General features: G+C 44.4%; 3 protein-coding genes across 9 annotated transcripts; 1 reads left to right on the forward strand and 2 right to left on the reverse strand.

Annotated features, from left to right (window-relative positions):
• The first annotated feature begins 12032 nt into the window (after positions 1-12032).
• rnf111 (ring finger protein 111) lies at positions 12033-67561 on the forward strand. 7 transcript variants are annotated; one of them, XR_014568969.1, is made up of 17 exons: positions 12033-12164; positions 18601-19739; positions 23007-23139; positions 37338-37492; positions 44145-44366; positions 46285-46451; positions 48407-48634; positions 50358-50634; positions 52488-52866; positions 53296-53421; positions 55042-55150; positions 55682-55762; positions 56962-57057; positions 57332-57424; positions 58622-58722; positions 63944-66181; positions 67000-67561. XR_014568969.1 is itself a non-coding variant. In XM_083760117.1 (17 exons), the coding sequence occupies exons 2-17, from the start codon at positions 18749-18751 to the stop codon at positions 64059-64061; spliced, it is 3276 nt and encodes a 1091-aa protein (XP_083616243.1). In that variant the 5' UTR covers positions 12033-12164; positions 18601-18748; the 3' UTR covers positions 64062-66401. The 7 variants fall into 7 exon arrangements, 5 of the variants coding, with proteins under 5 accessions (XP_083616243.1, XP_083616241.1, XP_083616244.1 ...); XM_083760117.1 differs by lacking the exon at positions 67000-67561 and adding an exon at positions 23181-23212 and having other exon boundaries at positions 23007-23107; positions 63944-66401; XR_014568970.1 differs by lacking the exon at positions 57332-57424 and having other exon boundaries at positions 50361-50634.
• Positions 67562-78494: 10933 nt separating this feature from the next.
• On the reverse strand, positions 78495-113336 carry LOC310855244 (uncharacterized protein). Its single transcript, XM_083760167.1, has 15 exons — positions 113194-113336; positions 110741-110838; positions 110224-110286; positions 97858-97995; positions 96673-96784; positions 94355-94562; positions 92668-92809; positions 91307-91462; positions 89157-89212; positions 88148-88323; positions 85426-85686; positions 84929-85065; positions 82840-82939; positions 81634-81907; positions 78495-78729 (listed from the first exon to the last, which is right to left on the reverse strand). Exons 1-15 carry the CDS (start codon positions 113320-113322, stop codon positions 78521-78523), a joined length of 2259 nt encoding a protein of 752 aa, XP_083616293.1. The 5' UTR covers positions 113323-113336; the 3' UTR covers positions 78495-78520.
• A 13260-nt stretch (positions 113337-126596) lies between these two features.
• On the reverse strand, positions 126597-129515 carry LOC310854604 (leucine--tRNA ligase, mitochondrial-like; the record flags this gene model as incomplete). The annotated part of the gene is made up of 1 exon (XM_083759279.1): positions 126597-129515. One exon carries the CDS (start codon positions 129513-129515, stop codon positions 126597-126599), a length of 2919 nt encoding a protein of 972 aa, XP_083615405.1.
• Positions 129516-144179: the final 14664 nt, after the last annotated feature.

Here is a 144179-nt window from a genome sequence, read left to right on the forward strand (position 1 = left end):
GACCACCTCTCTCAACACAACCAAATCAGGCTGGGAAGGGGAACTAGGTGAAATCATAACAGATGAGAGGTGGAGTAACGCCCTTACTCAGGTAAATAGTAGTACCTCATGTGCCAGGCTAAACCTAATCCAACTTAAAGTTCTGCACCGCTCTCATTACTGCAAAGCTAAACTAGCTAGAATGTATACCAGTGTTGACGACAAGTGTGATAGATGCCACATATCCCCAGCTAACATGTTTTGGTCATGCTCTCAATTAATACAATACTGGACTGTTATATTTCGATCCATATCAGAAATGTTTAGTATATCCTTACTCCCCTGCCCTGAAGTGGCAATCTTTGGTGTACTTCCAAAAACTATTAAGTGTAACAAAAAGGTTCATAACTGTATAGCCTTTCTATCATTACTTGCTCGAAGGAGAATCCTTCTAGACTGGAAATCTCCACTCCCCCCTAAACCAGACCATTGGCTGAAAGATACCATGTCATTCCTGAACCTCGAAAAAATTAAGTTTGATCTCGAGAACCTCTCAAGTCTGCTGAACACCCCATAGACCTAGCCCAAACATTTAGATTCTCGTAGAGGTTTTTTTCGATTCTGACGAATCTCTCTACGAGAGTCTAAAAGATAACCGCCCCTAACGTCGAAAAGGAACGTTTGTGCCTCAAAATCACTCTTACCTTGTACAAATGCAAAATCTAAGCTGCTTTAAATGTTGCCCCACTTGTTTGTGAGGTGTTCGCAATCAGATTATCTTTCAATAAAAAAGGTATTTTAATCCACTCTGTTTCTGAATCCTCCATTGTAAATGCGGTAAACGGCGCAACAGAATATTGCCCGCGCCCCTAGCGGCCAGGGTTCTCTTGCGCATTTACAATGGAGAGAAAAGCAAGATGGCCGCCAGATTCCGAGACAGAGTTGATTAAAATACCTTTTTTATTGAAAAATAAGCATGTGGGGTGTTTAATCTGATTGCGAACACCTCACAAACAAGTGGGGCAACATTTAAAGCAGCTTAGATTTTGCATTTGTACAAGGTAAGAGTGATTTTGAGGCACAAACGTTCCTTTTCGACGTTAGGGGCGGGGTTATCTTTTAGACTCTCGTAGAGAGATTCGCCAGAATCGAAAAAAACCCTCTACGAGAATCTAAATGTTTGGGCTACCATAGACCAATGGTTATAAACCATGATGTTCCCCTCCTACTCCACACACCAACCCCACTCCTTATACTTCCGTCTATCTTTCTCTCTTTTCTACTTCTCATATCTCTCCTCTCTTATCTTCTCTTATGCTCATGAAATCCTTGCTGGCTATTAGGCCTACCACTATTTATTCTATAAAAACAAAAACAAAAAAAAACGTATACAGTGAAAGAAAAAGGTGTCAAAGTTCCAAGTGGGAGGGTGGGGGGTTGCTATTCGTCTTGTCTTTCGTTTTGTTTTGTTTAGTCTAATTTTTGTTTTGTTTCAGTTTCAGTTTTGTGACCACTCAAACCAACTCAAAAACAATTCTGTCCATGTAGTATCAGAACTGTCCTGTTTCCTGTCTGTTCTCTGTCTGTATTTGTATGTAAAAATAGAAAAAAGAAGCATAATATATGTACTGCTCAATAAAAACTTTAAAATGGAATAACAATAATACTTATACTACTACTAATAATTGCTTTTCAATTAAACAAAATGCTCTCAATTAAATATAAACCTATTATGTGGCTCCAATATAACTCATTTCAGAGTCCTTTAGCAATTGCTAAGTTAGCATAGATCCGAACCCCCAACCTCGTCCATGAGTTTAACCGTATACGGACGCCATATTCAATGACAACGACCACGCGAGCCGTGGACGTCTTCATCACGGAGACGATCCTCTGCAGGTCCACCGGGTCACTGGCCCAGGGCAGAACCTCCACGTAGACCAGGCAGCCCCAACCGGACCGGGCCAGCTCCGACTGGAAGATCTGGGCGGCATTGTGGCCGTACGCATCGTCACTGTACAGCAGGCCTGCCCAGGTCCAATCCAACCGTCTCATGATCTGGAGCATGGCTCGCACCTGATTGTAGAGTATAGTAGAGTTTATTTATTTTGGTCATTAAAACAAATCAATACAGTGCCTGCTTTTTTTTTTTGCAAAAGAAACATCGACCAAAAAAGTGTAGGCTGAAGCCATAGACTGTAAAAAATATGGACAAAGCGTTCCCCGGGTCTAACATGGACGTAAAATGAAGCCTGTTATTCCTGCACTGTAAGTCGCCATCTTACAGGGGAAAGGAACTGGTTGGAATAACGTGTTCCTTCCACGCGCTACGTCCAACCAGGGAAACTCCCCCCTGTCAGGTGTAAAGGAGCAACTTGGACACTCAGGCATGAAGGAAGCATGAGTTCAAGTCCGTTGCTCTCCCCAGGTTGGTGGAGGGTGTGTAGAGCCCAGGATCACATTAGATGATTGACACAGGGGTGAAAAATGGGTTACAAAATCGTGGGATAAAAAATATATATATTAAAAAAAAGGGGGTTCACGTCAAACTCACCTGGGGCACTCTGTACAAACCTAACACGCTGGATATGGCGACGTTATGAGCTGAGGAACCGTCGCCCACAATGCCGAGCACCGGAGGAGAGCCGACGCAGCTCTCATCCTCCACATGAATCTGCTCCTCTCCTCGCCCGCTGACCAATGACAACGCTGCACGGAACCCGACTCCCAGCATGGCACAGGTGTCGTAGAAACTGTACCCCAGAGTGAGGTGGGGGAGCAGGCTGGGCTGCATGTTGATCTCTGCCACGGCAAAGGCCATTGTCTGGGCCATCCTGAATGCGTCAATGTTGAAACTATAACACACAAAATACCTCTGTGTAACCTTCTATATATATTCAATTAAATTGCATTTGTATTAAAGTGTCAAATCACAACAAGGTTGTCTCAAGACACTTTTACCTGAGATCAGATACTAAAAGTGTCTTCTACATCCTGACAGTTTTCTGAAAAAGCTATGTTTCTATGTCAGTGGTTCTTTGATTTTTCAAAAATAGCAGACCTACAAGCTTTTGTTTTTGCTTAAATGTAAGTCGCTCTGGATCAAGAGCGTCTGCTAAATGCCTAAATTGTAAATTGTAATAATAATAATAATGTAAGATAATAAAATATGTTATAACAATGATGTTAGATAATGTAGTGGTATAGTATAAGAATGTTAAGACAGTGTATGGTATAATATAACATCTCTGTCGGGAAGAAACTGCACCTAATAAATCAATGTTATTGAACACCCTTTACGTCTGTGTGTTGGTTATAAACATTAAATCAATGCTATTGAACACCCTTTACGTCTGTGTGTTGGTTATAAACATTAAATCAATGCTATTGAACACCCTTTACGTCTGTGTGTTGGTTATAAACATTAAATCAATGCTATTGAACACCCTTTACGTCTGTGTGTTGGTTATAAACATTAAATCAATGCTATTGAACACCCTTTACGTCTGTGTGTTGGTTATAAACATTAAATCAATGCTATTGAACACCCTTTACGTCTGTGTATTGGTTATAAACATTTGGAAGTTGGAACCGATGAATGAAGTATTAAAAACTTAAAGTGCTTTGGACAAAACCCATTAACTCAATTGGACCCCCAAAGCAGCCTGCCAAAGCAGCTAACTCCACCACCTCTCCCTATAGCATGCAAGTTATTGCCAATATACAAAGTGACAACATAACAAAGGGGAAAAACATAATAATTTCCTGTAACATTTCTTCCCGACAGCAGAGATAACTAGAAAAAGTGCCCTTCTGGGCACAGGTCTCCACCAGGATAGGAATGTAGGACATTGCAGCTTGCCTTCATCTGGTGGTTGGATAAAAGGGCAACAAAAGTAAACTAGGGAGTTGGCATACAAAGTTATCCACAGATCCGTGCAGTTAGAGGTAAAAACACTTTTCGGCCAGTTATAGCGCCACCTTGAGGCTGAGTTGAAATTGTTCATGTGGCATTTCGTCCTCGGCCTAGTGGGAATGTGGGTGCACAATTTCACGGAAATCACGCGATGTGTTCAGCATTTTGTTTGAAACTGAGCACTCCTGTGAACTTTGGAAGCCAATCTTAACCAATCAGGATGGAGTCTGAGAAATCTGAAAGACCGGTTTCTAGAGAGACTGTGTACCAATTTGCGCGATGTTTGGACAAAATCTGTAGGTGTACTGTGCAAAAACTTGTTTTGCACAAAGCGGCCTCCTGGTGGCGCTATAACAGGCCGTTCTGGAAAGTTTGGGGCAGAGGTTCCTCGTTGGCATCCAGGGAGTGTGTGTGCAAAATTTGGCATCGACCGGGTTAACGGTGGCCGAGATTAGCTGCTCACGGACACACACACGGACACACGGACGGACGGACGGACGGACGGACGGACGGAGTGCAAAACATACTCTCCCCCCATGCCTTCGGCCTGGTGGAGACAATAATTATGGTAGCAGTCCATGGTTGTGCTCTGTGAAGAGGCCTGGTCCGCAGTCACACTCTTGATAGAAAACATGCTTGTTTGTAGAACACACGCAACATCAACAAATCCTATAGGGTACCTCTAGTACAGGGGTGCCCAAAAGGTAGATCGCGATCTACCAGTAGATCACAACGGCTGTGCAGGTAGACCACATGACATGCCCCTAAAAAATATATAATTTGGCATCTGACACTTGAATTGAATTAAGGTGACTTGATCAAATGACCTATTGAGCCACAATGGAATATTTGTTTTCAAGAGTGTTGAGCACAAACAACAAAGTTAGACATACAAAAACTATTTCCATTTCGCCTCCTCAGGTACATTTGTTTTGACTATTTTCAGCAATGAGATCATACTTCTTTGTGGGTAGATCTTGTTGAGCTGGTCATTTTGAAAGTAGCTCTTAAGTAAAATAAAGTCTGGGCACCTCTGCTCTAGTACATAAAAACAAGCGCCCTTGCTTGCTGTTGTATGTGTGGTGCTCACCCATAGCAGGGTTATAGGGTTAGGGTGTATTAGGGTTGTATGTGTGGTGCTCACCCATAGCAGGGTTAGGGTTAGGGTGTATTAGGGTTGTATGTGTGGTGCTCACCCATAGCAAATGGGGTCCTGCTGCTCGGAGGTGAAAAACAGATCAGGGTAGACAGAGGAGAGGTGGATCTCAAACAGGCCACCGAGAACCAAGTCCCCGGGCTTGTACATTCTGTTGAGTTTGAACGCTTCCTGTAACTCACAAAGAGAGGACGATGAAGAAGAGAAAGGAGAGAAGGAAGAGAACAATATCAAGTATGAAAACAGGTGAATGTTGTCTAGAGAAGCCCTCATGACTGACTGTCCTACTCTGTCTAACACCCTTCTCTAAATCCATTGTCCAGTTGTTACGTTTTATACACAGTGCAGTGTCATCCCCTGTGCCACCTCACAGGCATTACGTAATCCGTCATCTGAGACAGAAGTTGAGGCAGGGCTTAACCCATGCTGACCTGAGATCAGATTCTAAAAATGTCTTCTACATCCTGACAGCTTTCATTCTGACCTGAGATCAGATTCTAAAAATGTCTTCTATGTCAGTCGCTCTTCGATTTTTCAAAAATAGAAGACCTACAAGCTCGTAGCGCGCCACTCGGTGGCGCGCTATGAGCTTGTAGATCTGCTATTTTTAAATAGCTAAAGCATAACGTAATGCTAATACCAAAATGGGTTCCCGACCCAAAATGGGTTAACATACATTAGCAACACTTTAATAATTACCAGTATATTTTTTATATATACCGGTATATGTGTCAATTAGAAAATCTCACCAGGGAATAGAAAGAAAGAAATTACCTCATGTCGTCACAAATAGTTTGTTGCTAGTATTCTCATTGTGAGAATATGGACAATTCATGGTCATTTAAAAAGACAGCATGACTGACTGACTGACAAGGGCATTCATAATTTCATGTTGTAATAATTAATTGTGGTTAAAAAATATTACGTGATTTCTTTTTCCACGTTGTCGCTTGTGATAAATAAAAAGCCCCTCGTGATATCAGTTGGGACGTTGTCTTATTTCTGCACCAGATGAAGATGGTTTAGGAGCAGTTACAAGTATGTTTGTTTTTCCCCTGCACAAGCACCTGCTGAACGCTCCCGGTGGTGCGTTCAGCCGCAGAAGAGCTGTCCATGCATGGTCCTAGTCCCTGACAGGTTGCTCTGGGCTGTGGCGAGGTAGTAGAAAGATTTTTGGATCTGCCAGCCGAGCCCGTAGGATTACATGCAAAGCCTGTCACCGCCCGGCTTCCCTACCCCGAACGAGGACCATTTGTCTTAGCATAAGCCCCCAAAGTCCAGTACCCAGTCCCACACTATGATATGATATGATTTATTTGTATAGCGCTTTTCAAAACATAGTTCCAAAGTGCTGCACAGAACAGGATTAAAAACAACAAGAAACACACAGTAACAAAAGTATAATGGCACACAAAACAATAGCAAGCATGTATGTACAAATTGGCTAATTAAGTAGTTAAAATACTCTGTATAAAGGTGGGTTTTCAGATTTAAATGTTAAATGTTCAATTTAAATGTTATAACTAGACACCCTAGCGGAGCTAGGCATCGGTGGAACGGCACTAAAGTGGTTCTCCTCCTATACCTCACCGATCGGACCTACCAGGTTTCCTGGAAAGGTCTGTTATCATCCCCCTGAACCCTCCAAACTGGGGTCCCACAGGGATCTGTACTTGGTCCCCTCCTTTTCTCACTGTACACTAAATCCCTTGGCACTATCATCTCTGCTCACAATATATCCTATCACTGCTACGCCGATGACACACAACTGTTCCTATCCTTCCCCCCCTCTGCCCTGGTAACGTCTGTCCCAACAGCCAGGAATCTTGGTGTTGTCCTGGACAGTCAGCTCTCGTTCAAAGCTCACATCACAGCTGTCACTCGATCATGTAGGTTCACACTCTATAACATACGACGAATTAGACCGTTCCTCACCCAGGAATCAGCCCAGCTCCTAATCCAGACAACAGTCTTGTCAAAACTCGACTATTGTAACTCCCTCCTTACTGGCCTACCAGCATGTGCACTTAACACATTGATTGCTAGAGTTTTCTATTTGCTCAGGCTTGGTGGTGCTGAGCGATTAACATTGGGACTTCTGAACTTTTTCGGGGCCGACAGCGAGGGGCCTCTTATAGCGAGAATCACACCGCATAAATCAAAAGGAAGCCAAACTAGTCCACTTCAATTTTAAAAAAAAATTATGATTCTACCATCTTCCATTCTGGAGATATTGACCTTTTTCTAACACCTGCTTTTCGCAGCACGCTGCTCTTTTGAAAAAACAGCAGAGATATGGAAGGTTGAAGTTGACAGACATTGACAGACAGATATAAAAATGAACACAAATAATATCATATACATACTACACACTGAATGAAAGCCCTGAATGTCTACTTTTAGGAGGAAAACAAATACACATGGTCCCATGTATAGTTTGTCAGTAATTGGCTATTGAATGCAGCTTGCGCCCACCAGAGAGGATTTCAGAAAATGCATGGACCAGAAGAACTATTATTCACAAAATAAGGCCTATAGCGACATGTACATACTATATACCGTATGAAACAGAAGACTCTCTGCTTTCATAAGAAAAATACTTCTACTGTAATAATAATGAAAATCACACCCCTGTGAAGTGAGCAGTGCAATGTATTGCACTGCTCACTTCACAGGGGTGTGATTTTATATAGTATGTACATGTCGCTATAGGCCTTATTTTGTGAATAATAGTTCTTCTGGTCCATGCATTTTCTGAAATCCTCTCTGGTGGGCGCAAGCTGCATTCAATAGCCAATTACTGACAAACTATATTTGTATATATTTGTATATTTGTTTTCCTCCTAAAAGTAGACATTCAGGGCTTTCATTCAGTGTGTAGTATGTATATGATAATAATTTATTTATGTTTATATCTGCCTGTCAATCTCTGTGACTTTAAACCTTTATAACTCGCTATGATAACTTCATGAGGAAATGCTCACTTCACAGGGGTGTGATTTTTATTATTATTACAGTATTAGTTTTTTTCTTATGAAAGCAGAGGGTCTTCTGTTTCATACGGTATATAATATGTACATGTCGCTATAGGCCTTATTTTGTGAATAATAGTTGGACCTGAACAACTGCATTCAATAGCCTACTGACAAACTGTACATGGGATCAATATTATGTATTTGTTTTCCTCCTAAAAGTAGACAATTAGGGCTTTCATTCAGTGTGTAGTATGTATATGACAATAATTTATTTATGTTTATTTTTATATCTGCCTTCAGAACGATAGTATAACGGTGAGATGCGTTACTGGATCGGTGAGTTTAGTGGTTGAGGTTGACATGTCTGGACATGTTTGAGGAAAGAAGCACAGGAGAGAGAGATGATCAAATAACTGGCCGCTTTGTTGGACAACGCTATGACTATCGCGTCTTCACTTTGTTTGGGCAAAGAAGCACGTATAGTAGAGATCAGCGATGGAAAAGAGTTTTATCCACGGCAGATAAGTAATGACGTATTATCGAGGGACCGCCATGATCAACTAACTGCCTGGGACCGAGGCTACGTTGTCACCAGCCAATGCAGCCATCGCTATCCGTTGTGTGATTGTAGCCTTTTTATTCATTATAATTGCAGTGATAAGACCTATATCACAGCCGGGCGTCTCTCTCGATACCGTGGATATAGCCTACATCCACAATCACACAACGGATAGCGATGATGGCTGCATTGGCTGACGAAGACGTAGGCAGTAAGTTGATCATGGCGGTCCTTCGATAATACGTCATTACTTATCTGCCGTGGATATAAAGCTCTTTTCCATCGCTGATCGTGCTTCTTTGCCCAAACAAACAAAGTGAAGACGCGATGGCGATGCACACAACGGATAGCGATGGCTGGTGAAGACTGAAGACGTAGCCAGGCAGTTAGTTGATCATGGCGTGTGCCGTGTGCGTGTTGAAAACGTTATGAAATGGCGATCGTTGAAGATTATTCTTGGTTTATATACTGGCAGAGGGCAAATCGACACGACTGCGTTATATCTTTTTCCGAGAATGAGAGAGCGGTGCAAGGCGATTGCAAGGCGCAGTGTGGCCTGGGGCCAGTGGGGGGGGAACTCAAACTGCAATGCGATCCGGGCAGAAGAGACTCCCCCCACAAAGATTCCTCGGGAGAAACCATGTAGAAATAGGAGGGGAGGGGGAATCGAGTGTATTCACAGACACTAGACTACTACTAGAGTATGGGTAACTCCATTTTAGATGCCCTGACATCTGCGTTGGTCTATGCCGTTGCCGTGCAGACCCATACGTGTAATGGAGGCATTGGAGGAGGGAGCGTCTTCGCCACAGACAGACCTCTTTTCAGGAGGGAGGGGCTTTTTACTCCCGGATCACATATTGGACCTTCCTGGAGAGGATCGCTGTTAGTTTCTTCGGTGTCCTGGAGCATAGGACGTTGATGTACAGTAAGCAATAAAAAAACGTATAAAACGTATAGATACGCTTCGCGCGTACGGCGTTCGATATTAATAAAGCGTATGGATACGTTTCCAGCATTTTTTGTGTTAAGCCTCTCCAGCTGATCCAAAATGCAGCAGCTCGCTTGGTCTTCAACCAGCCAAAATTCTCACATGTCTCCCCCCTGCTCCGCTCCCTCCACTGGCTCCCGGTCGCTGCCCGCACAGAATACAAAACTCTGATGCTGGCATTCAAAGCAACCAAAGGTATGGCTCCCCCATATCTTACAAGTATGATTGAACCCATACAAACCCTCCCGCGCACTCAGATCAGCCAACGCAGGGAAACTGGAAGTACCCTCACTAAAAACGCCGGGACAACGCTCCACACGTCCCAAACTCTTCTCCCTTCTGGCTCCAAAACTGTGGAATGCACTTCCCATTGCAGTCAGAACTGCAGCATCACTCCCAATCTTCCGCCGTAGCCTGAAAACCCACCTTTTCAGACTCCATCATGGCCCATAGCACTTACCCTAACCCCTTAGATAGCATTTCTGTTGGCTTAGATAGCATTTGACACAGACTTATAGCATGTTATGTAGACAGCACTATAATTGTATTGTATATAGTCATAGCACGCCATAGTACATATGTATAGCATAGTAGTGAATATGTATAGTTTATTATGTATAGTGTATGTATAGTTTCATCATATAGATATTCCACTGTTACCTTCTTAGCTTGCACATGTCTCATGATAAATGCTTTTATGTGATGTATTCCCATGCTTTTGTTCTTGCTTAAATGTAAATCGCTCTGGATTAAGAGCGTCTGCTAAATGCCTAAATTGTAAATTGTAACTTCTATTCAAGTCCTCCATAAAGAGCTGCCTGAATAGTAACTGGACATAAAGTTGCATTGTAACAATGGTTATTTTACAGTATCCATGTTGTTCTTTGCTATTTTAGTTGTAGCATAATATTGAAACTCACATGTTATGAATGTTTTATTATAGATACGCCCCGGCCGTTTGAGTTTACACTCAAAGGTCCACAATGGAAATAAGCTTCTTCTATCCTCTTGACAGATATTTTTGTCAATAAAGACATCAATGAATGCTCAGTTTCATACTCATCACTCACCACTCATGGATGGAGGCATTCTGGAACTCCCTACCAACAGTCATTAAGACATGTGAATCCCTTGACTCCTTCAAAACCGCTCTCAAAGGGCACCTACGAACGGCTGCAATTCGAAACTGCAGGCCCCCGTAAAATCTGAATCCCCCCCCCACCCTTTTTCTCCCTCACTGTATATGTTTCTTTTCCCTTTTTACCTTCTTTATGATGAATTCCTGTTCTGTCTATTTGTACGTCTCTAAATGTTTTGATGAATTGAACATGGTGGACCCTCTTGTAAACTATAGTGTAATGCTTAATTGGGTTTGTGCTTGAAATGTACTGTAATTCTGCAAACTGTTAATAAATATTTCAATCAATCAATCGTCAAACTCAAGCTCTAGTTTTATCACATCTTGAGTATTGCCCAGTCATTTGGTCATCGGCTACAAAAACTTACAAATAGCTCAAAACAAAGCTGCCAGATTAGCTCTCCAGTGTTCCAACACGACACAGAAATCTATCATGGCTTACTGTTGAGAATAGATTATACATTCACGTATTCTTACGTTTTTCAGAAATGTATTAATGGACAAAAAAACCACAGTATTTCTTTGAACAGGTAGCACATGTAAGAGACGAACATAACCATATGACTAGACAAGCCAGTTCGGGTGTTTTGGTGGCACCTAAACCAAGAACAAATATTATTAAATCTTCTATTATCTATAGCCTAGAGCAGTAAGGTTGGAATGCACTACCAAAGTGTATAACCAATACAAATACAAAATTCATCCTTAAAATCAAGTTAAAATAACACCTTATGTAAACCATACTGCAGTAACCCTGGGAAAATAATAATTCAAATGTATAATGTGTTGAAAGTGATTTTGTGCTATGTTTTTCTTTGTTTTTTATTTCTTATTTTATATTTTATTGTAGGCCTACTATGTTTTATTTTGAGTTAGTGTTTGTAAACAATTGTAAGTATTGCCTTTGTTAAATGTTAAATGTCTGTCTGTGTCGGACCGCAGGAAGACTAGTTTTTGTCAAGGCAAAAGCTAATGGGGATCCTTATAAACAATAAACTCACCAAAATTGCTCACACAACAAAGTGTTTGTTTTAATAGGCTAATACACTTGGGCGTGTGTGTGTGTGTGTGTGTGTGTGTGTGTGTGTGCACGCGCGTGCGTGCATGTTATGTACTGTTGTACATGCATAGTATAATATAATGTTTTATAGTTATAAATGTAAAACTGGATTTATTCTGTGGAATTGGAATTATTTTGTGTCGCAAAGTGTCGTGAAGTGTCGTGAACACGGCATATATTACAACGACTATAAACACAGATTATTATTTATTCCAACTCTACGGAGGGAGGGAGTCTGGCGCCCCTGTGTGGCCGTGAGGGGAGGTGTCGTGTTGTAGCAGCGGGTCGGTAGCAGCCAGCCCAGCCGAGTAGACCGACGACCTGCTGGGGTAAACAACAGTGGACGCCTCGGGAGAGAACCAGGAATGGGAACTTCGTCGAGGGCTAACGGTGAGGCGTCCGTGTCTTGTCTTACGGGGAACACACCGGGGCGGATCGCACGACGCGGCCGGAACGCATTAACCGTCAGAAATCACTTGAGTAACCATCGGTTCTTTTTTTGGTCAGTGAAGTGTAAGCTAACGTTAGCTTAGCCTCGTCGCTAAAACCAAAGCAGGGCCCTTTCTCCCTCCTCTGTGGTTCCTCTGCTGCTCGGGCTGTGTTGTCAGTTTCACAAGCCCAGCCAGAGCACCAGCCGACGGCGTTGGATCGCGATGTGTATTTAGGCCTCGCTAGTTCACTGGTTTATGGCCAGCCGGCTGTGGACATTTTAACATCTGTGATTGCCTTTCCCACTGGCTTTGATCATAGACGTTACAGAAAAGGCCGGGGTGGCAGATTTGTGAGAAAGACTATCGTTGGCTTAAGGTATGTTTTGCCTTTGTTTGTTGTCGTCTCTCTCTCACATAGTATTATGTGCTACTAGGCTAGCTCGCTATAGCTATTATGACTGATCCTTCATCTGCTGTTTTGCAACACCTACACGGCCCAGTGCTTCTTCTTCTTCTTGCCAGACATATTAATATATGCCAGACTGTAATTTCTACTAACGCGAAATGTCATGTTGTATCATATGACCTCAAAAAGCTGTGCTCAGTGATGTCATTTGGGGGCTGTGTGTGTGTGTGTGTGTGTGTGTGTGTGTGTGTGTGTGTGTGTATCCCAGCAAACGATGGATGATGGGAGAAATTGGCGTCACCCATGGCTGTCATGATTCGTTTATATACCTATATTATGCTCGAAGAATACATGGAACAAAATAGCTTAATATAGCTCTGCGACTGGTCGTTGATTGCCTGCGAGGAATGGAGTGCAACATTACAGCAGTCCTGGCTCAGAGGTTCATCTGCTGTTGGGATGTTGTATCAGACACGTATTGGGTTGTTGTTATTTATACACAGCAGTAATAGTATTCTATCGCGTGTGTACTGTACAGTAAGTACGGTAGTTGGGGGTATTATAATCTGACTGGAAGTCATCCTCGTCATGTTGTATCCCTCCCTGCTGTCTCCAGTGCAGCTCCTCTGAGGCCTGTTTTCATGCATGTCATTGCGCAGTCTGTTCTGTGGTATGTAAAAAGGTCTAGAGACTCATCAGTGGCTCGGAGAGAGGGTCTCTGTGGACTGATGGATGGCATAGGTTGGGCCCGGAGGCTGTCTTTCGTTGGCAGGCAGCAGCTCATTTCTGCACTTATTAGTATGACAAAAACATCTCGGTTTCAATTTAATAATGATGAAAAAAATAATAACAAATGTAGTCATGATGATATTAAAGCTTCAAAACGTCTTCCAAAAAGTTCAGAAATACTTTAATATAATACACTGACTAATTCATTTACAAAGTAGATTACATTTATGTTATGTCAACATAATGTAAACATTAACATTTCTGTTAAATGTGACCAAATTTGACTGGGAGACTGCCATTGGATTTTTTTGAATTTTTGTTTTTTCATTTCATATCAAAGCAGGGAATCATAGCTTCAAATTGACATTGGTTGTTCAGTTTGACCCACCAGTTTTGGAGATATGGCTTATAGAGTAATGTCTTGCAGAAAACAGCGAGTTGAGAAAACAGGCTTGAAAGGTTCACTTCTGTGGTCTCTAACATTACACCTAGCTACATGTTTAAGCATTTTTTTCATATTTACATGTCAATTTCAGCTTTGACACTTATTCCAGACATGCTCTAGTATGTGAAGAGTCTGCCTGTGCTATTAACTCATTTTGAGAAAAAAAAATCTCCTCTGGTGAAAAGCTGGAATGTGCGCGATGGCAGTCAAATCTGGTCACAAATATCAGACGACTATTGTGGCTCAGTGTAATGAAGCCAAGGGCATAAATATTATGCATTTCCATATCATGAAAAACTGTCTTGCCACATGACTGATGTTACCATCCAATCTTCCAATCTTGCAAGTTGGATCATTGTGCAAAACAGGGTTGTCACCCTGGTTCCTTCTAAAAACAATTCACCTAGGCTGTTTTTTTCTTTTTTCATTTCCTTTTTTCCTTCAAATATAATAGGCAAAGATTATTGTTGTCCATAAAATAATATGTGCTCATTGTGCAGACATTTTGGTTTGACATTGTTTGCTACCACCAACAACTCATCCATTGTGGCTTTCATGAAAAAATTAACATTTTAACAATTTCTGATGTGAATAATCTTCTTGTAATAGAACCTGCAATATTTTTCCAGTCCTGCTCAGTGTATACAGTTCTACCGTATGAATTTCACTTTATTTGTTCTCGTCAAAAAACATGGTTTTTCATACATTTCTGTTACGTTTTCTGTTTTTCCAATTTCAAAATATAAAGAATAATAACAATACAAAAAAAAGAAATCCAAATCTGTTAGCTGTCCTATATAGTTATCATATACATGGTTATCTAGATATGAGCGTGTAAGATAAATATCGCAAAACTCAACAATATAGATATCATTATCAATTTTCCCTCACCTGCCCTGCATACAGGTACAGCCAGCCAATCGCAACTATCCCTTGTATTATCCAGCCTCAAAAGAAATTCAGCCCTACTTTCCATTTGTGTCGATGACAAAAAAGTTAAAGAAAATTCCAATCTGGCATGGGGTAATAATATAATAAATAATATTTATGGGGTAGGTGTGGACGAGACCCATGAAAGTTTCACTTCCGCTGGATTGTCTCATATTGCTCATTGCCCGTATAGTATACCTGCTTGCTCGCATCTCATTGTATTGAATGATTATTGTATTATTACAGTAGCTTTTGTCTGGAAAGTCATTAACATCATTAATACATTTTAAATAAGTTGTAATATACTGGTTTTGGAAGAACCTATAAAATGACAGGTGTGACTGAACGCATAGTCATATCCCTACAAAGATATTTGCATAAATATCGCTATATAAAATGTAGTCCATATTGTGCAGACTTTGTACTAGGGCTGCAACGAATCATCGAATCATCGTAATCGAATCGATTATTCAATTAGTTTTTCAACTAATTTAGTCGGCAACTAATCACTATTTTCTTTTGCAATTTATCATAGGTGATTTGCACTTAACCATAGTTTTTCCAGTGTTAAGTGTAAGTAAAGTAAAATAGAAGAGAGCCATCTCTCTTCCCTTACAATCTGATGATAGTTGCACAGTAGCGACTGCAAAGCAAAATATGACACACAACGATTATAATATCAAGAACAATGTACCTATGTATTTGAGTTCAGAAGTGTACTGTTCCTTCTAGACTGACACATGTGTAGCTATTCTTTAATCAAATGTATGCAGTCAGAATAAGCCTAAATACACCATGAGTTGCTTTAATTAATTTTAATAATCGGCAGATGAATCGATTATGAAAATAATCGTTAGTTGCAGCCCTAGTTTGTACACCTCATGTTCTTACAGAACCTAGTAATTAACTGTGTATTCTTCTCCTGGTTTAGATAAATACACAATCTTGCAGGCCTGATCATTTTGAAAGTAAGGGCTAACGCTGATTATTAGTCATAGTATATAAAGACGAGATGACCATTCTTTTTGGCTTAATTGGATTTGCAAATGTTTATATTATACGTCTTATGTCATTAAATTAATTGTCGGCAAACAAGGTGCTTCTGTCAAACAATAACATTGAGTGGTTTGCATGAATGCTAATGACGTCTTATAATGGGAGAAAATGTATTTATGTATGCACCATTGAGAATTAATGGCTTAATTCACTTGACCTACCTACAGTAGCAACTTAAGTTCACACAAATGTTAATGGTATATAATAATTAAAAATCCTAAAATTTAAGTTTCCTTTGGGCATTTATGGTATGTAGATATAAATCTACATAACCATTTATGTTATAAATGTTTTGTATGAAAATGCAAATCTATTAGTTACACCAACATTGTATTGGAATTATTATATTTTTTTGGTGAAGATTAAAATATTCACTGTCCTTAGAGACAAGCCTACTCTAAACTGACCGTTGCCTAAATACTTCACCTAACCACAGCTAAATCCTAAATCCTAAATACTTCACCTAACCACAGCTAAATCCTAAATCCCAAATACTTCACCTAACCACAGCTAAATCCTAAATACTTCACCTAACCACAGCTAAATCCTAAATACTTCACCTAACCACAGCTAAATACTTCACCTAACCACAGCTAAATCCTAAATCCTAAATACTTCACCTAACCACAGCTAAATCCTAAATCCCAAATACTTCACCTAACCACAGCTAAATCCTAAATACTTCACCTAACCACAGCTAAATACTTCACCTAACCACAGCTAAATCCTAAATACTTCACCTAACCACAGCTAAATCCTAAATCCTAAATACTTCACCTAACCACAGCTAAATCCTAAATCCCAAATACTTCACCTAACCACAGCTAAATCCTAAATACTTCACCTGACCTAACCACAGCTAAATCCTAAATACTTAACCTGACCTAACCACAGCTAAATCCTAAATACTTCACAGCTAAATACTTCACATGACATAACCACAGCTAAATCCTAAATACTTCACCTGACCTAACCACAGCTAAATCCTAAATACTTCACCTAACCACAGCTGAATCCTAAATACTTCACCTAACCACAGCTAAATCCTAAATCCTAAATACTTCACCTAACCACAGCTAAATCCTAAATCCTAAATACTTCACCTGACCTAACCACAGCTAAATCCTAAATCCTAAATACTTCACCTAACCACAGCTAAATCCTAAATACTTCACCTGACCTAACCACAGCTAAATCCTAAATACTTCACCTAACCACAGCTAAATCCTAAATACTTCACCTAACCACAGCTAAATCCTAAATCCTAAATACTTCACCTAACCACAGCTAAATCCTAAATACTTCACCTAACCACAGCTAAATCCTAAATACTTCACCTAACCACAGCTAAATCCTAAATACTTCACCTAACCACAGCTAAATCCTAAATACTTCACCTAACCCGTAACCACAGCTAAATCCTAAATAGTTCACCTAACCACAGCTAAATCCTAAATACTTCACCTAACCACAGCTAAATCCTAAATACTTCACCTAACCACAGCTAAATCCTAAATACTTCACCTAACCACAGCTAAATCCTAAATACTTCACCTAACCACAGCTAAATCCTAAATACTTCACCTAACCACAGCTAAATCCTAAATCCTAAATACTTCACCTAACCACAGCTAAATCCTAAATACTTCACCTAACCACAGCTAAATCCTAAATACTTCACCTAACCACAGCTAAATCCTAAATACTTCACCTAACCACAGCTAAATCCTAAATACTTCACCTAACCACAGCTAAATCCTAAATACTTCACCTAACCACAGCTAAATCCTAAATACTTCACCTAACCACAGCTAAATCCTAAATCCTTCACCTAACCACAGCTAAATCCTAAATACTTCACCTAACCACAGCTAAATCCTAAATCCTAAATACTTCACCTAACCACAGCTAAATCCACAGACTACATAACAGAAAGGGGAAGTATTCTTTGAGTGTAGAAGCATTGAAGTACTGTTTCATGGGTGTTGTTGTGAAATGGCTGTCGAATGCATTATGGAGCATGGACTGTGGAGATTATTTATGAATTGAAACGTATTCGTGTGGATAGATTATTAGATTGTTTTAATTGTCATTTTCTTTTAAAAGATGAACACAATTAGCGTGCATGTATGTAACCTTAGAAAATATTTGGGCCAGTGGTCTATTAGGTGGTTGCCATTAATCTGTGTGTGTGTGTGTGTGTGTGTGTGTGTGTGTGTGTGTGTGTGTGTGTGTGTGATTAATTAATTATGCACGTGCGTGTCTTTTTAAGATTCAAGTTAGTATTCAGTGTGATAAATGCCTCATAATTGACTCAGCCAGAGGTTATTCATTTTTTCTTTTTATATTAAGCAGTTCTGGAAGTTTTTATTTAATTATTTCATTCAAAATTACTAAAGGGGTGCAATATGTTACATTAATTAATTGCATATTGTGCAAGTGGCTGTGAATACATTGAGGTCCTTACCTTTTATGGTCATACAGCCCTACACACAATAGTAAATAGTACAAAAGTTGAAAAATAAATAATAATTTAACAAAAGTTAACTGAAAAAATGATGGGGTCAGCCGAGTGAAGGAAAGGTTAGAATTGTCAGTCCTTCTTTAGATTTTTCAAAAATAGCAGACCTACAAAGCTCGTAGCGCGCCACTCGGTGGCGAGCTATGAGCTTGTAGATCTGCTATTTTTCAATAGCTAAAGCATGACGTAATGCTAACACCAAAAGGGGTTCCCGCCCCAAAATGGATTAAAGCTTTCATGAGGATTCATGGCGTGCACCTGATGTTTAACACCCTCTCATTCTCCCTCTCCTTTCTCCCATGCTCCAGGTTGAGTGAGATGTCACCCATAGAATCCTAAGGACCCGGTGGTGTGTGGGTGTGGATGTGTGTGCGCGCGGGTGTGTGTGTGTGTGCGGCTGTGCGCGTGTGTGTATATGTACCTGGCATTTCGTCTGTGAGGTGAGGACCTGCCACCATGAAGAGTGAGTTGCCAGCTGAGGCCACGACGGGCAGACAGGAGAACCTGAAGGAGCCACTGGTCCACCAACTGGTCCACCCACTGGTCCACCCTCTGGTCCACCCACTGGTCCACGCAGAGCCCGGCGTGGAGGCAGCCAAGAGCTTCCCCGGCAGCATGGAGGTAATCGGCAAAGCGGGCGGTGAATTTGCGACGCTGCGGCACCGCTCCCTGAGGGACACCACGGGGGCCTCGCGCAGAGACTCGGAGCGGAGCCTGCCGGGGCGCAAGAAGCGCAAGAGCCAACAGGCGGGGCCCTCGGACTGCTCCCTGAAGGAGGGCCACATCCACAGCGAGAGCTCGCTGGCCCCACAGCGCCCCCGGGTGGAACTCCTGGAACATCCGAGCGAGGAGGACGAGGAACACAACGACGAGTCCTCGCTCAGCGACTGCGCGTCGTCGTCCCCGTCGTCCAGCCTGCGCTTCGGCGACTCGGACACCCTGAGCTCAGAGGACGAGGGGGGGGAGGGGGCGGCGGGGGGAGGAGGGGGGGGGCACCACCAACACAAGGCCGCGGCGGCCGCGGCGGCGGCGGCGGCGGAAGCAGTGACGGGTCTCGGCGGGCTGCGCCCCGTCCCGGGTCGGACTCGGGGAGGAAGCCGCGGCTCGCACAAGTGGGCGCGGTCGGAGGCCCCGGAGCCCGTGCTGTTGAAGCGGCCGTGTCTGAGCGGGCGCCGTCTCACGCCCCACAGGAAGCGCTTCCTCAAGGCGGCGCCCAGCGGGGGGGCCACGCACCGGACGCAGAAGCAGAAGGAGCGGCTGCTTCTGCAGAGGAAGAAGCGGGAGGTCATCGCTCGCAAGAAGTACGCCCTGCTCCACAGCACCTCCTCCTCCAGCGAAGAGCTGAGCAGCGAGTCCTCCTCCCCCTCCTCCACCGAGGCCGAGGACGAGCTGTACGTGGACGTCAGCAGCACCAGCAGCCAGCCCAACAGCACCGCTGTGGCTACAGGTAACCATGGTTATTACTGTATTATTACTGTATTATTACTGTGTTCTCCAGCCCAACAGCACCGCTGTGGCTACAGGTAACCATGGTTATTACTGTATTATTACTGTATTATTACTGTGTTCTCCAGCCCAACAGCACCGCTGTGGCCACAGGTAACCATGGTTATTACTGTATTATTACTGTATTCTCCGTTGAGGAGAATTATTCCGTCATTACGGCTCAGTTAAGCGTGCGTCTAACAGGCACCCTCTGTTTCCTGAGCTGAAAAGAGGACTTTGTCATTAAGAGAACTCTGTGTTTTAAAGGAAATGCGAACTACCCTTGGATGAGTCTCACCTCTATCTCACTTCGTTGTATTCCTCTTCATGTAGCCTTGACAATGTTTGGCACGGCTGCGACCCTGAGGGGGCTATGAAGGGGGTCAGGCTGTGACCCTGTGGGGGCTATGAAGGGGGTCAGACCCTGAGGGGGCTATGAAGGGGGTCAGGGCTGTGACCCTGTGGGGGCTATGAAGGGGGTCAGGGGAGATGGTTTGTGGTTGTGCCTCTGATCATCATGGGAGGCAGGTGGGTGCAGGAGACTCTGCACTGCAGCTACTGCTTAGAAACAGAGGGTCTCTGAGGGGAGCGAGGGGTTTGTTTACAACCCAGCCGTGGAGGGAGGGAGGGAGGCAGGGAGGGAGGCAGGGAGGGAAGCAGGGAGGGAGGGAAGCAGGGAGGGAGGGAGGGAAGCAGGGAGGGAGGGAGGCAGGGAGGGAAGCAGGGAGGGAGGGAGGCAGGGATGGATGGATGGATGGAGAGAGGCAGGGAGGAGGGATGGATGGAGGGAGGGAGGGAGAAAGGGAGGGAGGCAGGGAGGAGGGATGGATGGAGGGAGGGAGAGAGGGAGGGAGGCAGGGAGGAGGGAGGGAGGGAGGAGGGATGGATGGATGGAGGGAGGGAGGGAGGGAGGGAGGGAGGGAGGCAGGGAGGAGGGATGGATGGAGGGAGGGAGGGAGGCAGGGAGGAGGGATGGATGGAGGGAGGGAGGGAGAGAGGGAGGCAGGCAGCTGCTGGAGCAAACTTTCTAGCCCGATGCTTGGGTACAATCGTACCTGTAATGGGGGCGGGGCACAGACCCAGATGCACAGACTGTTTGGAATTCGTATAGACATTTTTCAGCCTAGATCCAAGATTAATCCATTTTGGGCAGGAACCCCTTTTGTTGTTCGCATTAGGTTATGCTTTAGCTATTGAAAAATAGCAGATCTACAAGCTTGTAGTTCTGCTATTTTTGAAAAATCGAAGAACGACTGACATAGAAACATAGCTTTTTCAGAAAACTGTCAGGATGTAGAAGACATTTTTAGAATCTGATCTCAGGTCAAAATGGGTTAACAAGAAGCCATAGATTGAAAAATTAACACATAATCAAGAGCACAGGTGACAAAATGTGCTTCTTTTTTACACAAGATCTGAGTGAGGTGCACCATCTGAGTTATCAAAACTGTTTAGAGTCACAAGAACGAGTGCTTCTGTTCAAACATAAACCATTTGCAATGCATATGTATTTTCATTATTAACTGTTTGTGTAACAACATCCCAGGTAGCTAGGCTAGGAGAGGGTGCTAAGCAGCAGCTCCTAGGAGACACTGGAATATAATTTACCTTGTGGGCAATAACTGTGTTCACCAGCTAAGCCGCTAGTTACTGCACACTAAGACACCGCCTTGTTTAACCCAGTATACTTAACACATTCTGACCTGAGATCACATTCTAAAAATGTCTGTTTGAAAATGACATGTTTCTACGTCAGTCGTTCAAAATAGCAGACCTACGAGCTTGTAGATCTGCTATTTTTTAAAACCCAAGGCCAGGCAGGGCGAGTGGAGAGAGAGAGCGGTACAGGAACCAATCAGAGGCTAGATCTCTTGATGCAGCTGGAGGGGAAAAACAGCCAATCCCACTGCAAACAGTTTGGACGGCATTAGATGACCTACATTTGTTTTAGGCCTAGTAATACACACACACACACACACACAGAGGGAGGAGTGACTGACCTTAAAGGACCACTTCACAACCTGCTTTCATATATATATATATATATATATATATATAGGGGAAAACCTAAAAGAATCTACCAACTTTCATTTTCCGGTAAATTAACAGTAACTAGGGGAAAACAGGGGAAAAGAGTCACGCTGGCTGAGTAAGAATGCAAAACAAAAGTAGGACAAGAGGAAGAGTCAGTCTCCCGCCACACATTAGTGTATTTGTGTATCTGAAGTTCAACGTTTTTATATTTAGCATTTCCCATAATGTACAACGCGTGGCCCACTTTGCAAAAGGAAGTGGGTTTAAACCAGGTTCCATTTGAAAAGTTCTATGTTGATGAAAACATCATTGAGATCGCGTGCTGTATCTGCATGTTCCGTCTACTGTGTTTGTCATGGAGTTTAGGGCGGTCGCGATATTATGAAGTTTGTGGCATTAAACATTGTAACATATAAATACAAATTACATTTCCTTTTGGCTTTTAGGCTTCCTTAAACATGAGAAATATAAAGGGAAGCTCTGCACACTCAGATCTGTGCACAATCAATGTATTTATTTAGCAAGCTTTCGGTCTACTGACCTTAATCCGGGCTTCCTTAAACAAAAGATTCACAGGGCAGATATGACAAATAACTGAAATTTACAAAGAAATTAAAATAAACGTTATACTTTCAAAAACAAACAGAACTGGAAATAGCCGATCTACATTAAGCTCAGACGAGTTTGTCGATCTGCAATCCCCACTATTTCTTCACAACATGGAAGAGATTACAGTATGATGATCATCGTCTCTGTCGGGTGTCCTAAAACTACAAGCTCAAAACACATAACTTAGCGCAGCTATTTTTTATACCATTGTCACGCTGTAGTATGACCACCATCCTAGAGGGCGGGAACCCCTTTTGGTGTTAGCATTATGCTACGCTTTAGCTATTCAAAAATAGCAGATCTACAAGCTCATAGAGCTTGTAGGTCTGCTATTTTTGAAAAATCTAAGAACGACTGACATAGAAACAGCTTTTTCAGAAAACTGTCAGGATGTAGAAGACATTTTTAGAATCTGATCTCAGGTCAGAATGGGTTAATGCACAGGGGGGGGGGGGAGGTAGAATATGGACATAGGAGGTTTCTGCCCAGACAAGCAACGTCATGCAAAATAAAATAATTGCGATTATCTCAAATAATTGTAATCGGGCGATTTATGTAATGTTGGCGTTGTTGTGTTCTTCTTCAGGTGCTCTGGATGAGGACGTGGTGGTGATCGAAGCCACCCCAGCGCCGGCGCCACCCGTCACCGCCAGCGAGGAGATCAACGTCACGTCCACCGACAGCGAGGTGGAGATCGTCACTGTGGGAGACGGCTTCAGGTAAGACACACACACACACACACACACACGCAGACAGCGAGGTGGAGACAGTCACTGTGGGAGACGGCTTCAGGTAAGACACACACACACACACACACACACACACAAACACACGCGCAGACAGCGAGGTGGAGACAGTCACTGTGGGAGACGGCTTCAGGTAAGACACACACACACACACACACACACACACACACACACACGCGCAGACAGCGAGGTGGAGACAGTCACTGTGGGAGACGGCTTCAGGTAAGACACACACACACACACACACGCGCAGACAGCGAGGTGGAGACAGTCACTGTGGGAGACGGCTTCAGGTAAGACACACACACACACACACACACACACACACACACACACGCGCAGACAGCGAGGTGGAGACAGTCACTGTGGGAGACGGCTTCAGGTAAGCAGCCTCACTACCATAGTAGACATAGACTGTAAAAAATATGGACAAAGCGTTCTCCGGTTCGGACGTGAAATGAAGCCTGTCAGTCCTTGAACTGTAAGTCGCCATCTTTCTAGATCCGTTTGGGCCCAGCTGGCCCATTGGCTGGCCCAGACAACGAGGCGGGACTTCCCCCCTTGTTCTTAGTTGGTTTTTATTTTGACTCGAGTGGGTGGGGAATCCCGATCATAGACTGTAACGGTAGCCACGCCCCTCAGAACATACGCGACTTTATGGTCATCTTTTTAATAAATGGGACCATAATCTTCCAAAAAGAATATTATGACATGAGAAATGAGACTTCAAACTAGTGACTGGAAGCAGAAAGTATTCATGACCATGTTTATTAAGGTACAATACAGTCTAGGTGAAGTTGGGCCCAAATACATGGGCCTCTATTGAGCTATGGGTTTTTTTGGGCCCAATGACAGCGCCACAACAGGCCATTATATGAACTTTCAGGAAATCCCGATTTCCTTAGTGGCTTCACGAAATATTTGTCTGACTGCCCCCCTGATAGTAGAAGGCATTTCATGTGCGCCCCACAAACACACACACACACGCACACGCACACGCACACGCGGCAGTTCCTCAGGCAGGTCATCCAAAGTCGAGGAGCCCTGACAGCGAAGGAACGAACGCTCACCCTTTTGTCTTCAGCCTCGACTCAGGAAAAAACCTCAGGCTGCGCTAGCTAGCGCTCACAAGGGGTTAATGACTCTAAAATAGAATTGGGGGCCAGGCCATGAATTTAGCCTTAAAGGTAAATCGGCCCTAAATAAACCTTAAACTCAATCCTAAAGCGGACATGGCATCCGGCGTATGGAAGTTCAACTATGATTAATTAATAAGCAACCACTCTGGTGAAGCTCTCTGACGGATCATTTGGAGTGCTAGGCCTGTATGCATTATTACCTGTGTCTTTGTGTATCTATGCTGTCCACCTGTGACACCATGTAAAAGGAAAGCAAAGGTACTATGTTTACCCAGGGTAACTGGACTAAGGAAAGGAAAGGTACTATGTTTACCCAGGGTAACTGGACTAAGGAAAGGAAAGGTACTATGTTTACCCAGGGTAAGTGGACTAAGGAAAGGAAAGGTACTATGTTTACCCAGGGTAACTGGAGTAAGGAAAGGAAAGGTACTATGTTTACCCAGGGTAACTGGACTAAGGAAAGGTACTATGTTTACCCAGGGTAAGTGGACTAAGGAAAGGAAAGGTACTATGTTTACCCAGGGTAACTGGACTAAGGAAAGGAAAGGTACTATGTTTATCCAGGGTAACTGGACTAAGTAAAGGAAAGGTACCATGTTTACCCAGGTTAACTGGACTAAGGAAAGGAAAGGTACTATGTTTACCCAGGGTAACTGGACTAAGGAAAGGAAAGGTACTATGTTTACCCAGGGTAACTGGACTAAGGAAAGGAAAGGTACTATGTTTACCCAGGGTAACTGGACTAAGGAAAGGAAAGGTACTATGTTTACCCAGGGTAACTGGACTAAGGAAAGGAAAGGTATTGTTTACCCAGGGTAACTGGACTAAGGAAAGGAAAGGTAATATGTTTACCCAGGGTAACTGGACTAAGGAAAGGAAAGGTACTATGTTTACCCAGGGTAACTGGACTAAGGAAAGGAAAGGTACCATGTTTACCCAGGGTAACTGGACTAAGGAAAGGAAAGGTACTATGTTTAGTGTTTACCCAGGGTAACTGGACTAAGGAAAGGAAAGGTACTATGTTTACCCAGGGTAACTGGACTAAGGAAAGGAAAGGTACCATGTTTACCCAGGGTAACTGGACTAAGGAAAGGAAAGGTACCATGTTTACCCAGGGTAACTGGACTAAGGAAAGGAAAGGTACTATGTTTACCCTGCAGGGTAACTGGACGAAGGAAAGGAAAGGTACCATGTTTACCCAGGGTAACTGGACTAAGGAAAGGAAAGGTACCATGTTTACCCAGGGTAACTGGACTGTGGAAAGGAAAGGTACTATGTTTACCCAGGGTAACTGGACTAAGGAAAGGAAAGGTACTATGTTTACCCAGGGTAACTGGACTAAGGAAAGGAAAGGTACTATGTTTACCCAGGGTAACTGGACTAAGGAAAGGAAAGGTACTATGTTTACCCAGGGTTACTGGACTAAGGAAAGGAAAGGTACTATGTTTACCCTGCAGGGTAACTGGACTAAGGAAAGGAAAGGTACCATGTTTACCCAGGGTAACTGGACTAAGGAAAGGAAAGGTACCATGTTTACCCAGGGTAACTGGACTAAGGAAAGGAAAGGTACTATGTTTACCCAGGGTAACTGGACAAAGGAAAGGTACTATGTTTACCCAGGGTAACTGGACTAAGGAAAGGAAAGGTACTATGTTTACCCAGGGTAACTGGACTAAGGAAAGGAAAGGTACTATGTTTACCCAGGGTTACTGGACTAAGGAAAGGAAAGGTACTATGTTTACCCAGGGTAACTGGACTAAGGAAAGGAAAGGTACTATGTTTACCCAGGGTAACTGGACTAAGGAAAGGAAAGGTACTATGTTTACCCAGGGTAACTGGACTAAGCTCAAGAACTTGTTTACAGCCAGGCCCTGCTCATAGAACATTTCATGGTAGGGGTTCAATGCCTTGCTCAAGGGCACTTCAGCTGTGGTGATTTTAACGTGCCAGTCCGGGGATACGAACTAGCGACCTTTCCGATATCAAGACCGCTCCACAAACCGTTCGGCCACCGCTGCCGCAATGGGTCAATACAATCATTGTCATACATCATGGCATTCAATTTGGAAATCTTGTCATATGGCAGCCAAGTCTATGGACTTTATTTTTATAGAGGGATATAGATGGTAGGCTGACTTGGCCCAGCTGCCTGGGCCAAGTCTATAGACTTTTAATGTTTGTTTAGATCACACAGCCCACCTCTCTACCTGTATAGTTCTTGTTATTGAGTTTCCTCAGTGTGTGGCGCTAGGCGTCGCTTCCACCAGCTTGATTTGATTATCCCAATTTCTGCTGCCAGAAATAGCGAGGCTCCAAACAGTGTTACTTTCACTCACATTGTCCACCCAGATGAACACGTCTCTGTTTGTGATGGGATCATTTGCTCTGTCAGTGACATTGTTGTCACTGCTCTGACAGGATTGCAACTTGATTTGCTCCAGCAATGAAAGAGTCACTGTCCATGGCTGGTTAGCTATTAAGTTAAATGTCAGCCAGGTGTGGCTAATCCTTTGCATCTTATCCAAACACCAGGTAATAAAGTAACATAACGGCATGCTAAGTGTTCCTGCAAGTAAGTATTATTAAGAATAAATGAGTGCTGGCCTCATGGGTGATGGGTCCCAGCTATGGAGAGTTTGTATTGGTAATACAATGGACTTATTAGTTACCCGTACAGGTCTATTTTGTTTAATTTTACACTCAAGAGTCCATACTTAACCCATTCTGACCTGAGATCAGATTCTAAAAATGTTCTTCTACATCCTGACAGTTTTCTGAAAAAGCTATGTTTCTATGTCAGTGGTTCTTTGATTTTTCAAAAATAGCAGACCTACAAGCTACGAGCTTGTAGATCTGCTATTTTTCAATGGCTAAAGCACAACATAATGCTAACACCAAAAGGGGTTCCCGCCCTTTACAAGATGTCTACACAATTAGAGAATGTAGAAGAATTGTTATTTTGATCAACGTTTGCCTGTTATTTCTCGTAATCGTGCCAACATCAATACAGCTCAGAAATGTGGACAACATCCAACGATAACACAATATTCTTTTTTTTGGGTGTGTGAGGCCTAAAATGTCATCAAAAGGTTTAAAACCACTGATATAAAATACTACAATATTCTTGACCTGATGGCCGTTGCATGTAGAGTGCGACGCTCATTGGAATGCAAATGCTTGCCTTTCAGGCTGCCTTTATATCCTACTCGTCTCTTTGAAAACGCTTCTGATTGTGATTGTGGGTGGGGTGGTGGGGGGGGGGGGGGGGGGGGGATCAATCCGAGAAGTCCTATCTGATTGTATTAAACAACGTCAAACTGTCACCAACATTGCAGCTGTTCGAAAATTATCCTCTTTTTATCTTTAGTGTTTGTTTCATAAAAATCCACTGTAGACTTGTTATGTGCTATTTCCTTGCACAAGAAATTATTTGCAGGTGATTCTTTTCTCTAAATATTGGAGTTTGGAAGCACTCGTTTTTAGTGAAGCTTAACCTGCTGCCTCCTGCATTATGTGCACATTCAAAACGGGTGGTACGCATGGCTGTTTAGTGATATCCAAGACCAATTCCCAAACTCTGACACTTATCATGCACAGAATGTCTTTTTTTGAAACAAAAACTTTACAGATTGAAAACGGATAATTCAAGCTTTCCGTATACAGCTGCAATGTTGGTGAGTTTGATGTTGTTTAACCCATTCTAGGCGAGAACCCCTTTTGGTGTTAGCGTTACGTTATGCTTTAGCTATTTAACTCATCGATTGCGCAAAACGCTCTAAAGCGTTTTATTAATCTCGAGCGCCGTCTGCGCATCACGCTCTAAAGCGTTTTATTGGTGTTTTTACTGTATACTGTACATCAACTTCTCTGACGCCCGGACAACACATAATGTAACACTGATCATCTCCAGAAAGATCCGCTGTGAGATCCGGGAGTTTAAAGCCCCCCACCTCCTGAAAAGAGGCCTGGTCTAACCACATTCCAGGCATGCCGTATCCATTACGACGTACTGGGGAGGCGGCATCGCCGTCCTGCACACGGCATAGACCAACGCAGATCAGGGGATCTAAAATGGAGCTACCCATTTTCTAGTGTGTGTGAAATTTGTGAATACACTCGATTACCCTTCCCCTCCTGTTTCTACATGGTTTCTCCCGAGGCATCTCTCCATCGCATTACAGTTTCTCCCCCCCCCCCACTCATTCACACAGATCCACTCGACACAGCCCTCTCTAATTCTTTCCAACGACAACTCACCGGTCTGCCGCCTCATTCTCGGAAATATAAACCCGTATATAAACCAAGAATAATCTCCAACGGTCGATCGCCATTTCACGCACACGGACAGGTATACGCGAAACGAATGACGTATTCTCGAAGGACCGCCATAGGAGAAGCAGTATACATCTGACCAACTGTCTTTTTTTCGCCGTCGCGTCAGCCATGTTTGGACAAAGAAGCAGTATACTAGGCTAGCAGATATCACACCGTGGAACCCCCCCCACACTGCGAGTTGCGATCGATCGTTTTGCAGTTTGCAATGCTACTCTCATTCTCGGAAAAAAGATTCTCGGCAGTTGATCACCATAATCGCCATAGCGCCTTCGCCAGCCAATTGCAGTGATAAGGCGTCTGGGACGTAATCGACCCGTTTGTAATGGATAACTAATACAATCCTAAGCTGCGGAAGCCATCGTGTTGTCTGTCATTTTGTCGAAATCACAGCCAGCCGGGCTACGCTTATCGCTCCTGTGGTTCATGTCCAGACATGTCGTGGAACCCCCCCCCCCCCACTGCGAGTTGAGTCGCTCCTGTGGTTCATGTCCAGACATGTCAACCTCTCAAGTCACTGTTATGCTATCAAACGATCTGTTGATTTTGTTTACTGAGACAATGATCACATATGTGCATAGAATCATCATCATCATGACGTTATCATGACAGGCAGATATAAACATAAATAAATTATCATATACATACTACACACTGAATGAAAGCCCTAAATGTCTAATTTTAGGAGGAAAACAAATAAAATACACATATCCCATATACTGTTTGTCAATACTAGACTATTGAATCCATTTCATTTATAAAATTCTCTTTTTCAGAGAGAACTTTAGCCCATTCTGACCTGAGATCAGATTCATACGAGGTTTCCACTGGACACACACTGGTCTGATTAGAGAAAGCATGGACCTATAGAACTATTATTCACAAAATAAGGCATATAGCGACATGTACATACTATATACCGTATGAAACAGAAGACTCTCTGCTTTCATAAGAAAAAAACTAATACTGTAATAATAATAAAAATCACACCCATGTGAAGTGAGCAGTGCAATGTTGTGAAGTGAGCAGTGCAACATTGCACTGCTCACTTCACAGGGGTGTGATTTTCATTATTATTACAGTAGAAGTATTTTTCTTATGAAAGCAGAGAGTCTTCTGTTTCATACGGTATATAGTATGTATAGGCCTTATTTTGTGAATATTTAGTTGTCAGTTCCTTGTCTTGTCTAAAATACTCTGAGGATTTCAGAAAATGCATGGACCTGAAGAACCATTATTCACAAAATAAGGCCTATAGCGACATGTACATACTATATACCGTATGAAACAGAAGACTCTCTGCTTTCATAAGAAAAATACTTCTACTGTAATAATAATAAAAATCACACCCATGTGAAGTGAGCAGTGCAATGTTGTGCAACATTGCACTGTACATGTACATGTCGCTATAGGCCTTATTTTGTGAATAATGGTTCTTCAGGTCCATGCATTTTCTGAAATCCTCTCTGGTGGGCGCAAGCTGCATTCAACAGCCAATTACTGACAAACTATACATGGGACCATGTGTATTTGTTTTCCTCCTAAAAGTAGACATTCAGGGCTTTCATTCAGTGTGTAGTATGTATATGATATTATTTGTGTTCATTTTTATATCTGTCTGTCAATGTCTGTCAACTTCAACCTTCCATATCTCTGCTGTTTTTTCAAAAGAGCAGCGTGCAGTGAAAAGCAGGTTTTAGAAAAAGGTCAATATCTCCAGAATGGAAGATGGTAGAATCATATTTTTTTTTTAAAATTGAAGTGGACTAGTTTGGCTTCCTTTTGATTTATGCAATGTGCGATGTGCTATAAGAGGCCCCTCGCTGTGGGCCCCTAAAAAGTTAAAAAGTCCAATGTTAATCGCTTAGCAGAAGCAATCCTGAGTAGAATTTCAAAAGTTAGCAATCAATGTGTTAAAAATAGCAGATCTACAAGCTCATAGCGCACCACCGAGTGGCGTGCTACGAGCTTGTAGGTCTAATATTTTTGAAAAATCGAAGAACGACAGAAAACTGTCATTTTCAAACAGACATTGTTTTTATCTGATCTCAGGTCAGAATGGGTTAATACAATTAGAGAGGACTTTTCTGTGTGGATGAATGGATGTCTATGGGAATGTCTATGGGGATGTCTAGGGGAATTAATGGATGTCTATGGGAAGTAGCACCTAGTTAGCACCTTGCTGGAAAGATGGCCGTGGTTTGAATATCGTCAGTTGTGGCATACAGCGCATCTCTCTATCTGCTAAATACTGATGGTCTGCAGCCTTATTTAATTTACACACACACACACACACACGTCCACCCATGCACACCTTGTTTCGCAGAGCCTGTGAGTCGATGGGCGCTTGTTTTACAGGTTAGGGTTAGGTTTAGGCATAGTTTTACTGAGGTTAGGTTTAGGCATAGTTTTACTGAGGTTAGGTTTAGGCATAGTTTTACTGAGGTTAGGTTTAGACATAGTTTTACTGAGGTTAGGGTTAGGTTTAGGCATAGTTTTACTGAGGTTAGGTTTAGACATAGTTTTACTGGGGTTAGGGTTAGGTTTAGGCATAGTTTTACTGAGGTTAGGGTTAGGTTTAGGCATAGTTTTACTGAGGTTAGGGTTAGGTTTAGGCATAGTTTTACTGAGGTTAGGGTTAGGCATAGTTTTACTGAGGTTAGGTTTAGGCATAGTTTTACTGAGGTTAGGTTTAGGCATAGTTTTACTGAGGTTAGGGTTAGGCATAGTTTTACTGAGGTTAGGTTTAGGCATAGTTTTACTGAGGTTAGGTTTAGGCATAGTTTTACTGAGGTTAGGGTTAGGCATAGTTTTACTGAGGTTAGGGTTAGGTTTAGGCATAGTTTTACTGAGGTTAGGTTTAGGCATAGTTTTACTGAAGTTAGGGTTAGGTTTAGGCATAGTTTTACTGAGGTTAGGTTTAGGCATAGTTTTACTGAGGTTAGGTTTAGGCATAGTTTTACTGAGGTTAGGGTTAGGTTTAGGCATAGTTTTACTGAGGTTAGGTTTAGGCATAGTTTTACTGAGGTTAGGTTTAGACATAGTTTTACTGAGGTTAGGGTTAGGTTTAGACATAGTTTTACTGAGGTTAGGTTTAGGCATAGTTTTACTGAGTTTTACTACAATATTGCGATGTCAGCTGTTCTTTGCCGTAGGTATGAGTTAATGACTATTGCTTGGCCATAATAACGTGGATTATGCATTTGGTTATTCTGCATTTAGTTATTCTGCATTTAGTTATTCTGCATTTAGTTATTCTGCGTGGGCAGTCAACCAGACGCCTTTAGGTTGTTTACCACTTTTCAACTGCATCATTAGCTCCTCCCCTCTTAGCTCCCCACCTCCCCGCCTTAGTAGAGCCCATAGCTGTGTTCCCTACACATTACCCCCATAGTTGTGTTCCCTCCACATTATCGGGGCAGCGGTGGCCGAACGGTTTGCGGAGCGGTCTTGATATCGGAAAGGTTCGTATCCCCGGACCGGCACGTTAAAATTACCACCGCTGAAGTGCCCTTGAGCTAGGCATTGAACCCCTACCATGAAATGTTCTATGAGCAGGGCCTGGCTGTAAACAAGTTCTTGAGCTTAGTCCAGTTACCCTGGGTAAACATAGTACCTTTCCTTTCCTTAGTCCAGTTACCCTGGGTAAACATAGTACCTTTCCTTTCCTTAGTCCAGTTACCCTGGGTAAACATAGTACCTTTCCTTTCCTTAGTCCAGTTACCCTGGGTAAACATAGTACCTTTCCTTTCCTTAGTCCAGTTACCCTGGGTAAACATGGTACCTTTCCTTTCCTTAGTCCAGTTACCCTGGGTAAACATAGTACCTTTCCTTTCCTTAGTCCAGTTACCCTGGGTAAACATGGTACCTTTCCTTTCCTTAGTCCAGTTACCCTGGGTAAACATAGTACCTTCCCTTTCCTTAGTCCAGTTACCCTGCAGTAAACATAGTACCTTTGCTTTCCTTACCCCAGTGCCCCACCTCCCAGCCTTAGTAGAGCCCATAGCGGTGTTCCCGCTGTGGTTACCCCTCCACATTACCCCCGTGCCTTGCCCTCGCCTCTCCCTGGAGCCGTCAGGTATTTGGCTCGTATCACAGTGACTACAGTGACAAAACCTCAGGTTTTTGCCAAGCCCCCCCAGTCCCATAGTGATCATGTTTACCGCTATGTAGTGTTTTCCACCCACTTAACCCCCCCAGGGGGCCGTGGCGGTAAACAGATATTTACACAATAATCCCAGGTCTATCTTGTGGGTAATTAGGGGGTACCTCCCTAGTGGGCGTTCTCCTCGGTCCCCCTAGGTTCATCCCAGAGCTGAGGGCCAATTAGACCCCAACATAGCCCCCAATCTTCCCCCCTCTGTGTGTGTGTGTGTGTGTGTGTGTGTGTGTGTGTGTGTGTGTGTGTGTGTGTGTGTGTGTGTGTGTGTGTGTGTGTGTGTGTGTGTGTGTGTGTGTGTGTGTCTGTGTCTGTGTCTGTGTCTGTGTCTGTGTCTGTGTCTGCTAACCTAGGATTTCTTATTGTTTTGTACAACGTCGTACAGGGAATTGAATGCATCTCACTGAACTGAACTGCTTCGTCAGGTGCTATAACGCGTCGTGCTAATAAATAAGTTTAATGCAGTAAGTCCGTCTCTGTTCCCTGGAGTGGGCAGTCCCTTCCTTGGAAGGTTTTTTCTCTTTTTTGATGTCTATGCCTGCTAACTAGACTTGCACCTCCTACGGGTCTTTTTGGATGTGCAGGAGTCCCTTTTTTGTCTCATATATATATATATATATATATATATATATATATATATATATACAGGCTTATTTAAAACGGCTGCTTCTTAAAGGACCGGTCTAGAATTTAACCAAGAACTATTCTACAGGGGGTGGGAAAGTGAAGCGTGTAGAACTAAATAATAGTAGTGAACAAAACGTCCCTGTTTTCTGTAAGCGCAGTTTCTACGCAGATGACCCGTGTGTACATCAGATATTTAACATACTACCCTGTTACTTTCTGGCCGAGGGACAAGTACATGAAACATTTTGGTAGTGGTTGCAACTGTATTAATTGATTGCCTGAGTCTTGTGGTTTGCTCATGGTTTTGGTGAATATTAAGTAGTTCCGGCCATTTTGTGGGGGGCACTGGGGGCCACGCATTAAAAGTAAATTAATCCACAAAACTAACGTCATTTGTATTGTTGATCTATTTCTAAAATATTAGTGCAACCTTTCGTTCAACTTTGACCCCTCCATCACACGGAGAAAAACAATTGGGCATAGTGGTATAGACACAACATCGTTCCGTGTGATAGATGGGTAAAAATTTACGAAAGTTGCACTATATGCTAGAAATAAGGCAACAATACAAATGACGCTACTTTTGTGAATTTATTTACTTTTAATGTGTGGCCCCCTGTGCCCCCCCTTCCCACAAAATGACCGGAAACTACTTGTATTCTTATTTCACCGAAACCAGAGCAGAACTCCCACCACGGGACTCAGGCTATCAATTAATACAGTTGTAGCCTCGGTACCAGGCTTTCATTTTTGTTGGTGCAAAAATTGAAAGCCTGGAGGAACGCATTGGCCGCTCTGGTCTAAAAGTGGAGTCAACCCTTCCGGGTGGGCGTCGCTCCAAATGATGTGACGTAGCGCTGCACTAGGGGGGAGAGGATGGGCCAGGGGTGACGGACAGATCGATGAGATCCAATCAGGGCGCGCGCAAATCTGAGCCGCGTCCCGCCCCTCTAGACCAGAAACCTAACACGTTAGCTCAGGCTAATACAGTTGCAACCACTATATTAATGGCAAGAAATTCATACAGCTTAAGTTTAAAAAGAAATCTTTAAAATAGCAACTAGATAAGTAAAATGTGGTTTCAGGAATCATTGTTGTAGCTGTTCTTCTTTATTTCCTTTGTAGCTATACGTGGTGCACTATTATGTATTTTATTTATTGTATTTTTACTTTGAGTTGTGTGTGTCTCTCTCTCTCTCTCTCTCTCTCTCTCTCTCTCTGCCTCTGTCTCTCTCTCTGTCTCTCTCTGAGTTAGCTTCGGTGCTAGCCAGTAGCCATGTCAGCTGGCTCTTATTTACATTCCAGTCAAGCGTTCTAGAAACTCAGAGAGACGGCGGGCTGCTTTGGTGCTTTGCTATTCAGAAAAACAACGGGGGCCGCCATAGATTGACAACACTTTTTTGTCGCTGATGAGCTTGAATTATTAAAATAAAGAACACAACAGAACACAACACTATACAAAACAGCAAACATCACACTACATTTCCAGCACTATAATAAATTAAGAATAGCACATTATGTTTTCTTTGCCCTCGACATAAATTGTAATAATTGATAAGACATCCTTGTAGATATGACTCTTGTTAACCCCCCACCAAGGTTTCAATGATTTATTTTTTTGACGTTTCAAAATTCAAACCACCACCACTGGCCTGTTGTCAAACCTGTTGAGGAAGGTTTATTTCATTTGTTGGTTGTTACTCGGCATCAAAACAAATATCTTGACATATCTGATAAATGTGTCCCAACAAATTCAGACATGAACAACATATTTGATTGTTGAACGAGATACAGTTCAGTCTTCACCTAGCTCTAAATGCAACGCATTAGAGCTCTAAATGCAATGCATTAGAGCTCTAAATGCAACGCATTAGAGCTCTAAATGCAACGCATTAGAGCTCTAAATGCAACGCATTAGAGCTCTAAATGCAACGCATTAGAGCTCTAAATGCAACGCATTAGAGCTCTAAATGCAACGCATTAGAGCTCTAAATGCAACGCATTAGAGCTATGGACCAGAGCATTAGAGCTATGGACCAGAGCATTAGAGCTATGGCCCAGAGCATTAGAGCGTTCCTGTTCATGCATTCTGAAGCCTAATGTATGCACCATCATGTGACGGTGTTGCGTGCCAACAAGAACGTCCGAGAAGAATAGCAGACACACAAGCTCACAACACGGTGCGTTTGTGGTGTGTGTGTGTGTGTGTGTGTGCTGCGCTGTGAGCATGTAGAGCTTATAGATCTGCTATTATCGACACGAGACACCGTTGTGTGATGAAATACTGTATGAATCGGGCTTCATGCTGCCGCTGGTCTGTTTTATTTAATCCTTGTGTAACTATGCAGGGATCTTCAACAGGGCGTCCTCCAGGCCCCCTAGGGGCTCTTCAGAGTTACTACATCGGGACCGCCACATCTTTGTGTGATGAAAGAAATTAATATATATATACAATATATATATATATAATATATATATCATAATGACTCTCATGGCAAGGCGTATTTTCGCAAAGAGGCGTGGTGAACAAAGAACAGACCAAAACAGAGTGAAAGGTCAAGTTTACTAAGGGCCGATTCATACTCCTATTTTAGAGCCGAATAAAAGTGGGTTCGGCGCTGTAGAGCCTACAATGTGACTTCATTTGGCTCTGTAGAGCCTACAATGTGACGTCATCTGGCTCTGTAGAGCCTACAATGTGACGTCATTTGGCTCTGTAGAGCCTACAATGTGATGTCATTCGGCTCTGTAGAGCCTACAATGTGACGTCATTTGAGGTCGGGGGGGGGCGGGGACCGTCCTAAAGTCGGCTCTTCGGTGCTACTGAAAATTGACGAGCCGAAATCATTTCGGCTCTACAGCGCCGAAACAGCGGTAAAATAGGAGTATGAATCGGACCTAAGAATTAACGGTTTAAGTGGTTACATCATGAAAATACACTTCAACATGAATTCAACTCAACACTGATGATAGTGATATGAATTCAACACAACACTGATGATAGTGATATGAATTAAACACAACACTGATGATAGTGATATGAATTCAACACAACACTGATGATAGTGATATGAATTCAACACAACACTGATGATAGTGATATGAATTCAACACAACACTGATGATAGTGATATGAATTCAACACAACACTGATGATAGTGATATGAATTCAACACAACACTGATGATAGTGATATGAATTCAACACAACACTGATGATAGTGATATGAATTCAACACAACACTGATGATAGTGATATGAATTCAACACAACACTGATGATAGTGATATGAATTCAACACAACACTGATGATAGTGATATGAATTCAACACAACACTGATGATAGTGATATGAATTCAACCCAACACTGATGATAGTGATATGAATTCAACACAACACTGATGATAGTGATATGAATTCAACACAACACTGATGATAGTGATATGAATTCAACACAACACTGATGATAGTGATATGAATTCAACACAACACTGATGATAGTGATATGAATTCAACACAACACTGATGATAGTGCTATGAATTCAACACAACACTGATGATAGTGATATGAATTCAACACAACACTGATGATAGTGATATGAATTCAACACAACACTGATGATAGTGCTATGAATTCAACACAACACTGATGATAGTGATATGAATTCAACACAACACTGATGATAGTGCTATGAATTCAACACAACACTGATGATAGTGATATGAATTCAACACAACACTGATGATAGTGATATGAATTCAACACAACACTGATGATAGTGCTATGAAACAAGTATATTAATTCAACACAACACTATCAAACAACGGTCTAAATGGGTTAATGCACTGGACTGTCTGTCTGTCCCCAGGTCCCGCTCAGTTCCCTTAACCTACTGTCTGTCTGTCTGTCCCCAGGTCCCGCTCGGTGGGCGGTCTGAGCAGGATCTGGACCACCAGTTGTTCCCAGAGCCGTCTCCAGGAGCCTCGTGGACGCCACCGTCTCTCCACCGTCATCCAGCCGCTGAGGCAGAGCGCCGGGGAGGTGGTCGACCTCACCGTGGACGAGGACGGTAAGAATACTGACCTGAGATCAGATTCTAACAATGTCTTCTACATCCTTATTGTCTGCTGTGTTGGTTTTCTATGTGTACACTGTGTAGTTTTATAGAGGTATGGTATCTAAAGAGCACAAAGTACCTTTCTGAACGTACCAAGTATCGCGAGATTTCCCACCGTTTCCTGTCTGGCAGCCAAATATCGTGATACTTCGGAGCCAGAAATGATACCTGCTGCTGTTTAGATCCCCAGATAAAATGATATAGCCTACTGTGATAATTATGTCTTCTTTTATATTCCTGAACTGATTATATGACAAAAGGTCTCAATGGTTCATAAATAATGTTTGTTATGAGCTGGTCCAGCCGGCTCCATTCACTGCCATGTATTCATGTCACTTCCGGTGTGAGTTTGGCTCCCATGAAAGTGTTATGGCGCAGCCCAGTCACGTGACCACTTCCCTTCCTTCTCTAAGCTTCCTTGAGGGCAACCAGGAAGTTTAGCCCCCCCCCCCCAGAACACTACAGTGTGGCTTCACTCTAGTCTGCGGTTGACCGGCGGTAGACCGGCGATGAGATGTTTTTGTCCGGATGTAAGAAGAGGGAATAATAACCTTCCAAACACTGGATTTTGGCTCATTTTGAGCAGAAAAAGGAGTAATAACTAAGTGGTGCGCGCACGTCGGATCCCTATGTAGGCTGTCTAACATGCAAGTAAAAGTAAAAAATTATAAAAATACAAATAAATATAATTTTTTAAAACAGTTTCCGTGCCGGGAATGGATTACTCCAGGTTACTGTCGCTGCCAACCCCGCTATACCCGCCATTTGTTTTATGTGATTAATCCGCTGTATTGTAATAAATAAAAAGAAAATCCGTCTTCGTCGCGGAGATAGAGATTAGATGGTTTCGTTTTGATGACGAAACCGGAAAGTGCAACGCCTCATTGAGACGAGTCTTGTGTGCGTCTTCCAGGTGCACCAAGATGGTGGATGATACGCTCGGATCATAACAAACCACGGGAGCTTTTTTTGCTGGATTTTCGCGGATTAAAAGCCCAAATAATTCAGCGTATGCTCTAAAGGTAATACAACAATCTCGGCAGTGAAGGGGGGTTGATTAAAATGCGGGTTAAGCGTGTAAAACAGTCAAACTGTTAATTACTCGATTAAATGAAATTGAAGAAAGACAAGGTCCCTGGTTTTGGCACAGGCGCGTCGTGGAGAGAATAACTATTTAATACGGTTAACAAAGTAACTTTAACAAAGAATATCTTCTTTGCAAATAAACTTCTTCCAATGTGTGTAACTGAAATGATAGATGAATAGAATTAACCCATTTTGAGCGGGAACCCTTTTTGGTGGTTATAGACATTATTATGTCATAATTTAGCTTTTGAAAAATACAAGCGCATAGCGCGCCACTCGAACTTGTAGGTCTGCTATTTTTTTTTAATCGTTAAAATGTGCCTCAAATCTTTCCAAACATTGTCATTATTTAGAAGACTTTTTTTCGACGTCAGGCCTGAATGGGTTAATTGATTTTGAAACAGTCCTAATGCCTTAATGTTGTTTATTTTTTCACCATATAGGTACATATTTTTTTATATTTTCAAGAATGGGATAATTATTTTTTGGTTAACTTGGTAGATCACCTTGAGCAGGCAATTTTAAAAGTAGACCAAGTCAAAAAAGTGGGCACCCCTGCCTTAGCGCCAAGTTGCTTGTCAGGGTGGGGGTTCCCCAGTTGAAATATGATTATTTTGGGAGGTCCCCAGTTCAAATATGATTATTTTGGGAGGTCCCCAGTTGAAATATGATTATTTTGGGAGGTCCCCAGTTGAAATATGATTATTTTGGGAGGTCCCCAGTTCAAATATGATTATTTTTGGAGGTCCCCAGTTCAAATATGATTATTTTGGGAGGTCTTCAGTTCAAATATGATTATTTTGGGAGGTCCCCAGTTCAAATATTATTATTTTGGGAGGTCCCCAGTTCAAATATTATTATTTTGGGAGGTCCCCAGTTCAAATATGATTATTTTGGGAGGTAACCACTGCTTTACCAAGTTCCGTTTGTTGTAGCACTATTTCACACACCGTACAACGTTCCTGATTCCATCCAAACAAAGCGTTTATGGGACTGTCAGCTCCAGCCTATGACTGATGGCAGAATAGCAGTGCAGTGAGAGATATTGGAGCATTTGCATTTCTTTGGAGAAATTAATTTGATTCTGAAAGGCAGATGGATGAACACACGCTGGAATACTAATGAGTTCTGTGTCCGTCTGTCCCCCTAGCTGCCAGCACGCTGTACTGCAGTGTGTGTGTGTGTGTGTGTGTGTGTGAAGTAAGCCACATTTTGGGGCAAAAATTTAACATCGGTGGGTTAAAGTTAGAGCAGAGTGTGTGTGTGTGTGTGCGTAAGTCAGGGGCGGGAACCCCTTTTGGTGTTTAAAACATTGTTATAATTTAGCTATTGAAAAATAGCAGATCTGCTAGGTCTGCTATTTAAAAAAAAAAATTAAAATGTGGCGCAAATCTTTGAATATATATTCTTTCAAAGTGAATGTTTTTAACTCGGGTCTTAAAATAAAATTCAACTTTTTCCATTTATTGTGTGTTTTTGGGGCTCCCATATGTGTTTTCTATCCACCACAAATAACCCATTTTGAACAATCAGGCTTTCATATCATATCATTGGTGCTTTAATGGAAATTGCTCTCAGGAACAGCTCAACTGATTTTGTCCTCATCAATTCAATTCAATTCAATTTTATTATAGTGTCAAATCACAACAAGTTGTCTCAAGACACTTTACAACCAACAAAGATCCACCCAGAGCAAGCAATATTGCGACAATGGTAACGAAAAACTCCCCTTTAGGAAGAAACGTCAGGCAGAACCCGACTCTAGGGTGGGCGGCCATCTGCCTCGACTGTGTCGGGGGGTGGGGGGGGGGGGGGGTAGAGGGAGAGAGAGAGAGAGATAGACAGAGAGAGATAGATAGACAGGTGGGCTCCGTGGAGGGGTCTGGTCCACATCTGGTCGAGGTCGAGCTCTGTGAGGCCGGGTCCAGGTCACACTTCTGGTGGGCTCCATGAAGAGGCCTGATCCACGGTCACACTCGGCAGTCAGTTGGGGGTTAATATTAGAGGTCCACAGAACTGCGACGGGGAGGACGAAAAGAGACTCCGGGGAGAGATTCCCCGGATGTTGGGTTAGTGGCAGGCCTTACTGGAGCCTATATAGTGTATATTACAAGTACTGCTGGGAGACAGACCCACACAACAATGTACGACTCTGGTATCCAGCTAGACTTGGAGACAAGTCTAACTATAGGCTTTGTCGTAGAGAAAGGTTTTCAAACTAGTCTTGAATGTGCAGAGCGTGTCAGCCCCACAGACCGAAGCCGGGAGAAGGTTCCACAGCTGAGGTGCCTGGGACCTAAACGTCCTGCCTCCTGACAGTAAGCATTTTTGCATACTGTAGACGCACTGGTGTTCTATTTGGTTTGTAGGGATCAATGAGATCTTGGAGATATTGTGGTGCCTGACCATTGACAGCTTTGTAGGTGAGGAGAAGAAGTTTGAACTCTATTCTGTATTTGACCGGGAGCCAGTGTAGGGAGGCCAGTGAAGGAGTGATATGGTCTCTTCTTCTGGTACCTGCCTTGAGGTAACAAATGCGTGGACGTGGAAGTTTTTCTGCGTCATTTTTGGACAGGATGTGCCTAACCTTTGCAATATTTCGCAGGTGAAAAAAGGCAGTCTTTGAGATTTGTTTGATGTGAGATTTGAAAGACATATCTTGATCAAAGGTAACTCCCAGATTCTTTAATTGTTTAATTTCGACGTCAGGTCTAAATGGGTTAAAGTCCATTGTGTGGAGTCTTGACTTCTTCTCCCTCTCCTCCCCCAGATCTGATCTCAGGTCAGAATGGGTTAAAATCCATTGTGTGGTGTCTTGACTTCTTCTCCCTCTCCTCCCCCAGATCTGATCTCAGGTCAGAATGGGTTAAAGTCTTGACCTCTTCCCTCTCCTCCCCCAGACCTCTCCGTGGTGCCGACCACCTCGGGTTAGGGTTAACTTCTTCTCCCTCTCTCCGTGGTGCCGACCACCTCGGGTTAGGGTTAGGGTTAACTTCTTCTCCCTCTCCTCCCCCAGACCTCTCCGTGGTTCCGACCACCTCAGGTTAGGGTTAGGGTTAACTTCTTCTCCCTCTCCTCCCCCAGACCTCTCCGTGGTTCCGACCACCTCAGGTTAGGGTTAGGGTTAACTTCTTCTCCCTCTCCTCCCCCAGACCTCTCCATGGTTCCGACCACCTCGGGTTAGGGTTAGGGTTAACTTCTTCTCCCTCTCCTCCCCCAGACCTCTCCGTGGTGCCGACCACCTCGGGTTAGGGTTAGGGTTAACTTCTTCTCCCTCTCCTCCCCCAGACCTCTCCGTGGTTCCGACCACCTCAGGTTAGGGTTAGGGTTAACTTCTTCTCCCTCTCCTCCCCCAGACCTCTCCGTGGTGCCGACCACCTCGGGTTAGGGTTAACTTCTTCTCCCTCTCTCCGTGGTGCCGACCACCTCGGGTTAGGGTTAGGGTTAACTTCTTCTCCCTCTCCTCCCCCAGACCTCTCCGTGGTTCCGACCACCTCAGGTTAGGGTTAGGGTTAACTTCTTCTCCCTCTCCTCCCCCAGACCTCTCCGTGGTTCCGACCACCTCAGGTTAGGGTTAGGGTTAACTTCTTCTCCCTCTCCTCCCCCAGACCTCTCCGTGGTGCCGACCACCTCGGGTTAGGGTTAGGGTTAACTTCTTCTCCCTCTCCTCCCCCAGACCTCTCCGTGGTGCCGACCACCTCGGGTTAGGGTTAGGGTTAACTTCTTCTCCCTCTCCTCCCCCAGACCTCTCCATGGTTCCGACCACCTCGGGTTAGGGTTAGGGTTAACTTCTTCTCCCTCTCCTCCCCCAGACCTCTCCGTGGTTCCGACCACCTCAGGTTAGGGTTAGGGTTAACTTCTTCTCCCTCTCCTCCCCCAGACCTCTCCGTTGTGCCGACCACCTCGGGTTAGGGTTAGGGTTAGGGTTAACTTCTTCTCCCTCTCCTCCCCCAGACCTCTCTGTGGTTCCGACCACCTCAGGTTAGGGTTAGGGTTAACTTCTTCTCCCTCTCCTCCCCCAGACCTCTCCGTGGTTCCGACCACCTCGGGTTAGGGTTAGGGTTAACTTCTTCTCCCTCCCCTCCCCCAGACCTCTCCATGGTTCCGACCACCTCGGGTTAGGGTTAGGGTTAACTTCTTCTCCCTCTCCTCCCCCAGACCTCTCCATGGTTCCGACCACCTCGGGTTAGGGTTAGGGTTAACTTCTTCTCCCTCTCCTCCCCCAGACCTCTCCATGGTTCCGACCACCTCGGGTTAGGGTTAGGGTTAACTTCTTCTCCCTCTCCTCCCCCAGACCTCTCCGTGGTTCCGACCACCTCAGGTTAGGGTTAGGGTTAACTTCTTCTCCCTCTCCTCCCCCAGACCTCTCCATGGTTCCGACCACCTCGGGTTAGGGTTAGGGTTAACTTCTTCTCCCTCCCCTCCCCCAGACCTCTCCATGGTTCCGACCACCTCGGGTTAGGGTTAGGGTTAACTTCTTCTCCCTCTCCTCCCCCAGACCTCTCCATGGTTCCGACCACCTCGGGTTAGGGTTAGGGTTAACTTCTTCTCCCTCTCCTCCCCCAGACCTCTCCGTGGTGCCGACCACCTCGGGTTAGGGTTAGGGTTAACTTCTTCTCCCTCTCCTCCCCCAGACCTCTCCATGGTTCCGACCACCTCAGGTTAGGGTTAGGGTTAACTTCTTCTCCCTCTCCTCCCCCAGACCTCTCCATGGTTCCGACCACCTCGGGTTAGGGTTAGGGTTAACTTCTTCTCCCTCTCCTCCCCCAGACCTCTCCGTGGTTCCGACCACCTCAGGTTAGGGTTAGGGTTAACTTCTTCTCCCTCTCCTCCCCCAGACCTCTCCATGGTTCCGACCACCTCGGGTTAGGGTTAGGGTTAACTTCTTCTCCCTCCCCTCCCCCAGACCTCTCCGTGGTGCCGACCACCTCGGGTTAGGGTTAGGGTTAACTTCTTCTCCCTCTCCTCCCCCAGACCTCTCCATGGTTCCGACCACCTCGGGTTAGGGTTAGGGTTAACTTCTTCTCCCTCTCCTCCCCCAGACCTCTCCGTGGTGCCGACCACCTCGGGTTAGGGTTAGGGTTAACTTCTTCTCCCTCTCCTCCCCCAGACCTCTCCATGGTTCCGACCACCTCGGGTTAGGGTTAGGGTTAACTTCTTCTCCCTCTCCTCCCCCAGACCTCTCCGTGGTGCCGACCACCTCGGGTTAGGGTTAGGGTTAACTTCTTCTCCCTCTCCTCCCCCAGACCTCTCCATGGTTCCGACCACCTCGGGTTAGGGTTAGGGTTAACTTCTTCTCCCTCTCCTCCCCCAGACCTCTCCATGGTTCCGACCACCTCAGGTTAGGGTTAGGGTTAACTTCTTCTCCCTCCCCTCCCCCAGACCTCTCCGTGGTTCCGACCACCTCGGGTTAGGGTTAGGGTTAACTTCTTCTCCCTCCCCTCCCCCAGACCTCTCCGTGGTGCCGACCACCTCGGGTTAGGGTTAGGGTTAACTTCTTCTCCCTCTCCTCCCCCAGACCTCTCCGTGGTTCCGACCACCTCGGGCGGCGTCCACCACCACCACCACCACGCCCAGACGGTCAGGTCATCGTCCTCGTCCTCGTCCCACCATGCCTCTACCTCAGAGCTCAACGACGCCGCGGGGCCTTCCACTAGCTGCTCAGGCTCCGCCCCCGACAGCACGCATCATCACCACGCTCACCACGGGTCCAACGGCTCCGCCCGCACCGCCACCGATGGTAAGGCCCAAAGCAGGCCGCAGCGGTGCCATGGCTCATCTCAGAGCAGATGAGCCACGGCTCTCATTTACGCGTAGTGTGGAATGTACGTTACGCTGTAGTATAGTACAATCTTAATAATCTTAAACTTTAGACGCTCTTAATCCAGAGCGACTTACATTAAGCAAGAACAAAAAAGCATGGGAATACATCACATAAAAACATTTATCATGAAACATGCGTAAGCTAAGAAAGTAACAGTGGAATATCTATATAATGAAACTATACATATAAACTATACATACCACTATGCTATACATATGGATTATGACGTGCTATGACACATACAATGCAATTATAGTGCTGTCTACATAACATGCTATAAGTCTGTATCAAATGCTATCTAAGTCTACAGAAATGCTATCTAAGGGGGGTGGGGTAAGTGCTATGGGCCATGATGGAGTCTGAAAAGGTGGGTTTTCAGACTACGGCGGAAGATTGGGAGTGACGCTGCAGTTCTGACTGCAATGGGAAGTGCATTCCACAGTTTTGGAGCCAGAAGGGAGAAGAGTTTGGGACGTGTGGAGCGTTTTTAGTGAGGGTACTTCCAGCTTCCCTGTGTTGGCTGATCTGAGTGCGCGGGAGGGTTTGTAGGGTTCGATCATACTTGCAAGATATGGGGGAGCCATGCCTTTGGTTGCTTTGAATGCCAGCATCAGAGTTTTAGTATGATCAAGTAGGTTAATTTACACTGTAGTGTAGTGTGTACGTTACGCTGTAGTATAGTATGATTGTAAAGGAATCTGTGGGACATATGCTCAAAAGACAATTCATAATAATGAATAATGAGGCAACACAAGAATTCAGAGTTATGGAGTATAAGGATTTTACTCGAGTAAGGAGACAAGACACATGACCTGTTCATGTATGGAATCCCAGTCTGAGTCTCACAAGAAAGTAAAAGGCGACAGCTTTTATATCCCACACAAACAACCCCCAACATATAGCCTCAAGGCATTCACCAAATGGGACAGTGACATCATAAACAAACAGCCGAACAGCACCAAACTGTAACTTGGAGTATTTTTTAATGTTTATCTCTAAATGTCCACGACATGATCAAGTAGGTTAATTTACGCTGTAGTGTAGTATGTACGTTACGCTGTAGTATAGTATGATCAAGTAGGTTAATTTACGCTGTAGTGTAGTATGTACGTTACGCTGTAGTATAGTATGATCAAGTAGGTTAATTTACGCTGTAGTGTAGTATGTACGTTACGCTGTAGTATAGTATGATCAAGTAGGTTAATTTACGCTGTAGTGTAGTATGTACGTTACGCTGTAGTATAGTATGATCAAGTAGGTTAATTTACGCTGTAGTGTAGTATGTACGTTACGCTGTAGTATAGTATGATCAAGTAGGTTAATTTACGTGTAGTGTAGTATGTACTGTACGTTACGCAGAGCATGTGAGCGGAGCGGAGCGGGGGGATTTTGACGTTAGCGCGGAGCGGGTTTTTAAATGGGTCAGATTGACTTCCGGAGCGAGAACTGTCCTCCACTCCGAGCCGCTCCGAGCCGCTCAGTGCACACGGCACGGCGCTGTGCAAGCTTGGCTAGCAGTTTACATCAATCATTGACTCCCAAGCAGGCCCGGCACCACGGGTGGGCAAAGGGATGTTTGCACCGCGGAGCGAGCGTAACAAAAGCCGTCGAGAGCGAAGAGCGGAATTATCGGCCGCTCCGCTCACATGCTCTGACGTTACGCTGTAGTGTAGTATAATCGTTCATTAACGCGGAAAACACGTTTTTTTCCCTTGTGATTTGTCATATTTTAACTTGCTGTTTCATCTCATTCACCAGATGATGATAATAATAATATTTATCATCTCATCCACCAGATGATAATAATAATAATAATTATCATCTCATTCTCCAGACGATAGCAGGCGAGGTTTGTCCAGTGCAGCTGGAGGGGGCGGAGCCACGGCCATGCCCAGACTGCCCTCCTGTTGCCAGCAGCACTCTCCATGCGGAGGCCCCTCCCCCTGCGGAGGCCCCGCCCCTCACCTGTCCCTGAGCCACTCACACTCCAGCTGCTTGCAGGTAATGGCTGCAACTATCCAATTACTCTGTCCATTCTTTAATTACTCTGTCCATTAATTACTCTGTCCATTAATTAATTACTCTGTCCATTCTTTAATTACTCTGTCCATTAATTACTCTGTCCATTCTTTAATTACTCTGTCTATCTTCTGTATACTTCTGTATCGGGAAAAGTATCGGATCTGCCCTTATTTGTCATATCGGGTCATATCGGTATCGCTGAATATGCCAGTCTAACCACAGATCCCACACAGGGGTAAGGGGTCGACACTATGCCAGTCTAACCACAGGTCCCACACAGGGGTAAGGGGTTGACACTATGCCAGTCTAACCACCGATCCCACACAGGGGTAAGGGGTCGACACTATGCCAGTCTAACCACCGATCCCACACAGGGGTAAGGGGTTGACACTATGCCAGTCTAACCACCGATCCCACACAGCGGTAAGGGTTCGACACTATGCCAGTCTAACCACAGATCCCACACAGGTGTAAGGGGTTGACACTATGCCAGTCTAACCACCGATCCCACACAGGGGTAAGGGGTCGACACTATGCCAGTCTAACCAGTGATTCCCACACAGGGGTAAGAGGTTGACACTATGCCAGTCTAACCAGTGATCCCACACAGGGGTAAAGGGTTGACACTATGCCAGTCTAACCACAGGTCCCACACATGGGTAAGGAAGGGGTTGACACTATGCCAGTCTAACCAGTGATCCCACACAGGGGTAAAGGGTTGACACTATGCCAGTCTAACCACAGGTCCCACACAGGGGTAAGGAAGGGGTTGACACTATGCCAGTCTAACCACCAATCCCACACAGGGGTAAGGGGTTGATACTATGCCAGTCTAACCAGCGATCCCACACAGGGGTAAGGGGTTGATACTATGGCAGGTAAATAAAATGTTGGGGCATGTGGAGTTTGCTATGGAGTTGCCCTAAACTGCAAGTGCACATATGAGTGAGGAGTCTGCTATAAACACAACACGAGAGATATATATATATATATATATAGCTATAAACACAACATGAGATATATAGTTAAATAGCTATAAACACAACATGAGATATATAGCTAGATAGCTATAAACACAACACTAGATAATAGCTAGATGGCTATAAACACAACACCAGATATATAGCTAGATAGCTATAAACACAACACCAGATATATAGCTAGATAGCTATAAACACAACACCAGATATATAGCTAGATAGCTATAAACACAACACTAGATAATAGCTAGATAGCTATAAACACAACACCAGATATATAGCTAGATAGCTATAAACACAACACCAGATATATAGCTAGATAGCTATAAACACAACACGAGATATATAGCTAGATAGCTATAAACACAACACTAGATAATAGCTAGATAGCTATAAACACAACACCAGATAATAGCTAGATAGCTATAAACACAACACCAGATATATAGCTAGATAGCTATAAACACAACATGAGATCACGACACTGGTATCGGTATTCGGTATCGGCTAACACAGAAATTGTCGCTTCGGATCGGAAGCGAAAAAAGTATATCGGGACATCCCTAGTTTTTTGTATTTCTTCCTTTTATGTCAACGACGATAAAAGGTAAAATTAAGATGTAAATCGATTAAGATGTAATCGATTAGTCTTCATGAAAATCAATTGTAGGGAGTTTCCCTGGTTGGACGTAGCGCGTGGAAGGAACACGTTATTCCAACCAGTTCCTTTCCCCTCCATCAGGCTGGCCAGGGGGAGGCAGTATAGAGTATAGAGAGCCGTTCCTTTCCCCTCCATCAGGCGCCCGGGCTGGCCAGGGGGAGGCAGTTTAGAGACCAGGATTACTGCATGTTTTTTGTGAGGGTACCTACCCTAGGGGACACTGGGAGAACATGCAAACTCCATGAAAATCAATTGTGGATATATATATATATAGTTTCTGTTTGATTAAACAGACCGGCGGCTCCCAGCACAGCCACAGCCACGGCCACGGTCACAGCAGCGCTCACCACTTCCTCCACCACCTCCACCACCCGACCCCCCAGCCCGCCGGCTCCGCCATCCCCTTCCCCGAGCCCAGCTGCCCCGTCACGGTGGAGCGGCCCACGGCGCTGCCCGCTGCCGGGGTCAGCAGCACCGGCGGTACCGGTACCGGCGGCAGCACGGCCCAGTACCACGACCAGGTAATACAGTCTATGTACCACGGCCAGGTAATACAGTCTATGTACCACGACCAGGTAATACAGTCTATGTACCACGGCCAGGTAATACAGTCTATGTACCACGACCAGGTAATAGTCTATGTACCACGACCAGGTAATACAGTCTATGTACCACGACCAGGTAATACAGTCTATGTACCATGACCAGGTAATACAGTCTATGTACCATGACCAGGTAATACAGTCTATGTACCATGACCAGGTAATAGTCTATGTACCACGACCAGGTAATAGTCTATGTACCACGACCAGGTAATACAGTCTATGTACCATGACCAGGTAATACAGTCTATGTACCATGACCAGGTAATACAGTCTATGTACCATGACCAGGTAATACAGCCTATAATAATAATAATAATAATAATAATAACTACCATAAATGGCCAACTAGTGTGCAAGCAGAGCACGCAAGTACTTTAGACCGTTATAAACTGTCACTTTTGATGCGTATGCACCGTCCCAGCAAATTGTGCCTGATACGGCAGTGTTGCCAGATTACATACATGTATACACAGGAGCATTACCTTTAATCCTCCCAACACTAAAACATATCGTCATTACGTCACCATCGAAAACCAATTACACTCTGGCATTGGGTCCTTTAATCCACATATTTCTTACGTCATCATTGAGAGCTAGTTATACATATACTATGTATATGTATATATAATTTGTAAGTTGATTAGCGGTATACTGTGGTTACTTTGCGCCGTACGCACTTTTCCCAGCCAATCACAGGATCTACTGAATGTGAAGGTAGCCTACTGGGGGGAAGCCACACTGTGTCATCGGCTCAATATGTCAGTTTGACACATTCAGTAGATCCCGTGATCTTTTGTGGCCAGATGTAATTTCTTGGGGTCTAGTAGGACTATAGTAAATAGTAGTATTTGGCAACGAAATACATATTTAGACCCATGCTCGAATGCCCCCGCCCCCCTGTCAAAAACAGCTAAAATACCTAAAACGAAAGAAATCAGCAAATGAAAAAAAAAAAAGTACACTCACCTTTTACTTTCTCTAATAACAACATCCAACATGAACCTTGGTTGAAAAAAACTAAAGTTGTCCTTTAAGCCTTTTTCGGTTTCTCTCTATGAGGGTCCATTTGGCATTTAGCTGGGGACCAGGCCTGGGCTGGAACTTCCCTCAAGGACCATTGGTGGTCCCCGACCCAGGACCCTGGTTGAATGACCCTGTCCTCTCCTCTCTACAGCAGACCCTGGTTGAATGACCCTGTCCTCTCCTCTCCTCTCTACAGCAGACCCTGGTTGAATGACCCTGTGCTCTCCTCTCCTCTCTACAGCAGACCCTGGTTGAATGACCCTGTGCTCTCCTCTCCTCTCTACAGCAGACCCTGGTTGAATGACCCTCTCCTCTCCTCTCTCCAGCAGACCCTGGTTGAATGACCCTCTCCTCTCCTCTCTACAGCAGACCCTGGTTGAATGACCCTCTCCTCTCCTCTCTCCAGCAGACCCTGGTTGAATGACCCTCTCCTCTCTACAGCAGACCCTGGTTGAATGACCCTCTCCTCTCTCCAGCAGACCCTGGTTGAATGACCCTGTGCTCTCCTCTCCTCTCTCCAGCAGACCCTGGTTGAATGACCCTGTGCTCTCCTCTCCTCTCCTCTCTCCAGCAGACCCTGGTTGAATGACCCTGTGCTCTCCTCTCCTCTCTACAGCAGACCCTGCCCGTGGACCTGAGCAACAGCAGCGTGCGGGGCGGCGGTGGGAACGCCGCCGGCTTCCACACCAGCACGTCGGCCTTCGACCCGTGCTGCCCCGGCTCCACCGCGCGGCCTCCTCCCTCCTACGGCTCCCAGAACCAGCAGAACCAGCAGGCCGCGCCCGGGCAGAGCCAGCCCGCCGTGGTGGTGGACTCCTTCAGCTCGGCCATGGTGGCTCAGCCTCAGCCTCAGCCTCAGCTGTCCTCCTGTAGACACTACATGCACCCCTCCTGTGAGTATATAGGCCCCTCCTCCTCCTGTGAGTATATAGGCCCCTCCTCCTGTGAGTATATAGGCCCCTCCTCCTGTGAGTATATAGGCCCCTCCTCCTCCTGTGAGTATATAGGCCCCTCCTCCTCCTGTGAGTATATAGGCCCCTCCTCCTGTGAGTATATAGGCCCCTCCTGTGAGTATATAGGCCCCTCCTCCTGTGAGTATATAGGCCCCTCCTCCTGTGAGTATATAGGCCCCTCCTCCTCCTGTGAGTATATAGGCCCCTCCTCCTGTGAGTATATAGGCCCCTCCTCCTGTGAGTATATAGGCCCCTCCTCCTCCTGTGAGTATATAGGCCCCTCCTCCTCCTGTGAGTATATAGGCCCCTCCTCCTCCTGTGAGTATATAGGCCCCTCCTCCTGTGAGTATATAGGCCCCTCCTCCTCCTGTGAGTATATAGGCCCCTCCTCCTCCTGTGAGTATATAGGCCCCTCCTCCTGTGAGTATATAGGCCCCTCCTCCTCCTGTGAGTATATAGGCCCCTCCTCCTCCTGTGAGTATATAGGCCCCTCCTCCTGTGAGTATATAGGCCCCTCCTCCTCCTGTGAGTATATAGGCCCCTCCTCCTCCTGTGAGTATATAGGCCCCTCCTCCTCCTGTGAGTATATAGGCCCCTCCTCCTGTGAGTATATAGGCCCCTCCTCCTGTGAGTATATAGGCCCCTCCTCCTCCTGTGAGTATATAGGCCCCTCCTCCTCCTGTGAGTATATAGGCCCCTCCTCCTCCTGTGAGTATATAGGCCCCTCCTCCTGTAAGTATATAGGCCCCTCCTCCTGTGAGTATATAGGCCCCTCCTCCTGTGAGTATATAGGCCCCTCCTCCTGTGAGTATATAGGCCCCTCCTCCTGTGAGTATATAGGCCCCTCCTCCTCCTGTGAGTATATAGGCCCCTCCTCCTCCTGTGAGTATATAGGCCCCTCCTCCTGTGAGTATATAGGCCCCTCCTCCTGTGAGTATATAGGCCCCTCCTCCTGTGAGTATATAGGCCCCTCCTCCTCCTGTGAGTATATAGGCCCCTCCTCCTGTGAGTATATAGGCCCCTCCTCCTCCTGTGAGTATATAGGCCCCTCCTCCTCCTGTGAGTATATAGGCCCCTCCTCCTCCTGTGAGTATATAGGCCCCTCCTCCTGTGAGTATATAGGCCCCTCCTCCTCCTGTGAGTATATAGGCCCCTCCTCCTGTGAGTATATAGGCCCCTCCTCCTCCTGTGAGTATATAGGCCCCTCCTCCTGTGAGTATATAGGCCCCTCCTCCTCCTGTGAGTATATAGGCCCCTCCTCCTGTGAGTATATAGGCCCCTCCTCCTCCTGTGAGTATATAGGCCCCTCCTCCTCCTGTGAGTATATAGGCCCCTCCTCCTCCTGTGAGTATATAGGCCCCTCCTCCTGTGACTATATAGGCCCCTCCTCCTGTAAGTATATAGGCCCCTCCTCCTGTAAGTATATAGGCCCCTCCTCCTGTGAGTATATAGGCCCCTCCTCCTGTGACTATATAGGCCCCTCCTCCTGTAAGTGTATAGGCCCCTCCTCCTGTGAGTACCCTATATATATATATATATATATTCTTTCAGCGATTCTTTAGTTTTTCTTTTCTATTCTTAGTTTTAAGGGTAACTGTTAACGGGGGTGTGGGCCACTTCAGTGATTCTTGCGGAACTCGACTTCGTCTCGTTCCTGACCGCATCACTGTCGTGGCAATAATCACGCTAACCCCTTAACACCCTCTCGTGTAATATTGCTTAATTGTTGTCTTGGATGGAATGCTGCCGGAGACCAACCAACCTCTTCCATGTTCTCTCTCTCCTCTCCTCAGACGGCCACCTAGCGCGCTCTCTGCACCACCAGCCCTCCTCCTCCTGCCCCCACTCCCACGGGAACCCCCCGCCCCAGCCCCCCCCCCAGCCCCCGCCGCAGAGCGACTACGTCCTCCCGCACGCCGTGCACCCCTTCCACACGCCCCTGCCCTCCCACCCCGGGGTGGCGGGGGGCCACGCCGGCGTGCCCCCGGCCCCTCCCCCGGGGCCCCTGCCCGCCCATCACCTGTCGGGCGTCACCGGAGCCCCGCTGGCGGACCACCAGGGGGCGCTGCCGCACCACATGCCGGCCCTGGGGGCCTCGGTGCAGCGGCTGCACCAGCACGAGATGCTGCAGAGGATGGAGGTCCAGAGACGCCGGATGATGCAGCACCCCACGTGAGTTCTGACATGACATCACCCCACGTGAGTTCTGACATGACATCACCCCACGTGAGTTCTGACATGACATCACCCCACGTGAGTTCTGACATGACATCACCCCACGTGAGTTCTGACATGACCCCACGTGAGTTCTGACATGACCCCACGTGAGTTCTGACATGACATCACCCCACTGGGTTCTGACATGACATCACCCCACGTGAGTTCTGACATGACATCACCCCACGTGAGTTCTGACATGACATCACCCCACGTGAGTTCTGACATGACATCACCCCACCGGGGCATCAGGAAACACTCATGCAGCTCAATCAGCTTTTGTTGCGTTGGTTTATGTGCTAAAAAGGGACTTTGAGAGCTGTTTCAGAGTCTAAAACGATGTGGATGCTGTTCCAGTTTTAACAGGTTAACTGTGTGTTGCAGACGAGCTCATGAGCGCCCGCCTCCACACCCCCACAGAATGCACCCCAACTATGGACACGGACACCACATCCACGTGCCTCAGACCATGTCGTCCCACCCTCGTCAGCCGGAGCAGAGGACAGCCTGGTCAGTACTGGTTCCTAACCCTAACCCCTAACCCTAACCCTCGTCAGCCGGAGCAGAGGACAGCCTGGTCAGTACTGGTTCTAACCCTAACCCCCTTAACCCTAACCCTCGTCAGCCGGAGCAGAGGACAGCCTGGTCAGTACTGGTTCTAACCCTAACCCCTAACCCTAACCCTCGTCAGCCGGAGCAGAGGACAGCCTGGTCAGTACTGGTTCCTAACCCTAACCCCTAACCCTAACCCTCGTCAGCCGGAGCGGAGGACAGCCTGGTCAGTACTGGTTCTAACCCTAACCCCTAACCCTAACCCTCGTCAGCCGGAGCAGAGGACAGCCTGGTCAGTACTGGTTCTAACCCTAACCCCCTAACCCTAACCCTCGTCAGCCGGAGCAGAGGACAGCCTGGTCAGTACTGGTTCTAACCCTAACCCCTAACCCTAACCCTCGTCAGCCGGAGCAGAGGACAGCCTGGTCAGTACTGGTTCTAACCCTAACCCCCTAACCCTCGTCAGCCGGAGCAGAGGACAGCCTGGTCAGTACTGGTTCTAACCCTAACCCCCTAACCCCTAACCCTTGTCAGCCGGAGCGGAGGACAGCCTGGTCAGTACTAACCCTAACCCACTGGTACTGGTTCCTAACCCTAACCCCTAACCCTCGTCAGCCGGAGCAGAGGACAGCCTGTTCAGTACCACTGACCACTCCTCCCTAGTCTGGGCATGTCATTATCCTACTGTAAAAGTGGGAAAATATTAACTATTTCTGCTTTAAAGGACCACTTCACCACTTTTCAACCTATCTTCATATAATAGGTCCTCGCTAACAATCATGAAAAAATGGCACTTCTTTTCCTACTCAGTCCGTGTCTCATAGGACGGCTGTGGGCAGTTTAGAAACCGTCTTCCAGTGACATCATCGTTAGGCAGATTCTTTTTTTTTAACAAGATTTTTTTACAAAAATATTTCGATTTTCATTATCGTGAGAACGATGCCTTCCATTTTCGCATTGCACCTTTTCAGGACTAGAAAGCCTGCAGTTTCTATTTGCTTGCATTCCCCATCGATGATGTCACTGGAAGACGGTTTCTGACCTGCCCACAGCCCTCCTATGAGACACAGACCGAGTAGAAACAAATTGCACCATTTTTTTTCATGATTATTAGTGAGGATCTATTATCTGAAGATAGGTTGCAAAGTGGTGAAGTGGTCCTTTAAATAGCTGGCCCTAGTTCTACATACCCGTGGTACATGTAAGCATGCTGTTCCTGTGACGACTGACTGTGTCTGTGCTTTTCTGAGAGAAAAACATGTTTCTATGTCAGTGGTTCTCAAACCTTATCATGACAAGGACCCCCACAATTATATATGTATATTTGACCACCGAATCACATCTCAAGAAATTTTGTTCCAGGGACCTCCCAGAAGCAAAGATTTGAGCTAAAACGTTAGCCGTGTGCAAGAATATGTATTCAAAGATTTGTACACGTTTTCAAGATTGTTTTTCCAAAAATGGCAGATCTACAAGCTCTACGAGCTATTTTTCAATAGCTAAAGTTTAAAAATAATGGTTAAAGTGGTTTAAAGCTCAGGTGACACAGATGGTCTTAATGTGTGTTTTCTTCAACAGGGAGCTGGGCATCGACGCTGTGGCCCCGTACCCTTCAGGGCACCTGCACCCCCACCTGCCCCACTACCATCCCCCCCCACGACTGCACCACTTCCCCATCCCCTTCATGGTGAGACCAGTTCACACATATATATGTGTGTGTATATATATATATATATATATATTAGGCATGTAACGATATAACGTATATCGCGATATATCGATATTATATCCGGTTATTTGAAGGGTGGCTTGGTGAGTTGTATGAATAATGCATTGGCAATTAATAGAAGACTCATCAAGCATTTGGGGCGTGTACGCAACTACGTAACACATCCAGAAGCCTGAGACAGTCTGCATACTGTACGTACTGTATGTTGATACATACTGCATACATACTGTACTGTTGACAGTGTTTGAGCGTGTGAAGTATGACCTTGAGCTGACAGTCATGTTGTCCTCTTGACCAAAACATAAACAAATCAAAGCCAGTGATGACATTTAGAAAATGGAAGCTATGCTGTATCATAATCAGTCAACTGAATTCCAAAGGTGATTGCTGAAGAAATCCTAGGACATAATTATGAATTATTATTATTATATAAATGTATTTCCAATACAGCAGTTTGTAAACTTCATCTTTGTGTATATCCTCCCTCAGCACACTGGCATATCTGAAGTGACCTACCCACATATTCGGTACATCTCATCCAGAATGACTGGCTTTGGAAGAACTTATGAGGTAAGATTCTAGACAAAAAGATCAACGTTGAACTAAAATGCAATACAGTTCACGTCCTCTGTTCTGCTCTGCATTGTGGTTAGCCAAACACAATGTGCTCCAGGTTGACTTTGCCATGGTCTTTTAGCCATCTAGGCTTGCTGTAGATAGACGGATCGGCTGCTGTAGATAGGCGGATCGGCTGCTGTAGATAGACGGATCGGCTGCTGTAGATAGACGGATCGGCTGCTGTAGATAGACGGATCGGCTGCTGTAGATAGACGGATCGGCTGCTGTGATAGACGGATCGGCTGCTGTGATAGACGGATCGGCTGCTGTGATAGACGGATCGGCTGCTGTAGATAGACGGATCGGCTGCTGTGATAGGCGGATCGGCTGCTGTGATAGACGGATCGGCTGCTGTAGATAGACGGATCGGCTGCTGTAGATAGACGGATCGGCTGCTGTGATAGGCGGATCGGCTGCTGTAGATAGACGGATCGGCTGCTGTAGATAGATGGATCGGCTGCTGTAGATAGACGGATCGGCTGCTGTAGATAGACGGATCGGCTGCTGTAGATAGACGGATCGGCTGCTGTAGATAGACGGATCGGCTGCTGTAGATAGACGGATCGGCTGCTGTGATAGACGGATCGGCTGCTGTAGATAGACGGATCGGCTGCTGTAGATAGACGGATCGGCTGCTGTAGATAGACGGATCGGCTGCTGTAGATAGACGGATCGGCTGCTGTGATAGACGGATCGGCTGCTGTAGATAGACGGATCGGCTGCTGTGATAGACGGATCGGCTGCTGTAGATAGACGGATCGGCTGCTGTGCCAGCCCTGAAAATGCACAATAGTGTGAACAGAAAGAGAACTGAGAATCATCAAAGCTGACGTTGACCAGAAATGGAATCGAGTCCTCTTTCAAATTAACTGACAATGTGAGAACTCTGTCCCTTTTCTGTTGATCCACTTCTCGGTATACTTGGATGGGACTCAATTTGCTTAGTTTAAAATGATTGAGATTGAGTGACAGAATGCCCTTAATTGGGTTCATTTCAAGGGGGACTTTCACATACAGATGTGCAAAGACTCTTATATTCATTATTCACACACATTATACTAGACACATTTCTTTCTCTGCACAACTAAAGCCAGGTGAGAGAGAGCTGAGCTCACGGCTGTTTGCGTTGTTTATCTCCTTTCATTATTCAGGATCTTCTGCATTTAGAGGAGAGATTGGGAACTGTGAATCGAGGGGCCTCTCAGGGAACCATAGAGAGGTGCACTTATCCACACAAGTACAAGAAGGTAAGAGCACGTCTGTGTGTGCATGTGTGGAGTGGATAGCTAACTGTTTGCATAGGTGAATTATATGGCCATTGCATTTTATGGAGATTTGCTGATATAGTTAAATATGTTTTGCATGTCTGTTAGTTGTTCTGGGACAGAGTGCACAGTGGACCTTTTGTGCTCGTTTCAAAAGACTGATGATGTTACCAGCATTTAACAATTTTAGGGAAAGGTTCCATAGTTTTCCAAATGTATCTAAATAAGCAATCTAACACCCTGCTGCCCAATACAGAAGGTGTTGGAGACTGAGAGAGACATTGACGATCAGTTAACCCCTGAAGCATGGGCATCTATTGGAAAAAATATGCACGCAACCACAGAATCGGTGAGAAATAAATGAAAAAATTCAATTTGGAAACATGTCTCTGCTCACATATACAGTAGATGTTAGACTTGGGGGGCCAGGGAATTCGGCTCTAATAGCATAACGTTTACCTTCTATCCTTTAGAGATGACAGACAGAAGCTTGTTCTGTTGCCAGGACAAAATGATCCATTCTCTCTGTCCATAAAGGAATATAACATGTTCATTTTCAATTGTGTGTTTTGGACATTGTAACCCCACTTTTATAGACCACATTGTGTTTCCATTCAAACAGTGTTCAACACATATGAACACACACACACACACACACACACACACACACACACACACACACACACACACACACACACACATATATATATATACATACATACATACATACACATACATACATATGTTTGACTATTATTCCCCCATTAAGTAATGAGTGCTAAATGAGACTGCTGACTAAGGCAACGCAGCCATTTGATCACTGTGTCATCTTCTTCCATCTCCTCCGATCTTCTTCCATCTCCTCCCATCTCTTCCCATCTTCTCCCATCTTCTCCCATCTTCTCCAATCTTCTCCCATCCTCTCCCATCTTCTCCCATCTTCTCCCATCCTCTCCCATCTCCTCCCATCTTCTCCCATCTTCTCCCATCTTCTCCCACCTCCTTCAATCTTCTCCCATCTTCTCCCATCCTCTCCCATCTCCTTCAATCTTCTCCCATCTTCTCCCATCTTCTCCCATCTTCTCCCATCTTCTCCCATCTCCTCCCATCTTCTCCCATCTTCTCCCATCTTCTACAAACTTCTCCCATCTTCTCCCATCTTCTCCCATCTTCTCCCATCTCCTCCCATCTCCTCCCATCTTCTCCCATCTTCTCCCATCTTCTCCCATCTCCTTCAATCTTCTCCCATCTCCTCCCATCTTCTCCCATCTTCTCCCATCTCCTTCAATCTTCTCCCATCTCCTCCCATCTCCTCCCATCTTCTCCCATCTCCTTCAATCTCCTCCCATCTCCTCCCATCTCCTCCCATCTTCTCCCATCTCCTCCCATCTCCTCCCATCTTCTCCCATCTTCTCCCATCTCCTCCCATCTCCTCCCATCTTCTCCCATCTCCTCCCATCTTCTACAAACTTCTCCCATCTTCTCCAATCTTCTCCCACCTCCTCCCATCTCCTCCCATCTTCTCCCAACTCCTTCTGATGTACAGAGAAAGCTTGGTAAGGAGGAGGAAGACGAGTTGGCGGATGAAGACACAGAGGAGAAATGTACCATCTGTCTGTCCATACTGGAAGAAGGGGAGGACGTCAGGTAAACCAGTGGTTCTCAAACCTTTTTTTGTTTTAACCCATTCTGGACGGGAACCCCTTTGGGTGTTTCAACTAAGCAGTATGTTGTACTTTAGCTATTGAAAAATTGCAGATCAACAAGCTCATAGCGCGCAACCGAGTGGCGCGCTATGATTGATTGATTGATTGATTGATTCTTTATTGCAGTCTCAGGGGAATCCATATCACAGTACAGTACAACAACACAATAGATAAAAAGAATAATAAAAAGTAGAAAGAAATATACAATAAAAAGAGTTCAATCATATTCAGTTTCGAACATACAGACAAGTTCGCCAATGGTTCCATAGTCTGGAGGAGAACCTGACAGAACTACGTATAGTGTTAGTGATGACATTAATGATGTCATTTACTGACTCAGATACCCTACACATGAATTTGTACATAAGATTTCGTAGTACAGCAGAGCAGGTGGGAACCCCAACACTGACAAACATTTGGCTTGCACTGGAGCTTCTTGGAGCTCTCAGAAGCAGCCTCATACAGTCATTGTATGCCACTGTCAATCGTCTTATACTGGCCTGCTTGTAGCGGCACCACAGGTGGGCGGTGTACAGGGGTGTACAGAAGGATTTAAAAAGTGAGGTCTTCACTGGTACTGAGCACATGCTAAATTTTCTACACAGCATGTTTCCTTGTGCATACAGCATCCGACGCTGTCTAAATATATCCTTGTCATCAGAGAGGTCATCCGAGATGATGTGGCCCAAATATTTAATCTCACTGCAGACACTAAGGATAGAGCCAGAGAGATAAAAGTCAGGAAAGGTTAAATGTCTGTCTTCCCTGCTACGGACAATCATAATCTTGCTCTTTTTTGCATTATATTTGATATCAAAGTCAGCACCGTATTGTGAGCATGCACTCAGCAGCTGTTGAAGGCCAGCACTATAAGGACTAAAGATGACCAAATAATCAGCGTACATGAGGTGATTAATTAGCAGGTTTCCAACCCTACACCCTGTACCACAAGCATTTAATTCCGTGGATAAATCATCCATATAGACATTGAAGAGAAAAGGGGATAAAATCCCCTTTTCTTTATGAGCTTGTAGGTCTGCTATTTTTGAAAAAGGTGCTTCCCTGAGTTTTGAAATAGCTCTCAGTTTTTGGCAGAGCAGTGAGAGAGAAGAGGCTTTGCAGTAACAGAGCAGTGAGAGAGAAGAGGCAGAGCAGTAACAGAGCAGTGAGAGAGAAGAGGCTTTGCAGTAACAGAGCAGTGAGAGAGAAGAGGCAGAGCAGTGAGAGAGAAGAGGCTTTGCAGTAACAGAGCAGTGAGAGAGAAGAGGCTTTGCAGTAACAGAGCAGTGAGAGAGAAGAGGCAGAGCAGTAACAGCAGTGAGAGAGAAGAGGCTTTGCAGTAACAGAACAGTGAGAGAGAAGAGGCTTTGCAGTAACAGAGCAGTGAGAGAGAAGAGGCTTTGCAGTAACAGAGCAGTGAGAGAGAAGAGGCTTTGCAGTAACAGAGCAGTGAGAGAGAAGAGGCAGAGCAGTGAGAGAGAAGAGGCAGAGCAGTGAGAGAGAAGAGGCTTTGCAGTAACAGAGCAGTGAGAGAGAAAAGGCAGAGCAGTGAGAGAGAAAAGGCGGAGCAGTAACAGAGCAGTGAGAGAGAAGAGGCAGAGCAGTAACAGAGCAGTGAGAGAGAAGAGGCAGAGCAGTGAGAGAGAAGAGGCAGAGCAGTGAGAGAGAAGAGGCTTTGCAGTAACAGAGCAGTGAGAGAGAAGAGGCTTTGAGGCAGAGCAGTGAGAGAGAAGAGGCAGGGCAGTAACAGAGCAGTGAGAGAGAAGAGGCTTTGAGGCAGAGCAGTGAAAGAGAAGAGGCAGAGCAGTGAGAGAGAAGAGGCTTTGCAGAGCAGTGAGAGAGAAGAGGCTTTGCAGTAACAGAGCAGTGAGATAGAAGAGGCAGAGCAGTGAGAGAGAAGAGGCTTTGCAGTAAGAGAGCAGTGAGAAAGAAGAGGCTTTGCAGAGCAGTGAGAGAGAAGAGGCAGAGCAGTGAGAGAGAGAGATGAGGCAGAGCAGTGAGAGAGAAGAGGCTTTGCCGTAGCCTGACCTAAGCAGAGACATTTCTGGCCTAGATGGGAGGGTCGCGCCTCAGAAAAGCGCGCACCCTGATTGGATCTCATCGATCTGTCCGTCACCCCCGGCCCCTCCTCTCCCCCCTAGTGCAGCGCTACGTCACATCATTTAGAGCGACGCCCACCCGGAAGGGTTGACTCCCACTTTTAGACTGGTTCAGCCCACGGCTTTTTCCAGGCTTTCATCTTTCGCGCAGACGAAATGAAAGCCTGGGTATCGAGGCTAGCTTTGCCGTAACAGAGCAGTGAGAGAGAAGAGGCTTTGCAGTAACAGAGCAGTGAGAGAGAAGAGGCTTTGCAGTAACAGAGCAGTGAAAGAGAAGATGCTTTGCAGTAACAGAGCAGTGAGAGAGAAGAGGCAGAGCAGTGAGAGAGCAGTGAGAGAGAAGAGGCAGAGCAGTAACAGAGCAGTGAGAGAGAAGAGGCAGAGCAGTGAGAGAGAAGAGGCTTTGCAGTAACAGAGCAGTGAGAGAGAAGAGGCAGAGCAGTAACAGAGCAGTGAGAGAGAAGAGGCTTTGCAGTAACAGAGCAGTGAGAGAGAAGAGGCAGAGCAGTGAGAGAAAAGAGGCTTTGCAGTAACAGAGCAGTGAGAGAGAAGAGGCTTTGCAGTAACAGAGCAGTGAGAGAGAAGAGGCAGAGCAGTAACAGAGCAGTGAGAGAGAAGAGGCAGAGCAGTGAGAGAGAAGAGGCTTTGCAGTAATCTGGCAGAGCAGTGAGAGAGAAGAGGCAGAGCAGTGAGAGAGAAGAGGCTTTGCAGTAATCTGGCAGAGCAGTGAGAGAGAAGAGGCAGAGCAGTAACAGAGCAGTGAGAGAGAAGAGGCTTTGCAGTAACAGAGCAGTGAGAGAGAAGAGGCTTTGCAGTAACAGAGCAGTGAGAGAGAAGAGGCTTTGCAGTAACAGAGCAGTGAGAGAGAAGAGGCAGAGCAGTAACAGAGCAGTGAGAGAGAAGAGGCTTTGCAGTAACAGAGCAGTGAGAGAGAAGAGGCAGAGCAGTGAGAGAGAAGAGGCTTTGCAGTAACAGAGCAGTGAGAGAGAAGAGGCTTTGCAGTAACAGAGCAGTGAGAGAGAAGAGGCAGAGCAGTAACAGAGCAGTGAGAGAGAAGAGGCTTTGCAGTAACAGAGCAGTGAGAGAGAAGAGGCAGAGCAGTGAGAGAGAAGAGGCTTTGCAGTAACAGAGCAGTGAGAGAGAAGAGGCAGAGCAGTGAGAGAGAAGAGGCAGAGCAGTAACAGAGCAGTGAGAGAGAAGAGGCAGAGCAGTGAGAGAGAAGAGGCAGAGCAGTAACAGAGCAGTGAGAGAGAAGAGGCAGAGCAGTGAGAGAGAAGAGGCTTTGCAGTAACAGAGCAGTGAGAGAGAAGAGGCAGGGCAGTAACAGAGCAGTGAGAGAGAAGAGGCAGGGCAGTAACAGAGCAGTGAGAGAGAAGAGGCAGGGCAGTAACAGAGCAGTGAGAGAGAAGAGGAAGAGCAGTAACAGAGCAGTGAGAGAAGAGGCAGAGCAGTGAGAGAGAAGAGGCAGAGCAGTAACAGAGCAGTGAGAGAGAAGAGGCTTTGCAGTAATCTTAGCCTGTAAAAGCAAAGCATTTTGTCTTTGCCCAAGGAGCCCATTTGTAGAGATCAGCCTAGCTTAGCAATATTCTGAAATGATACGAGTGCACTCTAAAATTCTGTGTGTTAAAGGGATAGTTCCGATTTTTTGAACTTGTGGGGGGCACTGGGGCCACGCAGTAAATGTAAATGAATCCACAAAACGAACGTAATTTGTATTGTTGACCTATTTCTAAAATATTAGCGCGACTTTCGTTTGACCCGTCCATCACATGGAACTATTTTTTGGGCGTAGTGATATGGACACAAAAAACATAGTTCTGGGTGATAGAGGGGTAAAAAATAACGAAAGTTGCACTAATATTTTAGAAATAGGTCAACAATACAAATTACGTCAGTTTTGTGGATTACTTTACTTTTACTGCGTGGCCCCCAGTGCCCCCAACAAAATGACCGGAACTACTTGATATTTCACCAAAACCAGAGCAGAACCCCCACCACGGGACTCGGGCAATCAATTAATACAGTTGCAACCACTATATTAATGGCAAGTATTTCATACAACTCAACTATCCCTTTAAGGGTCTATTTGGATTCAATTATAAACTCTTTAAGAGTTAAAGCTGCAATCCAAAATTTTATAAATTATATAGTATATAGAGTATATATACACTACTATAATACAATACAACATATACAATAATATATAATATAACTAGTATATCGTCTGTCGGGTGGAAACCTCATATATCCCAAACTATTACTTTTCAGGATCCAAAACTAGCAGATCTACAAGCTCAAACCACATCGCTTCACACCGTGTTTGCAGATCTCCTACTTTTGATGTTACACTAGTACGAGTAGGGCATTAAATTACAAAAAACACGTAAAAGAGGGTTCTGCGCCACAGCAACGGTCTCCTTACTCTTACGTTATGCCATATCTGCCCTCCTCGCCAAGCAGGGATTCTGTAGAAAATAGGTTTCACACTCAGGGGGAGCTGGGTTCCAATCCCAGGTAGGGGGCATGGAATTTGTGGATTGCAGATTTAACTCATTTGCAACCAACACTGCCATCTGGTGGCTGAATTTATACTCTTCTCTAGTTAAGTGGAGTGCCTTTTTTTTTTTACTATTTTGAAAAACATTTTGGAATAGTTGGACTAGCCAATCTACATTGACACGTTGTGAGCTTGTAGACTGGCCGTTTTAACTATTCAAAAATGTTTTGCAAAATAGTAAAAAAAAAAAAAAGGCAAAGAAGTTTAGGGATAAGGGTTTTTTAGCGGTGAGTAAAATGGAGCTCTAGGTATCCTCCTATGTCTGGTTCAAGTGTTTAACCCATTTTGGGCGGGAACCCCTTTTGGTGTTAGCATTATGTTGTGCTTTAGCTATTTTTTGAAAAATCGAAGACATTTTTAGAATCTGATCTCAGGTCAGAATCGGTTCAATTTCAATTGTTGTTTTCCTCCCCTCTCTCCCTCACCACCAGAGGCCTACCATGTATGTATTTAAGTTGTTAAGTGTTTAACCATGTTATTTTCCTCCCCTCTCTCCCCAACACCAGACGCCTACCATGTATGCATCTGTTCCACCAGCTGTGTGTGGACCAGTGGCTCCTCACCAATAAGAAGTGCCCAATCTGCAGAGTGGACATTGAGGCTCAGTTGTCTGCTGAAAGTTGATGCTGTTTTTCTAACAACCTTTTTGTTTCCATTTTCTTTGTCGTTTATCATATTATTTTTTTTCTCAGTCAACCAAAGATGGCATGAATTACCTGCTCCTCCGCTCTAATAAGAAAATGAAAAAAAAATGAAAAAAAGAGAAAATAACAAACAAACAAACAAGCAAAAAACACCTGACAAAAAAGCACCAAGCCTATAGAGTGCCAGCTATCACATAGTACAACTGCTAGAATTCTCCGTTGAAGGGGCACTTCACTCGACATACAAAGAGATATTAAAATATTATGTTTTCCCTCTTACTGGGGGTCCCTGTCTATCTATCCATCCACATGGTGTTCTTGTTATTTGCAGAGATTCCCGCCATCACCCAAATACAATGCAGCGCAATGCAGGCATTTTGTTTGTGGCACTCTGAGTTGAAAACATCTATCAGAGATCATGACCTGGTGTTTAATACACAGGCCTGGTCTTGGACAGTTATATTGAGATGTATTTTATGCTGAATTATGCTCGCCAACAGTCTTATTGACTTAAAGCTTCAATCGTTTAATGAATAAAATATTATTTTAACCAATCTGTACGGTAGAGTATGCTGTTTTTATAAGGGTATCAAATTAGATTTTATGTGACATGTACATAGATTGGGCAACGCATTTAGTTATCAATTGGACTGATGACTACAATTTTAAGCTACAATTCATTGCTGTTTGCTATAAAATTGCACTGTACTGTAATCTGTTAATCCATTAGCCTGCTGTAATTGATGAAGCACATTGAAATTAATACAACCATTCATGTCGCCTAGTCATTTTCAATCATCGATATTCAAATAAACAGATTACATAAAGGTTGTGTGTTTTAATCTCACAATGGAACAGGTAACTCTTGATCAAGTAAAATTGATATTAAATGGCTCTTCTTTCCTGAGAATTAACAAGAATGTAATGTCAATTGTATCCTATAACTTTGTTATTTGGTGTCTGGATATTAGATGACCTCAAACAAAGTTTGATTATTCCAACAGGCACCCATAATATAGTCATGTGAATTTAGTCATAACCCCAAAACCGATGAGATCCTTTTAATCACAATCTGGTGAACAAATGCCTACAGGGATTATAATATAATCATTAATAGTATAATATGTTAAATACCGTTCAAGTAGCACATCTGCTCTTCTATGGAGACGTTGAGGCCCTTGTGTTGTGAAGGACTAAATGGATGACAAAGTGAATAAAGTTATTTGAAGCGGTTGGAGTCGATATGGCCGTCATCTATATTGTAGTTATAAATACCTCTACATCGGCAGAGGGCACAGACAAAATGAAGGGATCGCAGCTTTAACTGCAGAAATAGCCAAACCTCAGCAAATCACGCATAAAACTATCTGGATGTATAAATGGCACTCAGGGTAATGGGGAAAACGTGTTTTCTTTTTTGGTATTTTGGGTGAAATGCCTCTTTTAAGGATTTAAATTTTTTATTGTATTTATGAAGCTTTTATGTAGCTTTTGATTGTTTCCTCAAGTGTCATTTTCTTTGGTTTTGTTTTATGCATGTTTCCTTGCAATGCATTTCTTTGCACATATAATGTGGGCTTAACATGGCCTAACAACTTGCAGGTGAGGATTGCTGCTCTGGTAAAGAAGCATTTCTGTATACCTAATGCCTTGCTTTACTGGAATAGAATGTCAACCTCCATTTAAAAAAAACAAAACATTGCAGGATTCATCTTACCAATCATTGTATTGATTAGTTTATGTTTAGAAGATGTGGATTGTTAGTGAAAGATGTTTTTTAAGTAAATCAAAACATTCCTGATTAGGAAAAAAAAATAACCATGTCAACAACAGATCAGCTGCTGTATTAGTGCACACACCCAGTATTTCTAGAGGAAATAAACTCACTCACCAGAATATGCACATGCTTTGCTACCATGACACCCGTCTCTCCCCCTGCACCTTCATTTTGACTCGACACCATTAGCAAGTCGTCTAACGTATTCTAAGAGAAGAACAAACTGAATGTCACAATGTTCTTTTTCAACTGGATGATTGTTGAGGTTCTGAGAAAGTCTAGTCCGTTTTGTTCAGATGCGTCCCTACAGATGGGTACAGAGTGTCATTCTGACTGCCTAGGCCAGAGGGATGCTTCTAAAACTAGGACCGTTTCTGACTGCCTAGGCCAGAGGGATGCTTCTAAAACTAGGACCGTTTCTGACTGCCTAGGCCAGAGGGATGCTTCTAAAACTAGGACCGTTTCTGACTGCCTATAGGCCAGAGGGATGCTTCTAAAACTAGGACCGTTTCTGACTGCCTATAGGCCAGAGGGATGCTTCTAAAACTAGGACCGTTTCTGACTGCCTATAGGCCAGAGGGATGCTTCTAAAACTAGGACAGTTTCTGACTGCCTAGGCCAGAGGGATGCTTCTAAAACTAGGACCGTTTCTGACTGCCTATAGGCCAGAGGGATGCTTCTAAAACTAGGACTGTTTCTGACTGCCTAGGCCAGAGGGATGCTTCTAAAACTAGGACCGTATCTGACTGCCTATAGGCCAGAGGGATGCTTCTAAAACTAGGACCGTTTCTGACTGCCTAGGCCAGAGGGATGCTTCTAAAACTAGGACCGTTTCTGACTGCCTAGGCCAGAGGGATGCTTCTAAAACTAGGACCGTTTCTGACTGCCTAGGCCAGAGGGATGCTTCTAAAACTAGGACTGTTTCTGACTGCCTAGGCCAGAGGGATGCTTCTAAAACTAGGACCGTTTCTGACTGCCTAGGCCAGAGGGATGCTTCTAAAACTAGGACCGTTTCTGACTGCCTAGGCCAGAGGGATGCTTCTAAAACTAGGACCGTTTCTGACTGCCTAGGCCAGAGGGATGCTTCTAAAACTAGGACCGTTTCTGACTGCCTAGGCCAGAGGGATGCTTCTAAAACTAGGACCGTTTCTGACTGCCTAGGCCAGAGGGATGCTTCTAAAAGGAGGGGTTCTCCAACCGTTTCTGACTGCCTGGGAAAATGTGTCAAATGGAAACCGAGTGGCATTGACTTTATTCCTTCCTTTATCCTTTTAGCTGTGTTTCTTTCAGAGGGAAATACAAAGCTCAGTTTGAGGCAATGATTTACTGTTTATTCTCATTAGATCATCTGTTAATTCACGCTCTCCTTTGTCTCTCTGTTTATAATTATGCAGCAGTCTCCATTTTTTGCTGCTGGAGAAGAGATAACACTAATATTATTGACTAACTCACTTGCATATACTTGCACAAGAGAGAAAAGATAGGAGTGCAACAGTGAATATGACCGTGCGCTGAGGCCATGTATTTCCACTCTGAATATTAAAAAGAAAGAAAAGAAAATAGACTAACATTATGAATGGAGTGTTGGAATGCAGTACTTAAAGCAGGTATCCATGCATTCGTTGACTTAATGGCACCAGGATCATATTCTGTGGGATTTATATTAGTTTAAAAAAAAATATTAATAAACTTGGATAACTCTTTCTTGAGTCCTTTCCTTGGTGTCCTTTTTGAAAATCACATGCGCACAGCAAGACAAGCTTTGTCAAGCATTGTGTTTACAACCAATATTTTTCTGTGTATAATAAAAACAATAATAAAGAAAATGTAGGTATTTCATCATACTGAAATAACGAAAGGATATATTAATACATTTCATTATACTTTGTATAAAATGGTTTGTAGTTTTTGCACCTTTTTTCTGGTCAAGTTGTGCATTCAAATAGACCTTTTCAACTCTCACTATAAAATGATCTTTTCTGGAGCATGTCCTCTAAAAAGAAAGAAGGGAAAAATGCTTTCCCTGACCTGGTTACACCTTAGAGTATATATGAATATATTATATATAGTATTAATATATACTCCAAGGGTTACACGCATGAATGGTCATTTCGAAAATAATGTATTCTTCATGACTGACTTTTTTTCAGCAAACCAACCTTTCAGGATCATATGGTGGGAAGTTGGAACACATTTTCTCTTGACCACTTCAAATGGTTACCCACATCTGTCTGTGTTTGACGCTTTTTATGGTTCTAGCAAATATATTTTTAATAGCAACAAAATGTAAACTACAATATACCGGTAATTACACCTATTGCTAAATACATTATTCTATTTAGATGTTTATTGACCAAAATATAAACTACTACACCCAGTACTGGTCATATTGGTCTTTGTCACCATCTACAGGATAAAGCATGCAAAGCCCAAATGGGCAGAATGTTAAAGTGAACCTTTTCACTATACTATCAATCTGGAGTAGCCTGGCGGCTCCAGCCCTGAATTGCTACCATGAAAAACATATTTCCTGGAAATGAAATGACAATTCTGAGTGTCAGGCTAAATCTGGAGATCTGGGTTGTACAATCTGACCAAGAGCCTCATTGGTCAACCCAGTTTACTGCTGCCAGCTGTTCAGGGGTCAATCATGAGAGGATAGAAAGTTAGAAACACCAAGGGCCACATTGATTGTACAATGCAGCTTAGTGCTTCCAGGAGCCCCTGAGGGCCACATTGTACAATGTAACAGCTTATATATTTTTAATGTAGCATACCTTTTATATTTTAATTCTTAATAAAGTTTTAAGATCTTAAATGGACTTGCACCTCCACCACTGAAACAGTTCATAGATCGAAGGGACAGTGGTGACAGAGCAACAAGGGCGACTACCAGAGGGGACTGTGAAGTGCCAATCAGACGTAGTGTGTTTGGTAAAACAGTCTTCTCTGTCAGAGCCTCCCATCACTGGAACAGTCTCTGTCAGAGCCTCCCATCACTGGAACAGTCTCTGTCAGAGCCTCCCATCACTGGAACAGTCTCCCCACAGAAGTAAGAGAGACTTCCAACTATCTGACCTTCAAATTCAACCTGAAAAGGTGGCTAAAAACAATTCAAATCTGTAATCTGGAGTAACTATCAGCTCTATTTAGTATTCATCATCACCGGTGTTATTTCTCACTTCACTTTGCAGTTGTTCTGTCCCCTGTACCATGTTGATCTGTTCCTGTATTGTACTGTATTATTATTGTGTTTTCATATGGACGTAGTGTTGGGTGCCTGCACATATGCACACATGGCATCAACGCATGGTGTGCTGGTACACTACACACTGTCTTTCTTTTATCATTCATTTTTTAAGAGCCTGCCCAGGGACTACAGATGAAATTTAGCTTTGTCTAACTCTGGTCCATTTACATTGAGGTGAAAACTGACATGTTGATTAATGAGCTTTGTCCCTGTCAAATAAATAAATAAAATAAGGGTCTTATATCTGGTGGTCCCCGGACCACTGGACCACTGGTTTAAGAAAAAGAAATACTACAGTTGTTTAGATTAATTGTAATTCAAGTAAGATCTCTAAAGGGTCCATTTGGTTACCAATTAACTCTCCATCAGTCAGTCTGCATGCCTCTATAAAATAGGTGCCCACACGTATAAGCCTAGTATTAGCAATTTAAAAATACAGATATGATGAATGCGTTCTTACATAGTTTTCACAATAAATGTAATGTAATGTAATAATAATAATGTAATGTAATGATTATTTAATTATGGCCCCGGCTTATTCTGAAGGCAAACGGATGTCTTATATTTGCCAAAAAGGGCGGGTCTATCCCAGAACGTTGGTGGGATTCATAGAGAGTGGTTGTGTCACTGTCTCCTGTGCTGTTCTGTCCGGCGAGTGGCAAAGTCAGTTTAACGTTTTCGTTGTTTAATGCAATCAGATTTAGTACTTTACTTTTCTGTTTGGATGTGTGGGCTGTCGAAGCCAGAAAGTAGGTTTTTTGCCACTCAGTATAAGTATATCACGCGCATACCCTCTATTTTGACTGCCACAAAGCGGAGAAGAGGAGTCAAACTCATTACCAGAGTCCTGATGGCAAGAAAGATGTCAGCAAGTAAAGTCACATCCCACACGGGTAAACCGGGCCTCAAATGTAGACTATCAAAATGGACCGAAGAGGAACTATTTCGTGGTTTTAAAAGAGAGATGTCGCCAAAGAGCTTTTCAGCTGCGTCAGAGGAGGAACAGGGAGAGATCTACCAGCAGGCAATGCTGCAGCCTGTGATAAAGTTACACAGGATGAACCTCGCGTCACCACTAGGCTGTCCACCTCTAACACAGAATAGGTGAGTGCATGGTGCAGCTGTCACTGTCACTTTAAAAATGTGTTAACAACTTTAGCTTAGACTCAGGTATTATTCGTTGGGTTCTTGATTTCCTCACAAATAGAATTAACCCAGAGTAAGGGTAAGGGAAGTTGTCCGGTGAACTATTCATTTCAGACAATGTCCACCAGCTCCTCAGAGTAATGTCATAAATGGCCAGACGGGGGCGCCCGCTGGCCGTGTTATATATATTATTAATATACAATAAGTGCCACATACTTGTAAATAAGTGGTAGCCACTTATAAATATCTCGGCTCCATTATCGACAATCGTCTGAAATTCAATTCTAATACTGAAATATTGTGTAAGAAAGGTCAGCAGCGCCTCTATTAAGGAAGCTAGTTACATTTCAGGTGGATAAGTCATTAAGTCATTGATGATTTTGTTCTACAGGGCCTTAAGTTCATAGAGTCTACTATTTCCTGCTATTTGCTGGTATGGTAATGGTAACCTTGGCGAAGTTGGCGTTATACAGAAAATCAAAAATGCTCAAAAAAGCATAATCTATTATAGAGCAGAGTGCAGACAGCTCTCACCCCCTAAACCCATATTGTCAATTGTTGCCTTCTGGCCAATGGTTAAAGGTAAATATTTTCATTAATACCTACTTCCATCAACAAGGGAAGCAGGAGGAGGTACCTGCTGTTTAGTTTCAGAGGTGGGTGGTGAGGATGGTTGTAGTTGGACTTTGGTTGCACATTGGATGTCTATTGTTGTGATAATGTACATGTTTATGTCTGTTCCTTGTTTACTGTGTGTAAGGCAGCGGTGGTTGAACGGTTTGCGGAGCGGTCTTGATATCGGAAGGTCGCTAGTTCGTATCCCCGGACCGGCACGTTAAAATTACCACCGCTGATGTCAGGGCTGATGTCACGCCTACCTAGTTGTGACGTCATCCCCCCCTTATATAAGGCATCTTGCCAGAATTGTTCTCTGTCGGATCATAAATCTTCAAATCCTCAATCTAGTCTGTATGAGAATCTAAAACTAAGCCTTGCAATTTAAGCTTTATTAACTTGTCCATAAAGATAAAGATATCGCCAATACCTAACTTCGGATTATACCAGCTGGTCAGCACTTCCCGCTCTTGTGACCAAGAACCTTCTCCAACCTTACAGCTGAAGTGCCCTTGAGCAAGGCATTGAACCTCTACCATGAAATCTTCTATGAGCAGGGCCTGGCTGTAAACAAGTTCTTGAGCTTAGTCCAGTTACCCTGGGTAAACATAGTACCTTTCCTTTCCTTTACTTTGTTTTTAGAGTTTTTCAGCTGACCTTTTCAGCTGCATCAGAGGAGGAACAGAGAGAGATCTACCAGCAAACAATGCTGCAGCCTGTGCTAAAGTTACACAGAATAGGTGAGTAGGCTACTGTTGTCACTTGTCAGTTTTCTTGTAACTTTAATAGAAACCAGATGTTGAAATGTTCAAGGTTCTGTCTGTCTGTCTGTCTGTCTGTCTGTCTGTCTGACTGACTGACTGACTGACTGACTGACTGACTGTATTTTGAGTTACGGCGTTTTGGGGGACTTAAACGGCTAATTTTGAAACCACCTTCTAGAGTGGGAAACTTTGGAGACGCCACTTTCTCGTCTCCGTGTGTATAACAAATGCCACCTAATTTGCTGAAACGGTGATGTCATAGTCCCCTCACCCCCTCCAAACTAAACTAACCAGTGTCAATGGTTTATTTCACCATAACCACTTACATATAAGTATCACAGCTATTTTATATTTGCACATCTCAATCTCTTCTCCAAAAATAGCCGATCTGCAGCCCGCATGCATGAGTTTGTAGAGGAGAACAGATATAAATTATGGTGATTAGTTACCAATCTGGAAAGACAAGAAAAAAAGAACACAGTCACAGATAGAGGGAAGGTGTTATATTTGGCCTAGTATTTATGCTATATGTGATTGACCGCGTCTGTGTCACAGTCTCACAGTCGCAGCAGTGCGCAAGAGAGAGAGAGAGAAGGAGAAAGGTGATGCGTGTTAAAAAATAAATAGTCTACTCATCTTTGTGTTCTGTTTCACCTTATTGCTGAGTGACGCACAGAGGGAAAAGTAACAAGAAGGGGTTTAGAAGCGAAAAAGTCTGTTGTGGAGAAACGGAACTCCACACATATGCACTCCTATTAGCCTACTAATGAGTGACAGGTGCTGCCACTTTTGGAGCGTGGCTGAGGATGTCTGTTGGAGAGAGTGTGAGTGAGACAGACTCCACGGTGCTTGTACAGTCCAGTGCAGTACATTCTCATTGTGTATGCAGCATACATAATTAACATAACCGCAATGTAGACGCAGGAAAGTTTTATATCGTTTATAAACTTGCGCGGGGAACAGCCCGAGACGTTCTCGTGTGGAAGGCCTCTGACTTTCTTGTAGTTTGACTAGAATAGATGGTTCTAGTTTCAGGACAAATCAGACATCAGCGCCAGAATCTGGCTAAATGTTTCATTGGCTAATCTATGCCTGGCAGTTACTGACCTACATTTAGAACATTCGTTGTAATTCAACACAGCTTGCATGTTATTTTAAAACTAATTCTGTTTTTTATCTCTCCTCATTCTCCATCTAAGATGTCTTTCCTGCCCAACTACCACTGAAGAAACCTATCTACAGCAGAAACGGAGAGAAGTCCTACCACTGTGAACCGTGTGGGAGACGGTTCAGCTTTAGCTGTCGACTCAAAAATCACCAGGGAATGCACACAGGAAAGAAGCCCTACGCCTGTGACCAGTGTGGGAAACAATTCAGCAGTAAATATTATCTGAAAGTGCACGACAGAATTCATACAAGGGAGAAGCCCTACCACTGTGGCGAGTGTGGAAAATGTTTTAGCCAGAGCAGTACTCTCATAAATCACCAGAGAATTCACACAGGAAAGAAGCCCTACCACTGTGACCAATGTGGGTTAAGTTTCAGCCAGAGCAGTGGTCTCCAAAATCACCAGAGAATTCACACAGGAGAGAAGCCGTTCCACTGTGACCAGTGTGGGTCATGGTTCAGCTTGAACAGTACTCTCATAAATCACCAGAGAATTCACACAGGAGAGAAGTCTTACCACTGTGACCAGTGTGGGTCAAGGTTCAGCACGAAACATTATATCAAAGAGCACCAGAGGATTCATTCAAGGGAGAAGCCCTACCAGTGTTACCAGTGTGGAATAAGTTTCAACCAAAGCAGTATTCTCAAACAACACCAGAGAATTCACACAGGAGAGAAGCCCTACCGCTGTGACAAGTGTGGGAAACGGTTCTGCCAAAGCAGTGGTCTCCAAAGTCACCAGAGAATTCACACAGGAGAGAAGCCCTACCACTGTGGCGAGTGTGGAAAATGTTTTAGCCAGAGCAGTAATCTCATAAATCACCAGAGAATTCACACAGGAAAGAAGCCCTACCACTGTGACCAATGTGGGTTAAGTTTCAGCCAGAGCAGTGGTCTCCAAAATCACCAGAGAATTCACACAGGAGAGAAGCCGTTCCACTGTGACCAGTGTGGGTCATGGTTCAGCTTGAACAGTACTCTCATAAATCACCAGAGAATTCACACAGGAGAGAAGTCTTACCACTGTGACCAGTGTGGGTCAAGGTTCAGCACGAAACATTATCTCAAAGAGCACCAGAGGATTCATTCAAGGGAGAAGCCCTACCAGTGTTACCAGTGTGGAATAAGTTTCAACCAAAGCAGTATTCTCAAACAACACCAGAGAATTCACACAGGAGAGAAGCCCTACCGCTGTGACAAGTGTGGGAAACGGTTCTGCCAAAGCAGTGGTCTCCAAAGTCACCAGAGAATTCACACAGGAGAGAAGCCCTACCACTGTGACCATTGTTGGAAACGGTTCCGGCAAAGCAGTGGTCTCCAAAGTCACAAGAGAATTCACACCGGAGAGAAACCCTACCACTGTGACACGTGTGGGAAACGGTTCAGCCAAAGCAGTGGTCTCCAAAGTCACCAGAGAATTCACACAGGAGAGAAACCCTAATGCTGTGACCAGTGTGGAATAGGAGAAAAATAATTAAGCTAAATAATTTATATATTATTTCGTTTTTAATATTTTTCACTGTCATGCAGAGTAAGTAGTAGTAAGTACATTTTATTTATAAAGCACCTTTCGAAGCAAAGCTACAAGGTGCTGAACAATTGACACAGTAAAAACAATAGAATTAATAGGGTAGGAGCTACCACAGCAAAAGCCTGGTCACCCTTAGTTTTCAGCAGACCTTTGTTGGAGGACCTGAGAGGTCTGACATTGGTTTTAGGAGGCAGTAGGTCAACGAGAGGGATACCTTCTTTCTGCCAGAAAGGGGGTGGCACCCTTTTTTCATATGTTTTTCCCTAGATCACAGGTTAATAAAGAGTTAATATTCAAAAACCCAATAGATTTGAGATTAAGGATAGATTTGTGTGAGGTTAGGTTTAGACAGTTCACAGTTTCTGTGAGTTTATGGTTACGGTTGGTTATAGTGTTAGGCTCAGTTTCTGTGAGGCTAGAAGGCTTTCTTACCTGTATTTGAAGTTGTTACGTCCCAACCAAAGAGGTCCAGGTGTTATTTTGTGCAAAAGTGCATTATTGGCTATTTCGGTATTTCCCCTAATATAAGCCCTCAATGGGGGTTGGGTTTTTGTGCTAATTTGCTTTTTTCCATCAAAATAAGTAGTAATTTTGGAGTGATGGAAATAAGCGAATTAGCTCAACACCCCAATGCCCCATTCAATTCAATTCAATGCAATTCAATTCAATTCATTGAAGGTTTATGGTAGGGGACATAGCCAATAATGCGCTTTTGCACAAAATAACACCTGGACCTCTTTGGTGGGGACGTAACAACTACAAATAAAGGTAAGAAAGCCTTCTAGCATGGAATTCTCCTTTAAGTTCTGCCAAAGTTGGCTTTAGGCATAGATGCAAATTGCAAAAGCACATGGAAGAAGTTGAACTCAAGGAAGAACAAAGAAGAGGTTGAGCACTCCATATAGGCGTGGACACGTTTTACTGGCAGAATAATTGTCATATAATTGCATTTTTCTTTTTATGTATATTGTACCTGCTTGTATGTATATTGATATGACACACATGTACACTGATATATTCATACCATGATACTGATTGTTCAGTCTTAAAGGTATATTCAGTGATTTCACTTAATTCAAATATCACTTATTTTTTTGTTTTGTTGTGATAATCCTCCCTACTATAGAGTGTGCTGACCATATAAGGAGTTCCTCCCTGTCCCCAGTTAACCCCTGGGGGTCAAAAAAACCTTAGGTTTCGTTTTTGACTATCTATCCTGATTGGACGAAAGGCTTAGGTCCCAGCCAAAAACGAAACCTAAGGTTTTTTGAGTGAAATCACTGAATATACCTTTAATTGACTTTGGATTTCTTGTTATCATAATTACTTTCTCAGTTACGTCTAAGTTCAAGCCAATTAACCCAATGCTACTTGTTGATAGTATCTGTTAACATGCAATGTAATCACTTTTTGACAAGCTGACCTGTAAGTAGGAGAAACTGATTTGATGTAGGATATACACTCTGTTTAGTGTGTCTAAGCAATTTGTTGGTGGGGTTTTAAATCATAATTGTTTAGTTATGACTCCTTATGCAATACTGAGAGCAATGTAGTCCAATTATTGTCTTATCAATATATATGAGCATATTCAATAACGAACATGAATCGGGACTTGATCACCCCGGCTGGGTCACCTGAGTGAGGGGTATAATGTTGGGAGACCCTAAACCCCGATGACCTCAGGATACATCACTGAGGAGACGTCCCAGGTGCATCCATGCCATGTATTTTTGTTTTTATGATTACATAGATGGAATTTAGTACATCATATGTTGTATAGTGACCAAATGTATTCCTTGGAATCTAAACAAGAACATGAATACTATCACTTCAATTAAACAATTTAATTCACCACCGAGAGAAGGTTGTGTGTTTTCATCTACGGTAACTTTGCAGTTTTCTTTCATCTTAAATATATAATCCAGATATACAGAAATGTTCTAGGTACTGAAGTTTGTGTGTGTGTGTCGTGTGTGTATCTTTTTTATATTTTTCCAAAAAGAATACAAACAGCCAATAGCATATTACAAAGTTATCCCCCTCACTGGGGAAAATTCCGGGAGGAAAAACGGGCACGCACCGGGGTGAGTCTTCTTGTTACCACTGTTGTGCTCGGCAGGTAGGCTATGTGACGGGAGAATATCGCTTGATGTCCCTTACGGGGCTGCCCGCCCTGGAGCCACACATTTATAGTCATATGAGCCGGGCGGTGCTTAGATAGCCTGGCGGCTAATAAGCCAGACCGAATCAGCCAATCAGAATCAAGTATTGGGACTAACCGTTTTAGAATTTCATATTGAAACATAACAGTTTGCAGAATTACAGTAGCCTACATTTCAAGCACAACTCAATACAAAGACTGTTAACTGTGAGTGGACGACCCAATTAAGCATTACACTTGTTTAAAATGTACTGTAAATTCTACAAACTGTTAATAAAGATTTCAATCAATCAAAAAAACAACAGGGTCCACCATGTTCAATTCATCAACACATTTAGAGACGTACAAATAGACACTTCTATATAGTTAAAGAACAGAACAGGAATTCATCATAAAGGAGGTAAAAAGGGAAAAGATACATATACAGTGAGGGGAAAGGGGGGGTGGGGGGGATTCAGATTTTACAGAGGCCAGTTTCGAATTGCAGCCGTCCGTAGGTGCCCTTTGAGAGCGGTTTTGAAGGAGTCAAGGGATTTACATGTCTTAATGACTGTTGGTAGGGCGTTCCACATTTTGGTGGCATAGGAGCGAAAATAATTTAGTCCCTTGTTTGTGCCGAATGCGTGTGTGGGTGTGTGCACACGCTATAATTAATATATGAGGTTAAACAACGAATGAATCACATCAAAGCATATGCAAGCACATTTTGACCACGTTATACCTTTATTATGGCATCAACACAAATCTTGAGAAAACATGTAGCATAATAAACAAATACCATATCCTCTAACACTTACAAAAATAAAGGTATTGTGTAATGGAGTCTTTTGATAGGATGATATAACTACAGTTATAGTATAGTTTAATCACTTAACTCATTCTGAACGGGAACCCATTTTGGTGTTAGCATCATGTTATGCTTTAGCTATTGAAAAATAGCAGATCTACAAGCTCATAGCGCGCCACCGAGTGGCGCGCTACGAGCTTGTAGGTCTGCTATTTTTGAAAAATCGAAGAACAACTGACATTTTTAAAATCTGATCTCAGGTCAGAATGGGTTAATCAGACCAGTGTGTGTCCAGTGGAAACCTCATATGAATCTGATCTCAGGTCAGAATGGGTTAAACCCCGGCCCCCGATGGCTCTATACAACTGTAGGTCAGCTCCTTGTTCCCCTCTACACCAAATCACTTCATGGTGAATATAGCCCAACAATAACCTTAATTTACACCAAATTATTAAAATGCCCCCCATGGTCTATATATATGCCACCTGACGTGTTTCTCTCACCTCTGCCTTTAAGAATTTGATTACATGATAGATGAAAGAAAATACATTGAGGAGATACAGATTTACGTGAGATTCATCGTATGACCATTTTAACATAATAGGACAGGATTTTTGTTCGCTGTTGCATCACTCATAAAAATACGTTTGACACTATTATAACTTCCGTGTAATCAGACTTCCAAATATATCCATAAATATCTATTCCAGAGCATGTTAGATCATAATGGCATACATACATACGTTTGTGCAGACAGACAGACAGACAGACTGCTAAAACGTTTTTTTTTGTTTCATTTTCTTTTACATATAATCATATGCCCAAAATAGGGATTAATTATGAATTGACCAATTTTAAAGTTTATCAAGATGATTGATCATTTGATAGTTATAGATGCACTGTTGACAACAGTGTTTAACCCATTCTGAACGGGAACCCATTTTGGTGTTAGCATCATGTCATGCTTTAGCTATTGAAAAATAGCAGATCTACAAGCTCATAGCGCGCCACCGAGTGGCGCGCTACAAGCTTGTAGGTCTGCTAAAAAAAAATTTATCGAAGAACGACTGACATTTTTTAGAATCTGATCTCAGGTCAGAATGGGTTAATCAGACCAGTGTGTGTCCAGTGGAAACCTCGTATGAATCTGATCTCAGGTCAGAATGGGTTCATCAGACCAGTGTGTGTCCAGTGGAAACCTTGTATGAATCTGATCTCAGGTCAGAATGGGTTAATCAGATCTATATCTCCAGCTCGTCCTCGTCCAGCAGAGGAGAATCGACTGCTTTGGTCTTCTTGCTGAAGTAGCCGATGACAAAGGCCAGCACCGCGACCGCTGCGATGAAAGCACTGGCAAAGAACACGGTGGTGACTTTACTGTTGAGAACGACCAGGACGGCTTCGTCTGCTGCTGGGGCTTTGGGCTCTGCAGAATCCACTGGAGAATCCACTGGAAATATAGAAAACAATAGAGACACATTAGAATAACATGCTGATACTGTAGATGATGCCGGTTTGACAAAATGGGTGCCATGGCACTAGGTCAATCACTTTTCTCTTTTTTGTATTATGGTTTAGGTTTATTTATTTAGCATGTAGTACAAAAAATAGACAATAACATATCAAAGAACAAAAATACAATGCAAGGAAGGGAAGAAGCCAGCAGGCTTATTTGGAATCCTTTCCTGTAGGAAGAGGTCATTGGTTTAAACAGATTAAAAGTTCATAAAGAACAGTACGAAAGTCTACAAGTTGGCAAAGGGGGGCAGCTGTGCAGTAAAGAAATAAAGACACAGGCCCTCATTTATCAACCGTGCGTACGCCAAAATATGGGCGCACGCCGAAATTACCGACATTTTCGGCATTTAACATTTCCGGCAAAGCTTGAAATTGAACTTGAGTAGGACAAATAGTCACGTCTACTCTTCAGCTGGCGTACGCTGTTTTTCTGTTTTACACAAGCGGAGCAGCCTTGTCTGAACTGCTGAGAGGCTGTCACAGGCATCTAAACATATATGTATTCACTCCTAAAATGTTTATATAAAAGGTATGTATAATGTATATGGGCTACATGTAAAAAATAAATAAATAAAAATGTTAAGGAATACATGTGTCATATGAAATTAGTAGGAGATAAAATCGCGCAATTAAAAACAATGTTGCAAGAGATGCTTAAGCCATTTAAACAGTGTTTTGCATGAGCGCATACATGCGAGGATTTGGGCTGTCTGTGCTGAAATATTTCCATGACGGGACGTTGGAGAGTATAGTGCAGCAGTCCCAACGTGGTATCCTACTGTAGCCTAATCTACAGCATGAAGGCCGATGTCTTTCTTACGGTAGGCCTATGTGCAATATAATAAACCTGACGCGTCGCTCAATGCCAAATGTACCGTGCCAGGCTCCCAGCGCAAGTGGGAACTACATCGGAGATATATAGGTATATTACCCAGCCAAGCAACCACCAGCCACATGAGGCTATATACGGTTTTTGCTGCACATTCATATAATGACAGTTGACAGCCCGGCCGGCGGCCACTGCAGTGACTAACGTCTGCGAGGCAATCTAAATAGACTGTCGAACGTCGGAACGTGCATGGTCAGTTGGTCACGGACGGACCACTGTGATAGAGAGAGACAGACAGACAGACAGACAGACACACTGGACAGGAGGAGCACCTGCAAAACAGCAGCGTGTGTGTGCCTATTTGTTATTTAATTATGGTTCACAGGTTCAGGTTTTCGTTCACTAATATCTTGTTGTATATTAAATTAAAAATACTTTAATGATTTAATATACAACTAACAACACACAGTGAAAAATTGCGATATGTGTGCGGGGGGTGAGGCGGGCAGCAAGGGAAACGAAGCGAGAGGAGAAACAGACAGCTTTATTTAAAGGTATATTCAGTGATTTCACTTAATTCAAATATCACTTATTTTTTTGTTTTGTTGTGATAATCCTCCCTACTACAGAGTGTGCTGGCCATATAAGGAGTTCCTCCCTGTCCCCAGTTAACCCCTGGGGGTCAAAAAACCTTAGGTTTCGTTTTTGACTCTCTATCCTGATTGGATGAAAGGCTGGGTCCCACAGCCAAAAACGAAACCTAAGGTTTTTTGAGTGAAATCACTGAATATACCTTTAATGTGTCATGTAGGTGCGTGCGTGCGTGGACATGACAGCAAGGCAAGCGAGGTGAGAGGGAACAGACAGGGTAGGCCTACAACTTTATTTAATTCATGCAGGTGTTCGTTGTTTATTTATTTAACAACACACCAGTTAGTTGGGCTTGCAAGTTGCGTGTGCTTGCAGCTTGTGTGCGTCTGTGTGTGTGTGTGTGTGTGTGTGTGTGTGTGTGTGTGTGTGTGTGTATGAGAGAGGGGGGTGAGGCGGGCAGAAAGGCACGGTAACCATGGTTTCCAGATCGTATAGCAGTGGTTCAGGTCGCAAAAACGAGGGCGAGGCTTGATTTCTTAGGGCGTGCCAGATCAAATTCAGCCGTGACATTTATTAACGTGAGAACGAAATTAAGGAAGGATCAGCTGTTTGCGATCACTTTATAAATGCCGTGGAGACGTGGGTGTACTACGAAACCTGCACTCGAATTTGTGGCAGATTTTACACTCGATTGATAAATGAGGGCCACAGACTGCACAAAAAACAGAAATAAACAATACAACAACAAACACACAAAAGAAAATATAACGCATCAAGGTAAAACATGTAATCTACAGAGAGGAAGAAATAAGATATTTCTTTAGATGTTTTTTGAATACTGGCAAGGATTATTAGAAAAACATCACAGTTACTTATTTACATATCAGTCAGCAAGAAGCAGGGACATGTTTTTTTTCCCACCGAGTCTAGCAGAGAGGGGTGGAAGGGGTTATCAAATAAATACCAAATATCTAGAGGGACGTTATGGGTGAACGCCTACTGAGTGGCAAAAAAACTACTTTCTGGCAGCCCGTGCATCCAAACAGAAAAGTCCTACAGTATCTGATTGCATTAAATGTTAAACTACGCTAAACTCACTTTGCAACTCACTTTGCCACTTGATTTGCCACTAACTTTATGCATGTGCATATTGAATGAATTGTCTTAAAATTGTCTTAAAAAGAAAAAGAAAACGGTCTGGGGTAAAGAATGACTCCAGAACTGTTTCAAAGAGGAATACCACTATTAATTTTGATGAATTAAACAAGGTGGACCCTGTTGTAAACAAGTGTAATGCTTAATTGGGTCGTCCACTCACAGTTAACAGTCTTTGTATTGAGTTTGTGCTTGAAATGTACTGTAATTCTGCAAACTGTTAATACATATTTCAATCAATCAATCCTCCATGTTTATTACCTGCAGTGAGAGTCTGGCCACCGTTAAACTGATCTCCAGGCATCATGACCTCATCAGCTGGATCGACCAATCGTACACCTCCATCCATGACGCCATAACCAGTGGGTCTGACCACCTTGAAAGGACCCTGGGTAATGTAGTGAACTCCAGTCTCCATGGTGGTCTGGGAGGCTGAGCGCCGGCGTCTACGTGGAGGGTTCGTCATGCAGCCCTGAGCACATCTGGACGTGGGGTTCCCCGTCTCACACAGGATGACCGAGCAGGTAATGAACACCTGGAGACACACATAGTGTACAGTATGAGTTACTATATATTTTTTAAACTCCATTATTATGTATTTTATACAATGTTATAGGAAGAACAGTTTTGCCTGCATGGTATACAGTATGTGATGCATGAATGACATTAACATAAGGTTGTAACAGCTTTAAAGCGTGTGTTTTTCAGGCCAAGGACTCCCTATAGCTGAGAGATGGAATGATGAACAGTCCCGCCCCCTTTCATGACGACGCCAGGCCCAGGAAATGATTCCCAATGCACTTATTCTCCCATAGACGCCTCAAAAAGCATTCACCCAAAGACGGTTACGCCGCGGACAAAGCCAACTGGAGTCGTGACAATAAACACAATATTTTGAACCAAAAAAGAAGAAAAACAACAAAAGAAGTGTAACCTGCCGTTTTTTCTTCTTTCTAATTATTTGTTCGGCCCAAAAGTATGAGTTACTATTAACTAATGTAATGTACACCTGGAGACATAACGCAAACATATACAGATTTCCAAACCCACTCACCACTTCCATTATTCCCCTCACACTCCCCACAGATCTCCCCATACTGTACGTAACATCTTCTGAATAAATTCCCTTTGTTTGCCCATGTTGTTATTTTACTGTGTTGTTATTTTCTTAGATCAATCGTATGTTCCTGTTTTTTGTTTGACTACTATTCTGTTGTATTTTGCCTGTCTTTGTTTTTAATTTCTGCATGTAAAGCACTTTGTGAGTTTTCTCTGTGAGAAGTGCTATATAAATAAGAAATTACTTTACATACTTCTGTCACAGTGTTTTTGTCTTTGGAGTCCCCGACACAAAGCTGGGTGGTTATTTATTAATAGCAGTACGGCTATCAAAGAAAACAACAAACAGAAGCATTCAATCAAACTATGAAATAGTAATGTATAAATAATATTCTATAATTGTCTTACCTGATCATAATCACCAGTGAACTTGAAGACCTGGACCTCAAAGTTGAATGTTGTAAGGTCAGATGAAAGGTTTCTCTTCAATGTGTCATCAATTTCACACCTTTGATAAAAAAATAAGAATCATAAAAAGATGTGTGTGTGTGTGTGTGTGTGTGTGTGTGTGTGTGTGTGTGTGTGTGTGTGTGTGTGTGTGTGTGTGTGTGTGTGTGTGTGTGTGTGTGTGTGCGTGCGTGCGTGCGTGCGTGCGTGCGTGCGTGCGTGCGTGCGTGCGTGGCTGCGTGCGTGCGTGCGTGCGTGCGTGCGTGCGTGCTGGCTAAACAGACATAGGGACATACATAGGCATAGAGACCAAGGGGGCAGTCAGACAGATATTTTGTGAAGCCTGAAACTCCTGAAAGTTCATATAATGGCCTGTTGTGGCGCTGTCACTGGACCCAAAAAAACCCATAGCCCCATAGAAGTCCATGTATTTGGGCCCAACTTCACCTAGACTGTATTACCTTAATAAACATGGTCATGAATACTTTCTGCTTCCAGTCACTAGTTTAAAGTCTCATTTCTAATGTCATAATATTCTTTTTGGAAAATTATGGTCCCATTTATAAAATAAATGACCATAAAGTCGCGTATGTTCTGAGGGGCGTGGCTACCGTTACAGTCTATGATCGGGAGTCCCCACCCACTCGAGTCAAAATAAAAACCAACAGAGAAGAAGGGGGGAAGTCCCGCCTCGTTGTCTGGGCAGCCAATGGCCAGCTGGGCCCAAACGGAGCCAGCCAATGGCCAGCTGGGCCCAAACGGATCTAGAAAGATGGCGACTTACAGTGCAGGAATAACAGGCTTCATTTTACGTCCATGTTAGACCCGGGGAACGCTTTGTCCATATTTTTTACAGTCTATGATAGAGACACACACGGCCATGCTGCTCAACAGTGTCCCTTTAGGTCACCCAGTGGTATTGCAGCTGTCCGTACTCAAACAGAAATACACGGATACATACAGTACATACTGTACAGGGACACACGTACAGTAGCTGTTCATTGGTTAGTCACCGCTCAAAAACCACAAGAGACAAGAATCAGTGAGTTGTACATGGGATTAATAGCAGTGTTGTTTTTGGCAGCACATTTTGATTTTAGTTTTAGTCATAGTCTTTTGAATAGTTTTCATTTAGTTTTAGTCACATTTAGTCACCTGGAATGTCTTAGTGTTAGTCTAGTTTTAGTCGACTAAATGTCACGGAATTTTAGTCGACTAAATCTACAGTTGATTTAGTCGACTAAAATGTATTTTGTCGGGCCTTGATTCCGTCGAAATGACAGATTTTACACTTGCTGAAAATAGCCGATCTACAAGCTCACAGCGAGACGCGTTGTGGGCTTGTAGATCGGCTATTTTCAGCATGCAACCAAGTGTAAATTCACTTATACTGGATCTCTTGTCTACTAGTCCATTTTAGTCTAGTTTTTATTTCTCTACGAAATTGTCAGTATATTTAGTCTAAGTTTTAGTCATGGTAGCTTAGTTTTCATTTAGTTTCCATTCGTTTTTGTCAGTGAAAATAGGTAGTCGACGAACATTCTTCGTCTTAGTTTTAGTAGACGAAAACAACACTGATTAATAGGATTAACATGCAAAATGTCAGTGTGTGTGTCTGTCAACTGCATAATTAATTAGACTGACACTGGTATATAATCAGCAAAGAAAAAGGTCAAGTCCCTTCTCCTTGTCCCTGGTAAAATCCGCAGGTAGGTTCAAGAAGGAAAAAGCTAAGTCCAAGACACTTGTCCCTGCTATAATCCACAGGTAGGTTTCTTATGGTCGATGAGAGAATAAAGGCTCATACATAGTCTGGATTTTCGGTGGTTAGGTGACCACCGAACTACAACATGACGTCACTGAGCCGCGGTGAAGAGCAAACCACCGCCACCGCTCCAGCCCTTCTCTCTGTTTTTACTCACCACCGCTCAACGTTATTTCAGCTCCGGTGGTCAGCTCACCACCGGAGCGGTGGTCACCTCACCACCGAAAATCCAGACTATGAATGAATAGGCCTTTTTAGAGGCTGGTGAGTTAATATAATTCTTACCCATGGTCTATGAGAGAATATATGATGCCGGTTTGGGTTTCCGTAGGAGTGGCTGTACAGGACTCGACGAACAAGGTGATATTGGGCAGGTCGGATTGAGCCTGAATGCCCATGTAGATCATGTCCATCAACTTCACCTAGAAAAACAAATATTATAGGATTTAGAAAGTCTTAATTGTGTAGAATAAGCCCCACAAAGTAATGGGTTCACTTAAAACCCATTCTGACCTGAGATCAGATTCTATAAATGTCTTATACATCCAGACAGTTTTCTGAAAAAGCTATATTTCTGTGTCAGTCGTTCTTCGATAAAACAAATAGCAGACCTACAAGCTCGTAGTGCGCCACTCGGTGGCGCGCTATGAGCTTGTAAATCTGCTATTTTTCAATAGCTAAAGCATGACATGATGCTATAACACCAAAAGGGGTTCCCACCCAGAATGGGTTAAATGTTTTGTCAGTTTCATCAGTCTTAGTGTAACTGTAATAACCCTGACCTGCACGGGGTAGGCAGACGGCTCCACCGTGGTCGTATAGTTGCCGTCTGTGAATATTTCAAAGGTATAACCGAAGCTGCCGAAGGCGGACTCGGTGAACACGTAGTCAGACTTGTGCAGCCGATAGTGGCTGGACAGGCTGATGGACTTGGGAAACAGGCAGGAGAAGCCGATCTTCACAGCCCTCTTTCTGGTTATGATGGAGGTCCTGTTCTCAAAGGAGTTGATCTCATTCTTGAAGAGAAGGAAGTCCCCGGTATCCTAAAAACACAACAACACAATTCAGTTAGAACAACAAGGCGTGAATTCCCAAACTTTTCAAGCCTCTATAGAGCGTCGCAGTCCCGCCCGCTCGAGAGAGAGACCCGGAAAATAAATCCCTGTTCATTTTCCTCATAGACTTTTCAGAAAGTATTTATGTAAAGACGTTTACGCCATGGACGAAGCAAACTCTTGTCGTGACAAATCATGACAACAAAACACAATTTTTCGGGCCAAACAAAGAATTAGAAAGTAGAAAAGAACGGCAGATTACGACACTTTTTTTGTTGTTTTTCTTCTTTGTAATTATTTGTTTGGCCCCACCCTGACAGGCACTTGGAATTTTAGGCGTACATTTATTTTGATTCCTGAACACATACTAGGACTTTTTACTTTGTTTATTTCGACGGGACAAAGCATATATAGCCACAAATAAATGCAATGTAAATACACCAGATTTAGCAAAGATGCTAATTCTCATCTGCAGACCCCACAAAAAACATGGACAGGCAGGCAGTGAAACACATTACAACTACGAGACGAAGCATAAAACCATACCACAATGGAAACAAGACAGTGGTATGGACAAATTGTGTTATCCTTTTAGCCGTAATGTCTGACTGTACCACAACCCACCTGTTTACTGTTCTGACTAAAGTGTTCAATCCATCAATAAACAAGACACACAGAGGCAGCTCATTAACCCATTTTGACCTGAGATCAGATTCTAAAAATGTCTTCTACATCCTGACAGTTTTCTGAAAAAGCTATGTTTCTATGTCAGTCGTTCTTCGATTTTTCAAAAATAGCAGATCTACAAGCTCGTAGCGCGCCACTCGGTGGTGCGCTATGAGCTTGTAGATCTGCTATTTTTCAATAGCTAAAGCATAACATAATGCTAACACCAAAAGGGGTTCCCAACTCTTGACACAACCTTTGACCCTTTGGTATCGCATATACGGTTTGGTTCTTCCTAATTGCTATACTGATGATGTACAATCAACCTTAGAATAAATTTTCAGGGGCACTAACATTAATGATGGTTTGACATTTTGGTTTACCAAAATATCAATACTTTTACTTCTACTTCACTACATCTCAGTGGAAAATGTTGCAGTTTTTAGTTTTGACTCCACTACAATTATTTGAAAACATACTAGTTACTTTGAAGATTTGAATAATTACTACAACATACATTAACCACTGCAGCCCCGTTTAAACCTTGGCTATTTTCAAAATATATATATTTTATACCTTTTAATGATAGCTTGTGAATTAACGTGACATTCTGCTTACTGAATATGAATAATAGGCTACTTTTACTTTTGGTACCTTAAGTACATTTTGAACACTACTACTTGTACATCACATGTAACAGTGTTTCTACATTGCAGTATTAGATACTTTAACCCATTCTGACCTGAGATCAGATTCATACGAGGTTTCCACTGGACACACACTGGTCTGATTAACCCATTCTGACCTGAGATCAGATTCTAGAAATGTCAGTCGCTCTTCGATTTTTCAAAAATAGCAGACCTACAAGCTCGTATCGCGCCACTCGGTGGCGCGATATGAGCTTGTAGATCTGCTATTTTTCAATAGCTAAAGCATAACATGATGCTGACACCAAAATGGGTGCCCGTTCAGAATGGGTTAACTTAAAGGGATAGTTCATTTTGTGGGGGGTACAGGGGGCCACGCAGTAAAGGTAAATTAATCCACAAAACTAACGTCATTTGTATTGTTGACCTATTTCTAAAATGTTAGTGCAACTTTCGTTATTTTTTTTACCCCTCTATCACACAGAACCTTATCACTACGCCCCAAAGAATAGTTCCATGTGATGGAGGGGTCAAAGTTGAACGAAAGTCGCGCTAATATTTTAGAAATAGGTCAACAATACAAATTACGTTTGTTTTGTGGATTCATTTACCTTTACTGCGTGGCCCCAGTGCCCCCCACAAAATGACCAGAACTACTTAATATTTCACCAAAACCAGAGCAGAACTCTCACCATGGGACTCGGGCAATCAATTAATACAGTTGCAACCACTATATTAATGGCAAGTATTACATACAACTTAAATTAAAAAAATCTGAACTATCCCTTTAACCCATTCTGTGCGGGAACCCATTTTTGTGTTGGCACTATGCTATGTTTTATCTATTGAAAAATAGCAGATCTACAAGCTCATAGCGCGCCACCGAGTGGCGCGCTACGAGCTTGTAGGTCTGCTATTTTTGGAAAAATCAAAGAGCGACTGACATAGAAGACATTTTTTTAATCTGATCTCAGGTCAGAATGAAAACTGTCAGGATGTAGAAGACATTTTTTCAATCTGATCTCAGGTCAGAATGAAAACTGTCAGGATGTAGAAAACATTTTTTTAATCTGATCTCAGGTCAGAATGGGTTAAGTAAAAGATGTGAGTAGGCTACATATAATGGGTGGTCCTACCTCCAACGTGGTACCACAGGTGGTGAGAGACATGGTGCCCATGATGTGAGTGTCATTGGAGGTGAGGGAACAGGATGGATCTAACAGCTTCAGCCACGTCCGGTCGATGCCTGGCATGGAGGCCTTGTCCAGCTCCACCGTCATCGTGTTGGCCTTGCACGACACGTGGGCTATGCCTGAACGCACGCACACACACACACACACACACACACACACACACACACACACACACACACACACACACACACACACACACACACACACACACACACACACACACACACACACACACACACACACACACACACGTGAACAAATTGGGTCAGAGGTTCATCCTTGATCTCACAGAGACAAAATGTCCTGATCAATATGTAACTTTTAGTTTTTTTACCAATTGCTCGAATGCCCTGAATTAGAAAGAAATACAAACACTGGAATGCCTGATTTATGCTCAGCTCACATCTAAACGTTGTGAGCTTGTAGACCGTTGACTTCTGCACACAACCAAACTTAACCCATTCTGACCTGAGATCAGATTAAAAAAATATATCTGTTTGAAAATGACAGTTCTCTGAAAAAGCTATGTTTCTATGTCAGTCGTTCTTTGATTTTTCAAAAATAGCAGATCTACAAGCTCATAGCGCGCCACCGAGTGGCGCGCTACGAGCTTGTAGATCTGCTATTTTTAAATAGCTACCTAAAGGGGTTCCCGCCCAAATGACTTGTCTTAGTTCTACTGGATCTCTTCTTCCACTAGTGACTAGTCCCTCCCTAACATTTTGAACAAAAAATTTACAATAGATTTGGTCTTTAGTCTTATAGTCATCATAGCTTATTTTTTATTTCGTTCTTTCAGTGAAAACAGTTTTAGCTTTCGTGCATCTTTGCAAGTCCGGATGTTACGTTTGTGACGTCTAGTCTACCATCGGCCCACCCACCAATGTTAACATAGCGTTACAATAAATGATACAAAGATGAAAATGGGGAGGCCGTGAAGCGTTGATCTGACCTTTTTCAGCAGATGATCTGGTCACCATTAAAACGATACACCTCATCTCCGATTGGCTAAAAGACACAGGAAGCAACACAGGAAGAGGAAGGGCATCATGGAACAGTCTGATGTCACTGACAGTGAAGTGTAGATATACATTATGTACTGTATTGATTCATATTTATATTTAACAGTGAAGTGTAGATATACATTATGCTACATTATGTATTGATTCATATTTATATTTAACAATGGCCATGTACTGTATACAGTCAATACAGTGAGAACTGAGAACGATTAAGTAATTGTTACACACGCATTGCATTTAGCACAAGCAAACATTCAGTAGAATACAATGCAATTATAAGTGTTAAGTATAATAATATCCATATAATAATAACAAATGGACAATGACAATATAATGTCCAGTCAGACAAGCGTGATATCACAGTATGTATAATTTATATGGCAAGACAGAATTCAGAATTCAGTGAACCACACTTGCAATTTCCCAGAGTAGAGGGTATGCGCATGCATAAAGTGAATGGCAAATCGAGTGGCAAAATGAGTGGCAAAGTGAGTTTAACGTTGTTTAATGTTGTTTAATGCAATCACATTGGACTTTTCTGTGTGGATGTGTGGGCTGTCAAGGCTAAAAAGTTGTTTTTTGCCACTGAGTAGGCATTCCTGCATAACTTCCTGGTTTGATGATGATGTCACGTGCATACCCTCTATTGCCCCTTTCAAGATTTATACTGTAGGCTACTTGAGGTTAGACATCGACATATTGAAAATAGTACAATTATGTTTTCGTCCCCAGTCATTTCACGACGACCATGCAAATGTAGTTACATATAGAACAGGGGTGGGCAACTGGCGGCCCGGGGGCCACATGCGGCCCCCACCTTCACATAATGCGGCCCGCAGGTTAATATCAGAATACTGATATAGTATTGATTTCAGCTGTTACAATTCCAAACCCGCTTTAATTACTTCATGACTAGTATTAAATGACTAGTACTTAATGACTAGTATTAAATTGTCCAATGTAGTTATATGTTAACAGTTCATAAAGTTAACATAAGTATACCTAAATGCTTTTGAAATTCAATAAAAAGGTTACTTTTCAGGATTCCAATTCAAAAATAGCAAAAAAAAAATCTGGTTTTCAATTCAAATATAACAAAAATAGCCGATCTACAAGCTCAAAACGTGTCGCGAGCTTGTAGATCGGCTATTTTTGCAACGACAGCAATATGCACTGTGGCACTCTGGAGTGAGTGTGGAAATATAGTGGCCCTCTCCATCGTCAAAGTTGCCCACCCGATAGATAATACGACGCACCTTTGGGCGGTCTCCGCGGTGTAGCAGAGAGTTACATATAGAACGTATAGATAGATATAGATAGATATAGATAATACGACGCACCTTTGGGCGGTCTCCGCGGTGTAGCAGAGAGTTACATATAGAACGTATAGATAGATATAGATAGATATAGATAATACGACGTACCTTTGGGCGGTCTCCGCGGTGTAGCAGAGAGTTACATATAGAACGTATAGATAGATACGGTGTAGCAGAGAGTTACATATAGAACAGATAGATAGATATAGATAATAATATGACGTACCTTTGGGCGGTCTCCGCGGTGTAGCAGAGAGTTACATATAGAACGTATAGATAGATATAGATAGATATAGATAATACGACGCACCTTTGGGCGGTCTCCGCGGTGTAGCAGAGAGTTACATATAGAACGTATAGATAGATATAGATAGATATAGATAATACGACGTACCTTTGGGCGGTCTCCGCGGTGTAGCAGAGAGTTACATATAGAACGTATAGATAGATATAGATAGATATAGATAATACGACGTACCTTTGGGCGGTCTCCGCGGTGTAGCAGAGAGTTACATATAGAACGTATAGATAGATATAGATAGATATAGATAATACGACGTACCTTTGGGCGGTCTCCGCGGTGTAGCAGAGAGTTACATATAGAACGTATAGATAGATACGGTGTAGCAGAGAGTTACATATAGAACAGATAGATAGATATAGATAATAATATGACGTACCTTTGGGCGGTCTCCGTGGTGTAGCAGAGAGTTACATATAGAATGTATAGATAGATATAGATATAGATAGATAATATGACGTACCTTTGGGCGGTCTCGGCGGTGTAGCAAAGCGGTACGAAGCGGAACACGTCGCTGTCTTGAGGAGTCCAGCTGACGCGGACCGACACTCTGCCCTCCGTCTCATCCTGAAACACCTTGGTCATGTTGACCGGACCGCTCAGCTGGAAGTCTGTGACACTGTGGAGAGAGGATGCACATGTATCACTTTATATAGGCTACAGTAGACTGGACCGCTCAACTGGAAGTCTGTGACACTGTGGAGAGGTTAGGGTTAGGGTTAGGCACATGCATCACTTTATATAGACTGGACCGCTCAGCTGGAAGTCTGTGACACTGTGGAGAGAGGATGCACATGCATCACTTTCCCACCGGGGGAACATGTCGCCATTCAAGAAGATCTAAAATCACTTCTCCTAACCACCAAGTACTTCCCATACGGTCTGCTAAATTAACCTGGTGTACTCAATGTTCTCCTATAGCGGTTTTATTGTCTGACTTCTGTCTATTGTGTCTATCTTTCTTGTTATACAGTACATTTCCAGTCCTCTCACTGTCCCTGTATTTTATCTGTATTCTAATGTTTAAGATCTGCATGTTCAATATGATTGTTTTTTCTTTAAACAAACCAAAACAACTATGAATGTATAAACATGCCTGGAGAAGCCACTCGCAAGCCCCTGGAGGGTTTTTAGGCTTTCTCCTTCACATTTTTATTGACCTTGTGTTTCATTTACGAAATATTTTTGTATGTAAAAATAAACTCTCTACTTAGCATCTGAAGAAGGCGGTCACCTACACACACACATCGCCTTCTCTGAAGATGCAAGTAGGCCGGGCGCAGCGACCAGCAGCAATAACTTTGGTCTGACTGATGTATTTATATGTTTCGAGCCTTATGACCTGCTGTAAAACCTTTTGCCCTTCGGGGACACTAATAAACAACCTTGAACCTTGAACCTTAAACAAACAAACAAACAAACATTGAGTGGCTGATTTGATAGTTTATATGTATAGTTTCATTATATAGATATTCCACTGTTACTTTCTTAGCTTACGCATATTTCATGATAAATGTTTTTATGTGATGTATTCCCATGCTTTTTGTTCTTGCTTAATGTAAATCGCTCTGGATTAAGAGCGTCTACTAAATGCCTAAATTGTAAATTGTAAATTGAACATAATTTAGTGTGAAGTTTAAGTACTTAGATAACATGTCATGAACATAATTTAGTGTGAGGTTTAAGTACTTAGATAACATGTCATGAACATAATTTAGTGTGAAGTTTAAGTACTTAGATAACATGTCATGAACATAATTTAGTGTGAAGTTTAAGTACTTAGATAACATGTCATGAACATAATTTAGTGTTAAGTTTAAGTACTTAGCGTGTCTGGCCTCAGCTCGGAGGTGCATTGTGAACGCGTCACCGACTGACGCGTGAAGGACGCTCCCATGTGAAGGCGACGGGGACAGGAACCGAGGCACCGCATGACCCGGGAAACAGTTTGGCAGCGGAGAGAGAACTGTAACACACACATGCACGCACGCACGCACGCACGCACGCACGCACGCACGCACACACACACACACACACACACACACACACACACACACACACACACACACACACACACACACACACACACACACACACACACACACACACACACAGACAGACACACAAACACCACCAGTTTAATTGGTGTTTCAACATTATGTACGCAGAAAAGCACGCTTCCAAGATCATCGGACTTCCTACAGACCTACACCCACACTTTCTGATATGAACAATAAGGCCATCACACGACTAGCACTTTGGATATCAAATGACACTGACCATCCCTCTGTATCGCTTCTTTAACCTCATGCCATCTGGACAAAGATACAGTACCCTGCCATGGAAAAAGGTCAGTTTTAGTAGGAGTTTTGTCCCCTCAGCCATCGCGGCATTAAACAAACTGCCCCGCCGATAGGATGGTTCTGTACACAGTGGGGACCTCATGTTTTGTTTTTGTATTGTCTTGGTGTTACAGTATGCTCTGTGTTGTTTTTGATGTGGGTGTTGAACAGATTGTGAAGACAAATATCCTTCGGGACAATAAAGATTATTATTATTATTATTATATCTACAATTAATAGTCAAACATAGTTCAATACTGCCTAGCACACAAAGATTTGGTGCCCCCCCCCTGTAGTAATGGGTCCCGCCCCGGACCCCCTGTTGAAGACCCGCTGGTGTTAGGCTATATGTGACAATAAAGTCTCTTACCAGTGTTGTTTTTGTCGACTAAAACTAAGACGAAAAATGTTCGTCGACTACCTATTCCCACTGACGGAAACTAAATGGAAACTAAATAAAAACTAAGCTACGATGACTAAAACTAAGACTAAATATACTGACAATTTCGTCAACAAATGAAAACTAGACTAAAATGTCAGGAAGGGACTAGTGGACAAGAGATCCACTATCAAGTCATTTTACAATTAGTTGCATGCTGAAAATAGCAGATCTACAAGCTCACAACATGTCGCGTTGCGACACGTTGTGAGCTTGTAGATCAGCTATTTAAAGAAAATTACGGCGGCGTCATTACGACGGCATCAAGACCCGCCAAAATACATTTTAGTCGACTAAATCAACTGTAGATTTAGACGACTAAAATCTTATGACATTTAGTCGACTGAAACTAGACTAACACTAAAGCATTCCAGGTGACTAAAATGTGACTGAAACTAAATTAAAGCTATTCAAAAGACTAGGACTAAAACTAAAATAGAAATTAGCTGCCAAAAACAACACAATCTCTTACCCTCCAGGGTGAAGAGCACGGTGACCACCCCGAACCCCGCCCCGGACCCCCTGTTGAAGACCCCTGGTGTTAGTAAAGTCTCTTACCCTCCAGGGTGAAGAGCACGGTGACCACCCCGAACCCCGCCCCGGACCCCCTGTTGAAGACCCCTGGTGTTAGTAAAGTCTCTTACCCTCCAGGGTGAAGAGCACGGTGACCACCCCGAACCCCGCCCCGGACCCCCTGTTGAAGACCCCTGGTGTTAGTAAAGTCTCTTACCCTCCAGGGTGAAGAGCACGGTGACCGTGCTGAGCGGAGGTGACAGCACGCTGCTGGAAGACGAGGTGACATTGAAGGCCCTCCTGGTGGCGGTGCTTCCGTCTGCGTACGACAGGTCCACGTCTCGGACCGGACGGTCTTCCAGGACCACCTCCAACACGTGCAGGCCCAGGGCCAGAGACCCCACGCTGACCAGCTCACACTTCCACTGGAATGAAAGGTTATACATTTGACCCATTCTAACCTGAGATCAGATTCTACAAAATGTTTTCTACATCCTGACAGTTTTCTGAAAAAGCTATATTTCTATGTCAGTCGTTCTTCGATTTTTCAAAAAATAGCAGACCTACAAGCTCTGCTTGTAGATCTGCTATTTTTCAATAGCTAAAGCATATCATAATGCTAACATAATGCTTTGGGGTTCCCGCCTAAAATGGGTTAAGACAAAGGACGAAGGACATTTTTGTCAAAATTAAACTTGAGAAAACAATAATATTACCAGAAAACACATAAAGCGATCCCTGAATGACCATAGCAGGTCTGTAACTCAATGGCGATCCTTGCAAATAAAACGTTTGAGTTTTGTACTAGTTGGACTCCTAATATGCTAATATAGTGTTGTAGTAAAGTATTCTGGAGAAAACCTGGAAACTTGGCATTCAGTAATTGAGTCTCATGATCAAAATAAGAACATTATGAAGGTGTGTAAAAAAGAAAATCTAAAATTGGCCAGGGACACATTATTTTGTCTGTGTATGGAGTCATGGACATATTGATGACGCCTGCCTGCCTGCCTGAGGCCAATTCTAAATTGTCTTCAAATCCTAAAAGTTTTCTGAAAAACTTATGTTGCTATACTGTATATCAGTGGTTCTCAAACATTTTCATATCAAGGACCACCCAAAATGATATGTATTTGGCCACCGACCCGCATCTCATTATAATGTTGTTCCCCCCCATAACAAAGATTTGAGTTAAGAAAATGTAAAGTAAATGTAAAGTAAATGTAAAGTAAATGTAAAGTAAATCAGTTATGATAATCCAAATGTACTAATGGGACATTCTGTATACTGAGTACCTTTACTTTTGGTACTATAGTAGGCTATATTTTAATGCAAATACCTTTCCACTTTTACTGGAGTAAAATCTTAAACACAGGACTTATAACAGAGTATTTCTACATTGTGGAATTGGTACTGCAAGAGCCATTTGAGTCTCCTTATAATTGTATCAATGATGTCACTATACATGGCATTGTCAATTTGTCAATCAAGGCCTAGGTTGCCCTGGTTACGGGGCGGGTATTTAAACCTTGCCCTAATCAGGTGCAGGTGTTTTTAGACACACTCAAAGACATGAATTCAAAACAAACAATCCCTAGTTGGCATTTCAGTGAATCTCCTGCCAGTACTACACTACTAAAAGCATGGGGAATATAACTTGTCAAACTACCCACAAGAGGGCGGTATCACCTCATGAAACTCATCCAGAGAGACACTTTTGGGATTTTTAAACTTTAAACTTGAATGAAGAAATCAATTACAACACATTTCTATAACCACTGTTCCACCGCTACATTTCCTCCCTCCCCAAGCTACATTTATGTTTTATATTTTTGGTTTTATTGTATTACCATCAAAGGAAATCATTGACTTTTTGATTTATTTTCACCTAACAAACAGATTAGTGCAAACAGATGAAATTAATCTAAACAAACAGACAGACATTCATAGATACACATACAGTAGGAATACATTACCTCATCTATAGTGACATTAGAGTCTACAGCAGGAATACATTACCTCATCTATAGTGACATTAGAGTCTACACTAGGAATACATTACCTCATCTATAGTGACATTAGAGTCTACAGTAGGAATACATTACCTCATCTATAGTTACATTAGAGTCTACAGTAGGAATACATTACCTCATCTATAGTGACATTAGAGTCTACAGCAGGAATACATTACCTCATCTATAGTTACATTAGAGTCTACAGCAGGAATACATTACCTCATCTATAGTGACATTAGAGTCTACAGTAGGAATACATTACCTCATCTATAGTGACATTAGAGTCTACAGTAGGAATACATTACCTCATCTATAGTTACATTAGAGTCTACAGCAGGAATACATTACCTCATCTATAGTGACATTAGAGTCTACAGCAGGAATACATTACCTCATCTATAGTGACATTAGAGTCTACAGTAGGAATACATTACCTCATCTATAGTGACATTAGAGTCTACAACAGGAATACATTACCTCATCTATAGTGACATTAGAGTCTACAGCAGGAATACATTACCTCATCTATAGTGACATTAGAGTCTACAGTGCCATTGAAGCGGCATCTCACAATGTCTCCATCTGGGTCGTAGGCCAAAAGGGGAAGCTTTGAAAAACAGTTCTGAGGAACCCTGTAAACAACAAACCCCACAATGCAACATGCTTAATGATATATGTAAACATCAAACCCCACAATGCAACAACTGAACCCACAATGCAACATGCTTAAAGGACCACTTCACCACTTTTCAACCTATCTTCAAATAATAGGTCCTCACTAATAATCATGAAAAGATTGTGCAATTTCTTTCTACTCTGTCTGTGTCTCATATGAGGGCTGTGGGCAGTTCAGAAACCGTCTTCCAGTGACATCAACGATGGGGAATACAAGCTAATAGAAACTGCAGGCTTTCTAGTCCTGAAAAGTTGCAATGCGAAAATGGAAGCCATCGTTCTCACGATAATGAAAATCTAAATATATTTGTAAAGAAATCTTGTTTAAAAAAAATCTGCCTAATGATGATGTCACTGGAAGACGGTTTCTAAACTGCCCACAGCCCTCCTAATGATTATTAGTGAGGACCTATTATATGAAGATAGGTTGAAAAGTGGTGAAGTGGTCTTTTAAAGGACAACTTTAGTTTTTTTCAACCAAGGTTCATGTTTTGTTTTGAATGTGAAGGTAGCCTACTGGGGGGAAGCCACACTGTGTGTCATAGGCTCAATATGCCAGTTTGACACATTCAGTAGATCCCGTGATCTTTTGTGGCCTAGTGTGACACTTTGGGGGACAAACGAGTCTGAGAAAGAGAAAGGTGTGTGTGTGTGTGTGTGTGTGTGTGTGTGTGTGTGTGTGTGTGTGTGTGTGTGTGTGTGTGTGTGTGTGTGTGTGTGTGTGTGTGTGTGTGTGTGTAGTGAAGTAATAAGTAACTGCCAAATTACTTTTGGCAGATATGTAAAGTCATAATATTACTATTTATTTTTAAAGTAACTATAGGTAATATATTTTTTGTAACTCTTCCAACACTGGTCCCACCCATAGAGTTATCTCTATGGTCCCACCCATAGAGTTATCTCTATGGTCCCACCCATAGAGTTATCTCTATGGTCCCACCCATAGAGTTATCTCTATGGTCCCACCCATAGAGTTATCTCTATGGTCCCACCCAGGTCCATTTCTATATAGTATGGTAAAGGTTTGTACCTTAAAGCGGCTACCGTGGCCGTGACAGGAGCTTTGTTGAGGGTGCGTGTGTCAGAGCGGGTTGCCAGGTCCAGCTGTGTGTGAAACGTTGATGTCGTCTTACTGTGGACGTTAGAGGGCCAGCAGCACTGCGACTCACTGAAACACACACACAGACACACACACACATTTGAAATGTTTATTTATGTCCACATAATGAGAAGTACAGGAACACCTTGTACAAAGGACATAAACACTGCCAGTGCAGTTTGACTGTGGGAGAGCAGCCAGTTACAACGTGCATGGACGGCAAAGCATCGTTACATACAGTACAGCTGACATGTCGGACACAGGACAGCATCGTTACATACAGTACAGCTGACATGTCAGACACAGGACAGCAGACATAAATCATGGATAAAGGAAACAACGTCTCCTCCAAATTGAGCGGCTTCCTATAATGGCTGAAACTGAGCAATACCTCGCTAACTGCTTGGCTCTCCTTTTGGAAAGGCCGGCCATTTGTAAGCCCCACCAACTTATGCACATGCCCTAGGCTGCCAAAGATAAAAAGCCTGTAGCTGTGAGATGGTCTGCATTAGCTGCTGATACTTCAGCACTTTGGTTAGAAAGGCTTCTTCGGCCCAGGCCGTAGCGTAGCGGTCTGGGCACCGGACTGGTGATCCAGTCGCGGTGTGCCGCGGGTTCGACTCCCGGACCCGACACGGCCTTTACCGCATGTCATCCCCCCATCTCTCTCCCGTTTCCTGTCAGCCTACTTTCTATCCCTTAAAAAATCAATAAAGGCGTAAGCCGCAAAAAAATATCTTAAAAAAAAAAAGAAAGGCTTCTTCCAGGCTGTAGTCAAAGGTACAGCCGACCTCGAGAATGAACACCTCTCTATGGTTTTCATTTACAACAATGACATCAGGGGTGTTAGCTGAAATGTTAGAGAACACAGAATCATCATTACACAGGTTAAACATCCTCGGCTTCACAGTAGAATGCTTATAAAGCATGATGGAGGACCTGAAAATGGAAGAGATGTCTTTCAATATCAAATCCACTATTCTGTCATGCCTACATGTGTAAAGGCCCCTGTAGACATGGCAACCATTTAAGATGTGGGACATGGTTTCAGCTATTTGTTCATGGCCATGATGGATACAGTGAGGAGCATGATTGCCTGGAAACCAGATGGAGAGATTAAGTTTAGAAGGTAGAACACACACACACACACACACACACACACACACACACACACACGTGCGCGCACACACATAAAATGCTTTCATTATAATGTATGTTGAGGGATCATCGCCATGCAACTGGTGGATCATTATGGGTCCATTAGTACACTGTCAGAGTTAAGGTCCATTTGTACACTGTCAGAGTTAAGGTCCATTTGTACACTGTCAGAGTTAAGGTCCATTTGTAAACACTCAGAGTTAGGGTTTAGGGGACATTTGTACACTGTCAGAGTTAAGGTCCATTAGTACACTGTCAGAGTTAAGGTCCATTTGTACACTGTCAGAGTTAAGGTCCATTTGTACACTGTCAGAGTTAAGGTCCATTAGTACACTGTCAGAGTTAAGGTCCATTTGTACACTGTCAGAGTTAAGGTCCATTTGTACACTGTCAGAGTTAAGGTCCATTTGTACACTGTCAGAGTTAAGGTCCATTTGTACACTGTCAGAGTTAAGGTCCATTTGTAAACACTCAGAGTTAGGGTTTAGGGGACATTTGTACACTGTCAGAGTTAAGGTCCATTAGTACACTGTCAGAGTTAAGGTCCATTTGTACACTGTCAGAGTTAAGGTCCATTTGTACACTGTCAGAGTTAAGGTCCATTAGTACACTGTCAGAGTTAAGGTCCATTTGTACACTGTCAGAGTTAAGGTCCATTTGTACACTGTCAGAGTTAAGGTCCATTTGTACACTGTCAGAGTTAAGGTCCATTTGTACACTGTCAGAGTTAAGGTCCATTTGTAAACACTCAGAGTTAGGGTTTAGGGGACATTTGTACACTGTCAGAGTTAAGGTTTAGGGGACATTTGTACACTGTCAGAGTTAAGGGCGTCTTTGAAAATAAAACATTTGTACACTGTCAGAGTTAAGGGCGTCTTTGAAAATAAAACATTTGGGACACTAGTGGACTCCTAATATTATGCCATAGGTGTCGTAGTAAATGTACATATTTTGAAGAAAATCTGGAGATTTGGGATAAAAAAAAGAACATTAAATTATGTTATAAAAAACATTTGCCACGGACAAGACCAAAACTACCACGGACACATTTGAACGTGTACGGCCATATTGACCCCTGTGTACAGTATGTTAATATATCACTGTAATAGCTGTACAGTATGTGTTGTAAACTCTAAGTACTGGACCCTCGTCTGGTTTGACAGACAGCTAGTGTGTGCTGGCTGGGTGCTGTGTGATAATCCGGTTGAAGTATTCCTTTGGTACGGCGACAGCGGAATACTTCAACACAGCACCCAGCCTGCACACACTACCTGTCTGTCAAACACACTTCTTCACGTGGACTACCCTACTGCATTTACCTCCTGTGCATTATGTCACCCGTACCTGACACAATTATGACGGTGTCCCACATCTGTCACTGTTCTAGCGCTGCACCAATAGAGCACCGAAGTCTGACGTCACTTTCAGTAGAGGGCGTCAGTCCCCAGGTTCATGTATTTTTTTTGTTGCATTGAAATCACCATAGGAGGATTTTTAGATTGCTTCATATAAGAACTGTGTTTGAAAAATGAACATGTCATCCCGGCCGCTTCACTCATATGGATATGAAGAATCAACTGACTGAGAGAAAACGCTAATGTTACTGCTGCTGAATTAGTTAGATTTTCGCTAGAAGCAGACTGTATCATATATGAGTGACTGACTGTTGCAAACGATACAGAGACACCTCCGTGACAATAACGCCGAGACAGCTTGTTTATTTTTGGACCACAACGCTTATAGTAGACGATATTAAGATCACCCCATGTTATTCTCCATAGAGAAATTACTTCCGTGAACCAGGGAAATCGAAGGGATGAGCGAGTTACGTCAGGACTTCGGTGCTCTATAACCTCATGTACTGCACTTGCCTGCTTATTATACTCTTTTTTTTCCGACCAAAACTATGACAAAAAATGTTCATCGTCTGCCTATATTTTCACAGGCGAAAATAAAATAAAAGTCATGATGACTAAAACTATGACTAAATATAATGACAATTTCATCAACAAATAAAAACTAGGCTAAACCGTTAGGGAGGTACTGGGAAGAGATCCAATAGAACTAAAATACAAGTCATGTTACTTAATATTGGCTGCAAATGAATTTGTAACTTAACTTAATTTTGTCTTGCGCTCTGAAAATAGCAGATCTACAAGCTCACGATGCGTTGTTGTGAGCTTGCTCTATAATGTTAATTTGATGGGCTCCACCTCCTCATAATATAGGTCAAATAAAATGATGTCATTGCATTGCAGTGACTTTGGGTGAAGAGTCCCTTGGTCCGTCTGAGTCAAGTCAAATTGTGGGTGAGACAAAAGATCAATTAAAAGCAATGTTGTAGAAGTGGCGGGTCTTGAGCTGAGCTTTAGAAATGTCTACAGAGGCTGCCTGACGAAGGTACAGTGGGAGCTTGTTCCATGCCGACGGCCCGTAGAAGCAAAAAGCTGCTTCCCCGTATTTTTTAGTTGCCATTTCTTTAGGCAAAGCGAGCAGGCCAGCAGTGGAAGACCTTAGGGGGGCGGTTTGGGACATATTTAGGCAGGCAGTCATGTAGGTAGGAAGGTGTGAGACCATTGAGAGCTTTATAGACAAGTAAAATAATTTTAAAATCAATCCTAAAAACAACCGGAAGCCAGTGCAGTGATGCCAAAACTGGAGTAATATGTTCTCTCATCTTAGTTCTAGTTAAAACTCTGGCTGCTGCATTTTGGACAAGTTGTAATCTGTCAGTTGTTTTCTTAGGCAGTCCTGAAAAAAGTGCATTGCAGTAATAAGTGGGAGAGGAGGGCAGAGATCCTGGAGTCCCGAGTTGATGTCGGCTAGTCCACACATATAGCATCACATCGTGACAATAAAGTTGATTCTGAATTCTGATTATCAAAGAATGGTAATATAGCAGCTTATGTAATTATTATTATTTGCCACGCCTCATTCCAGATATGGCCATATATCCAGTGTAACAATCACACCTGTGCTCAGATGATAATTACTCACTCGTTTCCCATCATCCAATGAGAACCAGTCAGTCCACATTGCTCCCAACTGTCCCAAATTAGCTCACTTTGTGGAGTCAGCAGTGGTGGAAGGAATGCTGAAGTACTGAAGTGAAAGTAGCAATATCACAATATAATAATAATAATAATAATAATAACTAGAAAAAGTGCCCTTCTGGGCACAGGTCTCCACCAGGATAGGAATGTAGGACATGTAGGACAGATGAAGGCAGCTTGCCTTCAACTGGTGGTTGGATAAAAGGGCAACAAAAGTAAATTATCCACAGATCCGTGCAGTTAGAGGTAAAAACACTTTTCGGCCAGTTATAGTGCCACCTTGAGGCTGAGTTGAAATTGTTCATGTGGCATTTCGTCCTCGGCCTAGTGGGAATGTGCGTGCACAATTTCACGGAAATCACGCGATGTGTTCATGATTTGCAGCATTTTGTTTGAAACTGAGCACTCCTGTGAACTTTGGAAGCCAATCTTAACCAATCAGGATGGAGTCTGAGAAATCTGAAAGACCGGTTTCGTTGAATGGCTCTAGAGAGACTGTGTACCAATTTGCGTGATGTTTGGACAAAATCTGTAGGTGTACTGTGCAACCTTGTTTTGCACAAAGCGGCCTCCTGGTGGCGCTATAACAGGCCGTTCTGGAAAATTTGGGGCAGAGGTTCATCGTTGGCATCCAGGGAGTGTGTGTGCAAAATTTGGCATCGACCGGGTTAACGGTGGCCGAGATTAGCTGCTCACGGACACACGGACGGACGGACACACACACGGACGGACGGACGGAGTGCAAAACATACTCTCCCCCCATGCCTTCGGCCTGGTGGAGACAATAATAATGATATGCTACATGTGTAGATGTTATTTTAGAATAGCCAAAGAATAAAGTATAACTTTTAGTGGTTACTGGTTAATGTATGTTTTGCAATAATCAAAATATGCAAAGTACACTAACTACTGTAGTAGCCTAACTAAAGCTGCCAAATAATTGCAGTAGGCCTTAAAAAAAGTTAAAAAAAAGTCTTGTATAATTATGTTTATACAGAGTTTGGGTGCAGTCCTTCCACTCATGACATCACAAAACTGCTGGCGGGGCAGATTTTGCTGTACAAACAAACAATCATTTACAACATTTAAATAACATTGGTATTGTTCATGAGAATGCCAAATTACAACATAGGGACTGTTTATACATTATTATTCAATTTCCAGCATTGAAATGTATCTGTCTTTGAAGTTCTTCTCCATGTATGGCTATCCAGGGTTTGATGAGGTCAGTGTCGCGATCTTCATATATGGTGGCGTGACGTGTCACGAGGCGTGACCATATATGGAGGCGTGAATAATTATAACAACAATAATAACAACAATGATGTGGCATTAAAGTTGACTGTTTCTTGCCACGTGTCACCCACCCAGGGACCAAGACATGGAAAGGTTATTGTATGTATAGTGCAATGGTGCACAATATTCATGTGCACTGTCCCTGCCAAACTATGACTGGGAAAGGAGAGAGACCGCACACTAAGATAAAACTATGAGAGAGAAAGGAGAGAGACCGCACACCAAGATAAAACTATGACTGAGAAAGGAGAGAGACCGCACACCAAGATAAAACTATGACTGAGAAAGGAGAGAGGAGACAGTGACACACTAAGATAAAACTATGACTGAGAAAGGAGAGAGGAGACACACTAAGATAAAACTATGACTGAGAAAGGAGAGAGGAGACACACTAAGATAAAACTATGAGTGAGAAAGGAGAGAGGAGACACACTAAGATAAAACTATGACTGAGAAAGGAGAGAGACCGCACACTAAGATAAAACTATGACTGAGAAAGCAGAGAGACCACACACTAAGATAAAACTATGAGTGAGAAAGGAGAGAGACCGCACACTAAGATAAAACTATGACTGAGAAAGCAGAGAGACCACACACTAAGATAAAACTATGACTGAGAAAGGAGAGAGGAGACACACTAAGATAAAACTATGACTGAGAAAGGAGAGAGGAGACACACTAAGATAAAACTATGACTGAGAAAGCAGAGAGACCACACACTAAGATAAAACTATGACTGAGAAAGGAGAGAGACCACACACTAAGATAAAACTATGACTGAGAAAGGAGAGAGGAGACACACTAAGATAAAACTATGACTGAGAAAGCAGAGAGACCACACACTAAGATAAAACTATGACTGAGAAAGGAGAGAGGAGACACACTAAGATAAAACTATGACTGAGAAAGGAGAGAGGAGACACACTAAGATAAAACTATGACTGAGAAAGGAGAGAGGAGACACACTAAGATAAAACTATGACTGAGAAAGCAGAGAGACCACACACTAAGATAAAACTATGACTGAGAAAGGAGAGAGACCCCACACTAAGATAAAACTATGACTGAGAAAGGAGAGAGGAGACACACTAAGATAAAACTATGAGTGAGAAAGGAGAGAGGAGACACACTAAGATAAAACTATGACTGAGAAAGGAGAGAGGAGACACACTAAGATAAAACTATGACTGAGAAAGGAGAGAGGAGACACACTAAGATAAAACTATGAGTGAGAAAGGAGAGAGGAGACACACTAAGATAAAACTATGAGTGAGAAAGGAGAGAGGAGACACACTAAGATAAAACTATGACTGAGAAAGGAGAGAGGAGACACACTAAGATAAAACTATGAGTGAGAAAGGAGAGAGGAGACACACTAAGATAAAACTATGACTGAGAAAGGAGAGAGGAGACACACTAAGATAAAACTATGAGTGAGAAAGGAGAGAGGAGACACACTAAGATAAAACTATGAGTGAGAAAGGAGAGAGGAGACACACTAAGATAAAACTATGAGTGAGAAAGGAGAGAGGAGACACACTAAGATAAAACTATGACTGAGAAAGGAGAGAGGAGACACACTAAGATAAAACTATGACTGAGAAAGGAGAGAGGAGACACACTAAGATAAAACTATGACTGAGAAAGGAGAGAGGAGACACACTAAGATAAAACTATGAGAGAGAAAGGAGAGAGACCGCACACTAAGATAAAACTATGACTGAGAAAGGAGAGAGGAGACACACTCTCACACTCGTAGTCACGATGCCATCAATACTAGGTCTGCCAGTATTTCCCTCCACTGAATCGTCTATTTTCTGATAACGTTTTCCCCAGAAAATATTAATGATAGATGTAAACAAAAAAAAGATGTAAATAACAATAACAATTGTAACATTAGAGTTGTGTTGTGATCAATATCACAACACAATGTGTTGTCCCAATGTGTTGTCACAATGTGTTGTCAACACAATGTACAGTATAACAATAATGTGTCATCAATATATTAGCGAATAACTCGGATAAGATTAAATAACAATAACACCGGGGGGTTCACGTAGTTCAGCAGGCCGATGGAGAAATACAAGATATGTATGGTAGCCACATATTTGCTTTGTTTTCTTATAACATCAGTCAGAGGTCGGTCTTCTCCACAGGCAAAGGAATGTCAAAACCAACACACCTAATGTGTAATTCCAAAGCGCTGGAACACGCTTACGGCAAGACTAGAGGGCAACCACTTTGGAGAAAGTTAGCATGACATGAATTCAACAATACGGAGGAGGTGGAGCAGCTATTATTAACTTTAACTTTGAACTGTATTGGTATTTATTGTCCAGACAAGAGGGTGGAGTGGCTGTGGTTAACCGGTATAGTGTGACTGTGACTAATGTTACTATTATGACATAATGATAGCATGCAATTATTTGAGATAATTGCGACAATATTCAAAATGTGTCTGATATATAATCTGATATAGATTGCCTTTTTATAGTGCTTTTCTATGCACGAAGTGCTTACTCAAATCGTTTTACAATGGTCCAGTCATTCACACATCGCGAGACATAAAATAGTTACAGACTTACAGTATATCATTGAGAATAATTAGGTCATATGCTATATATAGCGATGCTAAATATTGAAATTTAAGCCTGTATCCAATTACCGGGGGCAGAAGCACAATACTTTTAACTAGAGATGTCCCGAAAAGTATCGGTACCGGCCCTTTTTGGTCATATCGGGTCATATCTGTATCGGCGAATATGCCAATTCTATGCCAGTCTAACCAGTGATCCCACACAGGGGTAATGGGTTGACATTATGCCAGTCTAACCACAGGTCCCACACAGGGGTAAGGCGTTGACACTATGGCAGTCTAACCACAGGTCCCACACAGGGGTAAGGGGTCGACACTATGGCAGTCTAACCACAGATCCCACAGGGGTAAGGACTAAGGGGTCGACACTATGCCAGTCTAACCAGTGATCCCACACAGGGGTAAGGGGTCGACACTATGCCAGTCTAACCAGTGATCCCACACAGGGGTAAGGGGTCGACACTATGCCAGTCTAACCAGTGATCCCACACAGGGGTAAGGGGTCGACACTATGCCAGTCTAACCAGTGATCCCACACAGGGGTAAGGGGTCGACACTATGCCAGTCTAACCAGTGATCCCACACAGGGGTAAGGGGTTGACACTATGCCAGTCTAACCACAGGTCCCACACAGGGGTAAGGGGTCGACACTATGCCAGTCTAACCAGTGATCCCACACAGGGGTAAGGGGTTGACACTATGGCAGTCTAACCACAGGTCCCACACAGGGGTAAGGGGTCGACACTATGGCAGTCTAACCACAGATCCCACACAGGGGTAAGGGGTTGACACTATGCCAGTCTAACCAGTGATCCCACACAGGGGTAAGGGGTCGACACTATGGCAATCTAACCAGTGATCCCACACAGGGGTAAGGGGTTGACAACACGAGATAAGATGAGTAATTTTCTTTTTAAAATTATTATAAATATTACTCTCTGGTATCGGTATTCGGTATCGGCTAACACAGAAATTGAAAAATGTGTGTATGTGAGAGAGAGAGAGAGAGAGAGAGAGAGAGAGAGAGAGAGAGAGAGAGAGAGAGAGAGAGAGAGAGATAATTAACTGTGTTAATTTAGGAATGCAGAGCTACTGGCTTATTTGGCCTTTAAGTAGGAGGTATTTACAGTCTGCTAAATACCGAGTCATTATGATATTATGTGTAACTAGAAAGCAGTTCCCTGCAGAAACTGCGTGGGCTTGCCAAAAGACGCAATGTATATAATGTACAGTAGAAAATGTATTAAAGCTGAAGGAAAAGTTTAAAAAATAATGTATAAAAATTGGTAAAAAAGAATAAGCATAAATAATTGCATAAAGCGGAATAAAGTATGTGGAAGTAGTATGATGCCCAAAAAGTGGCAGAATAAAGTAAAGTATTACTGTCTACTAATGATTTGATGAATTAAGAAAAGGTAAAAAAGAAAAAGAAAAAAAAGAGTCAATCCAATGGAGTATACATATAAAAGCATTCATGAGCTTAACAGAAATTGTATTGAATAGCATACTTTTACATGTAAAAAGAAGATTCAAATAGCATATAGGCCTATCTTTAAAAGCATAAACACAATGATTATTGATAATGGTCTACTCTAAGATTTTTCTTTAAATGTAAAAAAATAATAATATTAAGTTCTTTATTAAAAGTTTTTGGTACGTTTTTTCTTTTTAAGTTTAAAAAAAAGTTAAAGTTTTAATTTTTTTTTTTCTTTTTTAAGGTTTTTTTAATTTTTAAATTATAAAGTAATGTTTAAAAAAAAATGTAAATTGCGCTTGCAAGAGCTGTGTAAAGGCCAGCCAATAGGAAGACAGGGTGTGTGTGTGCGTGTGTGCGTGCGTGCGTGCTCTTGCGAGAGCTGTGTAAAGGCCAGCCAATTGCAAAAATAGCAGACCCACAAGCTCACAAGGTATCGCAGAGATATGATATTACCAAACACTGGTTAGGCCACATATTTACCACATCAGGATCTAATGCCAAGCTGGGCGGGGCGTTTACTGTCACTCTCCTCCTACTCTGTATTTCCTGTCTCTCTCCACTGCATGCACGCACGCACGCACGCACGCACGCACGCACGCACGCACGCACGCACGCACGCACGCACGCACGCATGCACGCACACTCAGGTTTGTATGCTTGTGTGGAGTGGATTGTTTTTATTTGAATTGTGAAAAGTTACAGTTTTGGACATACAGTGTTATTTTATTTTATTTATAAAAAAATATTTTCACTAACGGATTAATTGAATCTTGACCATCCGATCCTGTAGTGCGGCAGCCGGGGGCGTGGAGTGGGAGTGTGGGACATTTGTTATATAGTTTTTTATTGGCCTAAAATATTGTCTATAACACATCCATTAATGTATGCAGTATCCACCTGCTGATCATCATTGAGCAATTTCTTTTATAGGTTTGATTGATTGATTGATTGATTGATTGATTGATTGATTGATTGATTGATTGATTGATTGATTGATTGATTGATGTATTAACAGTTTGCAGAATTACAGTACATTTCAAGTGCAACTCAATACAAAAACTGTCAACTGTGAGTGGACGACCCCATAAAGCATTACACTTCTTTACATTAGGGCCCACCATATAGGTTACATTGTAGTAACACATACTCGACCATACAGATTGTATAAATTATATTAGCATATACTCTACAGATTGGACAAAATGACATGTTAATCACTAAAGAAGGTTACATATAGTGCCACCATGCCCCCCAGCATATGCATTATCCAACCCTGTCTAGCATGTTTTCAGACAGGGAGGGGCAGGTTTGTAAATGGGTCATAAAGTAGAACTAATAATGGGCCATATATTAGTAGTATATATATGTAGACAGCACTATAATTGCATTGTATGTAGTCATAGCACGTCATACTACATATGTATAGCATAGTATATTATATATGTATAGTTTATATGTATAGTTTATTAGTTTCATTATATAGATATTCCACTGTTACGTTCTTAGCTTACGCATGTTTCATGATAAATGCTTTTTATGTGATGTATTCCCAATTTCCCATGCTTTTTTTGTTCTTGCTTAATGTAAATCGCTCTGGATTAAGAGTGTCTGCTACTGTAAATGCCTACATTGTAAATTGTAAATTGTAGTACTAATGCAATAGTATAAGCTATATTCTAAAGCATCCAGGTCCAACATCATTATTGATATTTCTCATTAACGGATGCATGCCATTTGAATAACCAAAGGACACACCACTTAGTTGTGTCCTTTGTGTCGCCCTTTACAGCAATTTCTACTATGCTGCACAACCCCATCACGACCCAGTCACGACCCAGTCACGACCCAGTCATGACCCAGTCATGACCCAGTCACGACCCAGTCATGACCCAGTCACGACCCAGTCATGACCCAGTCACGACCCAGTCACGACCCAGTCACAACCCAGTCACGACCCAGTCACGACCCAGTCACGACCCAGTCACGACCCAGTCACGACCCAGTCACGACCCAGTCACGACCCAGTCACGACCCAGTCACGACCCAGTCACGACCCAGTCACAACCCAGTCACGACCCAGTCACGACCCAGTCACGACCCAGTCACGACCCAGTCATGACCCAGTCACGACCCAGTCACGACCCAGTCACGACCCAGTCACGACCCAGTCACGACCCAGTCACGACCCAGTCATGACCCAGTCACGACCCAGTCACGACCCGGTCACTACTGAAAATGACACTTGTAAAAAGTGCTGACATAAGTCATGACATGGACATGCACGCACGCACGCACGCACACACACACACACACACATACGCACATACGCACGCACACATGCGCACACACACACACACACACACACACACACACACACACACACACACACACACACACACACACACACACACACACACACACACACACACACACACACACTTTTTTCACACACAATTGCGGTGTATTTTCTTCTCAAGTGGAGGCTCATGGGACAAGACCTCTCATCGGTGAATGACTGTCACTCAAGAAAAAAAGCAGGATAAATCTTGTCTGTTTCGTTTCACTTGAATAATGGCCTAATTTGCTTCAACATACTATACTATGGCCTCTCTGACCTTTTATTTTCTGGCCCGCATAACTTCTGTCAAAAATGTCAAGATGCATCCATTCAATCCAGACAAAACAGACGAACAGAAAGGTGAATGTGGTAGGCCTACCTGAGAGTGAAGGATGTATTGTGTTGGATGGTGACTGAAGCAAGACCTTCTGACTGGCACCACCTGTGGAGAACAGAACAGAAACGCACGTTTATTATTATAGAGCAGTGGTTTTCAACCCTTTTCATTTCAAGATCCGTTATTTATTCTGCATTTGAGCCACGGACTACCATTTGATGAGATTTAGCCTCTCAGCCCTAAGTGGGTTCGGCGCTGTAGAGCCTACACCGTGACGTCATTTGAGGTTCGGGGGGGGCGGGTACCGTCCTAAAGTCGGCTCTTCGTTGCTACTGAAAATCTCTGACGAGCCGAAATCATTTCGGCTCTACAGTGCCGAAACAGCGGTAAAATAGGAGTATGAATCGGCCCTTAATCTTTGAATATTTCAAACAGACAGTAGGTTACAGTAGGGTTCACCGTTCCCCAGGCCTTCTGGAGGCCTAGTTTGTTATAGTTTACCTAAAACAGTGTTTTCAACATTGATAATTAAACTGAAAACATAATAAATTGTAATAACCTGCTTGGAGAGGAGCTGTCCTGGTCTGTTTGCACGGCTGCAGCGTTGCTATGGTTACTGCAGCTTCCTCTGCCATTCTGCCGCTGATGCCACATCACCTGACACATACACGGAAATGACATTTTGTTATTGTCGGGCAGGAACCTCTTATAAATATTTGATTTGGTTTGTTTTGTTTTGTTTTTTTGTTTGATTTTTTTGTTTTGTTTTGTTTTGTTTTTTTATTTTTTTATTTTTATTTTATTTTTATTTTATTTTTATTTTATTTTTATTTTATTTTTATTTTATTTTTATTTTATTTTTATTTTATTTTTATTTTATTTTTATTTTATTTTTATTTTATTTTTATTTTATTTTTATTATTTTATTCTTTGTTTGTTTTGATCATCGCACAAAAGCATCGAAACAATCAGATCAAAAGGCTAGTTTTGAATCATCCAGAAATGCGACAGTTTTGGACGTGAGGTTTCCATCACGACAGAGACTATTTATTTTCCAATAGGCATTTTGAGTATCTGTGCTTTACTAAAGTATGTGTTTTTGGCTAAATATGACTTTCAGTCCAGTACATTTCAAAGACAAATAAGTCATAATAAGTAGGCCTACAAATATTGTACTTAAATAAGTAGCATACATAATATTGGAATATGACTCCACTACATTTCTAGGAAGGGAAACAAAAAAGTACATTATGAATTAGGGCGGGAACCCCTTTTGGTGTTAGCATTATGTTATGCTTTAGCTATTGAAAAATAGCAGATCTACAAGCTCATAGCGCGAGTGGCGCGCTACGAGCTTGTAGGTCTGCTATTTTTGAAAAATCGAAGAGCGACTGACATAGAAACATAGCTTTTTCAGAAAACTGTCAGGATGTAGAAGACATTTTTAGAATCTGATCTCAGGCCTAAAATGGGGTTAAGCCCTGTTTCAAACATAGTGAAAACAGCAGATCTACAAGCTCACAACGTGTTGCGTTGACGTGTTGAGGGCTTTCATAGATCAGTGTGCTTCACATTACTGTAATTCTTCCTAGAGAATGCCACTTCTCAAGCCCATGGAGGCTTTTAGGCCTTCTCCTTCTATTTGTTGTATCTTTATAATTAGTGTGGTTGCTGTAGGCATTCTATAGGCAACACACTATTGTTCTATAGGTCTGAGAACTTTTATTTGTCAGATGAAGTAAACCGTTTTTGTTCATTGAACCTTTTCTGTAACCCCAAAAGTCACATTTCTGTTCTTTTCCTGATTGGAGAATATAATGTCCAATCAAACCGGAGTGCCATCACAATATGTATACATAATTAATTAAGAACAGAACGGTTTAGTATAAACCCATGAGACGTGTGCAAAACCACACTTGCACCCTGATGTTATATGAGAGTGAGAAGGGCAGCGAGTTGGTGTTGACTATAGAACGCACTCTCATATCACATCACATTAAATTGATTTATGTTAAATTAATTATTAAGTGTGTCAAGACATAATTGCCACATGAGGCCTGAGGGCATGTTGAAGACCCTAGTAGTATACTGTTTACAGTAGCCTATTTTAACCAATAATATGAATCACAACATACTCACAATTAAGCATGGTGCCAATTTACTATCTATCATGAGCCCTTTTGGTTTAAACTCACGTCACAAGTGATTAAACTTACTGTTCTTTTTTCATCAAAATACAATGCTAAAGTTGAAAACACAAAACATGGAAGATTCCAAAACATATTATTAACATAAATAAACTCTATTTTGTTTTGTACTTTGTTACCTTGGAAATAGCTGATTTACTTCTTTCTTACTTTGACATTCTGGACAATGAGTGGATTTCACTTTTCGGGCCTTTTTTTCCCCCTTATCAATTTCACAGTCCAAGCCTTGAATTCATGGACGATGTTGTTGTTTTTTGGCACATTCCTAATCAAAAATTCCAATATTGAATTAATGTAAGTAAATAGGAGGCCACGGCTAAACTACCACTATATACTGTAAAGAGAAGATGTGGATAAGATTATATATCGTTGCTGCAAAAACCTCTTACTTTTACTTTCTGTTTTGTCGTAAATTAATACTAGTATCAGATCTGCAAGCTCTAAATGCGGCACAAAGCGACTTGCTTTGATCTTTATCTGCTACTTTTGCTATGTATTAATTTAAAGTAGCTGCAGCAGTATATATAGCTTTTTGTAGTTTTTATTATAAAATCTACAAAACAACTCTCACAGTGTAATCAAGGAAATACTATACTGTCCAGGTTATAACAGAATGCTTTAAATACAGTATTGCTCTTGTTAAGCTTGGCCTCTTAATTTACTTAAATTAATCAAATATTGGAATATCGGAACAGGAATGCAACAAAAACAAAAACAAAAAACTCCATGAATTCAAGGCTATACATGTGGTGAGTAATCAATAGGAAAATTACACATTTTGGGGGGGTGAAGTTGGTAACCTTACCTGAAATTCTCCCTGCTTTGCCAGAACCGAATATGTGGCGCTTTGACCGTAAAAGGCATCCTGGCACAAGGCGGTCCCCAGCAGGGCAGAGAAGATGCAGAGAACACGAAGAACAGCTCCTGCTTCCATGGTGGACGGGTTTGTTTATGTGTGTCACTGTCAGCTCTGTGGTTTAAGGGTTAAGTACTGTAGCAAGCCTACTGTCTGACATCACTGAACAGGTAGAACCAGATCTCTACAACCAGAAAGAATTTGGGTAGTTAGTCTGCATAATTAGTGGCCCGCATGCGTGACGTTGCGGGACACGGAATAGTTTTTGGAGCATGAACAGGAAGACAAGATCAACACAAAACACTTAACCCACAAAGTAGCCTTCAGTAGTTCTCAAAACCTTTCTCAGGATTTTTCTAAAATATTAAAAAATAGCACATTATGCTATGATGCCAGTGGTGGTAACATTATAAATCATATCATTCGGATAGTATACATAAGCATATTGCAGAAGGAGAGCTTCCCTTTGTGACTTACTGTCCATGCATTTCTTTCAAACAAACAGCTAAATATTGTACTGGCCATATATGGAGTGTGTCTTGAGTGTACAGGGTTTGATAATAATAATAATAATAATAATAGCTCAGATTTATATAGCGCTTTTCTAAATACCCAAAGCGCTTTACATGGGAACACCAGGAACAGACTTTATTAAGAAAAAAAGATCAAAGCTAAAACATAACAGATACAGGGTTAAAAAGATAAAAGGATAAACGAGACCTCAACTGGGGAAGGCTATTCTGAAAAGGTGTGTTTTGAGTGAGGTTTTGAAGGAGAGGAGAGAGGGAGCAGCTCTGAGATGGTTGGGGAGTTCATTCCAGAGTTTGGGGGCCGAAACATAAAAGGCCCTGTCCCCCCAGGTACGGTACTTGGCCTTGCGGACCTTCAGGAGGTTAGCTTCACTGGACCTGAGGGAGCGGGGGGGGGACATATGGTTCAAGAAGATCGGAGAGGTAGGGGGGAGCCAGGTTATTGAGAGCTCTGTAGGTGGTGAGCAGGATTTTGTAGTGAATTATTTGTTTGACGGGAAGCCAGTGTAGGTCGTGGAGGACGGGTGTGATGTGGTCTCTGGAGCGTGTACTGGTGAGCAGGCGGGCAGCGGAGTTTTGAACGTGTTGTAGTTTGTTGAGGACTTTGGAGGTGGTGCCATTGAGTACTGTTGCAGTAGTCAATCCAGGATGTGATGAATGCGTGGATGAGGGTTTCGGCGGCAGTGAAAGACAAAGAGGGCCGGAGGCGGGCAATATTCCTGAGGTGGAAGAAGGCGGTTCTGGTGATCTGGTTTATGTGGGGGAGGAATGAGAGGGTGGAGTCAAATATGACACCAAGGTTACGGATGTGGGGGGAGGTAGTAACTGTGGAGCCATCGATATTGAGGGTGAAGTTCTGGGTGGAGCTAGTGAGAGAGTTAGATCATGAGGTCAGATCAACATATGGAATGTCAGAACAGATCAGCTTCATATATGGAGATAAGGGTGGTAGCCGGGGAATAGTGTCTTGAGAGTACAGGGTTTGATGAGGTGCTCTATGTCTTACTTTGCGCAACTTTTGATGGGTATGCACCGTCCCAGCATATGACATCAGGGAAACTGGTATAACTAGCTCTCAAAGATGACGTAATAAAGATGTGGATTAAAGGACCCAATGCCAGGGTGTAATTGGCTTTCGATGGTGACGTAATGACGATATGTTTTAGTGTCGGGAGGATTAAAGGTAATGCTCCTACTGTATGTATACATGTATGTAATCTGGCACCACTGCCGTATCAGGCACAAGTAGTCATTACGTCATTTGCTGGGACGGTGCATACGCATCGAATATCGTCCTGGGCGAAACTATAGTACTTGCGCGCTCTGCTTGCGCAAGTAATAATAAAACACTACAGAAGGGAGACGTGATCATGTCCTCTCCCCTGCTGAAAGGTGGACATTCAGGCCTGTTTAAGGTCAACTGTTATGTGTAAAGAAAAGCACTCTTAAGGTTGAGACTGACACCCAGTGAAGTCACATTCTCCGGCCATAAATATTTGGAAGGCAGCGGGATATGTCATGCATCTTATGCCCTTATTTGGTATAGTTAACTAACTTGAGGAGGTAAGCGGAGGGCTCGCCTTAAAACTGCGTGGTTTAGTGAAATTATAATGTAAAATAGTGAATATGACATTTTGTGTAAACATTACACCATGATAAAATTGACACAGCGAGCAGGGTACAAATTCCATTATGAATGTGTTTTATCTGGCTTGACCTGACTGACTGACTGACCTGACTGACTGACTCAAGCTATAGCTATTAATAATAATATTAACCCTTGACCTGACTGACTGACTCAAGCTATAGCTATGTCCTTTATCAGAGGAGCAAAACCCTCACAAAAAACATGCAGTAGTCCCCCTGGCCAGCCTGATGGAGGGGAAAGGAACTGGTTGGAAATAGTGTTCCTTCCACGCGCTATACGTCCAACCAGGGAAACTCCCCCCTGTCAGGTGTAAAGGAGCAACCTGGACACTCAGGCATGAAGGAAGCATGAGTTCAAGTCTGTTGTTCTCCCCAGGTTGGTGGAGGGTGTGTAGAGCCCAGGATCACATTAGATAATTGACCCAGGGGTAAAAAATGGGTTACAAAGTGGTGGGACAAAAATGAAAAAAAAAAAAGCTTCAGTTAAACATCACACATCAGGGGTGTAACGATACAGTAGCTTCATTTAAAAAAATCTATTTTAATTTCAACAATGGAAGAATAACGGTATAGCCTATATGTAAATAGCAACATATCGACATTGTACATGCAGTCCTGTCATTAATATTAGCCTTTATAGCCTACATTTCATTTTAAGATATGAGGTAACATTTAGCTGCTATTACATTACATTTCAACACGGCTATTATTATTTTGTTGCTAATACATTTTGTGTGTGTAGTATGTTTGAATTGGGCGGCGGTGGCTCAGGGGTATAGGCCGAATGGTAACCGCAAGGTTGCCAGTTCGAACCCGGGCTCCCCCAGAGTTAGTGTCGAAGCGTCCTTGAGCAAGACACTGAACCCCTAATTCCTCCTGATGTGCTGGTTTGTGCCTTGCATGGTTTCTGCCGCCATCGGTGTATGAATGTGTGTGTGTGAATGGGTGAATGTAATGCACAATCTATGTAAAGCGCCTTGGATAAAGGAGCTATATAAATGCACCATTTACCAATTGGTCAAACTATAGAATGCATGTTGCAGAAGCATCTAACATAAACACGAATGGTCTTGGATATTTCATAAAAGCAATGGTTAAAGCCTCAGTATGCAATTTATTATATAGTTGAGAAAAAATGTGCATAAAACATCTACATATTGATATTGTGCCAATTGTTTAGGAGACACTCAGTTGAGATTGTATGTTTTTATATGCTATAAATCAGGCTACCACATGGGGGCAGTCATGTACTGTCTGTCGTTTCTCCAGTCTCCATCACTTTAGTGGTGCAGTCTCCATCACTTTAGTGGCACAGTCTCCATCACTTTTGCTCAGTGGCGCTTTGAAGCACCAAGGTTAATTAAAATAGGATAGGAAGTGAAGACCGTTTGGTGTACTCCATGTTGCTCCCTGGAAGGAAAGAAACATACGCAATTGAGACCAAGGAAGCTGAACGCAGAAGTGTTGCCCATTGCGCATGTTTCTTTCCTTCCAGGGAGCAACATGGAGTCCACCGTACAGTCCTTGTGAAGCACCGGGACTATTAAAATAGGTTACTGTCGACGACACCATGATTAAGCATTACACTTGTTTACAACAGGGTCCACCATTTTCAATTCATCAGAACATTAGAGACTATACAAATAAAGACTCTGATAGGAGGACCCTGAAGTAAACAAGTCTTAGTGCTTATCGGTTTCATCCTCGTAGCAGTTTTATAATTGACGTAAAATAGGGTGCATTTTGCATCCCAAAACGCAGTTTATAGTTAAGGGACACAATAAACACCTTTGCCTATACAGTATATGCTGTAAAAGGCAATAAAACGACTTTAGAAATGTGGTAGCATACCATAAGTTTTGTCGACATGTGGTGGCAATGTTTATGCCATAAATACTAACACTTTAGTTAGATTGTGACAGTAGACATGCTATAGCTATGACAGATTGTAAACAAGAAAAAGTCCAAAGTCTGCACAGTCCAAAGCAGTGTTGTTTTTGGCAGCAAATTTCTATTTTAGTTTAGTCATAGTCTTTGGACTGAAACTTCTTTTAGTTTTAGTCACATTTTAGTCACCTGGAATGTCTTAGTGTTAGTCTAGTTTTAGTCGACTAAATGTCATAAGATTTTAGTCGACTAAATCTAGTTGATTTAGTCGACTAAAATGTATTTTGGTTGGGTCTTGATGCCGTCGTAATGAGTGTTTTTACTCTTGCTGAAAATAGCCGATCTACAAGCTCACAACGCGTCGCGTTGTGAGCTTGTAGATCGGCTATTTTCAGCATGCAACCAAGTGTAAAATGACTTATACTGGATCTCTTGTCCACTAGTCCCTTCCTAACATTTTAGTCTAGTTTTTATTTGTCGACGAAATTGTCAGTATATTTAGTCTTAGTTTTAGTCATCGTAGCTTAGTTTTCAATATAGTTTCCATTTGTTTTTGTCAGTGAAAAAAGGTAGCCGATGAACATTTTTCGTCTTAGTTTTAGTCGACGAAAACAACACTGGTCCAAAGCAAACTGTGACTCTCCTAAGAGTGCCGAGGTGTCACTTGTCAGACGGCTGAGAATTGGCTGCCACAGGAGGACTGTGCTTTGCTACAATGCACTGACTCTCTCCCACAGGAGGACTGTGCTTTGCTACAATGCACCGACTCTCTCCCACAGGAGGACTGTGCTTTGCTACAATGCACTGACTCTCTCCCACAGGAGGACTGTGCTTTGCTACAATGCACCGACTCTCTCCCACAGGAGGACTGTGCTTTGCTACAATGCACTGACTCTCTCCCACAGGAGGACTGTGCTTTGCTACAATGCACTGACTCTCTCCCACAGGAGGACTGTGCTTTGCTACAATGCACTGACTCTCTCCCACAAGGAGGACTGTGCTTTGCTACAATGCACTGACTCTCTCCCACAGGAGGACTGTGCTTTGCTACAATGCACTGACTCTCTCCCACAGGAGGACTGTGCTTTGCTACAATGCACTGACTCTCTGCCACAGGATGACTGTGCTTTGCTACAATGCACTGACTCTCTGCCACAGGAGCAGACGTAGAATACGCACATTGACGGGCTGGGTGCTGGGCTAAAAGAAAATTAAGTGAATTGGATGGAGCCCGCACACCAAAGGTACTAGCAAGACGTTCTTTATTTAAATACTGACAACGTTTCGATCTGTTAGATCTTCATCAGGTCACTGACTCTCTCCCACAGGAGGACTGTGCTTTGCTACAATGCACTGACTCTCTCCCACAGGAGGACTGTGCTTTGCTACAATGCACTGACTCTCTCCCACAGGAGGACTGTGCTTTGCTACAATGCACTGACTCTCTCCCACAGGAGGACTGTGCTTTGCTACAATAGTCATCCTCCTGTCAAAGCTCACTGGATTCACTTTGACACACTGCTGACAGAGAGCTTTGTGTGGGGAGGGAGGTGCTTACAATTTACAATTTAGGCATTTAGCAGACGCTCTTAATCCAGAGCGACTTACATTTAAGCAAGAACAAAAGCATGGGAATACATCACATAAAAGCATTTATCATGAAACATGCGTAAGCTAAGAAAGAAACAGTGGAATATCTATATAATGAAACTATACATACACTATACATATAAACTATACATATTTACTACTATGCTATACATATGTACTATGGCGTGCTATGACTATATACAATACAATTATAGTGCTGTCTACATAACATGCTATAAGTCTGTGTCAAATGCTATCTAAGCCAACAGAAATGCTATCTAAGGAGTTAGGGTAAGTGCTATGGGCCATGATGGAGTCTGTAAAGGTGGGTTTTCAGGCTACGGCGGAAGATTGGGAGTGATGCTGCAGTTCTGACTGTGTGTGTGTGTGTGTGTGTGTGTGTGTGTGTGTAAGAGTGCAGAGTCCTCACAAGTACTGTTAAACAGAACTTCACTAAACAGTACATTAAAACACTTAAACCTTTGCAAAGCAAACATATAGTAACATACAGAACTGAATTACAACATAATTTTACCGTTTGCACTGGTTAAATGCACTTAAAACAACTTTAATGCAAAAATCTACTTAGAGCAGAAAACCAACCCACCTCTCTCCAAGCTGGCTTCTAGCAAGAGAGAGAGGAGGAAGCAAACTCAGGTGAATGACGTCACAGCAGGAAGGAGTGAGGACTTCAAAATAAAACATTAATGGAGTTGGAACAACTAAGGTTCGGGAGGTTTGGCCAAGCAGAAGACAACCCACCTGCCTGCCATCTCCTCCCTTGCCAACCAATACTCCGCCCTTGCCAACCATGCCACCACTCACCCACTTCCAACTAGCCTGGCCACTCCTACGTCGCCCATTACCGTGGGTACTTAAACTCAACCGTCAAAAAGTGCCCTGTGCCAGTTTCTTGTAAACACGCACACCCATACGTTACACGAGAAATAATCGCGTATTATTTTCTCTTGTTAGTATAGATACCAGCATCTTCTCTCAGCTTGGCAGCCCTGCCCAACCTGAACTTTGCGTAACATCCACGCCTAATCCATCAGCCCAGAATGGCCTCTCAGCCCAACATTTACCACTCGGACTACGAGGGTCCACCCACCGGCCCCGTCGCCGGCGCCAGCGAACCCAACGCCGCCGCCGAGCGCAGACCCGGTTCCGACCACCATGCCAGACCCGCTACTGGTACTCACCACACCGACGCCGTCGCCGATCCCGCCGTCGCCCCGGAGACCCATGAACACCAGCAACGTGACGGATCACGTCCTTCCCGACGAACCACTCTTCGCCACGTCCACCAGCAGAACCCGGCACCAGCCCAGCAGCACCACTCCACCCGCTCTTCTTCCCGTCGCCACTGCCATCAATCCTCGGACGACGAGGACCTCTTCCGGACACCCCGGGAGTTTCGCGAGGCTTCACATCCCTCCCCAGCCGGACAGCAGAACCGTTCCGCCACCTCCCCGCGCGGCTCCTACAACTCAGCACCAACCATCGTGTCGGACTGGACTGTCGTCGGACTACAACGGGCGCTCATCGCCAAAGGCATCCCTTTCAGCAGATCCGCAAGGAAACTCAGCTTGTTCAACCTTCTCACGACCACCCGCATCCCACAACGAAGCAACAGCACCACAACAACAACAACACCAGCCTCGCCAGCCAGTGCAGGTCCGTCGCACCGTCGTGACGCCACGCGTCGCCCTCCCAGCCCAGGAGAAGCCCAGCAGGCACCCGCTCGGCCGAGAGGTGGCGTCGTTACGCGGCAGGCAGCTCTGCCACGTCGCGGAAAGAGGAAGGCTGCCACGCAGCGTCCCGCGGCCACCGTGACATTTCAGAGGCAGCCTTCTCCAGACGTCCACCCTCTCCACCCCCACCCCCCCTCTGAAGGAGCTCCAGCCACCTCAGCTCTCTCCACCCCCCACACGGCCAGCGTTTTCCATCCACCTCACACCTCCCCATTACTATATCCTCCTGGTTCTTTCCCCCATGCCCAACCCGTTCCTCCCCCCCATTTCCAGCAGGCAGCAGCACCCCACCTCCACCCCCCCTTTCAGTACAATCACCAAGCCCCATCCCCCCTAGGTTTCCCCCCAGCCATCCTAGGTTTTCCCCCAGCAGCACCTAGCGCCCCACACACCAACGTGTCTTCTCTCCCCCCCCACCCAGCGTTCCCCACCGCCCCCCCCCCCTCCTTCTCCCTCTTCACAGCAACGCCAGCACCCATCCCGCCATCCGCCATCGCTCTCAACGCCCCCATGGTCCCCTCACACCTCCGTTCACAGATTTTACAAGGTACGGACATCGACCTCTCATCCCTCATACGCCCCTCCGCCAGCACAGCCCAACACCGGTCAGTAGATCTCGGAGGAATCTCCATCACCCTCCGAGACCTCTCCCCATCCACTTCCTCCGTCCTCACACCCACAGAGTTTGTCCTAGCATTTTCAATATTCAGAGACATTCTATGCACCTCATTCCCCTCCCGCCGCCAAGAACTGGACGATCACCTTTACATCTGCATGGACCTCTGCACACGGTTCGGAGGCAGCTTGTTTTACGAGTATCACCGTCAGTTCTCCGCCAGGGCCGCCTCCAGACTCCAACACTTCAACACCACCACCTACTGGGGCTCCATCGAGCTGGAGCTATACTGCAGGATTTTTGCCGGCAAAACCTCCGAAGCATGCAGTCTCTGCAACTGCCCCACCCATCCCACCACCCACTGCACCTTCAGAGCTCCAGAGCCCCGCCCTCACGCCGCACACCAAACCAGCTACGTCCCCCCCCCCCCTACTGAGCGTCACCACCTCCAGCAAGGTCTTCCCCACTTCCTCCAAGGCCAAAGACATGCGTGGCCGCCCACTTGTCTTTGTCGGCACCAAAACGGTATGCAATAATTTCAATGAAAGAGGCTGCGACCTGTCAGCATGCCGCCATCTCCACATCTGCACCTTCTGCGGCGGTTCCCACTCCCGTCCCACCTGCACCGACAAGCAGGCCAAACGCCCATCTCCTCAACACCAACCCCCCACACCTTAACCCACAACAGCTCCATCCTCCGCACCGGCTTCAGGCCCCTCACCATGCCACGCTCGAAGCCATGTTCTCCTGTTTGTTTCTTTTGGGTTTCCCGCATCTCCAACACCTCCCTCAGCCCAATGAGCCCCCTTAACCACCCACTCACCCGACACGCCCAGCACGCACGCCATCGGGTTCGTAACAACAGCGGTTCAGTCGCCATCCGCTCCTGGTTCCATTCCTACCTCCACCTGGTCCCCGCCGACCAGGACTCTCCCCGGAACACTCCTTCGGCTACCCCTCCAGAACTGGAGCCGCGTCACAGCTCCAACAAGGGAGTCCCCGACCACATAACCCAGACTCTCGGCCCGAAGGTCTTCCCAGGCCCGTCACAGCTACGTCTGCTCCAACGTGCCCTCCACGACGCCCACCGTTCCAGGGTCTGGTATACTTAGAATGATACTTTTGGGGTTTCTACTATATCACTCAGGCCCACGCCTCGACCCCTAAGCCAAAGTATCTGGGTCCGCCCCCTCGAACCTCGGGTCCCACTATGTATTCATCTAAGCCTTGGCCGTTCACGTCGTGCGTAATTCTGTGCCTCGCACTATACGCACCCATGGACGACCTTGCTGCTTCCCTATGTATTCCATGCCTGGTCGTTTATACTGCGCGTCCCATGCTTCGCATGCCAGAGCGCACTCATAGACGATCATGCTGCTTCACTACGTATTCCAAGCCTTGGCCGTTCATGTCGTGCGTAATTCTGTGCCTCGCACTATACGCACCCATGGACGACCATGCTGCCTCACTAAGTATTCCAAGCCTTGGCCGTTTATACTGCTCCCCCATGCTTCGCATAAGGAGCACTCATAGACGACCATGCTGCTTCACTACGTATGCTGCTTCACTACGTATTCCAAGCTTGGCCGTTCATGTCGTGCGTAATTCTGTGCCTCGCACTATACGCACCCATGGACGACCTTGCTGCCATGCATGGCCGTATATACTGCGCGTCCCATGCTTCGCATGCCAGAGCGCACTCATAGACGACCATGCTGGCCCACCATGTTGTATGCAATGGATGTTTATGTTGTACAACCATACCCCGCTTTCTTACTTCATGCAATGGCATTCGTGACAGCAATGACCATTCTCCACCCTCGTTCAATAAACCATCTTAAAGGGTTCCCATGTCTGATGTTTGGTCTTTCCTAGTGAAATGGAGTTGGAACAACTAAGGTTCGGGAGGTTTGGCCAAGCAGAAGACAACCCACCTGCCTGCCATCTCCTCCCTTGCCAACCAATACTCCGCCCTTGCCAACCATGCCACCACTCACCCACTTCCAACTAGCCTGGCCACTCCTACGTCGCCCATTACCGTGGGTACTTAAACTCAACCGTCAAAAAGTGCCCTGTGCCAGTTTCTTGTAACCCACCCTCCCTCCCTTCTCCATACTCGCAGGTTCCAGAAAGGGGTTTCTACTATATCACTCAGGCCCACGCCTCGACCCCTAAGCCAAAGTATCTGGGTCCGCCCCCTCGAACCTCGGGTCCCACTATGTATTCATCTAAGCCTTGGCCGTTCACGTCGTGCGTAATTCTGTGCCTCGCACTATACGCACCCATGGACGACCTTGCTGCTTCCCTATGTATTCCATGCCTGGTCGTTTATACTGCGCGTCCCATGCTTCGCATGCCAGAGCGCACTCATAGACGATCATGCTGCTTCACTACGTATTCCAAGCCTTGGCCGTTCATGTCGTGCGTAATTCTGTGCCTCGCACTATACGCACCCATGGACGACCATGCTGCCTCACTAAGTATTCCAAGCCTTGGCCGTTTATACTGCTCCCCCATGCTTCGCATAAGGAGCACTCATAGACGACCATGCTGCTTCACTACGTAAGCTGCTTCACTACTTATTCCAAGCTTGGCCGTTCATGTCATGCGTAATTCTGTGCCTCGCACTATATGCACCCATGGACGACCTTGCTGCCATGCATGGCCGTATATACTGCGCGTCCCATGCTTCGCATGCCAGAGCGCACTCATAGACGACCATGCTGGCCCACCATGTTGTATGCAATGGATGTTTATGTTGTACAACCATACCCCGCTTTCTTACTTCATGCAATGGCATTCGTGACAGCAATGACCATTCTCCACCCTCGTTCAATAAACCATCTTAAAGGGTTCCCATGTCTGATGTTTGGTCTTTCCTAGTGAACATCCCAAAATGATAAATTGCACAAAACATTACAAAACTAGAAAAAGTGCCAGTGCACAGGTCTCCACCAGGATGAGCAGATGTGAAGAATTCCAGGCAAAGGTTTTTCCTTGGCCTCTAGGGAGTTGGCATACAAAGTTATCCACAGATCCGTGCAGTTAGAGGTAAAAACACTTTTCGGCCAGTTATAGCGCCACCTTGAGGCTGAGTTGAAATTGTTCATGTGGCATTTCGTCCTCGGCCTAGTGGGAATGTGGGTGCACAATTTCACGGAAATCACGCGATGTGTTCATGATTTGCAGCATTTTGTTTGAAACTGAGCACTCCTGTGAACTTTGGAAGCCAATCTTAACCAATCAGGATGGAGTGTGAGAAATCTGAAAGACCGGTTTCGTTGAATGGCTCTAGAGAGACTGTGTACCAATTTGCGTGATGTTTGGACAAAATCTGTAGGTGTACTGTGCAAAAACTTGTTTTGCACAAAGCGGCCTCTTGGTGGCGCTATAACAGGCCGTTCTGGAAAGTTTGGGGCAGAGGTTCATCGTTGGCATCCAGGGAGTGTGTGTGCAAAATTTGGCGTCGACCGGGTTAACGGTGGCCGAGATTAGCTGCTCACGGACACACGGACGGACGGACACACACACGGACGGACGGACGGACGGACGGACGGAGTGCAAAACATACTCTCCCCCCATGCCTTCGGCCTGGTGGAGACAATAAAAGTGTCAATAAATAATATGGCATGTGAGGGATCTTTGGTGGAATGCATCCACTTGTATATCTTATATACAGTACCTGCTACATTCACCCCTCCTGAATTCCACCAAAATCCCGAGCGACTGACAGGACATAACACTGTTAGGGACAACACTTTGACAAAACTGGCACGGGTACACACAAAGATCAAATCTTCACTCAGTTACAAGCTACCTGACGAACAGGTTCGGAGAAGGGTTGTCCAACCCTCGACCCTCCTAGAAATGCTCGGTGCCGTGTGTCACCAAGCTACCCGGCCTACTTGAGTCCCAAACCATACCGGTGAGCACATTCAGTAAGTACACCATACTACAATGACACAATGCAGAAGAAGGAAAGAAAGAAAGAAAAAAAATAAACACAAGAGAAAAAGACATGCAACATCTCATCTCAACGAAACAAAAAGAACAAAATAAAACCCCTCTAGAACAGGGCAAGTGACTGGGAACCCTAACTGAATCAGTAGGCGAACCCCCCCATGCTAAGTGGTTTCTGAACCACTTTCTTAACAACCCTGCCAGCACGTGTCCTAACCACACCCTGAGTGTCTCCTTGTGTGGGTGCCTGCCTGACTCGACCCTGCTTGAGAGACAGGTACCTTGTACACGGCCACTTTCTCAAACAAAAAAAGCTGCGTCGAAATGAGTTTAGCTTTTTTCTTTTTTTCAGCTTTTTTTGATCTGATAAGAGCGCCTCTCACTTCACACGGGTGTGATTTTCAATATCTTAATGTTGTTCATCCTGGATTATACATCACCCATGAATTATAGCCCATACTTGAAACAGAACAGGGGTGGGAAACTTTAACGATGGAGAGGGCCACTATATAGTTCTATCTAACTTGGTGTTCCATGTCAGGCATGACTATGACATAATGTTGATGGCATCAGGGTACTCCAGTCCATATATGGAGTTCCATGACTATGACATAATGTTGATGGCATCAGGGTACTCCAGTCCATATATGGAGTTCCATGACTATGACATAATGTTGATGGCATCAGGGACAGACTTCGCACTCAGAAGTCCCTTTACTGTATCGCTAACACCCCTCTCCCTCTCTGTGTCCCGTTTATGCCCAAATATGGAGTTCTGTGTGTTCTGTGTCCAAAAAAAAGATGGTATCCAGGCCAGTCTGTGATGTCAGTACCATGACATTATGTTAATGATACCATACTCCATATATGGGGGACACTAGCATTGATTTTAATGTAGCCATAGTATCAACCAAGAGAGAGGGCACCAAGAGTTGAGAAAAAGCAGGGTCGAGTCAGGCAGGCCCCCACACAAGGAGACACTCAGGGTGTGGTTAGGCTTCTAATATGTGAGGCGGCCATGGATTGTCATTTACTGTTACAATAATTATTAAAAATAAATGAAAAAGTTAATGACAATTCACGGCCCCCTCGTGTATTAGAGGGACTATATCAGTCAACAGAAAAAGGTTTAGGTGTTTTCGAAGAATCTATCAAAGAATCTATCAAACAAAAATCACACCTGTACCCATGCAGTACTACAGTATACTGGACTATTTGTACTGTACTGTACTACCGGTACTGTGCTGTATACATTTATTGCAATATCATTGCAATTAATGTTACATGGTCAATCCTGAGCTGAAGTGTTGTTAATTAATGAGCTTCAGTTGTTTTCGACAACACGACTTTTTTGTCATTCTGCAGACGTCACTCGTCGACGAGGAAGTTGACGAGTGGCGTCCTTGGAGACAGGACCGCCTTCTTGACGTGGCGCTCCCCGAGGACGCTACGTCCCAGAGCGCTCTCCGCCACCAGCTGCCGCACCCGCTCGGCATCCTGGGACGTCTGTCGGGGCACCGTAAGCGTTCCACAGAAGCGGTTGTTCACCCGTACGCTGAGCTCCACCGTGTCGGGGACCTCCAGGTACCGGGAGTCCACCGTGGGCCAGGGCTGGCTCAGCACATCTCCCCCCCGCCTGAGGAGGGCGCTGAGGGGGTCGTTCACCCGACACAGACCCGTCCAGAGTTCAGAGGTCAGATGGGGGGCCATGGGCGCCGTCATCACACACAGCACGGCCAGAGCCTCCTCGAACTCCACGCTGTTCGTCACCACTCGGACCGATGCGTTGGCCAGCGTGTTGGTCAGACCCATCAGGCGGGAGATGGCCGCGTTGAACAGGAAGTCCTCGGCGAAGTGGGCGGTGACCCGTCGAATGGCGTCGTTCTTGTGGTTCCAGATGCGGCGCACCTCCGCCTGGTCTTCTTCGCTCTTCAGCCTGGAGGGACCGGGAACGTCCCCCGGCTGACGGGCTCCTCGCAGCCTGGACACCAGCTGCCACAGACGAGACTGCCAGCGCACAACGCCCGTCAGGGCGTCCGTCTTGGCGTCCCAGAGGATGTCCTGTTGGGGCGGCCCGGCGTACAGTATATGGAGCCGAACCGTGTCGATGCCGTACTGTGCGACCACGTCCTGCGGGTCCATGCCGTTGCACTTGGACTTGCTCATCTTCTCCCATGTCACCTGGAGGTGCTGCCGGCCGGCCCGCGACACCGCCTCCTCACCGCTGAAGTCCACGTCTTCTCTGCGGAGGTACCGGCCGCTGTCGGCCAGCCTGAACGTCTGGCTCTTGACCAGACCCTGCACCAGCAGCTTCCTGAAGGGTTCCCGGTGCGCCACCAGGCCCTGGGCGTGGAGGAAGTGGCTGAAGAAGCGTGCGTAGTACAGGTGCATGACGGCGTGCTCCTTCCCTCCGATGTACACGTCCACGGGTAGCCAGTGGTCCACCAGGGGGCGCTCAAAGGGCCCGTCGCGGTTGTGGGGGTCCGTGTATCTGAAATAGTACCAGGCCGAGTCCACGAACGTGTCCATCGTGTCCGTCTCCCTTCTGGCCGGCCCTTTACACCGGGGACAGGGACAGTTGACCCAGTCGTGTGCCTCCTCCAGAGGCGAGGCTCCGTTCCCCCTCGGAGAGGCCTGCAGCTTGGGCAGGGTGACGGGGAGCTCCTCCTCGGGGACGGGCACGGTACCGCACGCCGCACAATGCACCACGGGGATGGGCGTGCCCCAGTACCTCTGCCTGGATATCAGCCAATCCCTGAGCTTGGTGCTGGTGAGGTGGCCGCCCGCCTCCCTCTCTCTCGCCCTCTGGGTGATGGAGTCAAACGCCTGCTCTCTGCTCAGCCCGGTGAACTCCTCCGAGTTGACCAGGGTGTAGGTCTGGTCCTCCTCGTGGAGCTTCAATACGGGGGTCCAGCTCAGACCCAGCCTGCCGGCCAGACTCCTGTCCTCCTCGCTGCTGTCTGGGATCCCGATCACAGCCTCGAGGTGACCGTCGAACTCCTCCTTGTGCGAGATGACCACGGGAACCTTGCGGCCGGTGAACAGGTTGCGTGCGGTGACCACCGTCAGCGTGTCTGTGCCTCCTGACCGCCGCAGGGCTTCCTCCAGGGCGGAGCGCGTGGCAGCGCTGATGCTGCTGCCGCCACGGAGCAGCCGGTGGGAGGGCAGGACGGCCAGGTACGCCGCTCCATAAACGGCCTCCGGGGAGGAGGTGTAGGCGGCCAGCCTCTCCCCCCCGGTCTCCTCACCTCCCTTCACCTGGAGCTGGAAGTCAAAGAAGCAGCCTCGGCAGTCTCCGATCCAGTCGGCCTGCATGGCCTTGACCCCGGGGCACCACTCGGGGAGCTCCGCCTGCAGCGCGTCCAGGAGAGGCTTGGCGTAACGGGTGGTCCGGAGGAACCACTGTCTGAGCAGCCGGTGTTCCACCAGAGCCCCGGACCTCCAGGAGCGCCCGCTCTCGTCCACCTGCTCGTCGGCCAGCACGGTGCGATCCGCCGGGTCCCAGTTCACCAGAGCCTCCTTCTGATAGGCCAGTCCTGCTTTGAAGAGCTTGAGGAACAGGTACTGGGTCCAGCGGTAGTAGTCTGCGGAGCAGGTGGTCACCTCCCGGTCCCAGTCGAAGCAAAGCCCCAGGCGGTCCATCTGCCCCCGCATGGAGGCGATGTTACTCTTGGTCCACTCCTCGGGATCCAGGCCTCTCTCCATGGCGGCGTTCTCCGCCGGGAGGCCGAAAGCGTCCCAGCCCATCGGGTTCAACACCCGGCGTCCTCTCATCCTCTGGAAGTGTCCGATGGCGTCGCCGATGGTATAGACGCGCACGTGTCCCATGTGCAGATGGCCGGACGGGTACGGAAACATGGAGAGGACATAGAATGTCTTCCTGCCAGAGGAGTCCTCCTCCTCCTCCTTTCCGGCGTCCCTGCTCCACCGCTGCAGGATGCGCGGGCGCCACCACCGTTCCACCTGGCGCCGGGTCTCTGCGCGGTAGTCCTTCTCCCAGAGGCCCGTCTCGCTGAACAGGGTGCGCCGGGTCTCTGCGCGGTAGTCCTTCTCCCAGAGGCCCGTCTCGCTGAACAGGGTGCGCCGGGTCTCTGCGCGGTAGTCCTTCTCCCAGAGGCCCGTCTCGCTGAACAGGGTGCGCCGGGTCTCTGCGTGGTAGTCCTTCTCCCAGAGGCCCGTCTCGCTGAACAGGGTGCGCAGCGTGCAGCGGGCGGGGAGAGGGTGGTACCGGAGGAGGAGACGAGGACCCAAACGGGCCAGCGGGCAGCACAGGGATGATGCCGGCATGGTTCCGTCCGTCGTCACCCAATTAAGGATGAAGTATTATTTTTCCAGGACCCTTTTATTTAGTGATATTATGTTCTCTATTGATACTATGGCTACATTAAAATCAATGCTAGTGTCCCCCATATATGGAGTATGGTATCATTAACATAATGTCATGGTACTGACATCACAGACTGGCCTGGATACCATCTTTTTTTTGGACACAGAACACACAGAACTCCATATTTGGGCATAAACGGGACACAGAGAGGGAGAGGGGTGTTAGCGATACAGTAAAGGGACTTCTGAGTGCGAAGTCTGTCCCTGATGCCATCAACATTATGTCATAGTCATGGAACTCCATATATGGACTGGAGTACCCTGATGCCATCAACATTATGTCATAGTCATGCCTGACATGGAACACCAAGTTAGATAGAACTATATAGTGGCCCTCTCCATCGTTAAAGTTTCCCACCCCTGTTCTGTTTCAAGTATGGGCTATAATTCATGGGTGATGTATAATCCAGGATGAACAACATTAAGATATTGAAAATCACACCCGTGTGAAGTGAGAGGCGCTCTTATCAGATCAAAAAAAGCTGGAAAAAAAAAAGGCTAAACTCATTTCGACGCAGCTTTTTTTGTTTGAGAAAGTGGGCGTGTACAAGGTACCTGTCTCTCAAGCTGCCTGGACTGGCTTTGAGACGAGGAAGAACACAGGCAGTTTTTTAGCAGATGCGCATTTGAAAGTCTAAAATGTAAAATAGCGAATGTAGAGGAGAAATAATTATATATTTAGTTACATCATAACCTATTTATCGATGAATAAATAATCAGTGGTGGAAAGTGGTGGAGTACAATTACTTCGTTACTGTACTAAAGTACACGTTTTGAGAATTTGTACTTTTATTTACTATTTTAATTTTGCTGTACTTTTACTTTTACTTCGTTACATTTACAAGTAAAAAATCATACTTTTAATCCGCTACATTAAAATTGGACACCTTTCGTTACTCGCTACACATTTCCGCGCAAAATATGCGAACTATGCGGGGCTCGCTTGATCGCCTCACTCATTCGTTCACATCAAGGGGCTGCTTCAAAACGCCACTGAGCAACTTCCACTGACATGAATAGCGGAGGGGCGGAGCTTCGCGCCAGTTCAGTCTCTATCCTTTTAATACTCTATGGTTCACATTCACACAGAAGCTGGACAGAAGCGCCCGTCTATCTCTCTCTCTCTCTCTGATGCGGTGAATAAATTACAGCGAGCCGTGCGAGTGTGTGTGTGTGTGTGTGTGTGTGCGTGTGTGTTTGTGTGTGTGTGTGTGTGTGTGTGTGTGTGTGATGTGCGCTGCATCTGCTGGTTATTGCAGTTCTGTTTTCGTCACATACACAGCTTAACTTCAGGAACGTTACACTCACCGATCTAGCCCTAGAACGGCTCTTGTTGTTACATACAGTATGTACAGTATTTCACATACAAGAGCCATAGTACACCCTCCTTGATTTGTGGTAGAACTTTAACATGTGTGGCCTAAATGTGATAAATGCTCCGTTTGTACTCACCCATTAAATAATTCCAAAGACGTGGAGTGAAATATGGTCCTCTAGTTTTATATCCATGTGAAAGTTCTGGCACAAAACGTGTATTTAGTCAATTATCTCCACTTTTTCAAGAGATGCACACGGACATCTTTCTCTCCGGGCGAGGGGGGCCGGAACAAGCGATGAACTGATTTTACAAATAGTCCTGTTTGCCGCAAACGTCATCACCAATTGACATGGGAAACACAAAAGTTTGCAGTCACACAATTGGCAGGTGCTTTGCGATAGGTGCTGGGTAATTAATCACACCACCTGCCAATTGTGTGACTGCAAACTTTTGTGTTTCCCTGGTTAATTGGTGATGACGTCTGTGGTAAACAGGACGTATTTGTAAAATCAGTTCATCGATCATTCCGGCCCCCCCTCGCCCGGAGAGAAAGATGTCCGTGTGCATCTCTTGAAAAAGTGGAGATAATTGACTAAATACACGTTTTGTGCCAGAACTTTCACATGGATATAAAACTAGAGGACCATATTTCACTCCACGTCTTTGGAATTATTTAATGGGTGAGTACAAACGGAGCATTTATCACATTTAGGCCGCCAATATGGAACCCGACCATAAAGTAAGTGGGAACGTTCTATGCCTCTGATACATGAAAATTTACGAAGTATAATTAAATGATCACAGGCATTCTAGGTCTATCACCGATCCAGGTGATTGCAATAATAATCACTGTAGGCCTAGTGCCCTAGTCTTACGGTGCATTGCATGTAAACGTCTGTCAAACGGGATGGTTGTTAAAGTTGATATCGGTTTTAACTTTCTCCCCCAATAATGTAATCCACATTTGTGCATAGGCCTATAGCCTACTGTAGGCTTTTTTGACTAGATTTAGAAGACATTTTCAAGCTCTTGCTACTGAAATGACCGATTCTTTTTATGAGAAATCATTTACATGCATCTCAATGGGAGACAGTTTGCCCTCACAGAGTGGAGTGGGTGGGGCTTAAATAGTGAAGGACTAATTATAATGCGTGAATTCACGCAAATTGCAATGGCTCTCCCCTAAATGACTGTATACCCCCATCTGAAATATATTTTTGTGTGAGCTGCTTGTAACCTGAGTTGTTTGAATGTTTGTAATGATAGGAAACACAAACATTGTCCTAACACACAAACATTAAATGCCATTGATAATGAATGGTCAGTTTCTAGTGTTTATCCTAACACAAACATTAAATGCCATTGATAATGAATGGCCAGTTTCTAGTGTTTATCCCAACACAAACATTAAATGCCATTGATAATGAATGGCCAGTTTCTAGTGTTTATCCTAACACAAACATTAAATGCCAATGTTAATGAATGGTCAGTTTCTAGTGTTTATCCTAACACAAACATTAAATGCCATTGATAATGAATGGCCAGTTTCTAGTGTTTATCCTAACACAAACATGAAATGCCATTGTTAATGAATGGTCAGTTTCTAGTGTTTATCCTAACACAAACATTAAATGCCATTGATAATGAATGGTCAGTTTCTAGTGTTTATCCCAACACAAACATTAAATGCCATTGATAATGAATGACCAGTTTCTAGCACAACACAAACATTAAATGCCATGGCATTGATAATGAATGGCCAGTTTCTAGTATACCAACACAAACCTTAAATGCCATTGATAATGAATGGTCAATTTCTAGTGTTTATCCCAACACAAACATCAAATGCCATTGGCCAGTTTCAAGACGAGTGTTGAAATAAAGCCACTGTTGGACTTCATTTATTTGTAGGCATTTTGAAAAACATGTTGTACTTTTTACTTGTAGCCTACTTTGTACTTGTACTTTGTAATTTTTACTTTTATACTTAAGTACATTTTACACCGGGTACTTTTTGTACTTAATTTAATTTGAGGTACTTTTGTACTTTTACTTAAGTAACTTTCTCAATGGGTACTTTTTCCACCACTGTAAATAATATAATCTTGGTCAACTTGTTTGTAAATAACCGAACGGAGCGGATCTCAATCCCCCCCCGTCTTCAGTGCTCATGCCATGTCTCCCCCCCACTCCGCTCTCCTCTCCCCCACGCAAAATAGACCTGCATGCGTTGTAATTATTACATTCTAAAGTCCATATTGTCTGTTGAACAGAGTCAACGAGGGCTGGGTCTCGTCATGCACCTCGACATGAGCGAGAGCGCTCTCTCTCTCTCTTTCGCTTGCACACACACACACACACACACACACACACACACACACACACACACACACACGGCTATATAATTAATTCAATCATGGCGGCCCCCTTCAGCGAGCGAGGTGAAACGCAAAGCAACAAGCAATGTGGGACTAACCTCGCATCACCAGGCTTTCCACCTCGGAGGAAAAATGTGGGACAGTTTTGTTGTGATTGTCAACAGCTCTGGTAAGAATGTCGGTCGGTGCGCAAAAATGCACTATAGCCTATGCAAGTTTGCAACCCTCCTCCTCCGCTGCGCTGTCTGGAGAGGCGGCGGGGTGCACATTGCTCATAGAGAGAATTCTCATGTCATGTTAAAGCATATAATATTGCAGAGAACACACTACGGGTCCGGATCTCGGATCGGATCAGCGCCAATATCACACACACACACACACACACACACACACACACACACACACACACACACACAGGGATTGTGTTCTATCTATCTAATAAATATACTAGGCTATACTGTCTTTCAACTTTTGCTATGAGGTTCATCGATAGGCCTACATGAACGCAATAAACCAATTGAAATGATTCCCTCAAATAAATCTTATCTATATGCGATTGGTTTATCGATTCAGAACGCAGCAAACCAATCACAACACACGGGCAACATATTGCATAAATAGAGGGTGTACATACAGCTGATATAAAGGCTATTAATTATTTATTTTAAAGGTATGATTGACGGTGCAAAAGTTTAAAAAATCAACATACATTGCAGCTACCGACAGACACACAGACACACACATGACGACCGGCACAGAGCGCTGAGAGCGGGCTGCTTCTCCCCTCTTCTCGGGGAAAGTTTGGGGGAAAACTTCGACACAACAACCGGTTGGAACTATATTGTTTAATTGTTTGTCTATCTATCTATATCTGCTAATTTATCAACCGTGTGCGTGTGCACTGTTTAGTCCACAATCAGCATCAGCGACGGATAGCGTTCTGGACTGGTCAGTAGTCCATCCATAGCTTCGATGAGAACCCGGGCGGGGTGAATGCAGGATCTCTTCTCCCCAGAAAACCGTGCCAATCCACTGGGAACACGGAACACAACCTGTTTTCACCGCTTCGACAACTTGTTTCTCATATAAACTTTCATTTCTATCGATAAATATGCTATGGTCTTGCCAAATATCCATTCATATTTCATATACAGCCCATATTTAAAAAGTATTATTTTAAATTCTGAGAATCGGGCCGCACACTCGCACAGCTCTCGGCGAGACTTTTCCTTTTGTGAAATGAGCTCGACTCCGCCTCCTCAAACCACGCTGTGCTCTGATTGGCTAGAAGCAGCTTCTAGAAGCTGAAGCCAGAATCCAGCTTTTAAAAGCTGCTTCAAAGTTAAGTTTTGGGGAGAAAAAAAAGCTGTTAATTCCAAGCTTCAAAACGCAAAAGCTGCTCTCCATAGAGATAACATGGGACCACGAAGCTAAAGCAGAAGCTAGCTTCTTTGGTGTGAATGAAGCTTTAAGCCTGATTTATACTTTGTTGTACAACGGTGTCACAAAACAAAAACAAACATTAGCAGCTCAACCCATCACTTTCCAAAACGTGCTGTGAGCTTTTAGATTGGCTATTTTTGGCACACGATACCATTGTGCAATGGACTATGAATTTACATTATGCTAAATGTCTGCCAAGGTTAAATCAGTATTATGTTCAGTCTAGAAGTGCATGACCCCCCACCGCCCCCCCCCCCCCTTTTCCCCTCACTGTATGTTTCTTTTCCCTTTTTGCTTCCTTCATGATGAATTCCTGTTCTGTTCTTTAACTATATAGAAGTGTCTATTTGTACGTCTCTAAATGTTTTGATGAATTGAACATGGTGGACCCAAGTGTAATGCTTAATTGGGTCGTCCACTCACAGTTAACAGTCTTTGTATTGATTTTGTGCTTGAAATGTACTGTAATTCTGCAAACTGTTAATACATATTTCAATCAATCAATCAAACAGAATGAGAGAAAAGAATGAACTTCACCAGTTGTGACAATCGGTGTGTCTGATTTTCATACCAGTTCCTAGGCTAATTCAGTAAATGAGATTCTGAGGGCTGTTTGCCAGCAACTCTTTGTTTTATATGAATTGTACAATTATAACAGATGATCTGTGTATGGCGACGACCGGGACAAACTTATTTAGTCGCCGAGAGGCTAAAGCGGGGGAAATGTTTACCTGCTGTGGGACTTGCTGCTTGTAATTAAATCACTTCTCCAAGATCCATGTGTTTCAGCGTTTTGTTCATTTATTAAAGTTTAAAACACAACATCAGAATAAAGTTACAACGATGAAAATAAATCAATGAAAATATCTGTGGGAAGTGGCCTCGAACAGTCTTTGCAATGAACCAAAATAACCTGGGAAGCTGTGCGCAACCCATCACACTATGATGCGCTGACAACTGCTGTAGGAAACGATCTATTCTATTTGATCCTATGTGTGTCTGTCCAGGTGTGAACTTGGGAACAGTATAGTCACAGCATGCCATGTCATCTTGTGACTCTGGTTTTTTAACAAATATAACCACTCCGTTGAACTGATCAATGAATAGCTGTAGAAACAAGTCAATGATGTTGGTATAGTCACACCATGAAACACAAACTCTTGTGTTAAGTCTGACAAATGCAGAATAGGCTGTCAATAGTTACACCTGTTCAGTTGTGGATTAATGTTGTTTTCTAACCAGTCAATTAGACCTACATGGCATTGACATGGCCATGTTGACCACCTGATCCAGGTGTTACCACTGGATTGGCCATATAGGTGTGCCAATGCAGTGTAGGTGCGTTTATAAAAAAGGGAATGTACTGAGGGCTCAAGTGTAGAGTAGGAGATTTGGATCTTGAGTTGACAAGCATTTTGAAGTACAGTATATAGAATTGTGTGGTAATAGAGCATAGCGCAGAATAAGTAAGTAAGTAAGAAGTAAGTAGTAAGTGTAAGTATAGCCTATAGTTGTGTGTTTGTTTGTTTGTCTGTGCCTATATAGTTAAGTAAGTAGTAAGTGTAAGTATAGCCTATAGTTGTGTTTGTTTGTTTGTTTGTCTGTGCCTATATAGTTAAGTAAGTAGTAAGTGTAAGTATAGCCTATAGTTGTGTTTGTTTGTCTGTGCCTATATAGTTAAGTAAGTAGTAAGTGTAAGTATAGCCTATAGTTGTGTTTGTTTGTTTGTTTGTGCCTATATAGTTAAGTAAGTAGTAAGTAGTAAGTGTAAGTATAGCCTATAGTTGTGTTTGTTTGTTTGTTTGTGCCAATATAGTTAAGTACAGTAAGTAGTAAGTGTAAGTATAGCCTATAGTTGTGTTTGTTTGTTTGTTTGTGCCTATATAGTTAAGTACAGTAAGTAGTAAGTGTAAATATAGCCTATAGTTGTGTTTGTTTGTCTGTGCCTAAGTAAGTGTAAGTACAGGCTGTACAGCCTGTAGTTGTGTTTGTCTGTGGTAGCCTATATATAGTTAGCTAGAAAGAGTGAGTTAGAGGTAGATAAGAGTCAGTTATAGATAGTCAGACAGAAATAGATAGATAAAGTCAGTAGGGATACAGTAGATATAAATAGTTTAGGCATAGGGTTACTTTAGTTTAGTTTAGTTTAGTTAGGGTTTGTTAGACCATGGAGCCCAATTCCCTCAAGGAGCTGATGGACTTCATGGTCCATGGAATATTTCCAGAAGGAGCCGATAAAAATAAGCGATTCTGTGTCAAAAGAAGAGCCAACTCTCATAAAATTATAGGTAAGCAATTGTGTACAATTCAATATCATCCCCCAATGCCTTATCCCATGTGCTCTCTTCAACTCATGAGATTTACACTCTCTGACCCAGATGGAGAGTTACTTATGTCGGAGGAGGGCAGAGGGGTTGCTGCAACATTGGGCCAAGGTGGTAACATCTGCGAAGGAGGCTAGTGACATATTTGAAGAATTTCACAGCAGTGATATGGGTGCCCACTGTGGTGCTGAAAAAACCCACCATGCCATCATCACTCGCTATTTCTGGCCTGGAATGCAACAGGGCATTAGAAAATGGGTAGGGAACTAAAGTCAACTCATATTTACAGTCAATGCTTTCCTTTATTGAACTATTGTCTTTCTTAAATTCATTTATACAATGATTTTGTGCGCACTCTCTTCCTTCAGATACAACAGTGTCCTCAATGCCAAAAACGTGCCTCCAATTTAAAGGAGAAATGCCAATACAATCCGATAAAGGTGCTATATTTTGTTAAACTAAGTGTTCATGTATACACCCAAAAAATATTATCTCATATTCATGAAAACATGTCTTTCAGGTGGAACAACCATTCGAGCTGGTGGGAATGGACCTGCTGAAACTAACAAAAACAGAGGGAGGTAATCTTTATGTCTGTGTCATCATGGATTATTTCACAAAGTGGGCAGAGGCCTACCCTCTTAAGAGCAAAAAGCAGAGGAGGTAATTGAGTGTGTATTAGATTTTGTGTATACATTTGGTGTACCTCAAAGGTTGCTGACATAATGGTCATTTATTTTATTTTATCATATGACTGCTCCTCACTTTGTTTTCACACCCATTACAGATCAACACAGAGCTCCCTGTGGATTGAGAGGAGCTATTGTACACCTTACCACCCCCAGACCAATGGGCTTGTGGAAAGAATGAACGGCACCATCCAAAGGCAAGTTATATTGATTAAAATATGCAGATATGAATACATGGAGTTGGAACAACTAAGGTTCGGGAGGTTTGGCCAAGCAGAAGACAACCCACCTGCCTGCCATCTCCTCCCTTGCCAACCAATACTCCACCCTTGCCAACCATGCCAACCACTCACCCACTTCCAACTAGCCTGGCCACTCCTACGTCGCCCATCACTGTGGGTACTTAAACTCAACCGTCAAAAAATGCCCTTGTGCCAGTTTCTAGTAAACACGCACACCCTAACGCTACAAGAGAACAATCGCGCATTTTTCTCAGTCACCAAAGCCCAGCTAACAAGCAACTATCAGCATGTCAGCCCAAGGACTCGGAGTGCCCGACCTGAACAGGTTGCTCTACATACACGCCGAGGAGGATGAGGACCTGTTCCTCTGTACTCACCAGGACGCCGATCCGAACGCCGTGCCCGACACGCCACCGGACCAGCAGGGCTCCAGGTCAGCAGCCGAGGCACCTCCTCGTCCCGCCGCGTCCGACCTCAACCGGACACCCCGGGAGTTTCGTGGGGATTCACGTCCCTCTCCAGCAGAACCGCCACGTCGCCTCCTCGCGCGGCTCTAACGACTTGGCACCGACGATCATGTCGGATTGGACCGTCGTCGGTCTTCAACGGGCGCTCACCGCTAAAGGCGTCCCATTCACCAGGACCGCCAGGAAACAAAGTTTGTTCAATTTACTCACGACCACCCGCATCGGACAACGCAGCAACAGCACCTCAACAACAACAACAACAACACCAGCCTCGCCAGCCGTCGCGGGTCCGTCGCGCCGGCACGACGTCACGCGTCGTCCTTCCAGCCCAGGAGAAGCCCAGCAGGCGCCCGCTCGGCCGAGAGGCGGCGTCGTTACGCGGCAGGCAGCTCCGCCACGTCGCGGGAAGAGGAAGGCTGTCAAGCAACGTCCCGCGGCCACCGTGACATTCCAGAGGCAGCCCTTTTCGCCAGACGTCCACCCTCTCCACCCCCACCCCCCCTCTGAAGGAGCTCCAGCCACCTCAGCACTCTCCACCCCCCACACGGCCAGTGTTTTCCATCCACCTCACACCTCCTCATTACAATATCCTCCCGGTTCTATCCCCCATGCCCAACCCGTTCCTCCCCCTCATTTCCAGCAGGCCGCAGCACCCCACCTCTACCCCCCCCACCCCACCCACTCCCCCCTTCAGTACAATTATCAAGCTCCATCTCCCCTAGGTTTCCCCCCAGCCACCCTAGGATTTCCCCCAGCAGCACCTAGCGCCCCACACACCAATGTGTCTTCTCTCCCCCCCACCCAGCGTTCCCCCCCCCCCCCCCCCCTCCTTCTCCCTCTTCACAGCCACGCCAGCACCCATCCCGCTATCAGCAATCGCCCTCAACGCCCCCATGGTCCCCTCACATCTCCGTTCACAGATTCTCCAAGGTATGGACATTGATCTTTCTTCCCTCATACGCCCCTCCGCCAGCACAGCCCAACACCGGTCAGTAGACCTCGGAGGAGTCTCCATTACCCTCCGCGACCTCTCCCCATCCACTTCCTCTGTCCTCACACCCACCGAGTTCGTCCTAGCCTTCTCCATCTTCCGGGATATTATATGCACCTCATTCCCCTCCCGCCGCCAAGAACTGGATGACCACCTATACTTATGCATGGACCTTTGTACACGCTTCGGAGGCAGCCTATTCTATGAATACCACCGCCAGTTTTCCGCCAGGGCCGCCTCCAGACTCCAACAATTTAATACATCCACCTACTGGGGCTCCCTCGAGCTAGAACTTTACTGTAGAATCTTCGCCGGCAAGACCTCGGAAGCGTGCAGCCTTTGCAACTGCCCCACCCATCCCACCACTCACTGCACCTTCCGAGCTCCAGAACCCCGCCCCCACGCCGCACACCAAACCAGCTACGTCCCCCCCCCCCCCTACTGAGCGTCACCACCTCCAGCAAGGTTTTCCCCGCTTCCTCCAAAGCCAAAGACAGGCGTGGCCGCCCGCTTGTCTTTGTCGGCAACAAAATTATTTGCAATAATTACAACGACGGAGGCTGCGAACTGTCAGCGTGCCGCCTGCTCCATATCTGCACCTTCTGCAGCGGCTCCCACTCCCGTCTCAACTGCACTGACAAGCAGGCCAAACGCCCGTCCAGCAGTTGACTGTCCAAACACCTCAGCACCCCCATCATCATCCCGGAACTAGCCCAAGAACTCACCAACCACCCCAACCCCACTTTCATCCGCTTCTTCCTAGACGGCCTCAACTACGGTTTCTCCCCCGGACTCATCACCCTACCCTCCTCCAACCACACCTGCGACAACCTCCTGTCCGCCACCACCGATCCGGGGACCGTTCTTTCCCTCCTCCAAAAGGAGGTCAAGAACGGCTTCATGATCGGCCCCTTCCCCTCCCCCCCCCTTCCCCACATTCCGCATCAGCCCCATCGGGGTAGCCACCCGTAAATACTCAGGCAAGAAACGCCTCATCATCGACCTCTCATCACCTCACGGCACCGACATTCCCAGCATCAACAGCCTCATCCCCAGCGACAAATTTTCCCTCCAATACGCCACAGTCGAACACGCCATCAACCTCATCCGTCTCGCCGGCCGCAACGCCTGGCTGTCTAAAGCTGACATCACTGCCGCCTTCAAGGTCCTGCCACTCCACCCAGATTCCTGGCCTCTGTTCGGCGTCCGCTGGGACAATGCATTCTATTTCGCCGTCCGCTTAACCTTCGGTTGCAAAAGCAGCCCAAAACTGTTCGACAATCTCTCCGAACTCCTCTGCTGGATACTCACCAACAACTACAAACTCCCATACCTGGTCCACCTCCTCGATGACTTCCTCACAGTCGACCCCCCCTCAGCACCACCAGCAAGAAGCCTCACCACCGGCCCAGGCCGTAGCGTAACGGTCTGGGCACCGGACTGGTGATCCAGTCGCGGTGTGCCGCGGGTTCGACTCCCGGACCCGACACGGCCTTTACCGCATGTCATCCCCCCATCTCTCTCCCGTTTCCTGTCAGCCTACTTTCTATCCCTTAAAAAAAAAAAAATCAATAAAGGCGTAAGCCGCAAAAAAATATCTTAAAAAAAAAAAAAAGAAAAAAAAAGAAGCCTCACCACCCTCCAGTCCGTCTTCCACCGCCTTGGAATCCCCCTCGCAGCAGAGAAAACCGAAGGCCCACTCACCTCCATAGAATTCCTCGGCATCACCCTCAACTCCGTCACTTTCCAAGCCTCACTCCCCCCAGACAAGCTCAATCGCATCCTACTCCTCATCTCCGAACACCTCGCCGCCCCGCAGTGCATCAAGCAGCAGCTCCTCTCACTCCTCGGCCACTTCAACTACGCCATCCGCATCATCCCCCAAGGCCGTTCTTTCATCTCCCACCTCCTTCTACTGGCATCCACAGTCCCCTCGCTCCACCACCAAGTTAATTTCTCTCCAGAGTGCCTCTCCGAGCTGAGGATGTGGCACCAGCTCCTGACCCACTGGAATGGCATCTAATTTTTCTACCAGGACTTTGTGACATCACCGGAGGACCTGCAGCTGTTCACCGACGCAGCACCTTCCATCGGCTACGGAGGGTACTTCGGTGGTCGGTGGTTCGCGCCGAGTGGCCCCAGGCGTTGCTGGCCCAGTCAGCCAGCGACGTCCACTCATCCGCGCTCTACGAACTGTATCCAATAGTCGTGGCGGCTTCCCTCTGGGGGTCAGAGTGGGCCAGCAGGTCAATCCTGATCCACTCCGATAACCTCTCCACCGTGCACATCATCAACAAAGGCAGATCATCTTCACTCCCCATCATGGCCCTCCTCCGCAGACTCACCTGGATTACAGTCACAAAAAATGTCATCCTCCGCGCAGCACACATCCCCGGCCACAAAAATTCAATCGCTGACTCCCTTTCCCGTTTTGCTTTTCAGAGGTTCAGGAGCTTGGCGCCAGAAGCCGACCCAACACCAACCCCAGTTCCACCCTTTTCGGAGATGACCTTCCCCTGAACCATCCACTCCACCACCTCCTCACCCAATCCCGGCACATGGTCCTGCAAGGCATCGCCCCATCCACCCTCTCCTCCTATTGGACAGCCTGGAAGAACTTCCGGTCCTTCCACACCCTCTTCCATGTCCACTTCCCACCCTCGGACCTCATCACCCTCTCCTCCTACATCAGCCACCTCCATTCCTCAGCCACGAGGTCAGCAACCATCCGAGTCTACCTGTGCGGCATCAACTTCTTCACCAAACTCATCACCGGCTCCCCCCATCCATCCATCCAACACCCCCAGATCACCCTGCTACTCAAAGGTTTCCAGAGGATCGAGCCAAAACTCCCCCCCCCAACGCCAACCCCTCACAGCCGAAATTCTAACCAGCTGCATCCACGTCCTCCGCACCGGCTACTCAGACCCCCACACCGACGCCACGCTAGAGGCTATGTTCCTTTTAGCTTTTTTTGGGTTCCTGAGAAGCTCCGAGTTCACCTCCTTCAACTCCAGGTTCGACCCGGCTCTCCACCCCAGGCTGGTCGACCTAACCACCCACAGCACTTCCTCCCTCATCTTCACCATCAAGCACAGCAAAACGGACCAGTTCGGTAAAACCACTCCCATCTTCCTCTACAAACTCAACACCTTCCTCCCCGCCCCTACGAGCCCCTCTTTAACCACACTCTTTCCCGACGCGCCCAGCACGCAACACCATCAGATCCCCTCTTCGTGACAAGCAGAGGTTCAGTCGCCACCCGAACCTGGTTCCACTCATACCTCCGCCTAGTCCTCACCAAAGCGGGATTCTCTCCAGAGCACTTCTCCGGCCACTCCTTCAGAATAGGAGCAGCATCCACGGCTTCAAGCAAGGGAGTTCCAGACCACGTCATCCAAATCCTCGGCCGGTGGTCGTCGCAAGCCTACCACGGCTATATCCGCACCAACGCCCAGGACCTGCACAACGCCCAGCGATCCATGGTCTCATAATCTAAGCGGTAAGATACTTTTGGGGTTTCTACTATACCACTCAGGCCCTCGCCTCGACCCCTAAGCCAAAGTATCTGGGTCCGCCCCCTCGAACCTGACCACACTGCTATTCTGTACCAATGCCTTGGCCGTTTATGACGCACGTCTCATGCCACGCATGCAGCGCGCCCATAGGCGACCACGCTGGCATCACCATGTATTCATGCCCTGGCCGTCTACACCACGCGTCCCATGCCTCGCATGCGACACGCCCGTGGACGACCATGCTGGCTCCTCTGTATTTAAGCCTTGGTCGTTTATGCCGCGCGTCCCATGCTGCGCATGCTACGCACCCATAGACGACCATGCTGCTTCACTATGTATTCCATGCCTTGGCCGTTTATGCTGCGCGTCCCATGCTTCGCATGTGGAGCACTCATAGACGACCATGCTGCTTCACTATGTATTCCATGCCGTGGCCGTTTATGCTGCGCGTCCCATGCTTCGCATGTGGAGCACTCATAGACGACCATGCTGGCTCACCATGTACTAATGTCATGGATGTTTATGCCGTGCGTCTCATGCTGCGCATGATACGCTCCCATAGACAACCATACCCCGCATTCATACTTCATGCATTGGCATTTGTGACAGCAAATGACCATACTCCACCCTATTCAATAAACCATCTTAAAGGGTTCCCATGTCTGATGTTTGGTCTTTCCTAGTGAAACAGATGTTAATTAGCAATGTTAAACGTCCTCTACATGACATGACATTTTCAGGTCTCTCAATAAGATGGTTTCTGAAAACCCTCAGAATTGGGACAAAAAACTGAAAGCGTGCATGTTCGGCCTGAGAACAACAAAACAACTAACCACACAGTTTACCCCGTTCAAACTGATGTTTGGGAGGGAGGCCAGATACCCTTCAGAGGTGGCCGACACATATGAGGTTAGAGGCTCTAATTCTTACAGGTGGTTAGAGGTGGTGGTCATCATTTGCCTAACTTAATAAATTAGATTTAACACTTGCATTTCTGTACTTGTAGATAACACCTGATAAGGTAGAGGGATTGTCAGAGAAGGAGGTGATGAGTGAAGGACTGAAGGAGCAGGGGGAGGTGTACAAAAAGGTCATCCACAACGTGCAGAAGTCCCAGGATAAAATCCGTAAGCGGAAACTTCTGCACGGTGTGGATGACCATTTTAGGGTTGGGGACTTTGTCCTGCTAAAGAAT

This window comes from Protomyctophum parallelum, assembly GCF_964188405.1.
Source record: "Protomyctophum parallelum genome assembly, chromosome: 2".
Taxonomy (NCBI): Eukaryota; Metazoa; Chordata; class Actinopteri; order Myctophiformes; family Myctophidae; genus Protomyctophum; species Protomyctophum parallelum.

Excerpts from the sequence above, each read along its gene's own strand:
- LOC310855244 (XM_083760167.1), bottom strand. The coding sequence starts at position 113,322 with ATGGAAGCAGGAGCTGTTCTTCGTGTTCTCTGCATCTTCTCTGCCCTG. Across the intron at positions 92,810-94,354 it reads CGTGCTCTTCACCCTGGAGG|TTCTCTCTCCGCTGCCAAAC; the intron begins GTAAGAGACTTT and ends TGTGTGTTACAG. Across the intron at positions 89,213-91,306 it reads ACCGCCGAGACCGCCCAAAG|CCAATCGGAGATGAGGTGTA; the intron begins GTACGTCATATT and ends TGTGTCTTTTAG.
- rnf111 (XM_083760115.1), top strand. The coding sequence starts at position 18,749 with ATGAAGAGTGAGTTGCCAGCTGAGGCCACGACGGGCAGACAGGAGAAC. Across the intron at positions 46,452-48,406 it reads CACACTCCAGCTGCTTGCAG|ACCGGCGGCTCCCAGCACAG; the intron begins GTAATGGCTGCA and ends TTGATTAAACAG. Across the intron at positions 48,635-50,357 it reads CGGCCCAGTACCACGACCAG|CAGACCCTGCCCGTGGACCT; the intron begins GTAATACAGTCT and ends TCCTCTCTACAG.